General features: G+C 39.9%; 2 protein-coding genes across 6 annotated transcripts; one reads left to right on the top strand and one right to left on the bottom strand.

Annotated features, from left to right (window-relative positions):
* The first annotated feature begins 9,976 nt into the window (after positions 1–9,976).
* On the top strand, positions 9,977–45,468 carry TFG (trafficking from ER to golgi regulator). 5 transcript variants are annotated; one of them, XM_064273049.1, is made up of 9 exons: positions 9,977–10,108; positions 13,613–13,839; positions 16,351–16,434; positions 22,346–22,492; positions 34,300–34,467; positions 37,288–37,416; positions 40,340–40,438; positions 43,312–43,352; positions 44,140–44,238. In XM_064273049.1, exons 2-8 carry the CDS (start codon positions 13,656–13,658, stop codon positions 43,344–43,346), a joined length of 846 nt encoding a protein of 281 aa, XP_064129119.1. In that variant the 5' UTR covers positions 9,977–10,108; positions 13,613–13,655; the 3' UTR covers positions 43,347–43,352; positions 44,140–44,238. The 5 variants fall into 5 exon arrangements, with proteins under 5 accessions (XP_064129119.1, XP_064129118.1, XP_064129116.1 ...); XM_064273048.1 differs by having other exon boundaries at positions 37,288–37,428; XM_064273046.1 differs by lacking the exon at positions 43,312–43,352 and having other exon boundaries at positions 44,140–45,468.
* A 2-nt stretch (positions 45,469–45,470) lies between these two features.
* On the bottom strand, positions 45,471–114,044 carry ABI3BP (ABI family member 3 binding protein). Its single transcript, XM_064273044.1, has 18 exons — positions 113,894–114,044; positions 110,780–110,827; positions 105,018–105,077; positions 103,066–103,146; positions 99,363–99,437; positions 93,879–93,944; positions 91,391–91,462; positions 82,827–82,907; positions 81,071–81,175; positions 77,124–77,252; positions 76,507–76,575; positions 74,141–74,350; positions 67,615–67,723; positions 51,068–51,147; positions 50,251–50,280; positions 49,525–49,686; positions 47,964–48,086; positions 45,471–46,539 (listed from the first exon to the last, which is right to left on the bottom strand). The coding sequence occupies exons 1-18, from the start codon at positions 114,009–114,011 to the stop codon at positions 46,424–46,426; spliced, it is 1,734 nt and encodes a 577-aa protein (XP_064129114.1). The 5' UTR covers positions 114,012–114,044; the 3' UTR covers positions 45,471–46,423.
* Between the last annotated feature and the right edge of the window lie 17,391 nt (positions 114,045–131,435).

The raw sequence follows: 131,435 nt of genomic DNA, 5'->3' as shown, positions 1-131,435 counted from the left end.
GTATAGTTTACTAAATTCATGTTTTGTTATTAGATATTTAGATCATTTAAAATTTTAATACGGTAATATCACTGTGATGGATAAACTGGTATATATATTTTTTCCATTCGTTTATTAAGATAAATTCTCAGGACTAAGATAAATGTGTGAAAGGGTATGAACTTTTTTTTAAAGGTTCCTGGTACATATTACTATATTACTTTAAAAACATTACAGTAATTTAGAATGTTATTAACTCATTAACACTTGGAGTAAAATAAACATTTTTTATGTGCTTGCTTATTTTGTTTTTGGTTTTTTATATCTTTTGCCCATTTGCCTATTGATCAATTGTTATTTTTTTCTTCATAAATTTGTGAGCTCCTTATCTATTTATAAACATAAACCCAGTGCCGTCGAATCGATTCCGACTCAAATCGACCCTATAGGACAGAGTAGAACTGCGCCATAGAGTTTCCAAGGAGCGCCTGGCGGATTCGAACTGCACTAGCGGCAGTAGTAGCACTTAACCACTACCCCACCACAGTTTCCATCTATTTATAGATAAACTCAAAAACCCATTGCTGTCAAGTCGATTCCAACCCCTAGTGACCCTACAGAACAGAGCAGAACTGCCCCACAGGACCTCCAAGGCTGTCCTCTTTACAGAAGCAGACTGCCACATCTTTCTCTCACAGCGGCTGGTGGGTTTGAACCGCCGACCTTTTAGTTAGCAGCAGAGCACTTATCCAGTGTGTTACCATGGCAGATATTGTCCCTTTATTACATTTGGTGAAAATATGTTTCCCAGTTTACTGTTTTCTTCTCTTTCTAATATATGAAATGCTCACTGTGTATTTGATTCAAATTGTGAAAAAGATTAACATAGGGTTTAGCATTTTCTGCCCTTGCACAGGCAGAGTATTTTTTATTTTGTGTTAAGAAATATGTCAGGGGCTATGTAGAAACTTGTAAAATGCAGAACAGGGGCATACATATGCCAAGTGATGACAAATGAATCATGTTGGATATGTTCCATCTGTAACCCTTCATTATACCCTACAGCAGCTGGGTGGGGTTCTACGACAAAGTTATTTTTACCTCTCAAATATGTTTCTGTCTCTATTTCCACCCACTTTTTCTTTAAAAGAAAACAATAAATCCCTGAGAAAAGAGGCGTTTTATCAGCAGATATTTATTAGCACACACACACAAATGCTTTACATATAATGTAATCATCTACATTATTCTGTTTACTTATAAGTAACCTACTAAATGTGTACTTGAAAAAAAAAGACACAAAAGTTGCTGAAGAACTGGCTAAGTAAGGAAATCAGGAGGAAAGGAAAATAAAAATAGAAGTAAAAGATATGAAGCTAGGGGTGAGATTAGAAGCCAAGAAACATGTAGAACAGTCTGGTATTTTAGTTAGGAATGGGTCACAAATTAGACCACAAGCTTCCCAGCGCCCAACATAAATAGGAAAACATGATAATGAAACCGTCAACTAACGGGTTCTTGTCAAACAGACTAGTAAGTTGAAGTCAGCCAGACACAAGTTTGGAAGAACAGAAAGGTTTATTCACTGTTTGCAAACTGGGAGACAGTAAGGTTCTCATGACCTAAGGCTGCCAGCTCCCTGAACCAGGGCAGATTTGCTCCTTTTATAGGGAGTGACATACATATGCATGAACAGTGAGGGGAGGGTCTTCAGTCTTGTGATGCCCGCGCAGCCTGCATAAATTTAGTGAATGGGTTTTTGCCCACAGCTCTGATAATACTGGAAACCCTGATGGCATAGTGGTTAAGTGCTACGGCTGCTAACCAAAGGGTTGGCGGTTCGAATCTGCCAGGCGCTCCTTGGAAACTCTATGGGGCAGTTCTACTCTGTTCTCTAGGGTCGCTATGAGTCGGAATCGACTCGATGGCACTGGGTTTGGTTTTTGGGGTCTGAAAATACTGGCACAGCCCTGAAAAAATGGTGAGGGCTCACTCCTGCCACCCCAGGAAGGTCATACAGTGGGTAGATTCGGAGTCAGCGCTCCTGTGCCTCAGCCTCCTGCCAGGAGAAGACAAGAAACCTGGGGATCTGACCAATCACGGGGAAGTGCTATAAAAGTTATAATAAAAACGTAGCAAGAGTAGACTTTTCTGAAAAAAATAACTATTTTAGGGGATGGTTAATAACCCTTTCATGACTGCCTGCTTTAATAACACCAGTCACATATCTCTTAACAACTGAAAAACAAACAACACCTTCTTGGGGGAAAACATGGCTATTCCAACACTACTTGAAATATTGGCATTGATGAGTTCTCTTGAAAATGTCCGTCTGGATTTATTACCAAGTGAGAGGGCAAACTAGAGGGAACAGAGTCCAAGGTGGGATCCTATCACATCCGAAAACTCAACGTGCTCACATCCGTGCCTGCCAGTTTGCTAAGGGCACACAATAAAAGTTATACGATAATGTTCAGGCTACTCGGAAGTTACACACTACAAAGACGCCCTCTTAATGCACCATAGCGGCCGGCACCATCACAAGCAGTTCAGTGAAGAGCGTTGTTGTTTTTAAATTGCTTTTCTTTAATTGAGGCTCTTGGAGTTAGTATTGTTTTGCTTTGGATGGAGCATTGCTTTTTTTTCACTTTTCAAATCAACGTTGTTGATGTACAATTTATATAAATACAATAAATGTGCCAGTTTTAAGTGTACAGTCAGATGAGTTTTAACAAATGTATACACCTGTGAAACCACCACTGCAAGGAAGATTAAAAGCCTTTCATTACTCCAGGGCATTCTCCTATGCCCCTTCCTAGCTAAATCCTTCCCCTGACCCCCAGGCCCAAGCAATAGCGGAGCTGCTATCTATCACCATAGATTAGTTTTGCCTGTTCTAGAATGTCGTCTAAATGGAATCATATAGTATTTCCCTTTTTGAGTCTGGCTTCTTTTACTCAGCATAATGTTTTTGAGATTCACCCGTCCTGTCGTGTGTTCCAGTGGTTTGTTTCTTTTTATTGCTGAGTAGTAGTGTGTTGATTGGATAGCCCACGCTGTGTTTACGCATTCATCAGTTGATGGGCATTTGGTTGTTGCTAGGGTTTGGCTATTACGAATAAAACTGCTATGGATATTCTTGTACAGATCTTTGTGTGGAGTTGTGCTTTCTTTTCTCTTGATATACCTAGTAGTAGAATTGCCGAGTCATAGAGTAAATGTATATTTAACTTCATGAGAAATTGCCAGTTTTCTAAAGTAGTTGCACCGTTTTATATTCCCACGGGCAGTATTATGAGTGTTTGGAGTTAGTTTTCTAAATTCTGGTTTGCAAATTATTTTATAAAGTGGAATAGGTTATAAATCTGTTTTGAAAATCTTTTTTGGTCATATTTCTGGAAAAAAAAAACCATTCCTTAATATGTTAGCTCTTTAAAAAAATAAAAACAAAGCAGAGTGGTATGATCTATTGCTGTATCTTACAAGCTCTATTTCCCAGGGAACTATAGTCCAATTCTTATCTGTATTTTTCTTCCACTGGAGCTTTTGTACACATGGAAGTATGACATTTATAATTAGCTGAACTTTCATATAAGTTGCTATGAAACTGTGATATGATAATTGAGACTTCCTGGACCTTTGCCATAACAAAGGCTCACCAAGCAATGGCAGCATAGGAAGGCACTGTGGACTAGGGGATGAGGTTCCAGTCACCAGCTATGTGAGTTGGGGTAAGACAGTTGCCTTTCTGGGTATGAAAACTGGAGGCTCTACCTTTGTAAAAGAACTGGCAGGATGAGGTGAACTCTGAACTTCCATCAGCACTAAAAGTCTTAATTATAAATTTGGGCTGAAATTATTCTAAAATTAACATAAAAATATTTTCCCCACATTTTTTTTAATACATGAGTATATTTTTCTTATTAAAAAAATTTAGAGCATTCTAGATAGAGTTAAACTCCCCTTTAAAAAAAAATTTTTTTTTTTTGACCGTTAGTATCAAACCCAGGCCCCTCCCTCCTCTTCCTTCCCTTCTTCCCAGACTTGACATTTAGTGTGTATCCTTCCAGATTTTTAAGATACATGTATACATAAAATTATACACTCATAGAAACTCATTGCTTGGGCATTTTTTACATAAATGGTATGGGGCTCCCCCAGGTTCGAGGATTCACTAGGAGCACTCAGAGGACTCTGCATATAGTAGTACTCAAGGCTCTCACTTATTACAGTGAAAATACACGAAACTCATCAGCAGAGGGAAAAGGCACATGGGGTGAAGTCTGGAGGAAACCAGATGCAAGCTTCCAAGAGTCCTCTCCCAGTGGAGTTACACAGAACATACTTAATTCCTTCAACAACTAACTGTGGCAACAGGTGTGAAATGTTGTCTGCCAGGGAAGCTCATTAAAGACTCAGTGTCCAGCAGGGTCTGGTCACGTAGGTACCCTCTGCCTAGCATATACCAAAATTCCAGATTCCCAGGAGGAAGTGGTCTTGAAAAAGTTCCTTGTACACCTTGTGGCATTTTTCTTTCAATTTAAACCCTAAGAGAATGCAGAGAGGTAATGCTAACTGTCTCCAAGAGGCAAATGAAAAAAAGTGAACAATTTCAAACTACTCAAAGATAAAATCCTGTACTGCTAGGGAGCTGGGAACTCACTAGTCATAGTTGCTCCTTGTTTCTTGAAGGCTGCCCTATAAAATAAGTCCCTGGGTGGAGCTAATGGTTTGTGCTCAGCTAGGTTGACGGTTTGAATCTACCCAGTGATGCCACAAAAGAAAGTCCTGGCAAGCTACCTCTGAAAAGGCTGCCATTGAAAACCCTATGGAGTGCAGTTCTACTCTGATACACACGGGGTCACCATGAGTTGGAATTGACTCAATAGCAATGGGATTTTATTTATTTATTTAGGCCCTGTAAAATGGTGGAAACTCAGTTTTCATTGAATACGTATTTACTGAATGCCTTTGAGCTGCCAGCCTCTGGGAATACAAAATGTAGTGAGAACTGCCTTCAAGGTGCAATTTCTCTGAAGAAAGGTTGGATGTGCGCCCCATAGCAAGGCAAAAACATTTCAAGGTCTCAGTGGATGTGCAGCTGATAAGATGGGCGGAAGTGTTTTGCTCAGCTGGTGCTAAGAATGTCTCACTCAAACGTACACAGTAAGAATATTATCCCTTTCTCCTCTGTCATCTTCACATGCGGGTGACAGTTTCCCTTGTCTACAAAAACATATCTTTATGTTTAACCAGTGGAAGGGAGGTGGAGCTGACCGACTGGCCCCTATTCGGTCCGCATGGAAAGACATAACTTCTCTTTTGAAATTCTCACCCAAGGAGGGACTTAGATCTCCATTTCTTTGGTTCCCATGAGGATAGCTGAATGACAGAAATCTTCGAAATGATTTATACTGACTATAAAAGAAGAACATGACGAAACACAGGTTTCATCTAATTTATTTACAAGACTCACAGTCTTTGTCCCATTTCCCATTCACTTAGAATCCTCTTGTTACAGGTTGAATTCTGTCCACCCAAAAAATGCGTTGGAGTCCTAACCCCTATACCTGAGAATATAGTCCCATTTGGTCATAGGGTTTTCTTTGTTATGTTAATGACGGCATTATCAGTGTGGGGTGTGTCTTGAACCTACTCACTTTTTAGATATAGAAAAGGCACAGAAGCACAGACAAGCAAGCAAGAGTGAATGGGGGAATGAGAGATGCCACATGGAGATCTCCAACGAACACCAAGAAGAAAGCTAGAGAAGCCAGGTCAAGGATTTTCTTCCAGAGCAGAGACAGAGAGACTTTCCCTAAGCTGGCAACTAAACCGTGAGAAAATTAATTTTTTGTTCATTAAAGCCACCCACTTGTGGTATTGCTGTTATAGTAGCACTAAGAGACTAAGACAGCCCCTTTGTCATTCTTAGGATCTTTCCATATCATGAGTTCTAGCCAGACGGGCTTTCAGGGAGAAAGAGCACATGGTAGGTAATTGAGGATGACTGCCTCTCTCAGAACTACACTACGACTCTAATACTTCTTCAGGTGTCAGTGAAGGTGGAAAGTAACCTTTGAACTGCACAGCCCCATCTTTCTCCTTGCAACTGGCTGGGTCAAAGGTGTCTCCATACACTGCTTCTGTCTTTCACATATTCTCAGCTTTCGCATAGCACCATTAAGCAGTATTTTCTGATTCAAGGTTATTCACCTCAAATTAACATCAAGTTCACCTCAATGTAGGACAGAAGGCAGGATAAGCATGAAGTTCAATTTACTCTAGTTCAGTACCTTAATCAGCTCCAATTAAAAAGAAAAGGGTAACATGTCTCCTGACTAACAGAAGTTTAAAGGTGATTACTTATAGAACACCTGGCCCTAGAACGATCTTCTGAATGATAGGTTTGATGTTTATGCCCAATAAATGTGACCATAAGTGTTTAGTAAGTGATAATTATATGATAACTTCGCCCTTTTGGCTTCACTAAGGAAAGGCAGCAGTAACTAAAATCAGTGTCTACACGTTCAGTGGGAGAAACTGTGTTCTTGGTAAGGGTGGTGACTGATTCAATTCAGGTTATCTCTATGCTCAGTTATCACCTGCATTTATTGGGAGCCTGAGTACAGAGACCTGTATCAGCGACTGTGGATATACATTACAGAAATAGTAATAACCATTTCATTGACTCAGCAGATATTCATTGACTGCCTACTATTCACATAGCACAATGCCAGATGCTGGGAAAGAGAGAATATAATGACTGCACTCAAGCTGGGAAGCTAAGAAGACAAAATACCCAAACATAAAAAGCTAAGTAAGGATACAGAAAAATTACAAGAGATTTCATATAGAACTAAATGTCCAATTGTCAAATATTTGGTACATACAACCAGAGTTATACTGTGGTCTTTATGGTCTCGATAAAGACCACAAAAAGATACCATTTCCATACCCAAACTAAAAAAACAATACCAAGGGTTGGCATTATCTTAAGCAGTTAAATATTTACATAACCTACCATTTAGCAATCCATGCATTAGTATACCACCATGAGAAACTCTTGTATAAAGGCATATACAAGAATGTTCATAGTAGCACAGTGTAAAACACAAGAAACAACCTAAATACCCTTTGATAGGAGAACGGACAAAAAAATTTGTGGTATATGTACTCACCCAAAGAATATTCTTCCGCAGTGAAAATAAATGAACTCCAGCTACATGCAACACGATAGATTTATCTTAAAAATCTTAGTAACCATAATATTGAAGGCAAAAACTATGTCAGAAAACTGCATACAGATGATATGCTAGATGATGTCCATAAATAAGTAAAACTGAATTGAACAACATATTGGTTAAGCATACACATATATGACCATATACAACATTGGAGCCCTGGTGGCGCAGTGGTTACGTGTTTGGCTGCTAACCAAAAGGTCAACAGTTCGAATCCACCAGCTGCTCCTTAGAGACCCTATGGGGCAGTTCTACTCTGTCCTATAGGATCACTGTGAGTCAGAATAGACTCGAGGACAACAGCTTATATTCAAGATTGAAAAACAATCAAAGGGAATGCTAAACACAAAATTCAGGGCCTTGAAACATAACCCTTATTTACTTCAGCCAGCCCGATCTCTTCCCTGTCTCATGTTCACAACCTATTGGGGGCAATATGACAAACCCAGATGATAATTTTGTGTGCTTCCCTATATGTGAGCTCATACGACATACAATTCAAATGTCCCAGAGGTCATGCCCAATCACAATACTGTAAGCTTACATCTAGCTAGATGGCAGGAAGCAAGCTATTTTATAAAACTTTTCATAAAAAAATTTAAAACAGATTTCTGGAGAATCCTGGGGAGATGCTTTAATGTTGCACAGATGTCCTTTTTTGTCCCATGTGACCTGAACCTCTGATCTGGCTCCCAAATGCTGCTTTGCTCTCCTGTAGCTCACTCCTGCCTCAGGTGGCTCCTGCTTAATCACAACCCTGCCTCTCAATTTCCACAGTGGTAGCTGGGAACAGGTTTTAATATTACAGGACTTAACAGATGGCTAAGGAGCACTGGTGGCCAGAGATTAAGTGCTCAGCTGTTAACTGAAAGGTCAGTGGTTGAACTCACCAGCCACTCTGCACGAAAGGATGTGGCAGTCTGCTTCGGTGGCACACAGCTATGGAACCCCTATATGGTAGTTCTATCGTGCCCTGAAGTGTCACTGTAAGAATCCACTTAACAGCAAAGGGTTTTTTTTTTGGCTTTTAATTGATGGTTTGGGAATGAAGCTTGAGGAAATTACAGCATAGAGAACCTAAAACTGCTCTCAGAGTCCAAAAGCCTCAGCCCTTCACCCACCCTATGGGCACCTCTCTTGGTCGCTTCCGGGGGCCACAGTGTAGAAAGGGCCAGCTTACTTCTCACTGACAGAATTTTTGAGTGTTTTTCTCCAGGGGATCTAGAGAAAGGAATTTTCTCCCCTCACTTCCAGGCTTAAGTTCATCTCCTTATCTCCTACCCTAGGGTCTGATCTTCTGGCATAATTTGGTTCCTTCAGGGAATATTTTACCTCTGCCTATATGTTCTAAAAAATAAATCACCCCCCAAAGGCATCAGTGTACCATTATGGGAAAACAGCGCAGTTTCCCAACACTGAACTATTCTGTTTTAAGTAACAGGAAACGAAGAAGAGTCTCTGGAGAAAATCAGGAACTTCTTTCCTTCCTCCAGCTGTGCTCTGCTCCCCAATCTCTGCAAGCAACTGCTCAAAGAGCAATACATACAACCATTCAGACAAAATACAATAATTCAGACAAAAAAGCATTCTAAACACACATTTCATTCTCAAACAGAATTTTCCGAGACTTATAACTTCCAAAAAGACCATATAGAAATATCGCTCTCATCCTGAAGCACCTGAATTTACTTTACCCCAGTTCCTTCAGGAGAATCCAGTGAACAACTGGAAGGGAATCGCTTTACCTATTTGCTTAGTCTCTACCTTCAAAGGTAAAGGCTGCTTGCTACCTTTAAAACAGCACTTTCCCCCCAAGCTTTCATCCCAAAATTTAGGGCTCAATCTGAGCCGGGGCACTCCTTATATAAATAAGCGCAACCAAAACAAACGCTTAAAGCGAAGAAGGCAAGAGGATATAGCGCAGCCTCCAATGCCTTAATCTCCAATAAGACTTCTGGAATCCTTCCAAAAAAACAAAACACCCAAACCCATTGCCGTCCAGTCGATTCCGACTCATAGCGACCCAGAGGGCAGAGTAGAAGTTGGAAGCTGGAATGCTTAGTCAGCCTTAATTCTCCCAGCCTCTGCACTTACAGGATTGTCCTGTCCCAGAAACACTGCCTTCCCTGTTAACTGAAAACTCCTTGCTCACAAACTGATTCACCCCCATCGCTAGCACAGGGCTTGGCAAAGCGTAGGCATTCACAATGAATGAATGGATTTGTAGGAATGCGGGAAAAAGAGCAGTTTTTTTCTGAACTGTGACTAGAACTACAGTGGTCACAAAACAACGACAGCAACAACGAAAAACAGAAAAAAAAAACTTCAAATTTGTATAAACTTCCACTCTCAACCGGCTCTCGAAAAAAAGTAACCATTACACTCAGTCCCGCCCCCAGGCGAGAGACAGGAAATACGAGCTTTCAGGAAAAGCGGAAGCGCTTGGTCACGCCCCGCGCATGCGTACATCCGCGCCGCTCACACTTGTATACTTAGTCATCCAGTGAGAAAGCCGTGATCCTTCCGCCGACGCAGCCACGGCGCACGCCAGCCCCGCGCCTCACGCTGCTGCGCAAGCGCCCTGAGCTAGAACTCGCGCATAGAGGCGGGGCAAAAGGAGTTTTTTTCCTTGTTGCCCCGCCCCGCCTCTTCCCCCACCTGCCACGTACTGGGCCAGAGCTCGCGCTAGGCTTGCTGGGTCCGCGCGATTGGCCAAGACCCGAGCGAGCCTGCGTGCGGGTGCGGCGGCCGCGGAGGGCAGCAGAGCGGGTCGTGACCGTAGCCTCCGCCTGACGCCCGAGAGCCCGGTGGCGGTCCCGCACCGGCCCGGCGGGAGGAGCCCTGCGCGAAGGTGGTGGCGGCAGCAGAGCGGCCTCAGCAAGTCGGTATGGCCGCTGGAGACGAGGAAGCGCTGGGAAGGCCTTTCTCTGAGCGCCGGCCCGCGGGTGGGGCCGGGGAGACCGTGGGGAGGGGGCCGGCTGGGGGAGGGGAGGCCGGGCGGAGCCTCTCGTGGGGGAGGGGAGGCCGCGAACGGGGCGAGGAGGTGGGGGCCCCCGGGGCCACGGAGGCAGAGAGGCCGGCCGAGGGGGCTCCGCGGGAGAGTGGGGCAGCAAGTGCCTGGGCCGAGCGGCCGGGCTGGCCGCGCGCGACAGAGGAGAGGGCCTGTGGGGGCGTCTGGGTGGTCGTGCCCCTTACCCCAGGGGCGCCCATGGCGATAACTGGACCTCGTTCCGTGGCTAGGTCTGTGCTTCACCTAGCGTCGTCTGGAGACCCAGCCCGGTGGAAACAGCTAACTGAAGAGTTTACTACTGGCTAGGCACTGTATTAAGTATGGAGCCCTGGTGGCGCAGTAGTTAAGAGCTCAGGCTGCTGACGAGAAGGTGGGCAATTCGAATCCACCAGCTGCTCCTTGGAAACCCTATGGGGAAGTTCTTCTCTGACGTGTAGGGTCGCTATGAGTCAGAACGGACTCGAAGGCAACGGGTTTGGTGTTTGGTTAATGGCTCTGCTGGAGAAAGATGTGGTGGTCTGCTTCCGTGAGGATCACAACCTTGGGGTAGTTCTCCGTCCTGCGGCGTTGCTAGCGGTCGGAATCGCTTGGACAGCCATGGGTGGAGGTGCCTGAGCTGCTCTCTGAATTGGAGCAGGCGATTTGGAGGTTTGGCCACTGGTTCAGGGGGTAGGCTTTTTAGTGATCGTGGGGTTGTGACATTATTGTTCAGTGTTAAGGAAGATATTTAGGGAGAGTTTTCTAAGTTAGTGGCCATGTCATTTCTGGACTTGAGGGTGGGTGAAGCAAGGACAGGATGGATGGCAGAACAGAATGTTTTAAGGATCTCACCAGCAGTCCTAGGAGCTAGTTGTTCATACACTAGTCTCTTGATAGTGCCTGAACTTGGGGAAAAAAGGACCAGAGTTCTACTGCTACATGAAGAAATGTAGGGACAAGGTTTCCTCTCAAAGGGACAATTTTGTGACACACTCAGTTTGCTATACCTGTGTGGTTGCTGTAAGATGACTTCACAAACTGGGGACAGCTTTAGGAAAGAAGCCCTGGCTCCTGGCCACAGGGAGGTCACAATCAATGGGAAACACCAGCAAGCAAGCAGATTTATAGCCAGGATGATGCAGTTAACTTTTTAGATCCATTGGAGTTGAACAATAATCACCCCATTTATCAAGCAAAATGACATTAATCAAATATACTTAATGGAGGAATTTTTTTTTACTTGAGAGTGTGTTGATACGGTAAGTCACTTCTAGCTATGTAAACCAAACCAAAACCAAACCTGTATTGACTCACAGTAACCCTGTAGGGCGGGGTAGAACTGCCCTGTAGGCTTTCCAGTGAGTGGTTAGTGGACCGGAACTGCTGTCTTTTGGTTAGCAGCCATAGATCTTAACCACTGTGCCATCAGGGTTTCCGCATAGGGAAGAGACAATGTGATGGTTTGAGTTAGGATATTACAGCATTCTTTTTCCAGTCTCTTTACCAGAACTTTATCGTTGCTTATTCATTTTTTTTGTCCAGGGAACAAAAACAAATATTTAGATACCTATTGTGTGTCAGGCACTATTCAGTGTGCTGCTGGGAATAGATATTACCATCTTACTGAAGTTAAGCACTGATCGCTATGTACAATGTAGCTGGTTTACACACCTCGTAGGCAGAAGAAGACTACGATTTCTTGGAAGATCTCTGTTACTCTCAGGCTACCAGTGCAACCAGGGTCCTGCTTATATTGAAGTAGTAGTGATACTTTAGAGCTTCGTACGCAGTAGGTATTGAGTAATTGCTTCCTGAGTGAAGAGGGCAGATTTGTCTAGCAGGTGAAGAGCTCATTTTTTGGGGGTTTCAGTCAATGACAGTCTTCATGAGAAGTCCCTTGTGAGAATTCAGAGATAAAAAGCTAACCGTATTCTCATCTTGGATTAAGACAAGCATAACGTCTAGATCATGAAACACAATCCACTCTATTCTGCGTGGATTTTGGAGTGTTGTATGCAGTACTAAATGCTTCGTTTTAAGATGGTTGTTAATAAAATGTAGGGTGAACTGATTGGTAAGAGGTCGAGAGACTTTCATTTAAGGATTAGTTAGAAGGACCTGGAGTATTTACAGAAAGAATATTAGGGGGGAATTCGTGAAGACTTTAAGTATTTGAGGGGTTACTATGTTGGGGGACAGGTAGTTGCTTGCACAATTAAGAGGATAATTGCAAAGAAGTATGAAAACCAAATATGATATTAATAAAGCAATAAACTTCAGAGGAGAGAACAGAAAGCTGCTACTAGGAAGGCCTGGGGTTCGATGGGCTGATAGGAGTTGGTGGCACCGCAAACAGTCTGAAAGATCATTTGGTTGGGGCAGGAGGAGCGAAGAGCTGATGCTAAAGAAATGTTTGATGGTCATAGATAGCGTATTCAAAAACATATTGGCCTTGAAAGGAGGAGTGGAAAAGACCACTTACTATTTGTTCTTAAGTTTATTCTCTGTCATTGTAGGGTAACCATTTAAATTAGTAGAGACATAGATTTTATTTTGAATTTGGGATTATAAAGCTGTTATAGAGTAACCACACCGAATTATCTGAAATAAGATTAAAGCAAAACCCAAGAAGGGAAAATTCTATAGCAAATTAGTATTTAGTGGCTAGGAGCCCTGGTGATGCAGTGGTTTAAGAGCCCGGCTGCTAACTGTAAGGTTGGTGGTTTGAACCCACCAGCCACTCCGCGGGAGAAAGATCACAGCCTTGGAAACCCTATGGGGCAGTTCTGCTCTGCCCTGTGGGATTGCTGTGAGTCGGAACTGACTCCACAACAGGGAGTTTAGTTTGGTTTTTCTTCTCTGATGTTCTTTTTATTTATTTCTTGAACCATGCATTCTAATCACATGCACCCACTCATGTCTGGAGGGGATTATGGACTATGTAGCACAGTAGTGGACGGTTTTGTTGGAAAGCTAGGAAAGGGGAGCCATTTTAGATGGATGGTCAGGGAAGACCTCTGAGAAAGTGGCATTTGAGCAGGAATCTGAATCACAGGAGGGACATGACAAGGAATTAAGGCAAAGGGAGAAGTAAATGCACAGCCTCAGGTCCAGCAGGAGAACAGATACGGGTGTAGCAGTGTGAGTCAGGGGGAGAGGTACGGACTGAGGCTAAGTATCTGACCAGAGGCAGTGCTGAAGTCTGCGTTGGGATGTCAGGCGTGCAGTTTAATATGTGAGTAAAGTAGACATTAAAGAGTAGTGTAACGTATTGAATGTTTTATGCACGTACGTGTGTGTATGTAATAAGTTGCTTCTAGGCTGTTCGAAGCTGTGTTATTAGACATTTAAATTATGTTTTGTAGTTTTGTTTTTTAATATCAAAACCCTTTTTTATCAGTCTTTTTCTGTAGCTGTATATATAGAGCACCCTGGAGTCCACCATGAATGGACAGTTGGACCTAAGTGGGAAGCTGATCATCAAAGCTCAACTAGGGGAGGATATTCGGCGGATTCCCATTCATAATGAAGATATTACTTACGATGAGTTAGTGCTAATGATGCAGCGAGTTTTCAGAGGAAAACTTCTGAGTAACGATGAAGTTACAATAAAGTATAAAGATGAAGGTAAGAGTGTTTTTGAAAATTAAGTGTTGTGTGTTCTTTTACCCATTTTTCATTAATTATCTGTTTTTATCCTGTTCTCTTCCATGGGAATTGTCTACTTTTATTCAATAGGCTGTTCCTGCATGCAGTTCTAATTCTTTTATAAGTTAAAAATAGCGAAGTGCTGTATTATTAGAAAGGAGTTTTAAGTGAGAGAGTACTTTCACATACATTTTCTCAAAGCATTTCTTTCTTATGCTTATATGATTCTAGTTTCCTTTTTCGTTATAAAATCAACCTTCTCCTTATAAACTGTTGCCATTAAGTTGATTCCAACTCATAGTGACCATATAGGACAGAGTAGAAGCCCCATAGGGTTTCCAAGTAGTGGATTCGAATTGTCGACCTTTTGACTAGCAGCCAAATGCTTAACCACTGTGCTACCAGCGCCCCAAAACTTCTCGTATTTCCCCAGATTAGAGAGATATCAGTAGATATTGAATGAAAAAGGATTTTATGGTCAAATAAGTATGGGAAAACTTGTTTAAACAAAGTCAAACGAGTTTATTGCAGGAATTTTTGGGGCTGGTAATACACTGATGTACAGTTATAGTATGCAGTGTTTCCAGACTTATTTGACCATAAAACCATTTTTATAGAGATGTGTTTCACAAAAATAGAAACGTTTTGCCAAACACACAGCGGAATTGCCTCTAGTACCACATTTCCTGGCCTTTTACCTGCCATCTTTGTTAACATCTATTGAAATTACTGTGTAGGTGATTACCAGCATTTTTCTTACCGCGGAATATAGTTCCTTTTTTATCTTGATGTCCATATAATATTTGCCACTGCCGCTTGCACCATCCTTTTTTGAAATACGAGATAAACTTAACGTCTCTGACACTGCCGTCCTGATTTTCCTTTCATCAGTAATAGCTTTTCTGTCTCTGTTAGTGATGCTTTAAATGCTATAGTAGAAATGTTAAAATCCTGATGGTTTAACACTCAAATCATCCAGGGGCCCAGGTTGACAAGAGCTCCTTTATCTTCAGTACATGGCTTGCAAGCTCACCTTGGGCACTGATACCCAGCAAGTAGATGGGTGAAGACAAAACATGGCGATGCTGCTTCTCATTTAAAGCTCAGCATGTCTTAAGCTGACCTTACCATTTAACTGGTTTTCTACTAACTTTTTTTATTTAGGGGAGGGATGAAACTTTTTCTGTAAAAGACCAGATAATAAATATTTCAGTTTTTTGGATCACATAAGATCTGTCATGTCTTCATCATCTGTTTTTTTTTTTTTAAATGTTTTAAAAATGTAAAAACTGTTGGTTGCAATTTGCTGAGTTCTACTTTCTCTCTTTTACATGTGTGTTTTATTTTTTTAAAAATGTGTTTGAGTAGAATCCCTGAAAGTTGAGCATTAGACATGCGTGTTATGCTGCTAACCAAGAGGTTGGTAGTTCGAATCTGCCAGGCGCTCCTTGGAAGCTCTGTGAGGCAGCTCTGCTCTATCCTATAGGCTTGCTATGAGTTGGAATTGACTCGATGGCTGTGGGTTTTTTTGGGTTACAAGAAGTGGGTCTGGTAGTAAAAAGCTAAAAACAATTATTAAAATCCCAAGTTATGAGTTTTATTGCCGTATTTGTCCAAAGTAAATCTGCCTAACTAGTGTTCGAGTTGGTGCAGCAGAGCGTCCCCAGAGCAGCCTCCTTGCCTCCCCAGGACAGCACCCCCCAGCTGTGTCTGGGAAGATAGCCTGCCTAGGCCCCTGACGCCTCCTTGCCTGTGGCTGTGTTTCTCTTCTTGCTCTCTTCGGGGAACATTTTTTTCCTAGCCCTTTGAACACTTTTGAGACATGCAATTGATATGCTAACTATAGTATTCTTTGTCTCTGGGATCTGGGGGATTTCAGAGTCTTAAATGTGCACTATTTGTAATATGATTAATTTTCTGGTGAGAATTGATAGTTTTTATCTTAACATCTAAATGGTCAGTAACCTGAAAGACTCCAGTGTCTATTCATTCACTCATTAAAGAATTTCTGCAAAAATGTCTTGCAGCACTGAGTTAGTTATGTATGGCTTCCTCTCCACGGTGTCACTGACGTGTCACTGGGCTTAGGATTAAATTTTGAACCTTGAGAATCTTTATTAATTTAACTTTTGAAAAATACGTTTACATTTTTTTGGAATAGAAAAATTTTAGTCTAAACCAGTGACATGATACTGCTACCATAAATCTCCTGGTGACTAGCAAAAAGCCCATTTAATTCATTAATCTTAGCTGCGTTTTTGGCATCTTTTATCAGGATATGATAAATGCTTTGCCATAAGAGTAATAAGGAGTATTAAGTATTTTTTTTGAACAAATGCATCTTTCCTAGTCGATCCTTTAATGCTTACTTAAAGTTTTTATGGGAGATTTTAATTATGATCTGCAATATACATTTTGGATTTTAATTTTATATGCGCCCTAGTTTACTACTGATGTAAATATGAAATCATTTCTTTTTTTAAATTTCAGATGGCGATCTTATAACAATTTTTGATAGTTCTGATCTTTCCTTTGCAATTCAGTGTAGTAGGATACTGAAACTGACATTATTTGGTGAGTGGTAAACTTTCTAATAAATTATTTTATTCAGTGTGTTTTTATTAAAGATTTGGGCTTTTTCCTTTTAAAGAGCAGAATTAGGGGATAACTTACTCAAAAGAGTGTTTAAATTAATTTGCAGTCAAAGAGTGGTTTTAAATTACTTGAGGCTTCTGATTATGTATTTTTTAAAAAGTTTAGTTCAGTAAGAACTGTGATGTTATGACTCTTTTGTTTTTGAAATGAGATACAGCTTAGATGTCTCCGATAGAATGTTATTGCTTTAATTTAGCCGTATCAGAATTTTTGAGTAGTTAATGAAGGCTTAACTATGTCCATTTTTTGGAAGGTAAAGAAAGTAAGGGTGTTTCCAATGCCATGTCTACTCTACTACTGTTTAATTATCCTGAATAATAAAGTGTGTCACTTGTCTACATGTTTCTGGGTTAAAAATAATCATAGTGTTAAAACTACCTTTGTTAAGGTGAGATTCCAAGAATTTATAATTACCTTTCCCGTAGTAGAAAACACTGGTGGCATAGTGGTTAAGTGCTGCGGCTGCTAACCAAAAGGTCAGCAGTTCGAATCCACCAGGCACTCCTTGAGAACTGTATGGGGCGGTTCTGCTTTGTCCTGTAGGGTTGCTATGAATCGGAATTGACTCGACGGCAACAGGCTTTTTTGGTATAGTGTAGTATGTTTTTGTTTATTCTCAGACTTATTTTATAGGCCTGATACTTTAAAAAAGTTCAAGTTCCTTATGGTCTAGTGGTTAGGATTTGGCACTTTGACCACTCTTGCCTGGGTTCAATTCCCAGTCAGGGAATTCCTTGTCACTGTGGTGGCATAGTGGTTGAGAGCTACGGCTGCTAACCAAAAGGTTGGCAGTTTGAATCTACCAGGTGCGTCTTGGAAACTGTATGAGGGCAGTTGTGCTCTGTCCTGTCGGATTGCTGTGAGTCAGGATTGACTCAGTGGGAACGGGTTTGGTTTTTTTGGTTTTTTGGATACCTTAGACATTATTTTTCAAGGACTAGTAAAAAATCAGAGATAGTTCTATAAAAAAACAAATAGATGACTCCTTTTAATCCTCTAGATTTTGTTTTCTTTTAAATTTAGCAGGTTTGCAAGACACAACTCTTAAGGGACAAGATAGAAACGACTACAAAGTTGAAGCTGTAGTATGATTACGCAAAAAATAAATCACAGGTGTTTTTTCTTGGATGTTTTATTTAACATTTTTTTAAATAGTACGTTGTGCCGGACCCAAGGATTCCGTGAAACCTGTTTATGACCTCTGAAGGGAAGTGTGATCTGGCCTGTTGATTTAATTGTGTTTATTTCATCTCCATTTAGGAAGGATAAATATGAATCAGGTTTTAATTTTTTAGTAACAAATTATTTTAAGATTTTTTTAGAATGAAAGGTATCTTTGTGTAATATTGAACCTAAAGCATTTAATTAGTATTCCTGGCCAGCTATAAGGCAGATTAGATAATGTGAAAATCCTCCTCCAAAAAGTGAGAACATGCTATTCTGGATAAACCATTACAAATACATTTTTTGAGTTATGTAACTGAGCTTTCTCAAGGGAGTAAGGGAAATATTCTTGGGTCAAAATGTAGATGGAACTAAAAGCCAAAACCTGAGGGTGCCAAAAGCTGAGACTTGGGGCACTCTTGATGGTGATTGTGAGAGTTTTAGACTGCATAATCTAGGAACTTGTCATTTGGTGTCTACATGTGTCTTAGTGGAAACCCTGGTGGCATACTGGTTAAGTGCTATGGCTGCTAACCAAAGGGTCCGCAGTTCGAATCCGCCAGGCGCTCTTGGAAACTTTATGGGGTAGTTCTGCTCTGTCCTATAGGATCGCTTTGAGTCGGAATCGCCTCGACAGCACGCTGCGTGGTGTGTGTGTGCGCGTGTCTTAGTCATATACTGTTGCCATAATGCAAATAGCACAAGTGGGTAGCTATGAAGAACAGAGTTTTATTTTCTCACAATTCAGGAGGCTAGAAGTCTGAATTCAGCATTTAGCTCCTGGGAGATGTTCTTCCTTGTCCATTTTAGCTTCTAGTTGTTGGGAATCCTTGGAGTTCTGGGCTTGTAAATTCATCTTCCTTCCTTGTATTGAGATAGTATCTGTTTTACTCTTGTATGTCCCGGCTTCTGTGTCAAATCTCTTTTATGAGTCAGAAGTGATTAGGTTTAGGACACACTCTACACCAGCATAGCCCATTAACACTGCAAAGAAAACCCTAATCCCAAAAGAGATCGCATCCATAGGTATGGGGTTAGGATACCAGCAGAAGTTTTCAAGGGGATACAATTCAATCTGTAACAACCCAGCGAAGGCCTTGGGTGCTAGATTCTTGGGGCAATACTCTCAAAAAGAATATTCTAGAAAAAAAAAAATCTCTGCATTGACAGAGGGAAAAGTCAAGAAAGCTAGACTGTCATACTCTGTGCTGTCAGGGGTTTAGGAAGTCTTACTTGAGAATTTAAAACCACTGTTGGTTTGGTCCTTAGGTGGGATGGATTAAAATTTAAACTATCTGCATACTTTGAGAACTCATCTGCCCTCATTCAGAAGTCCAAAAATGTTATTTTTGATCATATTTTTATAATAAAAGGGTATAAGCCCTCATCAGGAAGTCATGAATCGAGTTTGGTAGTACCCCGGTAATTGGAAAATAAACAATTGAAACTGCGTTTGTTTCTGTTAATTTCAGTTGATAGTTATATCCCATGGCTTTTGAGTCATCAGTTGGAACCTTGAACCTGCTCTAGCTTGTTCATAAAATCATGCTATCATTTGGAAGCATAAACAAAGTGAAGCCTGCACTGGCATAAATGGCATCGAGTAGCTATCAATAGGAATTTTTATTCACTCTGCATTGATGTAATTATTACAGTTGTCTTCTGATTCGGGCTTTTAATTGGAGGAGTAAACGAAGCAAAAATGATACATGATTGCTCTTGGCTCAACAGGTGAATGCAAAAACCTTATCATATATCTGAAGTGAAACCATTACGATATGTTAGGTCTGCTTATTTCATAGTCTAATTATGTTACTAGTGCCAGTGTCTGTGGTCAGTGATCATAAGTTATCTTAGTCATGTGTTCGTGAGCGCATAAAAAGACCCTTGCTTCTTGTACACCTCACATTTAAATTTTGCAATCTCTTCACTAGAACTGGAACCCTGGTGGTACAGTGGTGAAGCGTTCGGCTGCCAAACAAAAGTTTGGTGGTTTGAATCCACCAGTTGCTCATTGGAAACCCTGTGGGGCAGTTCTACTCTATCCTGTAGGGTTGTGGTGAGTCAGCATCAACTCAGTGACAACGGTTTTTAGTTTGGTTTACTAGAAACAGCCACTTATCGGTTATATTGTGTGCATGTTTTCAGTTGATAAACCTAAATCTTAGAACTCTTCAGGATCATGGCAGGAGGTAAATGCAAGTCCTACACCGCCACCTTCAAGCTGAAAGTTGTTCTGTGAGGGTGGAAGAACAGAGTGGCAGTGAGAGAATTCAGGGTTGGAGAGAAAGGAGCTGGAGAAAATGAATCTGAAAACGCACATGTCATAGGCCCAAAGCAGGATGGCCTGAGTTGGAGAACAACTTGAAAGAACGGATTATTTCTCGAAGGGAACAAAGTCAGGCCATCTCTACTGTCACAGGTCAGGTCAAAGCAAAGCTTCTGGCACATGGAAGAGGCATGCCAGATTGCAAGGCGGGCTTCATGTGGATTCTAGAGTCATGAAAAATAATGAGGATGAGAAGCCCTGTAAGCTAGCAACTTCCAGATGACTGGGAGCAGAAGGTGGTCAACTTTGAAGGGTTCCAGGAGTCAAGTGATGATAATAAATGAATATACTAAAGTGGCCTATTTTAAGATGAAAACACATTTTCTTCTGGTGACTTTGATTTGTTGATTTCAAGGACATTAATTATCAAAAGTTGTTTATAAAAGTAGTAAAATAAAAACATCTTGTTCTTGTAGTTTCAGGCCCAGGGTCATTTTCTTACTTACTCACTCCTAGCTCTTTGTGCATTCATACTCTGGTTTCCACATGGTGTCCCATGTCCATCATCTGTTCAGTTCACTGTTGCTTGCACTTGGTTTAGGACTAAAATACCTACCTTAAATGAAGTTTTAGTGAGATAGTTTTATCCCATGTCTTTAGTTATCTAGTGCTGCTATGACAGAAATACCACAAGTGGATGGCTTTAACAAAGAGAAATTTATTCTCCTACAGACCAGGAGGCTAGAAGTTTAAATTCAGGGTGCCAGCTCCAGGGAGAGGCTTTTTCTCTGTTGATTCTGGGGGAAGGTCTTCATCGTCAGTCTCTCCCTGGTCTAAGAGCTTCTAGCACAGGAATCTTAGGTCCAAAGGATGCGCTGTGCTCCCAGCACTGTTTTCTTGGTGGTATAAGGTCCCCATGGCTCTCTGCTTGGGTTTCTGTTTTATATGTCAAAAGAGATTGACTTAAGATACAACCTAATGAGTCCTGCACATAAACTTCTACTCCTGCCTCATTGACCTCGTAGAGATAGGATTTACAACACATAGGAAAATCATATCAGATGACAAAATGGTGGACAGTCACATGATACTGGGAATCGTGGCCTTGCCAAGTGGATGCATATTTTTGGGGAATACAATTCATGACATCCAGGTAACGTTAAATCCATTCAGCAGGAAAAAAAATTGAAATAGAAGTCAACAACATGTAAAAGTTGGTATAGCGTGGTAATGAAAATAATACATGGGTTGTATGGTTTGCAAAAAAAAAAAAGTATAACATACACATAACTTGTATAAAAATGCACTGTATTCAACAGGAAAACACCACAGCCTACCTGTGAGTGCTAGACCAGCTTGTAGAAACAGGAAGGCCTATCCTGTAGAACCAGGCCAGTTCTTGGCTGTCAGGAGCTGGTTTTGTCTTTCTAACATGTTAGAGGAAAGCTAGTAATACTCAGTAAAACCAGGGATTAATGTAGGTAGGAGGTTACATTCAACTTTTTCATAACTAAAAAGGGAGTGTGTCAGATGCTAGTGGATTGTCTACTAAAAGTGGTTTATATTGGTGGTTTGACATTTGAAACATTTAACAATCACAGAACCTCCATGGATCTTTATTTTCAAATACATATGCTTTACTTTTTGGCGTCTCAGAAGTTTGTGCGTATGTGTAATGGCAATGCACAAAGCATTTTAGTTTAGTCTCTGAAGTCCTGTCTTGGGGTTTTTATTCAGAACTGTTGCTGAATGATAGATTTAAATTTTTTTCAATCAGCTGAAAATCTTTTGGACAGATTGGGTGATTAAACGAGGTGAAAGATGACTGGATAATTGGCTTTTTTGTGGTTTATATACTGCCTCCTAACGTAGCTACCTTTTGAATGACAGTGAGTGGTGTGGATTCATAAGGTCTGCATTTATGTATTTAATGGGATATTTTTCAGTCAGTTCTTTTAGTTAGTTTTATTTTCATTCAGAGGTAGGCAAGATGGATAACAGACCTGTCGGGTCTGTGTTGTGTCTTTTTACATGTCCGTGTAGAATGAAGTACTTATTTCAAGAATATAAAAGAATGGTGTGAAAAAATGAACTTGCTGGAGGTATATAATTTTTATGAAAAATTAATTAAAACTGTGTAGGTTTTATTACAATTTTTCTTATAAATGTTATATACCAGTGTGATCTCGCATTAAGACATGCTGATGGGTGTTTCTTTTTCCAACAAGATAAGTTATTAGTAGTAAACAGTTCTTAAATGATATTAATAGGTTATCTTGTTTGATGATGATGTATTTTTTTAAGGGAGTTTATTTTTCCTTATTGATCATTGTTTTAGTGATATACTTATTCAAGGACATCTCCTAATTTTTTGTCAAATTAATTCTTTAATTCCAGTTAATGGCCAGCCAAGGCCTCTTGAATCAAGTCAGGTGAAATACCTCCGCCGAGAACTGATAGAACTTCGAAACAAAGTGAATCGCTTATTGGATAGTTTGGAACCACCTGGAGAACCAGGACCTGCCACCAGTATTCCTGAAAATGGTAGGCCGTAATTATTTTACTCTCATTTATTCTTCTTATCTCTTGTAGTGGATCTTACTCTTTTTTTTTTTTTTAAAAAACTCTTCCCCAGTAGGAGTAGGTTGGCACCCTCAGTGTCATTTTCTATCCCTGCCTCTCTGCAAATGTTCATGTCTGTATTCCCAAACCTTGCCATCCGTCAAAATTATGGGAAGTTTCATGAGAATTCCTGGTTCTTAACATAGACCTACTGGATCAGATACTTGGAGGATGGAGGTCCGGGAATCCCATTTGTAAAGTGCTCTCTGGGTGATTCTTTGACAGTCTTGGACTGCTCGGTTTATGACATAAATCAGTTCAGACTTCTTGGACTCAAATTCTTTAGATATTCAGTGAACCTCTTTAAGAATTAAAAGTCATTTCTTGTTTTATGTGGCATATGAAGTAGTTTCAAATAAAAAATTAGATCGCTACATTAAAATAGTATTGTAAAGTTTAAACAGTCTTTAATAATTGTAATGTACATCTTTTTACAGATGACATGTTGTTAGGTGCTGTCTAGTTAGTTCCAACGCATAGCGACCCTATGTACAACAGAACGAAACACTGTCCAGTCTCGAGCCAGTCTCAAAATCCTTGCTCTGTTTGAGCCCATCGTTGTAGCCACTGTGTCAGTCCATCTTGTTGAGGGTTTTCTTTTTCAGTGAATCTCGACTTTACCAAGCATGATGTCCTTCTCCAGGGAGTGGTCCCTGATAACATGTCCCAAGTAAGTGAGATGAAGTCTCACCATCCTTTCTTCTAAGGAGCATTCTGGTTGTACTTACCCCAAGATAGACTTGTTCATTCATTTGGCAGTCCATGGTGTAGTCAGTATTGTTCACCAGCACCGTAATTCAAAGGCATCAGTTCTTCTTTGGTCTTCCTTATTCATTGTCCAGCTTTCACATGCGTATGAGGTGATTTAAAATACCATACCTGGGTCAGGTGCACCTTAGTCCTCGAGGTGACATCTTTGTTTTTAAACATTTTGTGAATTGCCATCAAGTCGATTCTGGCTCAGTGACCCTATAGGGCAGAGTAGAACTGCCCTCTGTAGAACCGCCCTGTAGAGTTTCCAGGGAGCGCCTGGTGGATTCGAACAGCTGACCCTCTGGTTAGCAGCTGTAACTCTTAACCACTACACCACCAGGGTTTCCTTAACATTTTTAAAGAGATCTTTTTCATTAGATTTGCCCAGTGCAGTACGTTGGTTGATTGCTTGACTATAGCTTTCATGGGTGTTGATTGTGGATCCAAGCAAAATGAAATTCTTGACAACTTTAGTATTTTCTTCGTTTATCATCATGTTGCTTATTGGCCCAGTTGTGAGGACTTTTGTTTTGTTTTCTTTATGTTGAGGTATAATCCATAGTGAAGGTTGTAGTCTTTGATCTCGATCAGTAAGTGCTTTAAGTCCTCTTCACTTCCAGCAAGCAAGGTAGTGTCATCTCCATATTGCAGGTGGCTAATTAGTCTTCCTCCAATCCTGATGCCACATTCTTGTTATTTTTGGCCCTGTAGACCTGTCTAATCTAGGAGTGACTTCAGTACTGAGTTAAATGGGTGTCGGGGGGCCATAGTCTTGGGGTTTCTCCAGTCTATCAGATTAGCAAGCACGGTCTCTCTTTTGTGTGTGTATGAATTTGAGTTTTGCTCTACATTTTTCTCCTGCTCTGTCTGGGACCCTCTTTTGTGATCCCTGTCAGAACAGTTGGTGGTGGTAACTGGGCACCATCTAGTTGTTCGGGGCTCAGTCAGGTGTAGGTTGTGGTTCATTAGTCCTTTGGACTAATCTTTTCCTTGTGTCTTTGGTCTTCTTCGTTCTTCTTTGCTCCAGTTGAAATGGGACCAGTAAGATGTATCTTAGATGACTGCTCGCAGGCTTTTAAGACCCAGTTGCTACTCACCATAGTTGGATGTAGAACTTTTTTTTTATAGACCATTATGCCATTTGAGCTAGATGTCCCCCAAGACCATGGTCTCCAGCTCTAAGCCCAGTACCTCAGTCTCTTAGGGTGTTTGGATGTGTCTGAAGCTTCTATTACTTTACCCTGGTCAGGTTATGCTAACTTCCCCAGTATTGTGTACTGTCTTACCCTTCACCAAAGTTGCCACTTATCTACTATCTAGTGTTTTTCCCTCCTCACCGTTCCCTCCCTAGTAACCATCAAAGATTGTTTCTTTGTGTTGAAACACTTTCATGTGTTATAACAGTGGTCTCGTACAGTATTTGTCCTTTTGTGATTGACTTATTTCCCTCAGCATAATGTCCTCCCCATTCATCCGCTTAGGTCGTTTCTGTCTTTCTGCAGTTGTGAATAGTGCTGCAGTGAACATGGGTGTGCGTATGTCTGTTGATTTGCGTGACAGCTTATTTCTCAAGGCTATATATTCCTAGGAGTTGAATTGCTGGATTGTATGGTATTTCTATTTCCAGCTTTTTAAGGAAGCGCCATGTTGTTTTCCAAAACGGTTATATCATTTTGCGTTCCTACCAGCAGTGCATAAGAATTCTATTTCCCTGTAACCTCTCCAGCATTTGTTGTTTTCTGTTTTTTTAATTAGTGCCGGTACTGTCAGGGTGAGATGGTATCTCATTGTAGTTTTGATTTGCATTTGTCTAATGGCTAGCTATTCTGAGCATGTCCTCATGTTCTTTTGGCCACCTAATGTCATCTTTGGTGAAGTATCTGTTCATATCCTATCCCCATTTTTTAATTGGATGATTTGTCTTTTTATTGTAGAGTTATTAGATTGTCCTATAGACTTTAGGGATTAGACGTTTGTCGGATATGTCCTAGCCAAAATTTTTTCCCAGTCTGTAGGTCCTCTTTTTACTCTTTTAGTGCAGTGTTTTCATAAGCGTAAGTGTTTAATTTTGGGGGATCCCATTTATCTAGCTTTTTTTCTGGTGTTAGTGTAATTATGGTTTTTATACTTTTCTACGCCATATATTAGGACGTCTTTTTTTTTTTTTTTTAATTGATCCTATTTTCTCTTCCATGATCTTTATAATTTTTGGTTTTATGTTTAGGTCTTTGATGTGTTTTGAGTTAGTTTTTGTGTATGGTGTGAGATATGGGTCCTGTTTTTTTTTCTTTTTTTAACAGATGGATATCCAGTTTTGCTAGCACCATTTGTTAAAAAGACTGTCTTTTCCCCTTTAGTGGACTGTGGGCCTTTGTCACAAATCAGGTGGCCCATAGGTAGATGGATTTACATCTGGGTTCTCGATTCTGTTCTGTTGGTCAGTGTGTCTGTCATGCTAGTACCTGGCTGTTTTAATTACCGTCTCTGTATAGTAGGTTCTGAGGTCAGGTAATGCAAGGCCTCCTCCTTTGTTCTTCAGTAATGTTTTACTTACCTAGGGCCTCTTTGTTTTCCATATAAAGTTAATGATTAGTTTTTCCATCTTGTTAAAGAATGCTGTTGGTATTCGGATTGCATTGTATTTGTAGATTGCTTTGGGTAGAACTGACATTTTGACAATGTTGAATCTACCTATCCATGAGCATGGTATGTTTTTTTCATTTATGTAAGTCTCTTTTGGTTTCTCGCAGTAGTGTTTTAGTTTTCTTTGTATAGGTCTTCTCTGTCCCTGGTTAGATTCATTCCAAAGTATGGTATCGTTTTCCTGATTCCCTTTTCGTAGTTCTCTTCATTGGTGTATAGGAGTCCAAGAGATTTTTGTATGTTTATCTTGTAACCTGATACTCTGCTGAATCTTTCTGTAAGTTCTAGTATTCTCGTGAAGTCTTTTGGGTTTTCTCTCTATAGTCTCAGATCATCTGCAAATAGGGGCAGTTTAACTTCTTCATTACCAATTTGGATGCCCTTTGTTTCTTTTTTTTACCTTATTGTTCTAGCTAGAACTTCTAGCACAGTGTTAGATAGGAGTGATGATAAAGGGCATGCTTGTCTTGTTCCTGTTCTCAAGGGGAATGTTTTTTGCCTCTCTCCTTTAAGAGTTATGTTAGTTGTTTGTTTTGCATAGGTGCCCTTTACTATGTTGAGGAATTTCCCTTGTATTCCTATTTTATTGAGAGCTTTTAACAGAAATGGGTTTAGGATTTACTGAATGCCTTTTCTGCATTGATTGAGATGATTTATGTGATTTTTTTCTTTTGTTTATGTGGTGGATTACATCGATTCATTGTATGATGTTGAACCATTCTCGCATACGCAGTGTGAATCCCACTTGGTTGTGGTGTATTTTTTTATATGGTGCTGAGTTCTGTTAGCTGGAATTTTGTTGAGAATTTTTGCATCTATATTCATGAGAAATACGGGTCAGTAATTCATTTTTTTTGTGGTGTCTCTGCCTGGTTTGGGGATCAAGGTTATGCTTGCTTTATGGAATGAATTTCTGTGTTCTGAAATAGTTTGAGTAGTACTGGTACAAGCTCTTATGTGAATGTTTGGTAGAATTCTCCAGTGAAGCTATCTGGGCCAGGACTTTTTTGTTGCTGGAAGTTTTTGTATTACCTTCTCAGCCTCTTGTTCTGTTAGGGTCTGTTCAGATCTTTGACCTCAGTTTGTGTTAGTTTAGGTAGGCAGTGTGTTCCTAGAAATTTGTCCATTTCCTCTAGGTTTTCAAATTTGTTGAAGTGCAGTTTTTCATAGTACTCTGTTAGGATCCTTTTTATTTCGGTTGGGTCTGATGTAATGCCCCCCATTTAATTTCTCATTTGGGTTATTTGCTCCCTCTCCTGTTTTTCTTTTGTCAGTTTCGCCATCAGTTTGTCGATTTTACTGATTCTTTCAGAGAACCAACTTTTGGTTTCATTGATAATGATTTCTGCTGTTTTTCTGTTCTCTCATTTTGCTCTGATCTTTATTATTTCCATTCTTCTGGTGGCTGAGGTCTTCTTTTGCTGTTCTCTTTCTATTTGTTCGAGTTGTATAGCTAACATTTTGATTTTGTCCCTTTTTTGATGTGTGCATCTGTTCCTGTAAATTGACCTCTGGGCACTGTCTTAGATGTGTCCCAAAGGTTTTCGTATGATAATGTTTTCGTTGTTACTTGATTCTAGAAAATTTTGGATTCCATCTTTGATTTCTTCTGTTATCCAGTGGTTCTTCAGTAAGGTGTCCCTTAGTTTCCGTGTATTTAATTTTTGCCTCTGGTTCTTTCTGTTACTGATTTCTACTTTTATGGTGTTTTGATCAGACAAGATACTTAGTATTAATGCCAGTGTTTAGGATTTTGTTGAGGATTATGTTGTGGCCTAAGATGTAGTCAATTCTGGAGTGTGTTCCAGGTCTTTTGGAAGAGAAGTATACTTTGCTGCTGTTGGATGGAGCGCTCTGTGCAAGTATACGAGGTCAGGATGTTGTTTGTAGGCTTAAGATCTTCTGTATCTTTGCTGAGTTTCTTTCTAGATGTTCTGTCCTTTACCTAGAGTGGTGTGTTGAAGTCTCCTACTATTATTGTGGAACTGTCAGTTTCTCTTCTCAGTGCTGTTAGGGTTTTATGTATTTTGGAGCCCTGTCATAGGTTGCGTAGATGTTTGTTATGGTTATGTCATCATGGTGGATTGTCCCTTTAATCGTTATATAATGTCCCTCTTTGTCTTTTATGGTGGATTTTGCCTTAAAGTCTATTTTATCTGAGTAGTATGGCTACTACTGCTATCTTTTGGTTGCTGTTTGCTCAATATTTTTTTTTTCATCCTTTGATTTTTAATATATTTGTATCTTTGGGTTTAAGGTGTGTCTATTGTAGGCAGCATATTGATGAGTTCTGCATTTTATTCATTGTCACTCTCTGCCTCTTTACGAGTGCATATAAGCCGTTTACATTCGTTGTGGTTATTGATAAGTTTGAGTTTGTTGCTGTCATTTTGTAGTGCCTTTTTTTTGTGGTGCTGACATTTTCTTTGTTCCTCTTAACTCTCCTGTGCCGAGTTTCTTTGGTTTGTAAAATGTCTTTTCGATTCGTTATTGTAGATTTTGTGTTTACTGAGACTTTGTTGTTCATTTTGATGAGTAGGTTGTTAACTTTCTTTGTGGTTACCTTGAAATTTACCACTGTCTTCTTGAGTTTGACCCTGTCTTCAATTACTTGATATCGCCTTGACTTCCTCTCTGTTTGGAAGTTCTAGATCCACACCATGTATTCCTCCTTTGGTTGCACTGACATTGTCATCATTTACAGATTGTCATCTCTAGCTCCCTGTTTTGAATCTTTTAGCTTGATTTAATCCTTGAGAGTTCATTACCAAGGTTGGTATTTGGCTGATACTGACTTGTGTCCTAGATTCAGGTTGTTTTCTAATGTTGTTCTCTAACTGAAGGACTCCCCTTAACAATTCTTGTAAGTTTAGTTTGGATTTTACATATTCCCTTAATTTTTGTTTATCTGGAAATGTCCTGATTTCTCCATCACATTTGAGAGAGACTTTAGCAGGGTATATTATTCTTGGTTGATAATTTTTTTCTTTCAGGGTTTTACATCTATCCTCCCATTGTCTTCTTGCCTGCATGGTTTCTGCTGAAGTAATCAGAGCTTAGTCTTATTGTTTCACCTTTGCATGTGGACTTCTTGTTTTCCTGAGCTGCTTTCAGGATTCTTTGTCTTTGGTTTTGGCGTGTGTGATTTTGATACGTCCTGCTGACTTTCTTTTTTGGTGCTGTCCTGTATGGGGTTAACTGAGCTCGGATTGTCAGCTTTTTATCTTTGAAGATATTAGGGAAGTTTTCTATCTGCCAGTCTTCAGTGATCCTCTGTGTTTTCCATTTTCTCCCCGTTTTGGAATTCTGATCATGTGCAAATTTTTGCTGTTGATTATATCCCGCAGTTTTTAGCTTTTCTTCATTCTTTTCTCTCATTTTTCCTCAAAGTGTCATACGTGGATTTGTCTTCAATTTTGCTGATTCTGTCTTCCATTGTTTCAGATTTGCTCCTAAAACCTCCTATTGGATTGTCCATTTCTGAAATTCTGTTTTTATCTTTTTGATTTCTAATTGCTGTTTTTGTTTAATTTCTGATGTTTATTTATTTTTTGTACATTTTTTCTCATATTATTTTTCTGAATTCTTCTGTTGCTTTGTCTTTGTTTCCTTGATGATGGCTACGTTTGGTTTGGTTTTGTCTGTGTTTTCCATGATTTTGTCTGTGTTTTCCGTGATATCTCCCCAATCTCTTGGAGAGCCCCAGGTATTAGAGTTTGGAATCCTTACCAGGTAGGCCCAGTGCCTTTGTTTGGTTTTGTCTGTGTTTTCCATGATTTCGTCTGTGCTTTCCGTGCTATCTCCCCAATCTCTGGGAAGCCCCAGGTATTAGAGTCTGGAATCCTTACCAGATAGGCCCAGTGCCTTTGTTTGGTTTCGTCTGTGTTTTCCATGATTTCGTCTGTGTTTTCCATGATTTCGTCTGTGTTTTCCATGATTTTGTCTGTGTTTTCCGTGATATCTCCCCAATCTCTTGGAAGCCCCAGGTGTTAGAGTCTGGAATCCTTACCAGATAGGCCCAGTGCCTTTGTTTGGTTTCGTCTGTGTTTTCCATGATTTCGTCTGTGTTTTCCATGATTTTGTCTGTGTTTTCCGTGATATCTCCCCAATCTCTTGGAGAGCCCCAGGTATTAGAGTCTGGAATCCTTACCAGATAGGCCCAGTGCCTTTTCTTCTGTCGGGAGGTTAACTTCTGCTTTATTCTGGTCACTCACTGGAGCCATCTTGTTCTGGTTTTTTTTTACATGTTGTTATCTGCTGTCTATGAAATGTTCAGGTTTTCTTTTTTTTTTTTGATTGACTGTAGGTTGGTTTCATCCTGCTTTTTTGTTTTGTTTGGTTGCCCAGGTGGGTGGACTGTGCGTGCCTTGTTGCTTGCATGTCTGTTGGTACGATAGTTCTCATCACCTTGTCTGGTGTGCAGGGCCAGTTGCTCACCTATGGTGCAGCAGGGGTAGGTCCAGCAGAAAGGGAAGGGGCAGAGATGGGTCGTCTGTCTGCAGCATGAACCAGGCTAGGGGCTCGAGCGAGGCCACTGCAGTCTGTGGGTGGAGTCTTGAGCTGGTGGGCAGGGCCTGGGGTCCAGACTGGGTCCCCCAGGGCTGTGGCAGGCAGGGGTCTGGCATCTGGGTCAGGTCCCCTGGGGGGCTGTGGTGGGCAGTGGGAGGAGTCCGGAACCAGTGGGAGAGGGCCTGGAGCCCATGGTGGGTCCCCTCTGGGCCTCAGGTGGTGGTAGGAGGGATCCAGAGCTGGCTGGAAGGGCCTGGAGTCTGGGCTGGGTCCCCTGGGTGCCAGAGTGGGAGGGAGGGGTCTGGAGCGGGTGGGAAGGGCCTCGGGTTCAGCCTGATTCCCCTGGTTACTGCGACAGGTGGTGGGAGGGGTCTGGAGCCTGTAGGAAGGGTCTTGGGGTCTAGGGCGGGTCCCCTCAGAGTCATGGTTGGGGCAGAGGAGAGAGTTACGAGAGGGAGCAAAGACAGGGCAGAGGGGGTAGATGGAGGAGGACAATAGGGTGGGTTGGTGCTGTGGTTTCCAACAGTCGAGGTTGCCGTGATGAGCCAGTTAGAGTCACTGTTTGCCAGAGGGGTGGGGGATGTAGGAGCGTGCTCCCATGGTTACTGAGTGAGAGATTCTGGGCTTCTCCTTGAGTTGCAGCCAGCAGATGTGGTCTTACCTAGTCCTGGGCTTGTCTGTGCTGTACCTCTGTCTCCTATTGGCAATTCCGTGGAGATGCCTTCTGCGTGTGGGGTTGTTGGCTTTATTCCAAAATGGCAGCACTAAATCATGCTGTTTGGTCAGGAACCTCCACTCTGTATCTGTATTCGTTCCCTATTTTCTGTCAGTTTCTGTTTCTCCTCAGTGGCTTCTAATCTAATACTTCTGTCTCTTCGTTTAAGGTTCAGGGTTCCAGGACTGACATCTGTATCTGTTTTTCTTGTTTTTTGGGGTCTTTGTTGCAGTGGGACGGCTAAGTGTGTCTGACTTGTCTGCAGTCTTGGCTCTGCCTCCTAGATTTTGAGGTGTTATTCTATTTTTGGCTCCATTTAAATTTTAGAGTTTTGGTTTTCTGTACTGAATTTGGTTACACTTTAAAGACACATTTTCCGTATTTTCCCTCTTCTTCCAATCATGTCGAATGTGTTAATAGTAGATGCTTAATAAATTATCTGGGGATTGATTAATAGTTTTTAATGGTACCTGTATATTTAAGAACATATTGGCTGTTTATTGAAATACTATAACGAGATCGTCTTAGCCCCTCTGTGATGAAGCCTGTTCTATTTCTGGCCATAGCATGTTACTTATTCTGAACCCTACCTCTCAGAACAAAAAGTACTAATTTTAAATATAAGAATCTGATGAAAATTTAGACCGTTTTCCCTGAAGAATTCATACAAGCCCACACGGCAGTTGCGTACAATTTCAGGGGATTTAAAGTATTATGAAACTTAAATAAAAATTCAGCGTATATAGGCAGTACTGTGCAGAAATTATGTACAGTAGCCTAGGTTCTGCTCTGAGGAATAGAATTGTAAGCTTTTTGGTTTCAGTGACTAACAAGCACTCTGTTCTCCCCTTTTTCTTTCCACTTTACTACTTTTGTTTATCGGTTTTTTATTTCTGTATTCTGATGTGTTTTATTGATAGCTTTGTACCTATGTTCATATGGAAAATGTTTACATTGGTGTCTCCTCTCTTTCGGAAATTACGCCGAATGTTAGTTCTTTGTTTGGACAGCCTTCTAGCAATCATGTCCTATGTGACTTACCTAATGAATCGTGCATCAGTGCTTTATTTTTAGAGGTGGCTATATATTTATGTTTCCTGTACTGAGGTTATTTATTTCTTGAACACCTTGCTTCTGTGGACATTTTAAAGCTTCTAAGCTCCTAGAACATCCTGATTTAATAATCAACCTCCTTCTGCAGAAAAATAAACCAAAAATACGTATATCAAAAGCCAAGTGTAGTCCACAAAATAAAATTGGTAGTTAGCCGCCAGTACTGTTTGGCTTACCCTTGCCCAGAACCATGGACTCCCTGTTTCTTTGTTGTTCTACCTTTGCAATGGTTTTTGGACACTTCCTTTCCTCCAGGGAGCAAATGATATGTAGCTGCCTTAGATACTAGATTGATCTGTTGAAGTTGCTCTAGCAGCTAATGGAGCAAATAGTAGACTAGTGGACGGTGTGTTTCCTGATGAATTTAGTTTATGGTAAGTGAAAAAAGACAATAAAAAGTTAATCATGTGAGGGGGAATAATTTGTAAGGGTGGTGTGGTGTAATAGTCCTCATGGCGCAGTGGTTAAAGTGCTTGGCTGCTAACTGAAAGGTTGGCAATTCAAATCCATCAGCCACTCTGCAGGAGAAGGATGTGGCAGTCTGCTTCCATAAAGGTATACATCATTGGAAACCCTGTGGGGCTTAGGTAATGAGACAGTTCTGCTCTGTCCTGTAGAGTCACTATGAGTTGGAATCGACTTGATGGCAGTGGGTTTTTGGTTTGGTGTGGTGTACTCTTGGAGTATGTATAGCCTTGGGATTAGAGGAGGGAAATTGGTGAGTAAGATGAATAACTGGTAGACTTAGATTGAAGGAGTACCTACTGAAGTTTTCCAGAAATTCAGAAAATATTAAAGTAGTCAGTGTTGGAGTGACAAGTTAGGAACGAATGACAGCTGCAAGTCCATGTTTTAGTGCTTGTGTTTTTTCAGAAGGTAAATTTTGTACTGATCACAGGTGTGATCTCATTGCTGACTTCTATTTACTTGCTTAATAACAGAAGAAAAATGATAATCATTGTTAATCGGTTCAGTGGTTAGTAGCATTTTTTCGTTTGCTTGTTCATTTTGTTTTGTTCCTGTTATCTTTTTGTATCTTAGCCCGGGTTCCTATTTGTAAAATGTAGGTTATTTTTGAACTCCTTTTCTTTCACAAGGTGGTAGTATAAATGCTGTTGAGTACCTTAGTATCCTTAGAACAAAAGCATGGTTTTATGTTTAACCTGCTCATATGTTTAAAATTTAGTTTTTCTATTTTTTCTTAAAACATTTTATTAAGAAAAAATAAATACTCTCAATCTCATGAACCGACACCCAACTTTGTTATCAGTTCATAGTATTGTTGCACCTATAATCCCATATACTTGTACTCACATATTATTTTGAAGAAAATCCCAGATACATATCATCTGTAAGGGTTTTAACAAGTAATTTAATAAGTAATAAAAATTTCAAAGTAAGACACGGCAAGTTAAAAGCGTATGTCTCGGGCTGTGTACAGAGGATTGGCTGTTTAGAGATGGTTGGCTGGAGATTTCCATGTAGTATAATAGTAGACCAGTAGGCAGTAGAAGTAAAACATAAGGCTTGGAAAACAAAACAAAACAAAACAAAACAAAAAAGTTACAACTTCAGTTAAGCATCTTATGCTTTGACAAAACATTCATTCCCATAATTGCTCTTTCCCAAGTGCATGCTATGTATTTAGGTCATGAACTACCAAAATAAAATATTTGTTATAGAGCTTGTTTTTTTTTTTTTTTCCTCATCTAATAATATTTAGGGAAAGGGGTAGATAGAATTTTTTGAAAAGGTTGTGTTATTTATTTTGCTTTTCTTTTTGCCTTTTGTCCTCCTGATTTTAAAAATAAAAATATAAGCAAGTAGAGAGGAAATTAAAATTATCTATAATATTGTGTTCAGAGAGATACTGTTAACACTGTAGATTGTATTTACACACATATTTCTCTGTCTTGTATTTTTTTTAGACCTTGTTGACTTTAAAAAGGAAAACAAGGTTTTTTTTTTGTTGTTCTTCTGTTTCTCTTTGTTGTAGATACCATGGATGGTAGAGAGGAAAAACCTGCTGCTGCTGATTCTTCTGGAAAACAGTCTACTCAAGTTATGGCAGCAAGTATGTCAGCTTTTGATCCCTTAAAAAACCAAGATGAGATCAATAAAAATGTCATGTCAGCATTTGGCTTGACAGAAGATCAGGCTTCAGGTAAGGTAGCATGTTTGTTAGTCCCCCTTCTCTTCTTGTTTGTCATGTCCTGTCACCTCGTTCCTTTGCTGCTGCTTTAATTGAAGGTTAACTTAGATGTGGTGAAGTTTACAGATCTAAACAGTTCAGTTCAATAATGTTTTATATATATATCTACCTGTACAAACACCAAATAGATCAAGATATAGATGCTTTCCAGCACCCCAGAAGGCTTTCTTGTGCCCTCTACCAGTCAGTACCACCCTCCCCTTTAAAGGATAGCCACTCTTTGCTTCAGGTATATTTTATGCAAAGTAAAATTTTGAAACTTATTTTTTTGATCTGAACTATGCCATAATTTTATTTCAGATTCATTGCAGAATTTAAATTATATTTGATAGGTTTTATCTTCTGTGATCTTAGAGAAATTGAAATTTAAACAGGTTTCTGGTTAAATTACTTCAGTGGAGAACGTACTTTTACATGAATAAGTTTTTAACCTTAAAACAGCATCTGTACTGTGATTTATGCTTTTGTATTTTGGTTGTCATGTTCAGCAGCATCATCTGCTTTCTCATTTTTGGATTCCAGTTACACATGCTGGAGAGCTTGATACTGTCCGATGAGTCTCTGAGATCTGTTCATTTTCCTCAGTCTTTTTTCTCTCTTCAGTTGGATGATTTCTGTTCAAATTCACTAATTCTTTTTTTCCGTCTTCAATCTGCTGTTGAACCTTTCTAGTGAGTTTTTCATCTCATTTATTGTACTTTCAGTTCTGGAATTACTATTGGTTCTTTTTATAGCTTCCATTTCTCCATTGAGATGCTTGACTTTTTGTTCATCAAAGCCGTATTTTCCTTTAATTCTTTCAATATGTTTTTTAGTCTTTAAAAATATTTATAGCAGCTGCTTTGAAATATTTGCTACATCCGACACCTGGGCCTATTTGGAAACAGTTTCTGTTGACTGCTTTTTTCCCTGAGTATGTGGGTCATGTTTTCCTTTTGTTTGAAATCTAGACATTGAGGTTAGTATGTTGTAGTGGCTTAGGATTCTTTCAGGTTCTTTTGAGATCGATTATTTTATGTTATGTTCTATCAGGGAGTTAACGTGTGGATTCAGGCTGCTTACTCTGTCTGCCCCGTGGCATATAGCAATGGATACCTCCCCTCAGTTATTTCAGCTCTAGTCGCTGTGTTTATTGCTGAACCCTCCTGGGTGTGTGTCTGTGTCCTGCCATGTGGTCAATGGGGATTTGGGCAGAGTGTATACTCAGATTTTGGGTCTCATTCCTGTGGTTCTTCCACTTGAGGGATTTCCCTCACTTGAGGGATTTCCCTCCTAAATTTCCAGCTGCTTGGAAGTCTGCCCTCTGCCATCAGAAGTCAGCGACACTGGTTTTTTGTTTTTGGAGCTGTAGGGGTCAGGGCTTCCAGTTTTTACCCAGTGCAGTTCCACTGGGGAAAACTCTGCTTAGGTTTCTTCTCTTTTGTCCAGATTTTTAATTGTTACCTGTGGGATGGTTTACTTGCCTAATTTACTCTGTCATTGTTAGTAGCTGGAAATAAAGGATTTGGTCTGTTCATTCTCTTTTTATTTGAGACTTTTATGAGATTATCCACTAAAAAGAAAATGAAATTCAGAAGAGACATTTTTGTATGTGATAATGTGTTTTTGCAAAAAAGAGAAAACATCAGATAAATGATGCAGCTGAAAAACACCTAGAGCAACTGAGATATGAATTAATGTTCTAGCTAATATTTAAGACTTAGGAAATGCCAAATAGAAGAGTGAATAGTTCTTTGAGATCAGGCTTAAAAATTTAGATTTAGATTATCTTCAGAATGTCTTTTTTGACTGTTCCAGTCTTGGAACTGGAACGGATTCTCTCCGTCACTTGTTGGAGTCCTGGGCGTTGTGAGGCAGACAGAAAGAATCAGAAAGCCTGCCCAGAAGAGCTGGTAGTTTAAGGGATGATGAGGCTTGTTAAGAAATGCAAAGTAGAAGTTGGTAAGGGTAATAATAAAAGTAATCTGTATAGAATGTCAGAAGTAGAAAAATATTTACAGACCAAGATTTGCGAAAAGTGTAGGATTGTAACTGATTTTAAAGGATTTTAGTTATATCTAGATAGGTGAAAATGGGGTAGGGATTGAGGAAATAGCAATAAATGAAATGGAGGTGGAAAGAATACTAGATATATTGTGGGAGTATGGAGGAGGTCAGATTAGCTGAGGGAGTGGAGCACATGAAAAGAACAATTGTAAGAAATGTTTGAACCCTTGATTTATGGGCAGTGGAGACCCACTGAAGAATGAAATGATACTTTTGGTGGATGTATAAAATAGATTGCATGAGAGTGAGAGGATATTAACATTGCAGGGGTGAAAATTGGCTTTTCCAAGGCGAGGTTAGGACTCAGAAATATAACACTCCAGTTGTGGCTATAGATTCCTAAGATACTGGAACAGATGCAAAAATAAATGACAGATGTTGTTAGTTACTGCTGAGTCGATTACAATTCATGGTGACCCCATGCGTGCGGGGTAGAACTGCTCCATAGGCTGCCAGGCCTGTCTTCCAAGGTGCTTCCAGGTGGGATCGAACCACCAGCCTTTTGGCTAGTTGTTTAGTGTTTAACTGTTCGCACCACCCAGGGACTCCTAAAAGTACATACACTTAATGTAAAAAGCTGCATTTGTGGCGATGTACTTACTCTGTAGTACTTTTAGTTTCTGGCTTTTAAACAGATCTTTTTTTTTTTATTATTATTAATTGAGCTTGATAGAGGAAAGGCAGGCAGCATATTAGGTACTGAATTGACTCTTCATGACCATCCAGGGCCACCCAGTGCTCCTGCAGAAGACCGTTCAGGAACGCCTGACAGCATCGCGTCCTCGTCCTCAGCAGCTCACCCACCAGGAGTTCAGCCACAGCAACCACCGTATACAGGAGCGCAGACACAAGCAGGTCAGATTGAAGGTAAAACAGAGCTTAGAGCACGTGTGCAGAATGACACGTGTGCAGCAGTGTTTATGGCAGCGTAGCTGGAGTGGTAAGCAGCTTAAATATGCATTTATGCTGTGAACAGAACTGTGAAAACTTGGGTTACTGATGTGGTATTTTTTTGGGTTAAAAAATAAGTAGAAAATATGTTAGTATACTTCCAGTTACTGTAAGGAGAAAAACCTAGAAAGTGTGAATATAAATACAGGGAGAAAGATCAGGGAAAAGTCTTACCCGGCAGTAGTGACCCCCCGGGAGAAGAGCAGAATTGGGAAGGGGACGTCTCACTTTATTTTGCGTTATACTCGGGTGTTAATTTATCTCCTTCTGCTCTCCCCATGCCTTCAGTGGCAGTATGTGTATTATTTTTGTAATTAAAAAAGATTTTTAAAATAGAAACTTCTATGAAACAAAACTTTAGTTAAATGTAGTGTTTTGGGACAATTAATAGCCCTGTATGTTTTTGGGCAGTTAGCAACAAAACATTTCTTTTGTAGAAAAGCAATGTAATTTTAAGCCAGACTTTTCTTCTCTAAATAATGTGACCTTGGATGAATGACTTAGTCTCTCTGGGTTTTGATGTTCTCTCACTGTAAAATATGAAAATTGGATGAAATGTAACTTGAAAGCTCAGTGTTTAAAACAGATAAAAGGGTCATTGCTCTGGTTAAAGGGGATTGAGGCCTCCAAGCCCAGACTAACAGGCTCTAAGGTGCCTCATTTTAACCTTGGAGCTCTGCAGAGCACAGCTAAGAAATACTCGCTGATCTCTGAATATTACAGCATGATTCCTTTGAATTGTCCGTGCATGTTATGGCCTTTAAGATTATAATTACACGTTTTACTTTAAAACAAACACCAGGTGGTGCTCTTACTATGTGTAGAAAGGGGCAAGCTGGCAGTGTGATACATTTTCAGCTCCAGAAGCAAGCTGAGGGTGTTATTCATTTAAAAGAGCGTAGCCTAAAATGAACTGGTCACGTTGGAATAGTGGTGTTTCATCTCGTGATCATACTGTCAGAGTTCTCACTGGGTCAGTATTAGGCATTAGGAGCTAGCACAGGACATTTTGCTGATGAATGAATGGTGTGGGGAGAGGTCTTAGGGCTTCAGCCTCTTCTCAGTCAGCCTTAGTCAAGTAGTTTCCTTTGTACAGAGATGCAACAAGGACAGAACAGACTTTAACTGAAGCAGATACGGGCTGAAAGAGAGGGGCAGAAGCAGAGTTTGGCTATGAGGAGAGTTTAACAGCTCTATCAGGTGGACTGAAACTGTTAAAAGCATTCCATTTTAAGCAGCGTATGCTATTTGGTAAAACTGGACTTCCAACTGCCACTCTACAGTGTTTGCTGCTCACTTACAAAGGAATGAAATTTAACTCCATTAGTAATATCTCAACTTATTCTATCAAGGATTCATTTTACTTTAAAGACTCATTTTTATGTAAGTAAAAATTAAAGATAATACACAGTGAAAAGCTTTCCTACCGCCGTAAGTGCCCCTAGCAGCCAGGCACCCTTGTCCAAAGGCATGAAATGAATGTTACTTGATGTGCATTTAATTCCTTTAGAGCGACATTAATTGCATGCTTTGTTAAAACTGTTAACTTTTTATTAAAATGTACAGCATAAAACCAGTATAGTTAATAATAGGACGTTAGTCAGTAGATTAGCGTTCTGGGGGTGAAATTCCAGATCAGTGCTGTCCAAAGGAGATATAATCGAAGCCCTCAAATAAGTTAAAATTTTCTATTAGACACATTTTAGAAAAGTTAAAAAAAAAAATTTTTTTTTTTTTTAATTTATTTAACTCAGTATATCCAGTATGTCAGCATGGAACTATTATTAAAAAGTTATTAATGGTTTCCTTTTTTTTCTTACTTCATAATGGAAATCTGGTATACGTGGGCACTGATTTGAAAGGCTTCAGAACACAAACAGCACAAACGTTACAGTTTAGATGAGCCGCGTTTCAGGTGCTCAGGGCCACTTCTGGCTAACGGCTCTTGTATTGGCATTGTTGTTAGTTGCTATCGAGTCTGTTTAGACTCAAGCTTAATCCATGGTTAGAACAACTGTAGAGAAGTAGAGATGGTGAAGACATGAACCCGTAAACCCTTGTTTAAAAATCACAGGTAATAATAATATCTCAAACGTTTTCTCCATAGGAACTGTGGTCTGTTGACCCCAAATAGGGCTCCCATTTCCCAGGACATATCCCCGGTGTTAAGCAGGTCTGCTATTAGAAGTGCAGTGAGGAACCGTTTAAGCTTTAAAAGATTCTTCATGATTGGATAGGATATTCAGATGACAGGTGTACCTTGAAAACCAACAGTTGTCAAATTCCAGAAGTTTTTTGAGGTCTGAAATGAAAGAATGCTGTATAATTCCTTCTACCAGAGGTTCAGTTCATATGGTAACAAAAAAGGTCCAAATAATGAAGACAGTAAATATGATGCTTTGGGAAAGATTTAGAAGCCATCAGTGGTGTTTATCCCTTGTCTCAGATTTTTTATTTTGCTACTCGCTTTTTCTGGAACATAGAATTATTCTCAATGCTTATCTGTTGGCAGTTAGATTTGAAAACATTTGTGTTTCTGGAGTATATGAAGTGGTAACCACTAGTGTTATGTCATGTAAATAGTCTTCTGTTCGTTGCCAATTGGGGTTGAGTTCTCAGCAGTTAACCCACGGCAGAGCAGCCACACTTGGTGAACTCATTCTGTTTTTCATATACGTTGAAAGGGAAACATATTCTCGTAAATTGCTAAGTAGTTTGTGTGTGCTTGGATGGGGAGAGAATGTAAGTGTACCTTTAAAAATTAGTCGGCCAAGGTAAACCTACCCCTTTTCCTTGTATTTTTTGTTTTGGTAATTTTATTTTTTAGGTCAGTTGTACCAACAGTACCAGCAACAGGCCGGTTATGGTGCTCAGCAGCCGCAGGCCCCACCCCAGCCTCCACAACAGTATGGTATTCAGTATTCAGGTGAGCAGGTGTTGACAGAGGCTTGGCTTATGTTTTTGAGCTGTTTCTATACTCATTAAACTTTAAGCTCTTTCTCTTAATTCCTTGATTTGTGGTACTTACATTATCATAGTGGGTATTAAGTCTTTATTTATTGGAAGAAATAACATATTTTACTTTTAAGCTTTTTACATCTTTTTTAACCCTAAATCAACATTTCAGTTTTCCACTTGGCAAAATCTAGCGGATGATCCTGTAGTAACTTGTCACATAAAAAAGGTTCCATTACAGCACAAAACCATCTGTTACTAATGGGTCAGCTTCCATTTAAGTGACTTAGAACTGCAAAAAGCGCAAGATTTTTTCCCATTATGTGTTAACACAGGCACTCTTGTTACGTATAATGAACTCTCAGTTAGCTGTGGGAGTATTAATAGTTTCCTCATACATGGAAAGGTGACCGCACTATAAGAACTAAATTAAGCTACTTCAGTTTTTTAGTCTCCTGAAAGTATTTAGGAAGAATATCATAAAAATAGGATTGTTTAAAACCTAATTCAGGTAACTATAAGAACATTAAGCTTGGCCCCCCCCCCCCCCCCCATTTTCAAAAATAGGCATTCTGGCTATTTTGTTTTTGTTTTACCATCTAGCTACTGAAGAGTATCCATTTTTAAGTGTGATCAATCTCTTCAGCACAGCTTTGGTTAAAATTCAGGTAATTTTTGGATTCTTTATAGTAGAGAGTTTGTGTCCAACTCTTTTTACAGCCAAAGATTTAAATATCAAAATTTCAACTTCAATTAAAAATAATTCGTGTAAGTTGAGTCTTTTGTAAGTTCTGTTTTATGGGGTTTCATAATATCAACTGGAGCAGGAGTCAGTAAACTATAGCCCACAGACCAAATCTGGCCTGTCACCTGTTCTTGTGAATAAAGTTTTATTGGAACATGCTCATTCATTTCTGTATTGTATCTATTGTTTTGGCACTAGAATGGCAGAGTTGAGTAGTTGCAACAGACACTATATGGCTCACAAAGCTTGAAATACATACTGTTTGGCCCATTACAGAAAAAAGTTTGCTGACTCCTGAACTGGACAATAAAAATCTAATTAATTGGAGATTGACATTTTTAACGTGTAGTAATTTTATTGGAACTGTATGTGCTGTAATGTGATATAACCTGTAACTGCTAGTAATTGTATAAGTGAACTTACCGTATTTTTACACAAATAACGTCTGCCTTGTATGTCTGTCTGTCAGCTGCTCCCTCCCTACCATGAGATGTTTTCATAAGCACCACTCTCCCAATTTTTTTTTTTTTTTTTTACATTGCTGTAAAAAAAAAATTAGCGTAGCAGGCTTATGAAAGTTCCTTGCAGTGGGAGGGAGTGTTTGGTAAACAAACGTAGAAGGCATGTGTTATTTGCGTAAAAATACAGTAAGCTTGGATTATGATGTTAGGGGAAAAGTTATTTTTAGAATGCAGTTTTTTTTTTTTTTTTTTAATGAAAAAAAATCGAAGTGTTAATTATATAGTTTGTAGAAAAGACCTATATAGTTTGTAGAAGATAATCTAATTCAGGGTACTTCAACGCTCATTGTGCTTTAGAATCACCTGGAGAGCTTTTTGAAAGTTACAGGTGCCTGGGTCTTACTCTCAGATTTTATTTCATTTGGTCAGGTATAGGGCGCAGGCTTTGGTATTTAGTAAGCATTGCAGGCCATTTTATGTGCAGCCAGGGTTTGAGAGCACCGATTGGGTCCCACTCCCCCATTTGCCAGATGAGGCTGTTCTGGTGCTCACTGAGATTGTGATATGTCCAAGGACACACAGGCATTCTGTGGGGAGCTGGCCCAGAACCCAGTTCTGGCTTTGCAGTTGAGTACTTCGCTGCTGCATTCTCCAGCCTAGACCAGGGCTTGGCGGGCTTTCTCTGTAAAGGACTAGTGAGTGAGTCCATATGACACCCTGGCCTAGGCTATTCATTTAATCAAAGGAAGCCCAGGATTTCCATTTCTTGCAGTTTCTGACGTTCTTCACCAGCGCCATTCATTTTTTTCGTTTTGTTTTCCAGGGGAAGGGGCACTGGTGGGAGGGAGACTAGACCCGTGATGGAAGTGCTGCATTGCCACCAAGACTAGTAGCCTGCTAATGAAATAGCACCTTTGGGGTAGTTTCCTCTCCCGAGCCATAATTAAGGATCTAGGCCCTTCAAGACTCATTTAAAAAGCTAGTTTAGATTTCAGTTGCCACGATAAAAAGGCAGCGTTTTAAAATTTTTTATGCAGAGTTTTAAATTGAATAGACATTTACAGCAGAAAAGCTGAATCCTTCTGTTTCTCCAAAAACTTGTAATAAAAAATGAAGTTAAAAAAATTTTTTTTTAATTAAAGGGTAGGAAAAATTGTATGACATTTGAGATTTTATTGTAAATTTATTTCAGTTCTGTATTGAGATGCTACCATGAGTTAAATGCTCTAGATATTTGATTTATTGAAAGTTAAGCTTGTTCTTGAAGTCAGGGTCTTCGCTCTCAGTAAATTTTAGTTTTCTCCAAATTTTTATCTTTGTATTTCTGACTCCCTCATCACTTTAACTTGAATTTTATTGAGAGATACAGAGATAGTCAACTAAAACCTCTGCTGGGAGACTTAAGCGATGGTAATGTTGGACCATCTTTGACACTGTTGGTTTGCCAGTTCCCTGTGACCTTTTCCAGTTTTGTTCATGGACTGTGTCAAAAAGGTTTCTTTCATGAGTAAATTTTGAACCCAGGTTCAAGGTGAGTTCAGAATATACTCAAATTCATTCAATCCTTTTTTTTTTTTAAATGCAGGGTTGTACATATGTTAATAATTTTCTTATGTATCTGGTGTTTACTGCTGACAGGATTCCAGTCAATGGAGAGGTTTCATTGCAAGTAGCTGCAGGTGTGTTTCATGGTAGAGATAAAAGTTTTCAGTGAAGCAGACTTTGTCTTTTAAAAAAAAATTACAGCCTAGTAAATGATGAATTTGTGGGGCAATATGGTTTGATGGTATGCTTTTTGTGTGTTATGCTGTTACTATTAAAGTCAACATTTTGAGTTGTAGAAGGTAAAAGTATCAGATGTTAAATCTAAAAGAAACAAAAGATTTTAAGAATTTTGAAAATGGGTACTGAGAGTTAAGTGGCTTAGTTCTTATAGTTACGAATAAACCTTAAAGTACCTCATGAGCATGATAGGATGTTATTTTTGGTATTGTTTCATTTAAAAATACTCATTCTCTGCATCGTGTTTTCTTTGGGACTGGTATTTAATTAGGCCTCCCCTCAAAACCAGCTTAAGGACTACTCAGCTTTTGCATTTTTGGTGTTCCTAGAAAGTACAAAGTATAATAACTAACTCGTGCATTTATGAGTATCTATTCTGTACTAGCAGTTATGCTCTTAGGATTTTATACTCTAGAAGCAGTTGTAATGAAGTATGTGATGTGTGTAGTGGTTTAAGATTGGTGGGTTTAAAAAATTGACCTATTTGGTCTTGAAATAATATTACATGATAAAATCTACAACTCTGCTTGCTACGTAAATATCTGTAATGAGTTTGTTAAACTTCTTACCAGTTTTGGTCTGTAACACTAAATACTGATTCTCCTCATTCTCTGGAAAACTTATAGCAAAAGAAAAATAAAACCGTGTATGTAATTTAGTATGTAATTTATTTTGCCTTTACAGCAAGCTATAGTCAGCAGGCTGGGCCCCAGCAACCTCAGCAGTTCCAGGGATATGGCCAGCAACCAACTTCCCAGGCACCAGCTCCTGCCTTTTCTGGTCAGCCTCAACAACTGCCTGCTCCACCTCCCCAGCAGTACCAGGCGAGCAGTTATCCTCCACAAACTTACACTACCCAGACGTCTCAGCCGAATTACACTGTGGCCCCTGCCTCACAACCTGGAATGGCTCCAAGCCAACCCGGGGCCTATCAAGCAAGACCAGGTTTTACTCCACCTCCTGGAAGTACCATGACCCCTCCTCCCAGTGGGCCTAACCCTTATGCACGCAGCCGTCCTCCCTTTGGTCAGGGCTATACCCAGCCTGGACCTGGTTATCGATAAGGAGGCTCAGCTACACTGATGAACGCAGCTGTTCACCTCCTAAAAGACTCCACTACTGTTGACAAGTTCAGAAATTTAAAAACAGCAGAGCATTTTTTATGATACCATTGTTGCTGTTCAGTGAAAGTGTAATTTGCTGGAACACAAAGACCAAAATGACAATTTCTTTGCTCCCCTGCTTTAAAATGTAGCAGCTTCCTAGTTATTTTATTTTGGAACACTACTCTGAAATCTGTGTAAGGTGATTGACTTTCTAGTTTGCCTTGTCCAGAGGATATTAAAAATGATAGGTGTAGCCATCTTACTTGGCTTTTTATTAACATGATAAATGATGTACTAAAGTAGATCCCTTTGAGAAGACAACTAGATATTATGAAATGTAACATTGATAGGCTAATAAAGATGATTGAATCCATTAGTGGTCTTGTAATTTAATTTAGTTATTAAATATTTATATATATACACAACTAAAAAGCAAAGTTTTTTCAGAAACCCTTGTCAGTGTTTTTCCTTAAAATGAAGTATAAATATTTCAACTTAGTTTTCTATTCAAAGAAACAGTACCGTTTGGTTTTTTTTTTTTCCTGACTCTGAATGTAACAATCATTGGCTTAAGAGAAGAAATTAAACTTTAAGAGGGTTTTACAGGAAGAATGATGAGCTTAGGCTATAAACACAGTAGATACAAAGAAGTTTTGGTAGGTCCTGAATAACTTTGATTTTCCTTCCTATAGAGATGAAAAGTATAGTTATGTTTACTGATGAACCAATCAAATTAAGTATTCAGCTTTAAAAAAAAAAAGTGCAGAGTTTTAAAAAACAAAATCACAGCGTTGATAAAAATGAAGCATGTTGAAAGCTGAGCACAGGAAAGGTTCTCTCAGAACGAGGCTGACACTGCAGCATCACATCCCCCCCCCCACCATGAAGGGAAACGATACAGTTAAACGATACAGTTTAACAAAAACGAGTTAATTTTTATTACAAGCTTATGTTAAAACAATTATGAAAACATCTTCGGCATTCATGCATAGAGGTCTTACGTATAAATACAGACTGACTAGCGGGGAGCCCATGATGCACTGTTTCTGTACTCAGACTTCACAGTCCATTTGCACACAACTTGATCAGATTAAAAACATGAGGAAGATACCTGCTTAAAGGTATTTGACAAAAAAGTACACTCAGACATTACAACAACATCTATCCGGTAGAGAAAGTACAAAATGTATCTTTTGAAACAGATTCTGTATTCCATTTTTGGCTGAAATGAAATTTACTGATGCAAACAAAATCTTTTCAATAATTTGTTAACATTTAAAGACATGCATGCTAGTGTGTTACTTAAGCTCTTCAGAAAAAGCTACTCAGCTGTTTGTTAGTAAAAAATTGAAGTTTAACTAAATATTAGAGGACTTTTTTCCCCAGGTATATATGCTGAAGATAATTTGATCCAATAAGTTAAACTAAGTAGAGTTTTATGGAAGCAACTTAACCAGTAGAAAGCGTATACATTAATAAAAGTAATTCTTTCAAAAAGTATATTAAAAGTTTTTTTGATGTCAATTTTGTCATAAAAGTATCTCAAAACATCATTACAACAGTGTGATAAATAATATACAAATGATCTCTTAAAATACCATGAATAGGGAGCCAGCTTCCCCAAAAATGTTACTTTGTTAATGTTAATATCTTGCTTTCATAAAATGACTTTGTAAAACCTGATAAATATTCTCAGCAGTTTTTTCTAATAAACATCTACTATGGCAATTAAACTTTAAACTTTTATACATAGTAAACAAAACAGCTTTAAATGAATGTGACAAATATACCATAGTGTTTGCTTTTTTGTCTTGTTTTTGCCATGAGGAAATAAAAGGCACTTTTCAGCATGGTGGCAGGATTTACCATTTCCCAGGTATTGTTGTCCCACATTCATACCACTGGACATAATTGATTTGGGTGTGACCACCTATTTCTCCAAACTGGACAGGTTCCTGGCGAACTGCTCTGTAATAGCCTAAGAGGGAAAATAATTTAATTTTAATATCTGCTAGGTTATATTTTTGCCCTCACTGTTCATAGATTGAAATATGTCACTGTATGACTGAGGGTGACTCTGAGTAAAGCAGTATATTTAAGAAAACAGCAACAGAGGCCCTGGTATCTCCTGAAGCAGTAATGGCTGGCTAGAATTGGGCACCTGAAGAAGGATGACATTTGCTTACCAGGTTAGGATGGGACAGTTGGTAGTGTGAGAGACAGCTGAGAAGGGGCAGGAGTCAGAGGGGTGTTTTTTTTTTTTTTTTTGAGTGTCTTTGTACTCAGTATAGCTCTCTACGCCTTACCTGAAAGCATTCATTCTGCACATTAAAGACTAGCAGTGTCTGTGAAGAACTGACCGAAGTAACAGTGTTAAACTAGAATATTAGGAATACAACAAGAAGGTTAAACTTTAATTAATTTTAGTGATACCCCCCTTAGTGTATACTATATGACTAGAAAATTTCCCTGTGAAATGTTAGAGAAATACACAAAATTTACAGTGTTTTATATACGAGTTACCTTGAGGCGGAAACCCTGGTGGCGTAGTAGTTAGGTGCTACGGCTGCTAAACAAAGGGTTGGGAGTTTGAATCTGCCAGGCGCTCCTTAGAACCTCTGTAGGGCAGTTCTGCTCTGTCCTATAGGGTCGCTATGAGTCGGAATCGACTTGACGGCACTGGGTTTTGGGTTCCCTTGAGGCAGCAGTTTCAACTGCCGGTTAGTGGATTCACAGACTTACTGAATCATCTTTTAATACGGTTGATACTTTCAAGGGTAGGTAGGCAAAATGTGTTGCTGAAAGCCTGTAATCCTAACTTAAAGTATTAAATCATTACCGAGAACCTTTGGGCGGTTCCCAAGTAACATGGACAATAATTTTCCCATTACTACACAGTCTGTTTCAGTCCTCGTCAGGCAGCTTCGTGCTAACGTGTCTTCGGCAAGTTAACAGAGGTTACTCGTTTCTCAACAGAATTGTTCTATTTTAATTGTATTCATACCAAATAATTTATAAGGCAAATAAAACTTTTTTTTCCATTTATGGTAGTAAAGCTTTTTTTTTTGAGAGTAAAGTGATGCAGGTGATGCTGAGTATGACAGAAACCATAAAGGTAATCCATGCATGATTTAAGTTTGGGAAACGTTGCTTTTTTATAGCTGGTTCTGCAGATTCAGATATTCTTGAAGTAGAATGCGTTTATATGTGTGCCTGTATACTTTCCCTTAGGTCCAAGAGTGGAGCCATAAGGCCTGGGAGGAAAGTTGAGAAACTTAGGTAAAGTCTTCATTTTTTCTAGTCAGGTAATTTGAGCAGTAGTACTACAGAATTACTTTTAAATTGTTTTCCTTTCTGGGTTAATCTGCAAAATCCTCTTTGGAGGAGGACCAAAAAACATACCTTCTTTGATGGGTAACTGATCAGAAGTGAGTTGCTGTCCTGTGCGTCCATCTAAAAATGAATCTACAAACTGGCAGTGATCTTCTCCGTGACCCCTCTGATCACCTATGTTATAGAATTTTCCTGAAGAACCAGAAATTAAAAGGATCATGAAATGTTACTTTCTCTGATACATAACAGTTCTGAAATCATAACATCCTTTCAAACAGTCTTCCCTGGTCTTGTTTTTCCCTTGTCCCTGACATTCTAGTTAAAACTCCCAGTGTGCTTTGCCTGAACTGCTGGAATAGTCTCCTAACTGGTCTCCCTTTTACTCTTGCCTCCCCGTAGTCTTCCTCCCCTCCCCTTCCCAGAAGTTAGTGACCCTTCCAAAATGCTAGTAAGATAATGTTACCCTCCTCCATAAATCCAGCAGTTTCCCATTAGACTCAAAATTCAAAGTCCTCACCGTGGTTCAAAAGCCCCACGTGATTTCACACCTGCCTGCATGTCGATCCCGATCACTTAGAGTGCTCCCGTTTTCAACCTCAGCCACACACACACGAGGAGCAGGCGTGTTCTGCCTCAGGCTTTGCCCTCTACTACTAACACTTCATCCCTAGATCTTTGCAAGGTTGGTTCCTTCTAATAATTTTCTTCCTAGCCCAAGTGTTGCCTTTTCAGAGGGGCATTCCCTCATCATTCTAGCTGAAGAAGCTTCTAGTATCTGTTCAGCCATTCTCTCTCACCCTTTAAAAAAAGCTTTTTTCAGAGCACTTCTGAGAAATTTATTTACATACTTGTCTCTCCCTCAGCACTAGATTGTAAGCTACATGAAAGGAATGTGTCTTCTTGTGGCTTTGTCTACAGCACCTGGAACAATGTCTGGCACAAAGTAGATAACATTTGTTGAATGATTGAACAAAAATCTACCTTTCTATGTTGGGCCCAGCCTTATGTGTTTACTTGTATTTTTTACTTATGAATATAAAAAATTATAATCCATGAGAATCTGGAGCAAGGGGTTATAGCCCTTCTGGTCCAGTGTTTATAATCTTTAGGCTGACAGATTAAAATCTTAAAAAGTTGTAGTATTCCATCTACGAATATTGTTAGAAACACATTATCAATAAGCTTTTCATCCTTGAATGGTGGTAACAAATTTGAGCTTGAATGTGCTAGTGCCTGTTCATTCAAATTTCCCATGATGGCACTGCTTCAAATTGCATTTTCCATACTTTCCATGCCCACCACCACCTAGTCAATTCTGACTCATAGCAACCCTATAGGACAGAGTAGAACTACCCCCATAGAGTTTCCAAGGAGCGCCTGGCAGTTTAGAACTGTTGACCTCATGGTTAACAGCCATAGCACTTAAGCACTATACCACCAGGGTTTCCTGCTTTCTAATTATAGCATGTCTCAAGGCCTTGTTTTCTAGATTGATAGTATTCCAGTAACAACATAGGAGGAAATTCTGTTTACATCACACCTTAATGCCTGGAAGGCTCTGTAGGAAAAGCCAAGTTACAGAGTGCTACAAAAGGGAGAGGCTCAAATCAGGCCTGGCAGCCCTGCTTACCTGCAAGGGAGTCGCTCAGGTAAATCTTGTACCTGAGAGAGTTGCATAGCTGCACTCCTACAAACTTTTTATACCACGTCCTTTTGACATACTGCTTGCCCTTACATTCTGAGTAAGAGTCTGAATTAAAGGGTCTTTCAGTCCAGATGGCATCTCTTCCTGCTGTGTGAGGAAAACAAGGCTGGAGTTTAGTGTCTGACTCTTGGATACTGAAAAGCTTTCCTCAAAACCAAAGAAGCAGTTTGCAAAGTTCATTTCCACCTGCTGGTAACTGATTTTCTCTGCGGCCAAATACTGGGTCCAAAGATGCTATAAAGGTTTAAATAAGTGAAACCCAAATCAGGTTTCTGTCGGCAGTGAGATCTCAGCAATGTGTAGGTGCCGCAGAGCCTCTGCAGCGCTGCATGCAGACAGCATTCTTCAGGAGCTAACTCAGATTTCTTTTTTTAACCGTAAAAGCTAAACAGCTGCTTTAACGTGACATTTAAAGTGGGTATGAAGATTAAGTTATATTTATTAAGTCACATTTGAGCTGGCCTGGTACATTGATAAAGGCAGGTTTTGGAATGTCCACCTTGCTCCCAGAACATATTTTAGGTAAACATTCACACCTGATTGCTATTCCAAGAAGAGGGACTGGAAAAAAGCAAAACCCTGCTGTGGCTATTACGTTGGATTAGTTTAGAAAAGCGTGTAGTTGCATTCCCCTTTAGACAGGGTACTTACCAGAAACTAGCTCGCTCACCCTAGGGTCCGCTGAGGGGAGAGAGTAAACATGTTATTAGGAGTTTCGGTAGCAAGGTGAAGACCATTTTTTACAGTTGCTAAAAATTGCTAATTGCAAAGTGACAAGTTCTTGCTAAAGATTAAAAGTGTCATTTGTTTTGGAAATCCTTCTCTACTGAAGAATCTCCATTCCACCAGGTACTCGGCTGTATCTGGTGCCTGCGATTTGAGTAGTTAGGAGTCTTTGTCGTCGTTCCAGCCTTCCCTTCAATTTCAAAACCTTTCTCTCTTGGTTTACATAGAAAAACGATTGTAAACTCAGCAAGATGCCATAAACTGCAGTTGGTATAAGAATTAGGCAAATAATGCCGTGTGTACAGATGGATCTCACCGAGGAATTGGTGCTCGGAAGGTCAAATTACAAAATTTCACAGCAGCTTAGCATAAACTATCCTATCTAATGACTTTGCTCTTCGGATGTGTTGTGGTTCATTCAGCATGGCTGATGATCTAGGCATACAGGAAGAGCCTTCGTTCCCTAGATTTTTCAGCATAGATTATGCCTTCCCACTCCCACCCCCACCCCCACACTTTGATCTGATCTGTTTTTCCTACACATCAAGATAAATCAGGAAAAGCCTAAGCGGTGTTTCCCTAAGGGTACCTTCAAGTTGCCTTTTTCCGTGGATAGTTTTAGAAATTCAGGATATTAAGTACACACATGGCTGAGCTGGGTTTCAGACGAGCTCCCTATGTAAAACATGGCTCTGTTGTGGCCCTTCCCATCCTTGTTGGGAATTACTGTTGATGTAATTACCTGATTCCGTACTGAATGTCACAGTGCTGCTGGCTGGCCCTTCACCAAGTGGGTTTTTGGGTTTCACCTGGAATTCATAGCTGTTTAGGGGGAAAATAATAATTGTAACATATTCTTCAGGCTTGGGAAGCAACATACAGCCCTCTTGATTCTATTTTGAAATCATAATGTCAGTGAATGGTAACGTGTTCTAGAAGCAGTTTGAAGAAAGAAAAAATGTCTTCTTAACTTTGCTTTTCAAACCAGCTTGTCTAATGTGCTCTGTAAGAAAAGGATTGAGTTAAAAAAGAGAGTTGTCTTCTAAAAACTCCGGATTAGGAGAAATAACTGGGCAGGTTGGTAGTGGACATACAGGAAAGGCATGTGGTGGACCCAGGCCGGTTCCAGCTCCAAGAAGGCTCACTTTCCTTCAGATGCCTCAGCTACTTCCTGAGGCACAGAAGTAGAAAAATTCATTTTTATTCCCTATTACACCAGCCTGGGGGTTTTTGGGTACAGCCTTGGACTTTGGTAATGCTCCTCATTGTGGGGTTGGAAAGGAATACCTAAGTTAGAACGGGATGGTGGATGGGGTGGGAATGCGGAGTGTTTAAAATGCAGATTTCTTGCCCCGCCCTACTCACTGAATCCATTTCTGAGGAATTTGTAACAGGTTCCATAGGTGAGCCCCGGACTAAGTAAGCTATGGGAACTGATGCACATGGGAATGTTGCTTTTCAAGGACTTCCTAGTTGTATCTCTGAGAACTCAGGCCGTCTGTGGATCCCAGGAAGCCAGGGTGTCCACAGGAGGGCGTGGCAGGCAGCGTTGCCTCTTGAAGAGTGTGGCCACAAGATTGAGACTTTTCTCCCAGTAAACCAGATGGGCCAGGCCCTTTACCCTTTATGGTAAAAAACAAAACTCAGATCCCTTAGAGTTAGAAGTACTTTTGATTCCATCCTTTAAAATAATGCATTAAGTTGCTGTATGGTATTTGACAAATTTGACTCATAAAATACTTAAGCAAAGCAAAATCTTTCAAAAAAAACAGGAAAGCAATTTCACATTTGCCTGAAGGTAAGGTGTTCCCGAAGGAAGCAGACTTAGCAGCAAAATATCTCTGACCACAAAACTAACCTGAACCAACCAATAGTATTGTCTGAGTCCCACATTTGTGCAGGGCTTTGAGGAGATAAATAATTCACATCTTTGAGAAGTTTGTTGTTGAGTAGCAACACAACACAAAAGACTGAAAGATACTTTGTAAGTGAAATACAGAAGAATGAGAGTTCTCATAGTTTGGAAAAGAGAGCACCAAGTCAGCAGTAACCAAAGTCAGCAGTTTCTGGGGCTGAAGAGTGAGTTTCTTGATTACCAAGGTACTGCATTAAAACACTTTAGAATTTAGTTTGAGAGGATAGATTCTAGCGTTGTAACAGTGGCGGCCATTTTTTGAGTGCTTACTGTGTATCAAAAAAAAAAAGTTTTTTTTCTTATTTTTACTGTATATCAGGTGCTACATTAATCATTCCACATACATAAAGTTATTACACATAAACCCCATGAGATAGGTATTATTCTAACTTTTGAGAACAATGAGGGCCCTAACCTTGTACATTACTGCCTTTGCTTTTCCAAGCAAGCATCAGGTTCTTTGTGAAATGAGGGTTTAAACTTACCCTTCCTACCTCATGGAAACCCTGGTGGCATAGTGGTTAAGAGCTAGGGCTGCTAAGCAAAAGGTTGGCAGTTCGAATTCACCAGGCGCTCCTTGGGAACCCTGTGGGTCAGTTCTACTCTGTCCTGTAGGGTTACTATGAGTTGGAATTGACTTAACAGCAATGGGTTAGGTTTTTCGGCTTCCTACCTCATACAGTTCCAGTGAGATAATGCAATTTTGTAATTTGTAAACTAAACAACTCTACAAGGTGCTATTATCACTGTCATAAGAGAATGCAGATACAAAAACACCTATGCCACTCTTTTAAATAAATCACACACGCTTAGGGAATTTTGGCATGGAGTATTTTCCAGAGAGTATTGCTGAGAGGCCTGATGGCCTTGGGGTGGGGGGTGGGGGGAGGTGGGGGGTGGGGGGGGTGGGGGGAGGTGGGGGGTGGGGAGCTATGGTGAATTGAAAATGGGAAAAAAATCACAGGCATCTGGACTTGGAATCAGTGGGCAACGCATTCCGTATTCCAGGCAATTGCCAAAAGCCTTGTGCTTCGGCCAAGTCTGATTGCTGAAATCATCTCCATGTCTTCTTACTTCACGGTTATTTACACTTTAGCTCTTTTTGCAGCATGCCCACAAATGAGCTACTTTTTTTGCCAACATTTTATGACACGACAAGTTTTGACGAAATTATTTTAAACTAAGTTTAATAGCATGGGAAATTAAAGGCATATTTTTGGCCCGTTAAACCCTAAGTAAAACTATTTGTGGGGGCAAAAACTCTCAAAAAGCACAATTTATGCATGACACCGCAGGTCTGAGAATACTGTCTCCGACTGTACCTATGAAATAAGCATAGGAATGCTATTAAAAAATTTCAGAGAACAAAGTTTCCTTGAAATAGAAGATACCCAGTGCCGTCGAGTCGATTCCGACCCATAGCGACCCTACAGGACAGAGTAGAATTGCCCCACAGAAATAGAAGATAGAGCATAAATAAAAATTTAAATACAAGGTTTAGGAGATAAATTTGAAATTTTACAAGTATTAGAACAAAAAGCCAGAGATAAAAAAGAGAAAATAAGAAAATTGCACTTCTATCCAAGGAATACAATGCCCAGCTAATAGGAATTTTGGAAGAGAGCACAGGGAAGAAGGAGGGTAGAAAATCACCCAGAGAGTTTCCAGACTGAAAGCGCTTACTGTGTGCCCAACAAAACAAAACAAAACAAAAAATAGAAAAGACTAAAGCACACTATTAGCAAAATTTCAGGTTATTGTAAATCCTAAAGCTTCTGAGAAGAAAACAAGACACCCCATTCAAAGGGTCTGGAATTAGAATGACATTTGACTTTTCGAGAGCAACACCAGAAACCCGAAAATAAGTAAATGCCTTCAAAATTCTGTGAAATAATTTTTATCCTAAAAGTTTACGTCCAGCTAAACACTCTCTGAAGTATCAGAGTAGAACAAGGACATTTTAAGATGTGCGAGGACTTATAAATATTATCTTCCATAACCTTTTCCTGAGATGTGTGTCTGAAGAAATGCCACTGAACGAGGGTGTAAACAAAGAAGGAAGGAGATATGGATGGAGGAATTAGGAACCCAATACAGGAGGGGGGCAAAAGATGAAGGTGAGGAGAGATGCTGCCATAAATGAATAAATAATGACTTGAGTGACCATTTTGAAGAATAGGCTAGATATATGGATTTAATTTAGCAGAAGACACAGCTAAAATAAGTGAAATGATTGTCTCTAGGAAACAGAACTTAAGAATAGAGAGAAAATGTTTTTGTAGCGTTATTTGAGATTTAAAACCATGTACATGTATTTCTGATAAAAATTAAAATTTAATTTAAAAAGGCTTTTATAAGACCTACTACATCAAAACAAATATCCAAATGGAGTAGAGTCTGGGTAACAACTGCATCAAGCCTCTGGGCCCCATAGAGGGCAAGCGAGGTAAATAACACTCCTCCCAGGATGCCATGGCTGGTTCTGCCCGGGTAGGTCCCGTATCCGACCAAAACAATCCTTTCGCACCTCCCTCTCAGGAGGCAGCATGGTTCAATGGTAAAGAGTGTGGACTCTGTAGTCAAATTCACAGCTGCACTCAATATTTAATGTGTGACTTGAAGGTGCCTTAACCTCTCTGAACTTCACTTTCCTCACATATAAAATGAGGATAATGTTACTTGTGAGGAAACTATTAATAGTATGTTCACATACAAGTGTAAAAGAATCCGTGAGGATTTCTGGTGAGGATTAAAAGAGATAACACACATAAAAGCAAGGAGCCAGGCACACAGTGGTTTTAAATGTTGTCAGGTGCTGTTGAATAGGTTCCAACTCATTGCAACCCCATGTACAACAGAACGGAACACTGCCAGGTCCTGTGCCTCCTCACAATTGTTGCTGTGTTTGAGCCCACTGTTGCAGCCACAGTGTCAATCCATATTATTGAGGGTTGTCATGGATTGAATTGTGTCCCCCCAAAATATCTGTCATCTTGGTTAGGTCGTGATTCCCTTGTATGATTGTGTATGACTGTCTACCGTTTTATCTTCTGATGTGATTGCACTGTATGTTGTAAACCCTATCACTATGATGTAATAAGATGGATTAGTGGCAATTATATTGATGAAGTCTATAAGATTAGGTTGTGTCTTAAGCCAAGCTCTTTTGAGATATAGAACAGATAGGTGAGCAGAGAGACATGGGGACCTCATACCACTAAGAAGGCAGCGCCGGGAGCAAAGCGTGTCCTTTGAACCTGAGGTTCCTGTGCTGAGATGCTCCCAGACCGAGGGAAGACTGATGCATCACAAGGACCTTCCTCCAGAGCTGACAGAGAGAGAAAGCCTTCCCCTGGAGCTGGTACCTTGAATTCTGACTTTTAGCCTACTGGACTATGAGAGAATAAACTTCTCTTTGTTAAAGCCATGCACTTGTGGTATTTATGTTATAGCAGCACTAGATGACTAAGACAAGGGTCTTCCCCTTTTTCGTCAACCCTCCACTTTACCAAGCATGATATCCTTCTCTAGGGACTGGTCCCTCCTGAGAACACGTCCAAAGAACATAAGACAAAGTCTCAACAACCTTGCTTCTAAGGAGCATTCTGGCTGTACTTCTTCCAAGACAGATTTGTTCGTTCCTCTGGCAGTCCACGGTATATTCAATATTTTTCATCAGCAACATAATTCAAATGCATCAGTTCTTCAGCCTGCCTTGTTCATTGTCCAGCTTTTGCATGCATATGAGGCAACGGCAATACCATGGCTTGGGTCAGGTGCACCTTAGTCCTCAAAGTGACATCTTTGCTTTTGAACACTTTAAAGAGATCTTTTGCAGCAGATTTTCCCAATGTAATGTGTCATTTGATTTCTTGACTGCTACTTCCATGGGTATGGACTATGGATCCAAGTAAAATGAAATCTTTGACAACATCGATATTTTTTCCGTTTGTCACGATGTTGTGTATTGGTCCAGTTGTGAGGATTTTTGTTTACTTTATGTTGAAGTGTAATTCACACTGAAGGCTGTATTTTTTGATCTTCATTGGTTAAGTTCTTCAAGTCCTCTTTGTTTTCAGCAAGCAAGCTTGTGTCATCTACATGTTGCAGTTTGTTAATAAGTCCTCCTCCAATCCTGATGCCATGTTCTTCATACAGTCCATGTTCTCGGATTACTTGCTCAGCATACAGATTGAATAAGTATGGTGAGAGGATACAACCCTGACAAACAAATTTCCTGATTTTAAAACACACAGTATCCCCTTGTTTTGTTTGAACGAATGACTCTTGTTCTATGTACAGATTCTGCATGAGCACAATTAAGTGTTCTAGAATTTCCATTCTTTGTAAGGTTATCCATAACTTGTTATGATCCAGACAGTCGAATGCCTTTGCATAGTCAATAAAACACAGGTAAACATCTTTCTGGTATTCTCTTCTTTCAGCCGAGATCCATCTGATATCAGCAATGATAATACTCTTTCCACAGCCTCTTCTGAAACTGGCTTGAATTTCTGGAAGTTCCCCTGTTGATGTACTGCGGCAATCATTTTTTAATTATCTTCAGCAAAATTTTACTTGGGTGTAATATTAATGACATTGTTCGACAATTTCTGCATTCTGTTGGATCACCTTCCTTTGCAGTGGGCAAAATATGGATCCCTTCCCGTCAGTTGGCCAGGTAGCTGTCTTCCAAATTTCTTGGGATAGACAAGTGAGTACTTCCAGCGTTGCGTCTGCTTGTTGAAACATCTCAATTGGTATTTCATCAATTCCTGGAGCTTGGTTCTTTACTAACGTCTTCAGTGCAGCTTGGACCTCTTCCTTCAATACTATTGGTTCTTCATCACATACCACCTCTTGAAATGGTTGAATGTCACTCAATTCTTTTGGGTACAGTGACTATGTGTATTCCTTCCTTCTTCTTTTGATGCTTTCCACGTCGTTCAACATTTTGCCCATAGAATCCTTCAAAATTCCAACTTGAGGCTTGAATTTTTTTTCTTCAGTGCTTTCAGCTTAAGAAATGCCAAGTGTGTTCTTCCCTTTTGGTTTTCTGACTTCAGGTCTTTGAACATGTCATTATGATACTTTACTTTCTTCTTAAGTCGCCAATTGAAATCTTCTGTTCAGCTCTTTTACTTCGTCATTTCTTCCATTCACTTTAGCTACTCTACATTCAAGAGAGCAAGTTTCAGAGTCTCTTTTAACATCCATTTTGGTCTTTTCTTCCCTGTCTTTTTAATGACATTTTAAATATTAAACCAAAAAACCAAACCCATTGTTGTCGAGTTGGTTTTGACACATAGCAACCCTATAGGGCAGAGTAGAACTGCCCCCTAGTGTTTCCAAGGAGCAGCTGGCGGATTTGAACTGCTGGCGTTTTGGGTAGCAGCCAAGCTCTTAACCACTGTGCTACCAGGGTTCCTTTCTAAATATTAGCTAGTATTAATATCTGGAGAATTAAAAAAAAAAAAAGGTACCCCTATTTTATTGGAGAATTTGACAAGCACTTTCATAGGACTCTCTAGGCAGGTCTTTTCTTTTATGTCCACAATACTTGCTCTTGTGGTTGGGAGGCTATAATACAGGCATAGTCAATAGTTCACTGGAAGGATTGAAAATTTAGCAGGTAAGTCTTTCTGCTTATCATCAAAATAGCTCCAAGGTTACGGGAAAAAAAAATGGTCTTTAAGATTTCTTTGAAGACGCTACAAAACTCCAAAGCATTACCCCAGAAGAGTGGAATAATGAAATAGAGGGTAAAGCTGGAGACCAACAGTTTGAGACATTGTTAAAATCAGCACGTGAATCAAAGAAATATGTATCAATGCATAGAAAAGTGAAAAACCAGGGTTTCAAAAAGTGGAATCTGTGGTTCTTGAGGAAAACTCTATTTCAGAGAGAGGGAACCCCAACCTTCAGGATCTATCCTCAGGCTGATTTCTTCAAAAGTGGGAGAGGTGATATTAGCCTCCAGAATAACTTTCAGGTCTAGTTGCGGCAGGCAATTCTTTGGGTCACTCCCTTCCTGCAGCTGCTTCCTTTGTTCCTCCTCTGTAACCTTTCATCTGTTTATGCTTATAATATAAAGCTGAATTACGGTTTTATTATTTGGTAAACTTCTTAGTTATACACTTCGTCTTGGTTTAAAAAACTGATTTTTCACTGTAACAGAAGCCTCAAAAACATTAAGCAGACTGCTTTTTGTACAGAAAGGCCACCCTGTAACTGTTGACTTGAATGTTTGTCCTACTGATTCTACCCTTAGTGTAGCCTTGAAGGAGCCCTGGGTGGTGCCAATGGTTAAGTGCTCTGCTGATAACCAAATGGTTGGAGGTCTGAGTCTACCCAGAGGCACCTTGGAAGAAAGGCCTGACAATTTACTTTTGAAAAACATATGGAGGAAATTTCTACTCTGACACACATGAGGTTGCCATGAGTCAGGATGGCAACTGGTTTGGTTTTGGTAGTCTTGAAACATCTGAGCCTCTAATCAGGTAGGATTTCAGTCAGAAGAGGAAAACTGGAAAAGTAGGATTAAAAAAAAAAAAGTCCACTCAAAGGGGGAAGGGACTATCCAATCAATCTGTTTGGGCGAGCTTGCTCCAAGGACGGGCGGGATTATTGGAAGCATTTCCGGGTGCCTGCCACATGCAGCTGTGATGACCTGGGCGTAGAGATAAGGAGCATGAGGGCAGACCTGAGGGGACACTTGAAGGCAAACAGGCCTCAATCAGGGGCCGGAGGGAGAAGAGCAGGGAACCGGTAGGCACGAAGGATCATAAGGAATTGCCTATTATGTCCTTGGGGATGTTTCTTGTGTCCAGAAATTTTGGAGCTGGGCTGTAGTACTGCCAATGTTTTTCTTCCATCCCTCCCGAGATACCAAGAATTTCAAAGCAAAAAGTAAGAAAAAGAACACAGTGATGTGAGAGGAAGAATTCTCTTTATAGACCAGTGGCATTCCAAGCTCTTAGAGAGCTTTTCCTTTGTCAGATGAAGTTACTAAACTGAGTCATCACCTCAATTTCTTCTTCTTCTTCTTCTTTTTTTTTTTTTAACAAAGAAGGAATTTCTCTCCTTTTGCCCACACCTACAATAAAACTAAATAAAATGCCTGATATTTTGGCAGTCTCTTTTGTCTGCAAAGTGCATGAGAAGAGATGTTGAAAAGTCAATACAGAATCTGCAGAGACCAGAATTTCACAACCACACTGTGAAAAGGGCATGATGGCTATTCCACATGCCTCCTCTGTTCAGCCAGGTTTATAGGTCACAAGAAGTCACTGCTGCCTCCCTTCCAGCTAACCTTCAGAGCCAACATTTTATTAAATCAAACAACCTAAACAACAGTCCCAAACTACTTTTGCTGCCAGCTGTAGGTCGCTTTGGTAGGTTTTAGTCTTAGAGAGAGAACTGTTCTCCAAAATCCTCCCAAACCACAGAGGACAATAAAAGTACTTGAGCAGATTAAGTGAATTTGATTTATCATAATTACGCAGACAGAGTACATTTTCCATAGGAAATGGCTAGGCCACATGTAAGTCTGGCACACACAATGAATTCTGCAGCTTTTCTGTCAGGTGAGGAGAGATGTGGGCTCCCTGGGGGAGAAGAGTGAGATTAAAGGGCTTTTTTTTAGTGTTGGGTGATTGTTTGTGTCCATCTGTATTGCCCAACCAGTTCATCAGGAGGAATCCAGACCATCAGTGGATTATCAAAACGTATGCTAAAAACAATTTATCTAGAAACAAATTGCAGACTGCAGACAGAGTGGGATCCAGAAAAAAGTAGTTTACCAGGACAATTCTACTTGCTGAAGGACTGACTGAGGTTTTGGTCTTCTTTTCAGTTATAGTTCTCCCACTGGCTCCACGCGTGGCTTCAGGTGCCACGGAATTATACCATTTTAGAACTAGGAGAAACCTTAGAGACCAACTAGTCCACATGCTCTACCCTTTTGAGCAGTGGTGTAAAACTTATTAAGACATATACTTTATCAGATCCCCTGTTCACTGAGGTGTCCCTGGGTGGTGCAAAGGGTTAGGGCACTTGGCTGCTAACCAAGAGGTTGGAGGTTCAAGTCCACTGAAATGTGCCTTGGAAGGAAGGTCTGGAAGTTTACATCCAAAAAAAATCAGCCACTGAAAATCCTATGGAGCATAGTTCTACTCGGACACGTAGGCAGTTGCCATGAGTCAGAATTGACTCAATGGCAACCAGTGACTGATTTCTGTTCACAGAACTGAAAATAATCATAGTGGCCTTGGAAGACAAAGTGGTTGTCTTTAGATATGAAAGGCTCTTCTTAATATTCTTCTGTAAGTTTGGCAAAGGTCACATGCTGCCTGAAAAGACTGAGAATTAGTGTTCTAGATAAAAGATTGGTGTTCTTGGGTAAAAGTGGGGCAGGAAAGCTTATTGTCTTCTCTCCCCATTCTCTAAATTCAAGAGCAATGAATTTTAAGGGAGAAAATGAAGAGAAATGGCAGTTACAGTGAAGGAGTGTGGTATACGTGGAGAAGGGAACCTCTGTATGATTTCAGCCAGTGGCCCCCAAGGTGTTTCCACCACTAACTGCGTTTTGATATCATACATTTTCTTCAGCTTAATATGATGTCTATTAAAATACTCCTGGAAGTCATAATGCATAGGTCTCTTCAGTCATTTACATTTTAGTATGAAAAAGTTTAGTTCCTTCTTATGTGCAGTCTTGAGAAAGAACACATAGCACTGAGAACCAGTCAGGAATCAAGAAAAAACGAAGAGAAGCAAGGGTGGATTGCCCAGAAGTACAAGGGTTATTTGTCCTCCTTATTTCAAGTTCGGAGAAGATTTGAAATGAGGCCAGAGGAAGCAGCGAGAAACTTGTTTGCCAAAGTCGAAACTGTGCATGAAGTTATTATTTCTCTAAATATTTTACTGTAGAAACCCATGGCAACAATAAGAAGTTAAAACAGAATCTGACTGGGAAGAAGTAGAAAGTAGGTATAAGGGAGGAGATCGATGGGCACTGTCTCAACTAGACACCAACATTCTTCAACATTTTTTATTTTACAGGTGACAGGTGAGAGTAGGATACTCTAAAGGAAGAGATGGAGTTATCCTACAGCAGTTTGCCTCTGGTAACAGATCCCTCCTGTCTTACTTGACTAAAGAAAGCAGTTATGGTTCCCCATAGGCAGCCCCCTTTCCTGTGCACGTATAACACCACAGTGCCACGGCGGCGGCTGGCGGCCCCTCGCGCTGCCTTTAGAGAGGCACCCAGGTGACCCCAGAGCAGACATGCAGCTCCGCCCTCTGTGGGCATGAGCGGCTCCGCCCCCTATGGATGTCAGTGGCTCCGCCCCCTATGGATGTCGGTAGCCCCGCCCCTTATGGATGTCAGTGGCCCCATCACCTATGGGCGTCAGTGGTTCCGCCCCCTACGGACGTCAGTGGCTCCACCTTGTATGAACAGGAGCGGCTCCGCCCCCATGGACGTCAGTGGCTCCACCCCCTATGGACGTCAGTGGCTCCGCCCTCTACGGACGTCAGTGGCTCCGCCCTCTATGAACAGGAGCGGCTCCGCCCCCATGGACGTCCACGGCTCCACCCCCTATGGACGTCAGTGGCTGGGCTCTCCATAGACGTGAAGAAGCTAAGGGTAGGTGTGTAGACGAACTCCAAGCGGAACAGCCACTGGATGGTTCCTAACTGTGGGCGTGTGTGTGTGTGTGTGTGTGTGTGTGTTTTAGCTGAATATGGGCCATTTTTTGTACTTCTGCAGGGTAGATAAAATCCTGGCTAAATCATAAAAATAGGCAGGGAGGGGCTCGGCATAAGCTATGAGGAGAAGGGAACGTAGTCACTTTGGTTCTGGAATAGTGTGTGAACATTTAAAATTTCTAACCAAAAAGGCTCTGGAGATCTGAAATCTCTGTCTTGAGTCTCCCGGGTTAAGTGTTTTAACGCCAAGCTCTACTCCACCCATGTGGGTATGTGAAGATTAGCCTGTAATGATTGCTTTCAGATCTCAGATCTCAAGCACTGAGGTGTGACTAGAGTCATTCTTTATAGCTAAGAAAAACCACCCGGTGGCTCCATCCTGTGTATACTTTTTTATTCTACAGCGTGTGTTTCATTAGCATTCATCCTGGTTCATTGTTGGGGTAGACAAGATACAACGGAAAGAAACCGTCTTAACAATTAAAGATAGTATGAAAAACGCTTACATTGAAAAAGCCAACAAACCTAAATGTGGGGACTTTTAATTTCAATATTTTGCTTGGGGCCTTGCTGTCAGTAGTAACTTTGAAGACTACTCATATTTCTTCTAGGTTATGCATGTGGATTTGGTTTTAAAAAGCACTACTGTTGTTGTGTTTCCTTTCCTTACCAGCTGCCTCCTTCCATCCTATCCTTACCATCAAGTTCTAGTCCCAAGTATTCCACACAGCCTTCTCCCCTTCTAAATCGGTGCTCTTGTGTACTGCCTGGTGATGCTCTCCAACTGCTTTGTGGGTGTTTGTTTTGTTTCCCCCGATACTTTTCAGCTTAGAAAGTCTCAAACGAAACATTTCTAATTCACTTTATTCTTCTCCAGATCATTAAGTTATTTTGTTTACTGAGTTTCAACACATAATTTCAATATTTCAGCTCAAAACTTTCCTCCCTATTAAATAAATAATAATCTCTGGCATAGCTCTGTGAGCGCAGAGGTGAAATCACGCATACACAGGCTCCTTGGGGCTTGAATCTACTTGGCCACTACAAAGTTTCACATACTGTGGACGAAATAATTTTCAGCAGAGCTCTTTACATCTATGTGTGTTATATACTCCCCCCGCCTCATCCCATGGGAAAATGCTTTTACTTCAAACTACTCATTTGCAAGTTTTAAGTCACAGCCAATTAAGGACTAGCAGTATACTTTCAGTTATATCGTATGTAAGAACATTAACAGTCTTGGTACCCTAATGGATTTTATTCAACCATACCAAATCCTAAAAATACCACTGAATTAGCCGCATATAGATACAAGGAATGCCCGTAAATTAGTGCCAAGTGGTAACACTTGGCATGGGGCCCTGATTTCAGGGATCCCTAAATTAATATTGCTTTTTTTCCCTCTAAAGACAAATTCAGAAAGAGCCTACTTTAGGCTTTGCTAGTCTTGAAGCAAGGATAAGTTGCAGGTGCCATTAGAAAGCCCACTGATAAAGGCCAGGAAATAAGCAAGATGAACACCATGAGGGCAGGTAAGGAGGACCCCTGGTTATCCTTCAGTCAGAGGCAAACTCCAGAAGAAATTAGCATGAGTTCTAAGACAATTGCAAATAGGAGCCGGTTGTGAACCTCATGAGCTGCCTGGCCCTGTGATCACAGAATAAAATGCAGCTCAAGCCAAGGGAATTTTTCTCTTACCCACTTCCTTTACCCAATTAGGTCAGATGCCAAAATGGCATCTTTACCAAGACATTGACAAAATGTTCTTTTTTGTTAGATGTATTCCAGGTTCAGCAACCGTTACTCATTATAAGTAGTTCTAGTATCAAAAGTAGTTATTCCAACTAAAATGAAAAGTCACAATAAGACACACCCCAATTACCATCATTCAGGGTCTCACCATTTCCTGACCAAGTTTCCTGAGCTGGCAGAAGGGCCCTTTCATAAACTGAATTGTGTCCCCCCAAAATATGTGTCATCTTGGTTAGGCCATGATTCCCAGTATTGTGTGGTTGTCCTCCATTTTGTGATTTTCCCATGTGTTATAAATCATAATCTCTGTCTGTGGTTAAAGAAGGTTAGGGTGGGATGTAACACCCTTGCTTAGGTCACATCCCTGATCCAATGTACAGGGAGTTTCCCTGGAGTGTGGCCTGCACCACCTTTTATGAGAGATTAAAGGAAAGGTAAGCAAGCAGAGAGTGGGGGACCTCAAACCACTGAGAAAGCAGTGCCAGGAGCAGAAAGTGTCCTTTGGACCTGAGGTTCCTATGCTGAGATGCTCCCAGACCAGGGGAAGACTGATGACAAGGACTTTTCTCCAGAGCCGACAGAGAAAGACTTCCCCTGCCCTGAATTTGGACTTGTAGCCTACTAGCCAGTGAGAAAATAAATTTCTCTTTGTTAAAACCATCCATTTGTGGTATTTCTGTTAAAGCAGCACTAGATGACTAAGACAGGCGCTCTGCAACCTGGCTTCCACTTTTCTTTCTTCCTCTATCTCTAGTCACTTTTTACCATTCATACTGGTGAAAGCAGTGTTTTGTTCATCACACACAATCTTGTCATTTCAGGCTCCTGTGCGCTATGCGTGCTGTTCTCAGGACCCTCCTTCTGCTAGCACGATTACTTGGCTAGCTCCTTTCTACTCGTCCTCCAAGCTTCAGCCTGGGTGTCACCTTCTCCAAGAAGCTTTTCCGAATTTCCCCAGGCTTTGCTAGGTGCAGCCCCCTCAGGGATCCCACAGCACCTCATGCACACTTGGCCAGAGCTCTCACCACTTTGTGTGGAATTAACATTATTAACTGCCTACTGCACTACACTCAAGTTCTCCAAGGGCTGGCACCAAGTTTTGTTCATGTCTGTAGCCACAACACCAAGCACACACGGGGACATAGCTGGCACTTAATAAATGCTTAAAAAAACAAAAACAGCAACAACAAAAAAACACCACATCCATTGCTGTTGAATTGATTCCAACTCATAGTGACCCTATAAGACCGAGAAGAACTGCCCCGTAGGGTTTCCAAGGAGCTCCTGGGGGATTTGAACTACCAACCTTTTGGTTAGCAGCTGTAGCTCTTAACCACTATGCCATTAGGGTTTCCTAATAAATACTAGTTGGATGGAAATGCAAAATGTTCACAAACAAATTGGTTTAAAATGCCACCGGAATAACTACTCTACATTCTAGGCATGAGAAAATAGGTACACCATGAGAAGCTCAGGGGACGGCATGATTCCAAAAAGGAAGACAATGAACATTTACAAACTGGATGCCTTTCAGTGACTATGTTACTACACAGCCCACTTTTTATTAAGTGGAATAAAAAGCAGGAAACTGAAAGGAAAAACTATGCAAGTTCTGTAAGTCCAATCCATCTATTAAAAAAAATCCAAATTAAATGATCCTTTCTCTTTTCTAAAAATATCTTATAATAAAAGTAGGCTTTCTCTCCCTATCAATCTTACTAAGGAAATAGAACCAAGATCATCAAATAGGCTTTTACTGAAATATGTGCTTATTTTGGCTAACTTAAATCCTTTACACAAATTAACACTTGCAAACTTTTCCATGTTACAGCTCAAAATAGAGAACCTTTAAGAAAAATGAACTTGTGGAAAAAGTGTTATTTTTTCAGTGTAGGACTAAGGTTTATACACAGCAAGCCATCTACAATGAACTAGATGTGTCCTTCTCCTTTGAACAGATTATAGTAGAGCCTCTCTGCTGCCAGAGCCAGAACAGGCTCCTTTGGGTGTCACGGTCAATGCCCACCCAATTCAATTCACTTCAATTGATATGTATTGATGATGATGAGAGGTATAAGAAGTGAAACAAACAAAGAAAATTAAACCTCTTCTTGACCCTTCCCTACATTTCCAGAGACTACATTTCTGGAAATGTCTAAGGCCCTTATTTTTCTTTCAATAATAAAATGCACTGATAAAATGTTAGATATTTTAGATTTTAAGAAGGAATCACAAAACTATGTAGCAATATGAACAAACCTGGTATTAATGTATAGTAAGTGATGCTATGAAAACCTGTTACAGAATAATGCTAAAGACACATAACTCTATTGTCAGAGTTATGTATCTTTTCTCATTTTATCAATGTTGTTGTTGTTAGGTGCCGTCAAGTTGGTTGACTCATTGCAACCCTATGTACAATAGAATGAAACACTGCATGGTCCTGAGCCATCCTCACAATTGTTGTTATGTTTGAACCCATTGTTGCAGTCACTGTGTCAATTCCATCTTGTTGAGGGTCTTCCTATTTTTCAAACTGACCCTCTACTTTACCCAAGCATGATGTCCTTCTCCAGGGTCTGGTCCCTCCTGATAACATGTCCAAAGTAAATGAGACAGAGTCTTGCCATCCTCGCTTCTAAGGAGCATTCTATCTATAAAAGGTCCAAAGTAAAGGACTGGTGTGCCTGAGACTGATCTGTAGTATTTAAGTATTAACGTCAAACACTTTCACCTACACATGTCACTTGGCTTTGCTTTTCTTTACCCTACTCCCTTTTGCAGCCAGCCTGCCAGTCAGATTCTTCCATGTTCCAGATCTAGTTTCCATCATGCACACTCCAGGTGTCTCTGGTCTAAGGACTTTTAGAGAAGGATTCTCAAGATGGACTTTTCCTTTTCTAAATTTTGGTATTTAATATCAACATTTAGTATCAATGGTTGTTATGGGCTGAATTGTGTGGCCCCAAAAGATATGTTGAAATCCTAACCCCTCTTCCTATGAATGGAGCCCTGATGGCACAGTGGATAAGACCTCAGCTGCCAACAAAAAGGTCAGCAGTTTGAATCCAGCAGCTACTCCTTGGTAACCCTATGCGGCAGTTATTAGTTAAGTTAATCTGGGGTTATATGGCAGTACTACGTGTCCTAAACCCATCTGAGTGGTGTCCTTATAAAAGTGGAGAAGAAACACAGCCAGCCAGAGGAGAGACTGACACATGAGGTTGCATCTACAAGCAAAAGGAACGCCCAGGGCTACCAGAAGCTGAGGGAGACAAGAAAAGATCTTATTCTAGAGCCTTCAGCAAAAACGTGGCCCTGCTAACACTCTCAATTCAGACGACTAGCCTCCAGAACTGTGAGACAATGAAATTCTGATGTTTAAAGCCACCTCCTTTGTGGTACTTTATTATGGCAGTCCTAGGAGACTAAGACAAATGGCCTTCTATATTCTTATGCTCCAGCTACGTTGTTAACTGGAGTCCCTGGGTGGTGCAAACAGTTAACGCACTCAGCTGCTAACCAGAAGGTTAGAGGTTCTAGTCCACCTAGAGGTGCCTCAGAAGAAAAGCCTGGTGATCTACTTCTGAAAAATCCGCCACTGAGAACCCTATGAAGCACAGTTCTACTCTGACACACATGGAGACTCCATGAGTTAGAATCAACTCAGTGTCAGCTGGTTTCATTTATATTGTTCATTTACTATTTGGACAGTTCTTCTGTTCATATCAGTGCTTTGCTGGGCACCAAAATATGACTTCAGAAGTATCTAGTGAGTGTGCAGAAAGCCAAAGGATGAAACGCAAATCACACCCTCCCTGAAGACAGAGGGGATGATCGAATTTTCTTCCCTCCGTTTTGGCTCTAACTTTCGCGTTTTCAGCATTTACCTGTAATAGCATGGGGCTTACCTTGTGTCTGGTTTTAGATTTTCTACTGTGGAGAAGGTTTGATTTGTAGTTTGAATGGACTTGTTCTTCCCACTGAATGTCCCATTTTCTCTGGATATAACTTCATATTCTGAAAAGTGAAAAATACAACAGATACTTGTTTTTATATCCCAGTTGATTTAATTGTTCCTGAGGCTAATGGCATAATAAAGTCACTCTCCTAAAAGTGAGCAATTTACATCAAAGTTCTAGAGACACGCTGATCTTATACACTGGCAAGATCCACATGGGGAGGGTCAGTGTTGAGGAAGGTCCCAATAGCCTTTCAGCAGTTGCTCATTGAGCATTTCTGCTTTTCCTTCACTGGAACAGTGAAGGCCTAGAACCAGTGAAGACAGAAGGTGCTCCGATGGTTGCTTTAGATACTTCAAAAAAAAAAAGGTAAACCCGTTGGTGTTCAGTCAGTTCTGACTCAGAGCAACCTCACAGGACAGAGTAGAACTGCCCCACAGGGTTTCCAAGGAGCCGCTGGTGGATTCAAACTGCCGACCTTTTGGTTAGCAGATGAACTCTTAACCACTGCACCACTGGGGCTTGTTAGGTAAGTCAGATCATCATTGTTGGAAAGCCCAGTGTGGGAAAAGCACCTTGTGAAGACTGGTGTGTGAACAGAAACCATGTTTTCTACTCTACAGGGCTTTATAATATAGTTGAGGAAAAGGCCAAGAACACTTAATTTAATATATGGTACTGCTGCTAAAAACATCTTAGAGTTAAAAATCACAGCAGCAAATAACAGTCAACCAAATAATGAGCTATATTTTTCTACAGTTCACTATTTTGAACTATAGCATTATGACATTTATATACCCATACTTTACCTGGTGGTACAGTGATTAAGAGCTTGACTGCTAACCAAAAGGTCAGCAGTTCGAATCCATCAGCAGCTCCTTGGAAACCTGTGGGGGAGTTCTACCCTGTCCTATAGGGTTGCTATGAGTTGGAATCAACTTTGTGGCAATGGGTTGTGTTTTTTTTTTTTTTTTTTACCTTACATAAGGAGGAATACTCCCTTGATAATCTTCTTTGCACTTAAAAAAAATTCATGGAGGTCTACATTACTTTCACTTAAGGGCATGTTTCCATGAGCTGGAAGAGCTAATCTAAAGAGAAAGACTTTTAGAATAAGAGAAGATAATTTACAAAGTTGTTAATTAGTTTTCTCTGCTCTTAGTTAGGATTTAGCTTTAGGCATATGACAAGGTTGTATACAGAACCGAAAAAAAAAGAAAAGCCAGCTAAGCAAACAAAAAAAGCCCCACTCAAAATCAGCTCCATCAACATGAAGAAATACGTAAGTGCTGGGCATCAAGGGACGGTGGGAAGACCACAGAGGAGCTGACAAGTTTTTGGGGATTTCTGCTGCTAGCTCCGAGACCAAAGGTATGAGGTGGATATTGGAAATAAGATTAAAACTCTAGAATAATTCATAGACCTAAAATCACTAATTTTAATTTTGGGAGAATTTTTAAGGTATATTTTGAAAATTCAAGACAGACGATGACTCCTTCTGAAAATTCTACATAAATATCCTTCTATAAACTCAACGTGAAGCTGGAAGGCAGTGGCCATTGTATCTGGATACCATCAGTGCAGCTATTAAAGGACTAATGACTGGTGATCAATACTGGATATTAAGGCTCTCTATTTGTGGTTTCGGAGCCCTAGTGGCGCAGCGGTTAAGAGCTCGGCTGCTAACCAAAAGGTTGGCAGTTTGAGTTCACTAGCCGCTCCTTGGAAATCCTATAGGGGCAGTTCTACTCTGTCCTGTAAGGTTGCCATGAGTCAAAATCTATGCAATGGCAATCAGTATGGTTTTTGGTTATTTGTAGTTCAGTTCCATTTTGATCCCAACCAATCTCCCACTTGGTTCTTCATTTTAACAGAAGGCTGAAAGGGAGGGAAGAGGAGGATCCTAAAGGCATATCTGCTCACTTTAGATCTTTTCCTCAGCTGTAAAGGGATATTTTCTAGAAAAAGATAGGAATAATTAAAATGAAGTAAAATTATTTTTTAAAAAATGGAAACAGTATAGTTTAATGGAAAAAGGCAAACCAAGCCACTTGTCATTAACTCAGTCCCAGTTTCCCCATCTGGAAAACGTCAATAGTAATATCTGCTTCATAGTGTTACTTGTGAGGATTAAATTAGGAACATATGGAAAGTGCTTAATAGTATTTTGCATATATTTTGCTCAACACGTGGTAGCTAGTATTATTGCTTTTATTATCGCAAGGCTCTGTTTTAAAAACAGATTAAATTTTTTTCCCCTGATATTATACATTGATTAAAAAGGTCCTAAACTCTCTCCAAAAACTAAGATCATTATTTTTTATCAACGTTTCCTAACATTTAATTAATTTGTACTCCATGGCCTGGAAGACTAAGTCAATTTATTCTACGATTGGTTTATCTGGAAAGAAGACCAGTTGTATTTTATGGTTAAATATTTTATGGATGTGTTCCTGGGTGTTTGCCTTTTGAAAAAGTGGGCATTTGGTTTGGGTTAAGATTACTCTGGTCATGGTCTAAGTGGTGTGGGGCTGGCTGTCTGATTGGACATTGGCCCTTTCCAGAATTCTCAGCATTCACAGTGGGCCATCAGTCTTCCTGTGGCTCAGCTGCCTGTGAGGGCTTACTCTGGCTCTCTATCATAGGATTTCTGCCATCTAGACCTGTATCAGGACATACAAGAAAACCAATAAACCAGACCCATTGCCACGGAGTCAATTCCAACTCAGCGACCCTATAGGACAGAGTAGAACTGCCCCGTAGAGTTTCCAAGGAGCACCTGGTAGATTCGAACTGCTGACCTTTTGGTTAGCAGCTGTAGCACTAAACTACTACACCACCAGGGTTTCTGGACATATAAGGGTAATCCCTTAAACTGCGTCAAAAACTAATTTTCAAGAACCAGTATGGAAGGAAACCCTGGTGGTGTAGTGACTAAGTGCTACTGGCTGCTAACCTAAAGGTCGGCAGTTTGAATCCACCAGGTGCTCCTTGGAAACTCTATGGGGCAGTTCTATCCTGTCCTGTAGGGTCACTATGAGTTGGAATCGACTTGACGGCAGTGGGTTTGTTTTTTGGGAATAATGGAAGGTCATTTAAAGACTAAGTACTGCATCCTTCCTCTAGAGCTGCTCTAAGCAATATGGCAGCCACTGGCCACATGGGACGATTGAGCACTGGAGATGTGGCTAGGGTGACTGAAGAACTACAGGTTTAAAAATTTTTATATAATGGCAATTAATATTAAGTAAAATATCCATATGTAGCTAGTGGCTGATGTACTGGACAGCCCAGCTCAAGATGTTCTAAAATCTCTTAGGGTTAATCCAGATGCTCAGAAAGTGGTGGGCCTTGGCAGCATTGTTTGAGTCTTGGGAAATTATTTTCCTGAAGATCATTTGGGATTATGGCGTGGCTCACACTCAAAGGTGTTATAAAACCAGCTCTACAAAGTGAGTGGCTATGTTGGTTATAAGGATGCTGTTAAGAAAGTTAATTATTACATATCAGGAAGCCCTGGTTTCTCCAGAGAAATGGGTTTGTTTTTATCTTTTAGACTTTGAGAATCATACTTATGGTGTTTCTCCACCCACTTTGGGGGTAGATGAAAGAAAGCACCAGTCCAACTTGGAGATTCACTGATGGACAATATACAGGACCACACGGCATGGGATCTACGTAATACTTCTCTTCTGTTCTCACTTTATTATTCTCGTTTTAATCTTTCCTTTGTCCTATTTTCCTCTATATTTATTATTTAGCTTTTGGGAATTTATATACCTTATTTGAAATCATTTCTTAATCAAAGCAGAGTATAAGGATGAATAAACTTAGGGGTTGTGCAGGGGTGTCTGGTTTGGCCCTCGTAGCTGTGGGTCCTTGTTAAATTGCTCGACTGCGTTCTCATCTCTAGAGGAAAGCGGCTGGCCAAGGCAACTACTTGAAGATTCTATGATGCAGGGATTTCTTAGATTCCAATAGCTGCATTGAGAGAATCGTTACGTAAACTATCTTTCTGATAAAGTGACTAGTTTTGTTTGTTCTAAGAGGAGAAAATAGTTATTAAAGTCTTACCATATAAAAATGAATGCTTTGAAATACTGAGAAGATTCAAGCTGCTCAGTCACCAAAAAGAATAATTTATGTGACACTCCAGTTAGGTTATGTGCTGAAGCAACCGCCTTCTGAAAACATCCCTGGTTTGGGATATTCCTCATCAACCGTGTGACACGCTTCGTAAGTACTACAGTAGCCTTTAGTACTTGAAATTTTGATTGCATATCTTCTCTAATTTTCATTTAAGTTTTAAAAGTTGATTTAATAATATTTTCCCCCAAAAGTTCAGGGTTTTCAAAATGGATCTTTAGAAGCTACCTTCATTATTTAAAATATAATTTTAAAAACATCTCTCATCTCAGAATTCTAGATTTTGAATATGCATTCTGGTTTTTTATAAACATACCTTTCATTTTTCATGTTTTAAAATTATAACAGCATTTTCATAAGTCCACAAACACGACAAAAATGGAAAGTTAGTGTTTGTAATAAGTATTTTCAGATATATCTTGAATATATTCCATAAGGCAAAGACAGCCTCTTAAACGTGTGCACATTTCTTATTTTAAAAATATAGCATTTTGCTTATAATTTCATTAATAGTAAAAACATAAGGAGATCCCAAAAGAACTAACACTGAATATTTGGCATTTTTCCCCAGAAGACTTTGTTGCCTTCTTGTGAGATAATTCAGGAAAATGTATATATTATTAAGATAGGCACATCACACTCCGGGCAATACAGCTCTAAAATAATAATGGTGATACTATTTATACCATTTCTACTGTTGCTATGACAAAAAAATAATTTAGCAGTTTCTAATTTATGCTGCACAAATTCCCTTTTTAATTTTATCATCACGATAAATTGATTGCAATGGGACATTATTATCCCATTTTACAGATGAGGAAACTAAGGCTCACAGAGGCTAATAATATGCCCAAAGTTGCACATCTAGAACACAGCTGGTCTGTAATTTAGCCTATGTTGTCATGCTCTTGGCATATCACACAGCAACAACCTATAACTCACTTGACTTTAAGTTTTCCAAGAACCCAGACTCTGGCCTGTTTCTCAGGTGTATCGACTTCTACTTTAGTGTAGAAGGAACATGTAGAAGCAATGAGTTAGAATGTATTCACTAAAGGGGAGTGTGTGTCTGTCAACTAAAAGAAGGATTAAACAGAAGTCAACTCAGGAAAGAAACGTTTTGGGTGGACTCTGAATTCCACCCCCTTGCCCACCCTCTATCCTTTGTATTGCACTCTTCTATTCTTCCTGACAGCCTCTTAGCCATCCCCTCTATTTCCCATCTACTCACATCAGGTCCATGGCAGGGACCTGGGCACCAGGGACCTCATGTATTTATGCTATTTGCTATAGTCTGTAGCTAACTGAGATTGTTTGTCTTTTCCCACTTGTTGGGTGGCACAAATGGTTTGTGCTAGACTACCATAATCGAAAGGTTGGCGTCTCAAACCCATCCAATGGCACCACAGGAAAAAGGTCTGGCCACCTGCTTCCAAAATAATTATGGCCCAGAAGTCTCATGGAGCAGTTCTACTCTGTAACACATGGAGTTGCCATGAGTTGGAATCGACTTGATGGCAATGGGTTTGGCTTTTGTATTTTTTTTATTTTCTTGTCTGACTATTCCATTCACTATGGAGAAAAAAAATCAAATTCTCTTACAACAGATTCAACACATTCAGGAATGACTCAGAGTTTCTCATTTTTACGATCACTTTTAATGGAATGGGTGGGTGATGACAAAATAAACATTTCTTGAGATGAGCAGAGAACTGAGCAAGAACAGAAATGTTAAAAATTTTCCCTAAGGCTGTTATAATAATTTTTACCTGCTTCAAAGGCCTAGATCAATCTAGGATTTGGGTCGGTGAAGGAAAACTAATTTATTTTTAACAGAATTTTATTTATTTTGTTATTGTTGTTGAGCATATTCACAGAAAACACACCAATTCAACAGTTTGTACATGTGCCATTTAGTGACATTGATTGCATTTTATGGAGTTATGCAACCATTCTCAGGCTCAGGAAAACAAATGTAAATATAGTCAGCAGTGAAAAGCTGCTAATATAATTTCTGTAATTCTCTTGGTGATGAAAAGACTAGAAGTATCTTCATGTTGTGAAAGAATGCTCTGAGAAGAGATGGAAGGAATGTGGATTTAAGAGGGCTGCAAAATTAACAGGGAGCCCAGACAAAGGCAGAGATCCCCCTGCCATCATGTGAAATTTTTGATAATAAAGTGCCACAGGGATAGCAGAAGTGTGCTAGGTCTTGCTGCTCCTCAGATACGCTGCATAGGTCAGAGTTTGCTCCAAGGTACCACACTTTCAGCTCATCATGTTACCAAAGTTTCCCGCCGTAGTAACAGTCCTTGTGCTATGATCTTACCAGTGACAGTGTCGTTCAGTGGCTTGTCCCAGTCTAAGATGACAAATGAGGGGCACCCTTCCACAGTGACCACAGTGAGATTGGTGGGTGGGTTCTGTGGTGGGCTGGTGGCATTCCCCTCCATAGCCTCCTCTTTGGGGAACCGCTTGACAGAGTCGGTGATGGAGCAGGGTCGGTTGTCAGGCTTTTGGATGTATCGTACATGAGGACCTAAGAGAGAGAATTCCGAGGTTTAGCATTTTTGGAGCTTGTGAAAAATGATGTGATCTCATATATAATTACATGTTTGAGAGAATCTGGCCTCATGTTATAGGCAGATGGAGAAAAGCAACAGTGTGGAGGGTTCAAACTTGAGAAAATCCAAGATCCTGATGCATGATATGGATGTTGTTGCTGATTGACTTTTCTAAACAGGTTTAGCTTATACTAACATCCAAAGGTAGTTTGGTCTCCCTAAGCATGGTTTGAATGAGGGGAAGGGCCCAGAAGTGCTGGAGACAGAGAGGAGCTGGCTGACCACACGTTAACCAGGGACCAGAAATGTCATGTGCAGAAAATGGAGTCATTACTGCATGGTTTTTACTGAGTAAGAAACAGACATTTGGTTGTGTCTCATGAAGGCAGTGCGTATAATAATCTACCTCGGTTTTATAATCTCACATTACGTCGCTTTTGCTGTGTATCTGATCTTGCCTCAGAGAGGTCACACACCGAGATAAAATATTTGCAAACACATGTATCTGAAAAAGGACTTGTACCCAGAAAAATATAAAGACGGTCAAACTCAGTAACAAGAAAACAAACAATCCCATAAAATGAGATGAGCAAAAAATGCAGACAAATACTTTGCCAAAAAGCTAAGTGGATGGCAAATAAGCACATGAAAAGATGTTCAACATTAGGGACATGCAAATTAAAACCATAGTGAGATACTACTCCCCAAACCAAAAAACCAAACCCACTGCTGGAGAGTTGATTGTGACTCATAGCAACCATATAGCACAGGGTAGAACTGCCCCATAGGATTTTCAGGGTTGTAATCTTTATAGAATCAGACTGTCACTTCTTTGTCCCATGGGGCAACTGGTGGTTTCGAACTGCTGACCTTTTTGTTAGCAGCTGAGCTCTTACCACCAGGGCTCCTTAGATACTGCTCCCACATCTACTAAAATGGCCAAAATTAAAAAGACTGACCATATCAATTGCTGGCAAGGACGTAGAGGAACTGGAACTCTCAGACAGTGTTGACGGGAAGATAATCACTTTAGAAAAGAGTTTGGCAGTATTTTAAATGTTAAATATATACCTACACATGATATAGCCTTCACGTATTTAACCAAAAAGAATAAAAGCATATGTCTATATCATGACTTGAGCATGAATGTTCACAGTAGTTTTATTGGTAATAGTAAAAGACTAGAAACAACACAAATGTCATGAGCAGGCTAATGAATAAACAAAATAATGTCTATCAATACGATGGAATAGTGCTGGCAGTAAAAAGTAATGGATTATTGACACATGCAGCAATGTGGATGAATCCTTAAATAATCTCCATCACATAGGTGCTGAGTGAAAGAGACAAAAAGAGAGTTTATGTTGTATGTTTTCATTTACTTAAAATTCCACATAATGCCAACTAATGTACTGTAGAGCAGATCTGTGGTTACCTGGGCACCGAGCATAGAGGGGAGGAGAATATGGGCGAGTGATTGCAAAGGTACATGATGAAACCTGTGGAGGTACTTGATGTGCTCACGATCTTGACTGTGATGATGGTTTTATGAGTGTGTATGTATGTTAAAGTTTATCAAATTGTCCACTTTGTAAAAAATTCACAAAGGGGAATACTGACTGTATGTTTCATCATGTCTTTCCTACTGTGGTATGTTAGATGATTGATCAGAAATATCCTGCACACCCATGGGAGGAGCGTACTTCCCCAATCCTGGGTTTTGGACTTGGCTATATGACGGTCATTGGCCAATGAGTATTGGCAGATGTGGCACAAGAAGGAGCTTGAAGAGTGGTTGTGTATTTGGATGCCTCCTCTTTTACATCTCTCTAACCCTGAGGGCAGTTTCTCCTGGGCTATTGTTGGTTCTTCATCTTGGGCCCCAGAATGAACACATGTGGAGCAAACCAGAACCCAGCTGACCAGAGGCTCAGCTGTGCTTCAAGCAGAATCACCCAGCCAAGCACATTCTAAGTCAGCCATTCCCTAGCTAACAGGTCCATGAGGAACACATCCTTAGTGTAGTAGGTTACTAAGATTTTGCAGTTGTTTGTCACATACCGATAGCTGACTAATACACCCACCAAAGATCACCCTGTCAAAACTGAGCTTTGGAGCCAGTTATACGCACCTGTGAATCTGGGCTTCCCAAGAGGATCAGTTTCTCTGGTGGGGCTTGAACTAAAGTCAGTTATGTTACCTGAGAATGGAAGATAATAAACAATTTTGGCAAAAGGATAAGACAGCTTCACAATACAGTGAAAAAGTTGTGAAGACTAAATATATTCAATCTGCCTTCTAGTTAACTGCTTGCAGCTTTTAATTTCCTTTATTATTATTATTACACATATTTGTGCCTAGTAAAAGGCCTGTAATTCCATCCTGCTGCAGGTGTTTTGGAGGGTAAGAAATAAGGAATGAAAGATTACCACCAACAAGTTGATCGTTAATAAATCAAGGTATGTACACTATTAGTTAACAACAGGTGACTCAGTAGTATGTAGGAGATAAGCAAGATATTTTTCAGAAGCAAACTGGGGATTTTATTCTATGTCTGCTAAGGGAAGGAGCATACTCTATAATGAAGCAATGAAAATAAATATAATTTTAAAATGAAAAAGATCTGTATTAATTATAAAATTGAATAAAATAGAAGACCCAGCACTGAGACTGCCTGCCCTGCTCCCTTAGTTGAATCTTTTATACCTTGTAGCTAAGCATCCAATGAGAGCTGGCTGACATACTCACCAAATTCTTCTCCAGAGGCGGAAACTGTGGGTTGCTTTTTCTCTGTCTCTGTTTTCTCTGAGGCGGCTCCAGTAGGCCCAGGTGTTGCCCTCAAGGGTGGGGATGTTACTTGGCCTGGTGAAATGATTCCTGTAATGTGGAACCAAAGTACTCAGGTTTGTAGCAGTACTGCCAAGTCTCCCATTTATTTATTCGCTAAATATTTGTTAAGCAATGACCATGTGACTTGGTACTATTTGCCAGGCTTGGAGAGAAAACAAGACCTGGTCCTTGGTGGAGACAGGTGTGGCAACTAAGTATAATGAAATATTATAGGTTTTGTGAAAGAATTGGATGGGGTCACAGGGAGGCCAAAGGAAGGGAGTGATTATGGGAAAAGATGGAGGGTGTTGAGGGGGGAAGGGAAGAATGTCTTCACACAGGATATGTTCATTAAAAGGAGACATGATCAGTAGGTAGGCATGAGAGCTGTTTTCCTGTCAAAAGGTGAGGCAAGAACCAAGGCAGGGAAGTGTGAAACAGTTTGGTGAGTTTAGGAGACCCCAAAACAGTTTGAAGGGGCTGGGGCAGTGAGAAGTGAGAGTGGAGGGGCAGTGAGAAGTGAGAGTGGAGGGGCAGTGAGAAGTGAGAGTGGAGGGGCAGGGCAGGCAGATCATGAACGACCCTTCATACTGTGCTGTGGATTTGGACATTATTTTTGGCAACGAGGACCCACTGAAAGATTCTAAATAGGAAGATGATACAATCAGATGGGAAGAGGATGATTTGTTAGTATGTAAGTCTGGTGGCAGGGACAGAAGTCAGGAAACTAAGTTGTGTATGCAACAAAAGGAGTCTCTGGATATGCAAATGGTTAACATGCTTAACTGCTAACCAGAAGGTTGGAGGTTCAAGTTCACCCACAGGTCCTTTGGAGGAAAGGCCTGGTGATCTACTTCTCAAAAATCAGCCATTGGAAAACCCTGTGGAGCACAGTTCTACTCTGACACGGTAACTGGTTTTTTGGTGTGTAAGAAAAAAGGAGGCTGCAGTATGGCGGAAGTTGTAGGACTGGAGGGAAGGGATGAGACATGAGAGATGTCAAGGAGATAGAATGGCCTAACCTGGAGATGTCTTGAGAAAAAGAAAAATGATTCTTAAGGTAACTACCATGATTCTGGCCTGGTTGCCAGACAGCTGCTACATTCAACAATGACTCCCTTACTCTTGCAAAAACATGTATAAAAACCTATCGCTGTTGAGTCAATTCCCACTCGTAGTGACCTTATAGGACCAGATAGAACTTCGCCATAGGGTCTGCAGAGCTATAAATCTTTGCAGAAGCAAATGGCCACATCTTTTCCCATGGAACATCTGGTGAGCTTGAACCACTGTTGGTTAGCAGCCGAGCACTTAAACGCTGCGCCACCAGGACTCCTATAAAAACAGGTATAGGCCTTCAAAATTGAATCCATCTCAAGATCCAGGCAGGTCTGGGTATCGAGAGTAGAGTGGAGGCTAGATTGGATTTTATATTCCTTTTGGAAAAAGTAGTCATTCTCAAGCTATAAAGAGCCAAAGGTAAATGACCCAAGGACGGTGCCCAGCAGAGAATCCCAGACAAGTCACGCAGATGGGCCTCTGGTTCATGCCCTGGGGATTCATGCTCCTGGTCCCACTGGGAGTGGGCCACAATAAGAGGGCAAGTGAAAACCAAGAGAAGTTGTACCGCAGTCTGCATGAGCTCTCGGAGCTGGCAGAGTCAGCGGGAAATGCTGGCACAGCACTCCCTCCTTGGACAAAGACCGCAGGACTCAGGGCCCTCAGCAGGCCAGAGAGGGGAAAAAAGTGGCAGATGCCCCACCCGAGGTTACCTAAGGCTGTGTTCATGGGCACGTGGGAGAGAGCTCAGAGGACTCCCGGGGTACTTAGCTGACTTCCTGAATTCAGGGTGCACTTTCCGCAACGTTAATCAGACCAAATCTGTACAGCTGCTTTTGTTTGCTGTTTGAACCTTCCATGTGGCCATTTCCTTTGAGTTAGAGGTAGATGGCAAGACTGTGGGGGCCCAGAGTTAGTCTCAGAAACACACTGCATTTTATGGTCTTCTCTGAGCTGGGTGGGCTGTACCAGTGACACAGATGGGAGAGAACAGGGGTTTTGTATGACGAGAACCAAGGCCATCGAGCTGTAGCTGAAGATGCCGCCTTACGTGGCAGCTCTATGGTGGAAGTCCCCTGAGTTTCCCATGGAGGACACGACAGGCTTCACTTTCAGTCTGTGACTTGTTCTGACTTGAAGGCTACTAGAGCTCAAGTCAGAGCTGCCCCGGGTTTAAAATTAATGAGGTAAACCTGTTCCCTTGTAGGGGCCAATCGGAAGGTTGGAGGTTCAAGTCTACCCAGAGGTGCCTCAGAAGAAAGGCCAGGGGATCTATTTCTGAAAAATCAGCCATTGAAAATCCTGTGGAGCGAGCAGAGTTCTACTCTGACACACCCAAGGCTGCCATGACTTGGGAAGGCGCCAGCAGCATGGATGAGAGGGTGATTCCTCTTTCAGCTGCTGGGAAAAACCACCTAGATTTCACTAAGCACGTGATACATCATAAAAGCTTCTCCATCTCCACACCCTCTTTTCCACCCTGTGAAAAAATGACATACTTATACCCTTTCACATAAACCTCCATCAGCTTCATCTTTCACAGCTTACTTTATCCTGACACCACCTACAAAATATCTAGAAAGAAGAGGTGGGGGAAGAGGGAGGAAAGATAGGGAGCATGCTGCGATTTTCTTGGCAGATCCTGGTGGAAGGGCTCTTAATAGAAGCTTCACTCTGGACTGGGTTCATTCTCACTGATTCTTAATTTCATTCACTTATTCACTCAGTTATTATTTATCAAATATCCAGTATTCGTAGACATGGAGTTGCTGGGTGTTGTGAATGGTTAAGGAGTGAACTACTAACCGAGAGGTTGGCAGTTCGAATATACCCAGAGGCACCTTGGAATACAAGACTGGCCATCTGCTTCTGAAAGGTCACAGCCTTGAAAACCCTATGGAGCGGTTCTACTCTGTGCACATGGGGTCACCATGAGTAAGAATGAACTTGATGGCAACTGCTTTTTTTTTTTTTTTTAATGCCCTAAGCACTGGATTTGGTTCTGGGAATTCAGACAAAATACACCAATGACTCCGTCCTCACAGACCTTACAGTCTAGTACAGGGCAATAAGTATGCAAAAAATTTGTTATTTGCTCTAATGGAGGTATCTATCAGGGACAAGGAGAGCAGAGAAGAAATGTCAAGATGACTTGGGGGAGCTAGAGAAGGCTTCTTCAAGAAAGGGATGAAGTATAAGTATCCTAGATGATTCCATGCGGAGGGGACATGGAGGTGAGAGGTGTGGAGGTGAAGGAAGCTTGACTTCTAACACCTACTCCTGCCTTGTTGCACAGGCTAGACCCACTCAGTCGCCCTAAATATTCCAGTCCCAATCTTCCCCTGAGCACCATAATGTGGGCCAGCACGAAGTCTGGTGGACAGAGGAGCTTTCTGTGAGATGTATTGGATTTCATTTCAGGAGACAGAAAGATAAGCTGATGGCAGGGAATCACAGTTTCCATCACCCCAGTGGTTGGCAACATACAGCATCCAAAATAATCTCCTTGTTGTCGAAGAGCGTGAGTCAGCTTCAGTCCAGGCTCCAAGCACGCAAACATCTAAGAAGAAAACTGGCCCAGATGCAGAGGGATCGCTTCTTTTACCCCACCCACCCGGAGTCAGGACATGAGTCCTCAAAGCTGTAATTTACAGCGTCCTGTCCTTTTTTTTTTTGTCCTTAGGAGCAACACAGCGCGTGCCCCACACACCTCTGTCTTCTCCGTTGACTATCATACCAAGAAAGGCTTGTGGTTAGCTAGTAAAACCGAAATCATGGAGGGAGAAGGAAGGTATTGACGGACTTACCTATGGTTCCTGGCTTTCCAGTGACATTATTTCGTGGTAAAGGTTTTCTTTGCAGTGGTGTAGGTCTAGGTGGCAAGGGTCGGTGGCGAGTGCCCGGGATTATGGCTAAGGGATTATATTACAGACAGAGCCATCATGAGGATTCACTATTCAAAACCCCAGATTTATAAAAAGAATTTTTGTTAGCACGTTGATATATGGGAAATACATCCTCTAATTATAGATAAAAATAAGTATATTTTTAATCTATAATTACGTACTTGAAAATATGTTTTAAATCTGCCTTTTGAAAAACTCTATAGAAATGAACATTTTTATCTGGTTTATGTAGATTTAGGAAACTCTGGTGGTGTAGTGGTTAAGTGCTACAGCTGCTAACCAAAAGGTCGGCAGTTCAAGTCCACCAGGAGCTCCTTGGAAACTCTATGGAGCAGTTCTGCTCTGTCCTGTAGGATTGCTATGAGTCAGGATCGACCTGACGGTGCCGGGTTTGGGTTTTTTTCAGTACGTAGACTTAACGGTAGCATTTTTAAGCTCCATTATCCACCACTGCCTTGACTTTGAGACTGCAGTTTCTTATACCGTTCTAGCTTTACATCTTCATGTACACCACATCTCCTTTTCCGAGTGCTCCACCCCATCCTCCAACTCTTATATAGCTATAATTAGACAAATACTTTCATGACTTCTCAAGTAATGACACCAAAGTAGCCCTGAAGGCAGAAGTGAGAAGCCTGTGCCCATAGAGAGCGGGATCACCAGGAATGGTTGTGGTGGTCGCGGGCTGCACGAGGGCATCTGGCTGAGGCGGTGCAAGTGAGACTGAAATTTAGCACCCACCCTCCTAACCCACCCGTGAGCCCTAGTACAAGGCTGCCAGCCCGGAGGAAGGGCACATTTATCTGACTGGAAGCGCTTTGTGCAATGCTGGTAAGGCGAGGGATGCCTGGAGCATTTCACCTTAACCCACAATTCTCTTGAAGTCTCATGTTACCATTTAAAAATTCATTCTTTCTATAGTAATATATGTTGGTTTGAAAATCTTTCAGTAAAATTGGCAATCCAGGGAAACAACCTGTGGCTTTACATACTTCCTGGGATAATCCAGTGTGCGTGGTGTTGGTGTGGTGTGGTGTGGTGTGGTGTGGTGTGGTGTGGTGTGGTGTGGTGTGGTGTGGTGTGTGGTGTGTGTGTGTGTGTCTGAGGGAGGCAGTGCTGGCGCTGATAGGATATTTGTCTGTTGCCCAGATATAAAGACACCAGAGTGGGTCTCACAGTATCCCTTTAAAAAACAGAGTCCTTATTTGATGCAAAGATACTCTGAGTCACCAGCTTCGTAATTTTGTCCTATCACAGACAGCTCATCCTAAAATCAGAAATATAAATCATATCAGGCAAAAGGACATTATAATAAATTTCACAAGAGGAAAACCTTAACATGACGAAAACTAGAACCCACAATGACTCTTCAACACCTGTCCCTCTTGGTCCCTCAGAACACTACAGAGAATAATTATTAAATTGGTACATGTTAGAGGTTCTTATTAATATTTAACTGCTCCATACAGCATTTTCTATTCCCCCCTGAAGATAACATTTTGGAGTTTCTCTAGCAGTACCATATACTATTAGCAAGGTTCTGACTCTTTGGGGGCCATGTGGATGTTGGTGTTTTTGTTGCAACAAATGATACTGTAGTTAACGTCCAAGTTGCAGAGCTGAGCTGCTGGAAGGGAGTCTGCAACTGATTCCTTACCTGGTCTTTTGGTGGAGAGGGCTGAGTCCACTGACACATTTCTACTAGCACCAGTGTCTCCAGGGACGGGCTGCTGGACCCCTATGAACAGAAATGATGGAAGGGAATAAATATATAACAAAAACATGCTAAACTCTGACGGTCGGTCACGTTGTCAGTGACAATATGCATCCTTTGTAGAGCATGACTACTCTGTTTTTGTGCATAGACATTTTAACTGGCTTTTACCATCTGGATATAGAAAAAACTCAAAACATTACATTTACTGGCTTTGATTATCTTCTCTGAAGAAGTAGCATTTGATGGTGGATCGTGGTTTTAACTTCATTTTCCATGATGTTCTCCCCCACACCCCATCCTATGCTGCTTTCCTGGGTGTTGTTGCCTCACCAGGCAGGTGATAGGCCACCTTCTGCCAATATTCATGGGTACATTTTGTGGTTAAAACCAATTCCCTCTTGCCCCGCCCCCCATAAAAAAAAAAACCTTAGAATTACAATGTATTTGGGTTTATGCTTAATGAATTGACTTTAAAAATATTCCCAGAGAGGCCTAGGCTAGCAGGCTGGTGAGGTCACAAACTGAATATCTTACCTTTAGGATTTATAGCTTATGTCTGAGCAGGCCTAGAACATCAAGTTACTACTGTAAAAATCTGATCTGAAAATCCCCAACTCACCAGGCCGTTTGGGCACCCGTTGCTGTGGTGTGGGGGAGCTGAGTGTGCCTGGTACCACTTTCTGAGCCCTATATCCCCATAGCGTGGCTGGACCAACACCCTTGCCAGCTGTGGCCATTTAGTCCTTGCACACTGGTGGGGCTTTCTTCACCCCAGGGGCCAAGTATAGGCCACAGGGCTGTAGTTACTTAGAGGCATTGTGGAAAATAAGAGAAGGACGAAAACAACGGGAAGAAGACTGTGCTATGTGCTATGCCACTTGGTGCTTAAGAGGCAGGCTTTGGAGCTGGGCATATGTGAGTCTGAATCCCAACACTTTCTAACCTTGAGACCCTGGGTGGGTTGCTCAATCTCTCCGTGCCTTGGCTTCCTCATCTGTAAACCATGGATGATGTCTCTCACACAGAAGAGTTGTAAGGATCAAATCAGATAATGAGCATGTAAGGTCCTTGCACAAAATGCTATGTTTTTTAAGGGCAGGGAGATTTGGAGAAAAGTTAGAAAGAAGGATCTACTGAAGGCACACACAGCCTTCTAGAGTACAGAATAAATTTTTTTACCCTCAAAAAAATAGCAGTAAATCAAATCTCACTGGGTGAGTTTATCCCAATGACACAAATGGGAGTATTTCCTGTCCCTTAAGGTATTCATGGAGTAATCACCATGACGGGCCACTGTCCCTGGCCCTATAACTACTGATAGTGAGGCACAGGGAAAAGACTAGTAAGCTATTTGCCTTCTCTTATTTTCCATAATGTCTCTAAGTGACTACAGCCCTGTAGCCCTACGCTTGGCCCCGGGGTAGATGAAGCACCACCAGTGTGCAGAGACTAAATGGCCAAGTATGTTTGTCCAGCCATGCTGCGGGCATATAGGGCTCAGAAAGTGGCACTAGGCACATGCAGCTCCACCACACCACAGTAATGAGTGCCCGAAGGGCCTGGTAAGTTGGGGATCTAGGAGCCCTGTAGAAAATCCAAAATTTTACAGGGTTACTTTACCAATTAGACCAATGATATGAATTGTCCTGGACTCTTTCTAAGTAAGGGAGAAATTAGCAGAAACTGGGTATTTTCTGTTACTTTTTGTATACTTGGATACAGAAGCATCATACCGTTACAATCCTGAAATGTAACTACCCAAATCAATAAAGTATGTGCTGTCATTGCTGTATGCCATGGAGTCGATTCTTCTCATGGCACAGTAGTTAAACGCTTGACTGTCAATTGAAAGGTCAGTGGTTAGAACTCATCAGACAGGATAAAGACATGGCAATCTGTTTCTGTAAAGATTACAGCCTTGGAAACCCTATGGATCAGTTCTACTCTGTTCCGAGGGGTCGCTATGAGTCAGAATCAGTAGGGTATCAGCTGCTAAACTGGGCATTCTTCAGCCTTTGTTGTTGTAGTTGTTAGCAGCTGTCAAGTTGGGCCCCAAGCTCACGGTGACCCCATGCGCAACTGCATGAAACACTGTTCCCGTACTATCCCCATGATTGGTTGAGGACTTGACCATTGTGATCCACACAGTTTTCACTGGCTGCTTTTTGGAAGTAGATTGCTAGGAAGTAGACTTCTTCCTAATCCATCTGAATCTGGAAGCTCAGCTGAAATTTGTTCAGCATTATAACAACGCACAAGCCTCTAATGACAGAAGGGTGGTGACTATGCATGGGGTACATTGTCTGGGAATTAAATCTGGGTGAGAATTCTACCATTGAACCATCGATGCCCCCAACAGGTAAAAGCCAGTTTTGTATGGAAGTGTTGGGAAGGATCTGCAAAAGGCAGCCTTGGGGCTCAGTGGACAAAGTGCTGAACTGGGGGGCGGGAGACTGAGCTCTAGTTCTGGCTCTGCCTCCATCTAGCTCTGGCTGAGGCACATCAACAGGGCAGCAATGTGAGTATCAGAGGCATGGAAATCAGTCAAGCGTCTGTTGCCCTACATCAGAGCGGAACAACCGAAAGCCAGAGGTAGCCTAGAGGCAATGGGAAGAAAAGGAGGAAGCCAGTGAGAGAGATGCTGCTGAGAAAGAATCCCCAGGAGTTGGCATCCAATTAGCCCGTCTGGCTGAGGCTGTGACCTGAATTCCTTTGCCCTCAGGCAGGATTAATTAATGTATTGTCCAAAGGGCAGGGTAGGCTCTGGAAGCAACCATGACTTTGAGCTTCAGAATGAGCCCCTAACTGCCATATGGAAACTCTCCAGAAATCTCTGGGTTTGTATAGTTCATCTCTTAGCAATTTATTGTCAAAAGTGAACTAACAACTTGGGTATTTTAACCATAGTAACAAAAATCTTTCAAACAAACACATTAGACTGGGAATCAATTTTCAAATGTATCAGAGACTCCATTCCTGATGACCAAAAATAGGGTGGCATTTACAGATGATTGGTCTCTGCACCCCTGTCCCCAAATCTTAACACCTGGCTAGAAAGCCAGAGGAGAAAGAGCCAACAGACTGGAGGATTTAGCCACAGCCCAGGAAAACACATTCCTCAAGTTGGAGGAGTCTGGTTGTCAAGCACACTCAACGCAGGGACAGTAAAGTGTATGTGGTTTCCTCATTAGGATGTAGAGAAGGGAGTCTGGGGATTCAGGTATTTACTATAACTGTCAAACCACATGGGCCAAAGCGGTTTCAAAATTACACTTTGCCTGGAACGTAATGGGCCTTCAATAAATATAGGAATAAATGAAAGAATAGTTGTTCAGTTCAATAACTTCATTCCTTAGGGAGAAGCACAGAGTTCGGCAAACTTTTTCTGTAAAGGACCAGATAGTAAACACCTTCAGCTTTGTGGGTCATACTGTCTCTAGCACAACTACTCAAACTGCCATTGTACTGTGAAAGCAAGCTGTGTTCCAACAGAACTTTATTTACAAAAACCCGGCAGTAAGCTAGATTTGGCCTGTGGATCGACCCTGGTCTAGAGCATGGCTGCTTGCATCTCTGCAGTCAAGGATCAAGGAAGTTCTGATATGTAGACCACATCAGTGGAGACAGATTTCTAGAAACCCTGGAAAAGCAAAGTGCTGGAAAAAAGGTTCACTTAAAACCTCAACCTCCGAAGGCTACTTTCTAATCTCGAGGTGGAAGAATATTTATATGCATAGGTATGAAATACACATGAAGTATGAATAATAGCTGTAATGATGTTATGAAATAATAAACTTGGCTCAAGATGGTTTAAAAAATTTCTGAGCTTTACAGAATCATTGCAAGGTCCCTGGGTGGCACAAACGGTTTGCATTTGATTCACCCAGCAGTACCACAGAAGAAAAGGGCTGGCAATCTGCTTTCATTACAATTACAGTCTAGAAAACCCTATAGAGCTGTTCTACTCTGTAACATATGGGGTCACCATGAGTAAGAATCAATTTGACAGTAACTAACAACAACAGTAAAATCATTGCAAGATCTTTGTAGAGGCCCCAAGAGTCAAGGGTTCATAGTCTTAAGGCCTCGGAGCCTTTTTCTTTTTTTTCAGTCTTCCAAGAGCACAACCTTAGATGGCCTAATACTGTGAAGGATATATCCTATAAATCTTAACCTAATCTTTTGCCAACGAACTTTTTCTAATGTAAAATGTCTGGGTTGAAAAAATTCAGTAAGAAAAACTATAGAAAAATATATGTGAGCTGTATCATAAAGACAAATATTTTGGGCAAGACGTCAAAATTAGACATGGATCAGTTGACACAGAAGTGGTGTCTCATTAAGACTGATAGGCGGACGAATATCGTGTTTAGCACTTCCATCTACCTCCTAGTTAGTTGTGTAGTGCTTGAGATCTTAAAAGCTTGAAAGTGTCCATCCAAGGTACAGCAATTGGTTTCTATTCACCTGGAGCAACAGAAGAAGAAGGAGAGTCAAGAATAGGAGGAAGAAATGGAAAGCGTGGCTAATTGCCTCCATGAATGACTGCTGCCTTTGCCATGAGATCAGAAGAACTGGATGTGCCTGGACACTATTACTGAATGTTTTGATCAAAGAGTCTACAAAAGAATCTTGATCAAAAGGGAGAAAATGCAGAACAGAATTTCAGAGTTTCTCGGAATCCAGACTTTCTGGAGTCATGGAGGCTAGATGAATCCCTGAAACTATTGCACTGAAATAATCTTTAAGCCCCAAACCAAAAATATCCCGATATTTTTTTCTACCTCTTAAGATGATCAACCATTAGTCAATGTTCAACCATTTCAAGAGGTGGCATATGATCAGGAACTGATGGCGTTGAAGGAGGAAGTCCAAGCTGCTCTGAAGGCATTGGCGAAAAACAAGGCTCCAGGAATTGACGGAATATCAATTGAGATGTTTCAATAAATGGATGCAGCACTGGAGGTGCTCACTCGTCTATGCCAAGAAATATAGAAGACAGCTTCCTGGCCAACTGACTGGAAGAGATCCATACTTATGCCTATTCCCAAGAAAGGTGATACAACTGAATGCAGAAATTATGGAACAATATCATTAATATCATACGCCAGCAAAATTTTCCTGAAGATCATTCAGAAACGGCTGCAGCAGTATAGCAACAGGTTGGTTTCAGATGAAACCTGGCTGAAAGCAGAGAATACCACAAGGATGTTTACCTGTGTTTTATTGACAATGTGAAGGCATTCGACTGTGTGGATCAGAACAAATTATGGATAACATTGCAAAGAATGGGAATTCCAGAACAACTTAATTGTGCTCATGAGGAACCTTTACATAGATCAAGAGGCAGCTGATCAGACAGAACAAAGGGATACTAATTGGTTTAATGTCAGGAAAGGTGTGTGTCAGGGCTATATCCTTTCACCATACCCATTTAATCTGTATGCTGAACAAATAATACGAGAAGCTGGACTACATGAAGAAGAACGGGGCATTCAGGATAGGAGAAAGACTCATTAACAACCTGCGTTATGCAGGTGACACAACCTTGCTTGCTGAAAGTGAAGAAGACTTGAAGCACTTACTAATGAAGATCAAAGACCACAGCCTTCAGTATGGATTACACCTCAACATAAAGAAAACAAAAATCCTCACAACTGGACCAATGAGCAACATCATGATAAACGGAGAAAAGACTGAAGTTGCCAAGGATTTAATTTTATTTGGATCCACAATCAACAGCCATGGAAGCAGCAGTCAAGAAATCAAAAGATGCATTGCATGGGTAAATCTGCTGCAAAGGATTTACAGTGTTGAAAATCAAAGATGTCACCATGAAGACTAAGGTGCACCTGACCCAAGCCATGGTATTTTCAATCTTATCATATGCATGCAAAAGCTGGACAATGAATGTTGAAGACCAAAGAAGAATTGACTCCTTTGAATTGTGGTGTTGGCAAAGAATATTGAATATACTGTGGACTGCCAAAAGAATGAACAAATCTGTCTTGGAAGAAGTACAACCAGAATGCTCCTGAGAAGCAAAGATGGTGAGACTGCGTCTTACATACTTTGGACATGTTGTCAGGAGGGATCAGCCCCTGGAGAAGGACATCATGATTGGTAAAGTACAGGGTCAGTAGAAAGAGGAAGACCCTCAACGAGGTAGATTGACACAGTGGGTGCAACAATGAGCTCAAGCATAACAACGATGTAAGATGGCACAAGGCTGGGCAGTGTTTTGTTCTGTTGTGCATAGGGTCGCTATGAGTTGGAGCTGACTCGACGGCACCTGACAACAAGATGATCATATGATTTTTCTCCCTTATTCTGTTTATGTGGAAATACACTAATTTGTGTACATGTTCAACCAACCTTGCATTACTGGGACAAGTCCCACTTCATTGTGATGTATTTTTGTGGTAAACATGAAAATGTGCCACCCAGGACTCCCTTCAATGTTCTCTCAGCTGAGGCTGACCCTGAAGGAGCTGACAGCTGGACTTCACACTCTGCAGCTGGGCAACAAGTCCTGCTTTGAAGGGGGATCTCGATAGGTGGACAATAGAACATACAATAGGTACAACAAATCTTGGTTGGGGTGAAATAGGGATAGGGGAGATAATGAGCATAGTCTTGCCTACCCATGCCTACCAGCCCATTAAATTCAAGAAGCTCTAATATATCATCTTTCCATAGCTAAACTGGATGATTTACTATTATAAAGATGACTTCGTCTACTCAAGAAGGTAATAAAAACACCAAACCTATTGCTATAGAGTCAATTCTGACTCACAGAGCCCCTACACAAAAGAGCAGAACTGCCTCATAGAGTTTCCAAGGAGCAGCTGGTGGATTCAAACCGCTGACTTTCGGTTAGCAGCCATGCTCTTAACCGCTGTGCCACCAGGGCTCCAGAAAGGTAATAGATACCAGCTACAAGTACAGATACAAGTACAGGTACAAGTAGCTCTGGGAAAATATTTATATCTTTGATAAGCTAAAATTTATTAATGCTTCCAGTTCCCCTGTTAAAGGTGGTTAGCATTTTTCTAGTGAGAATCTATGCTTAATTATATGAAGGTTAATGGTTTTTAGTTTGATCATTGCTACTTTTCTTGTTCTTTCATTTGCTTTGTTGACATCTAAATACTTTTTTCTATTTTTACTGATATAACCTCCAGGGAGTTACTTTGAATATTAAACACATTGCACCCATATTCCCCCCTAAAAGTATCTTAGAGAAAGTGGCTCCATTCAGAGACAGATTGTGTCTGAGAAACTGTGCAATGCTTAATCTTACAGCAGAGAAGAATAAAAGGAGCAGCAGAGCACAAATGGAAACTGGAATGCTTTCTTGCTTTTCATGAGTCAGGAATTTATAGTATTGGCCTCATTATTTGGTTAAAGAGAAGTGAATTCCTAGAACTTCAGACACTACTTCAAGTAAAACTACAAAAACTATCTTCTAAAACAAATCAAAATTATTTTTAGATAAATACCTTTAGGAGTGATTCACATCTCTCATTAGAGAATCATCATGGGCTGATTAAGTGTATATATGCATTAAATAAATTTCAATTTTCATGCTTTTACATCAGCAAGCACAATGTTGATACCATTTAAAAAATATTTCAAGGGGGTTAGAAGCTGGCGAAAAGGACACGAAAAGAGAGAGTGGAAGGAGAGAGCAGGCTGTCTCATTAGGGGGAGAGTAATTGGGAGTGCGTAGCAAGGGGTATATGGGTTTTTGTGTGAGAGACTGACTTGATTTGTAAACTTCCACTTAAAGCACAATAAAAATTATTAAAAAAATATATATTTCAAGGGAAAGGTGTAATCTCATGTTAAAGGAATGTAATAACTACCATTTATCTGCCTGGTGAGTTAGGTGTTTACACTTTGGCCAGACCAATGTCCTAGTTGTGTGTATGATGCCTAATCCCAGAGATCCAACTGGATCACTTATTTAAGCTGAATCATTTGGGAACATATTAATGACTGTGACTAGAGTGACTAAATAATCTCTCTGATGAAATCTACTTCTTCTTGTTGAACCACCATATTCCAGATTGCTAATAAATACAAGTCTTCTGAAAAAAAAATTGTAATAGTCCTTGTGAAATTATAACTTGAAAACCAAGTAATTACAGTTTCAAAGATCAAGCCTCTGTATGGGAAGTGTTTTGAGATTAGGGAAAACAGCTATTTTGATTAATTTTGTTCAATAATTCATATTTAACCAGGATCTTTGTAAAAAATCAAGATTTTATGTGGTAGTTAATTTAGCAGACTGGGTTTAGAAAAATTCTTCTTTAATGTTTTCACAGACATTTGAAGTTTTTATATTGGAATGAGTTACCGTTTTCAATTCCAGTTACACTAAGAACTTCCAAAACTAGTAAAAAAGAAATTGAAGTGTGAATTTAACAGAATTGTAGAGACTAAATCATTACATTTATAGTTTTGATAGGACCAAAAAGAAATAAATTTGTAAACATTACCTGTTTTCACTCCATTCCCTTTGGGCATTCCACTGGGTTTGGGTCTAAGTTTTACAGTTGTCCTATTCGTAACTACAAGAAAGCGGGAAATAAATCACTCAAATATTATCTCATTAAAACTTTGCAGCCAAGGAAAACAAAACTTCTCAGAGAATGTCAAGTCACTTACTGGGGAATAAAAACACAAAATGAAACAAAATAGAAAGGAAAGCTTACCAAAAAATATTGTTCAGAATATAGAAGCTACAGTTCTAGTATAAAATTTATAGACTTGAGTTTGGGAACAGAGACCTGAATTTGTACTCTGAGTTAACACTGGGCTTCAATACCTGACTTGAAAAAATAACTGGCAAGGAAATATATAATTGTAAGCGAGCAATAAACTTGCTTCATTTATAAGCATTAGATACACTCCAAAACGGAACTGAAGAAACATCGTAGGCGTAATGAGAAACCAAAACCTGAAGCGTATTTATTTGCCTGGACTTTAATTCACAACTCGTAGCTTGGTGGTCTTTTTGAGGAGTCTCTAAGTATGGACGTCCCCTCATGACAGTTCTGGAGGAAGTCCGTCACTGAACACAGTAGTATGTTGAAACTATTTTAGTGTATCTTCTGCTCTCTAGAGAATCACGGGACTACCTAGAACTTTAAGAAACCACCTATTTTATCCTCCATTTAGAATACACTTTAAATACAAACAGTAAGTATATTTCAATTAAGAGTGCAAGGTCTGGAGCCAGACAGCTTGGATTTCAATCTATTTTCTAGCCTTAGCTTCTTCAACTTGCTTTTCATGAGTCAGGAATTTATAGTATTGGCCTTATTATTTGGTTAAAGAGAAGTGAATTCCTAGAACTTCAGACACAACTTCAAGTAAAACTACAAGAACCATATTCTAAAACAAATCAAAATTCTTTTTAGATAAATATCTTTAGGCGTGATTCACATCTCTTTTTCATTAGAGAATCATCATGGGCTGATTAAATGTATATATGCATTAAATAAATTTCAGTTTTCATGCTTTTACATCAGTAAGCACAGGGTTGATACCATTTAAAATATACTGGGCACATGGCAAACATTCCATCATTGTTAGCCATTTTTGTTATTGTTTCATTATTTTGGAGAACTGTTTAATATAGCCAGCCACACCTTAAGCTCTCAATAGCTATCATGATACAAAAGCCACATGGCCACACATTTATTTATAAAAGATTTCTGTGTGTAATTACCTTTAAGAACTGGAGGATTACTGCAAAATATACGAGCTCCCCATAAGCAAAAGATATAAAAAATTATTTGTTCTTTCTTTCATGTGTATGGAGAGCTGTTCACCAAGAACATTCATTCAGAAGCCAGCTCAATCATTTAGAACTTTAAGAAGACTTCCCAGAATCACAGCAAAAAGGGGCAGAAAACATCACGAGGGTCTTTAATCTTGCTTGTGCTTCCGTGTAGGAGCAAATTACATGAATCAAATCAACTTCTGGAGGTTAACTTTAAACAACCTCCAATGAAGGAGATCCTGTAATCTTGGTAAAAAAAGTAATCTTGGTAGAAGGTAGTAAATTTAAAATATTTCCCAATGTATAATTATTGTTTTATTTTTTGCTGTTTACAACCTGTAAAATATGTTTTACCTCTACAGGAATCAAGTAAAAATATTCCCTCAGAACAAGAGTCTTTTTATACTGAAAGAGACTGGTTTTTTTAGAAGATAAATAACAATTGACAGTAAGTAGTATGTCATAGCTAATCCTATGCTATCACTATAATTGTCGTGGAAAATTGAAATTGCACACATGTACATGACTTAGAGAGTCCTGGTGGAGCAGTGGATAAGAGCTCGACTAGCCAAAAGGTTGGCAGTTTGAATACAAAAGCTGCTCCTTGGAAACCGTATGGGGCAGTTCTACTGTGTCCTATTCGGTCGCTCTGAGCTGGAATCAACTCCATGGCAATGGGTTTGGCTTGGTTTGGGTATGACTTATACACAAACACTATTTTTAAAGTACTTCTATACCCCCAAGTTCCTTTGATACTTCCTGAATTTCTGAATTCAACAATCCTTAAAAATCTTGATCAAGTTTTGTCACTTCTCTGGGTTTGTTAGTGCCTCTGATCCTCAGAATTTCTGTACGGCTTTTATTACACTTAGGATATATATCCCATTTTGTTGCATTTTAGGAGCCCTTGTGGTACAGTAGTTAAAGAGCTCAGCTGCTAAACAAAAGGTCAACAGTTTGAACCCACCAGCTGCTCCTCAGGAGAAAGATGTGGCAGTATGCGTCCATAAATATTTACAGACTTGGAAACTCTATGGGGCAGTTCCACTCTATCTAATAGGGTTGTGATAAGTCAGAATGGACTCCACATCAGTGGGTTTGGCTTTTTGGGTTTGGTGCGTTCAGTTGTTTCAGTACATGTTATACCTTCCCTAGACCCACTGGTTACTTAGGTCATCTGAGAAAAAGAAACAACTTACCAGGTTTGATCTGTGATCTGTCAGTTGGCCTGGGCCTCACAGGAGTCGTGTACAATCTGTGTGGTGCTGAAACAGAGGAAGCACTTCATGTTTAATAACTGAGGCTCTAAAACCCACCAAATGGATGACTTAGCACCCGAGGGACCAACAACTCATATACTCTGCATGGAAGTAGAAAGAATGTTCTGAAACCTCCAATTACGCACTCACACTAAAGGGAAATAAAATAAGTTAAAATATTCATGACTGGAAATTAAAAATGTATGTGGGCAGAGTGAGGTAGGTCTTTTGTAATGTGTGTTACAGATTATTGTGTTACAGATTAGTCAGCATTTAGTCCATGTTTTTCAAGAGCATTCATTTTTGCCAAATGGTTGCTTAACATGGTAAGCACATATCCACCCATCCATCAGCCCACCCATCCACCCACCCACCCACTCATCATCTATCCATCCATCCACCCACCCACTCATCCACCCACCCCCCACCCACCCAACCCCACCCATCCACTCCCCCACCCCCTGCCCCCCACCCATCCACCCATCCACCCATCCACCCATCCATCCATCCATCCATCTGCATATCTCAATTAGGAGTCACTGTAGGACACTATTTTGTCAAAGAAAACAAACAACTTCAAAGGCAAAAAAAAGAAATAATGTTAGGTAGGGAAAATTAGAAACATATGGTCTCTATAAAATATCTCTGCGTAAACTCTGAAATGAATGAATGGTCACATTTGGGCAGTGTTGTAAACCTAGACTTTGATAGAAAATGGCTTCAGGGGCCCTGACCATCAAGAGAGGGTGAGCATGGAGCAAGAACCCAGACAAGCCCTGAGACCATCATGCCGTCTTGTTACTTCCTGGTCCTGTTATCCAGGGCCTGGCACGGTGACTAGCACTGTGAGGGCCCAAAATGAAGACTTGTTCAATGAATAAATAAATGAATGGTCGTTGTAAGCAGACAAATTCTTGAGAAACTCTGCTGAGATATTTTTGCTTCATATAGTTTTAAAGTGTGCATTCATCCTGGAATTGGTCCATCCCACCCCGCTCTCCACTGCCTCCCTCAAAGCATCACACTTCCTCCTGCTGCTAACTGTCTTGGTAATGCTTTCGCTAGGACTGGAAAATTTTTTTCTTGCAAATGATGTAAGTAGGTTATACCGTTTCAGTGGTTTTGTTCACACATTTGAGTGGTTATTTGTATGACCATAAATCAACAATGCCTGTGCCTACCAAGTTAAAAAAAAAAATACACCTGTGAAATAGGTCATAATGTGTCTCATTTAGAAGCTTCCAATGTAAAGACTGTGATGTGTAGAATTTTGCCATGCTTCAGGCCAAAAACAGCAGACTTATGCTGACATTCTCTATAGGCTTAGATGGACCTTACAAAAGGCAAAAACCAGAGTGGGTAGAGAAACTGATGTTATAAAAAATTAATTCTCGCAGACTTGAAAATGCATGACGATGATGGGCAAATGTTTTCCTTTAGTTTTCTTTGAGGGTGGTAGAGTCCCTGTCAGCTTAATCCATTCCAGCTTTTCATACAAACTCCTTTCAATGTTAGATTCTAAAGCCAAAAACCAAACCCACTCCCCTCAAGTCGATCCCAACTCATAGAGACCTGGAATTCATTAGATTGCTTTTAGTTTAAAAAAAAAAAAAGCAAAGATCATGGATCTTATTAGGCTCATTCTAGAACACAGATGGATTTTAAAACTTTGTACAAAAAAGAGAATTTCAAACAACAAAAAAATTATTTTTCTAAAAGGGAAACTTTGAGCAGAGCACAGAAATAATCAGCACTATACTCCAAGGCATGAGATCACAGTGTTTTGTTTTAGGTTTTTCCACAGGATTTACTTAAATATAGAAGAAACTTTTTACAAAAGAGCTGAAGTATAATTTATGTTTAGCCTGTTAGTTACCCATACACCTCACCATCACCAAACAACACATGCTCTTGAGAAACCTGCTCTAGGGCTTCAAATAAAATATATATATATACTAAAAAAAGATGAAGGAGCTTTGTGACAATATAAGTAAACATTATCTCCACATAGTTTTTGGTGAGCAATAATACAAATAAATAAAAATATGACTTCATACTTAACTATCTGTAGAAAAAGCTATTTTTAAAAAACATTAAAATAATATATGAAGATAACATCAAAAATAAGCACCCAGGCATTACAGGGGGAACTCCGTGAAGGGCCCACACGTTCTGCCTAGTATCAGGAAAGGCGAAGGAGGACACAGCTCTACCTGTGTGGATTAGGGGCCAGGGGGCTGAAAGCAATAATCAAAATGTCCTCCCATGCATCTGGCTAAGTGATTTCTGTCATGGGTTGAGATTAGAAGGTAAAAGAGAGGAGCTTGAACATTTCAAGGTTTCAGTTGCAGTACTCTACAGGGACGTTGTTGTCTTAGAACATACAAGTGTAAGGGCGTCACAGAGGAAACTGGAGATGGCACTAGCGGGCTCCCACTGTAATAGGTAATCTAGGTGCAAAGTTTTCTCAGAGCACTTCGGCCTCATAGCTGAGGCCTCGGGACCAAAAAGCCCCATAGGTTGTCATGCATAAATGGGGTAGAGTGCAAAGAGCAAGACAATTTGGCATCTCTCTCCAGTTGTAGCAGGCTGGCTTGGGCTCCTACTGCCTGGCCTTAAAACAACAAAACAAGCAAACAGTGAATTGACCCCCTCTGTTCAGAGCTCAGACACACGTTTGTGAGGGCTGGGCCTGAGAGTGGTCCAAGTGACACACAGCATGCCTTTCTCATGTTGACCCTCTGCTCCCAAGCAGGCCTATTGGAATGGACCAAGTTGTGGATACTACTTGTATTTCTCAAGAAGGAATCTTTCCCAGGATGTCCTTTGTCATTTCATGCAAATGGGTCTAAAGACTGAAAAGATCTTTAGGTTTAAAGACTTAAAGATTCTGACAAACAAACAAAAAAACAATCCTGTTGTCACCGAGTGGATTCCGACTCAAAGCGACCTTATAGGATAGAACTGCCCCCAAGGTTTCTGTAATCTTTACGGAGAGAGGCCCTGGTGGTACAATGGTTAAGCACTGGGCCGCTGACTGAAAGTTTGGGGTTAGAACCCACCAGCCGCTCTGCAGGAGAAAGATGTGGCAGTCTGCTTCTGTAAAGATTTACGGCCTTGAAAACCCTAGGGGGCAGTCTACTGTGTCCTACAGGGTTGCTGTGAGTTGGAATTGACTCCACCGCAGTGGGTTTTGGATTCTTTACAGAAGCAGGCTGCCACATTTTTTAAGCACTGCACCACTAGGGCTCCCAGATGCTGGCACAAGCCCAGAAAATTGTGAATCCCAAGGCAGCACAGTTTAGGCTCAGCTTCAGCTAAGGATCCGCAGCACACAAGAAAAAATCATTAAAATACATCATATAAATATGCCGACAATCCATATATAATGATACCACAGCCCTGATATAAATCCAATAAGCTGTGAAACTCATATCTAATCAAAACATGTTTTAGGAGGTTTGGTAAAAATTCCACATACACTAGTAACGGTGACTATTTCCATTAAAGAATGGAAAAGTTAAAATGAGGAAAGAATAGGCTTGTGATATTTCCCCTGAATTCTGAAGTCCATAAAATTCTAAAAAGCTGTAATCTTTTTCTCATTTGGCAACCAAACCTGAGCTGAATAAGTGTCTTTATTTACCCTGCTTATTGTAAATATTTATTTTGCTGCAAAAACATTAATGTGTTTGATTATGAAGAATCTTCCATTAAGCCAGATACTAAAGAGATTTGGAAAAAAAAAATAGCAGAAAGAAACATACAAACATCAGGGTGGTGTATGGATATGACACGACTGACCATCTGTTGTTAATTGGTGAAGCTGGTAACTCATATGGGGAGTGGTGTCATTATGTTATTCTTCTTACTTCTGTGTATATTTTTAAATGACCATAAAAAAAAGTTAAACCAAATAAGACTTGGAAAATTTAAAGGTACTTTCCTGTAATACACAGAGTCTATTCTCTACAACGTTTATTTAGAATAAGTCTTGTATGTAATAAGGATGACAAAGTACATACCTTAAAATTAGATGTCTTTTATTGATATCATTTCTTCTTATTATTTTAAACTTCTCCCAATAATTTTTTCCTCCAATTAGAACTGATGATGGCTAAAATAAACGTATTTGTATTCTAACTTCTTAAATTTTATTTAATTTTTTTGGGGCGGGTAGGAGACATCCTGCCATCTGGTAGAGGTAGAGCTGGGCAAAAGGAGTCATTTAGAGAAAAAAAGAAAACTACCCAAATATGGAAAACCCACAACGGGCTAAAGATGCATTCACTAATCAAAGCTAAACATAGTTCAACTGTTAGTTTCTAATGCTTGTGGTCACTGGTACCGAATTTAGGGACTGTACGGAATTTAATTTTAGACAGAAAACTCAAATAATATCAATATATTAATGACAAAATTGTATCTCATAATGTAACTGAAGATGAATGGCCCTAATTTCCACTCTAAATTCCCCAGGCAGTAAACACTTTGAGCTCAAAGTCAAGTTCTCTTTGTATACTGCAGCAGCAAGGCTAGCTCTCCGCAGATACTTTGATGGGTACTGTGGGTATCAGAGCCCACAGAGGAGAGAAAAATACAAAAAGGGAAGCCTTCTGAGTGTGCAAAGATGAGATATAGCTGTACGTAGGTGAGTTCACTTTTCAAAGTCGGGAACCCCAAAGTAGGAATGAGATTAGGAAATCTCAGAGAAAACTTCTCTAGATATTTAAATGTTAAGTGATCATTAAAAAAAAAAAAAAAATCATTTTCTTAATAGTTTCTTTTTTTAGCCACAATAACCAACTGTCATGGAGTCGACTCAGACTCATAGCGACCCCACGTGTGTCAGAGTAAAACTGTGTTCCACCTGGTTTTCAAAAGTAGATCTCCAGTTCTTTCTTCCAGGGCACCTCTGGGTGGGCTCGAACCTCCAACCTTTTGGCCAGTAGCCTAATGCGTTAACCGTTTGCATCACCCAGGGACTCCCTGACCACAATGTCAATCAATGTATTTTGTCCAGTGGGGGTGATAAGACAGAGGAAGGATGGGAGGGAGAGAAAGAAGAGGACGATGGGAAAGAGAAAAAAATAATAATAAAAATTCTTATTTACCAGATGTTAAAGGAATGAGGCAGATGAAAGCCAAGCAAGAAAAAAAATGGGAGCTTTCATTTTTAGTTATCGGTATTAAGCAACCAACCACACATTCAAGAGCAGAGTTCTAACTAAAGGACTTGTCTTCCCTACATTCAACTAATACTCATATCACGTTTTCCGACTTGGCTGATGTACTGCACCTATGAAATGAGAAAAATCAACTCATTCGCCATGATGAGAAATTACATCCGGAAAAGAAAATTTCTTTCCTGATTAAAAACAAATAAGGAAAAGTTACTATTCAGAGGTAAGAAAGTGGTATTACCCTGAGTTGTCTTTGCCAATTCAGTTGTTCGTGGAATCTTAGTTGTGAAGTGTTCTTGGGTGGCGTGGTCTGATTCTGCTGGGGAAAAGCACAGCAAGACGGCTTGTTTTAAATAATTATCTTTATAAGCATGCTAAAAAATCATACTTCCTTCTTCCCCATGCAATGATAGAACAATAAATACATTAAAATATACTAAACTTTTTTTTTAAACATTATAATGACTCTGATTTATTATATTTGGTGCCTTCTTACATTACTATTGTAATAAGTATTATAAGGATCTCACTGTGCTCTTGTGGAATCTGTACATAGACCAAGAGGCAGTTGTTCAAACAGAACAAGGGGATACTATGTGGTTTAAAATCAGGAAAGGTGTGTGTCAGGGTTGCATCCTTTCACCATACTTATTCAATCTGTGTGCTGAGCAATTAATCTGAGAAGCTGAACTATATGAAGAAGAACATGGCATCAGGATTGGAGGAAGTCTCATTAACAACCTGTGATATGCAGATGACATAACCTTGCTTGCTGAAAGCAAAGAGGACTTGAAGCACTTACTGATGACGATCAAAGACTACAGCCTTCAGTGTGGACTATACCTCAACATGAAGAAAACAAAAATCTTCACTACTGGACCAATAAGCAACATTATGATAATGGAGAAAAGATTGAAGTTGTCGATGATTTCATTTTACTTGGATTCACAATCAACACCTTGGGAGGAGCAGTCAAGAAATCAAACGATGTATTGCACTGGGTAAATTTGCTGCAAAAGATGTCTTTAAAGTGTTAAAAAGCAAAGATGTCACTTTGAGAATTAAGACCAAAGCCATGATGTTTTCAACAATTTCATATGCATGTGAAAGCTAGACAATGAATAAGGAACACCGAAGAAGAATTGATGTATTTGAATTGGTGAAGAATGTTGAATATACCACGGGCTGCCAAAAGAAAGAACAAATCTGTCTCGGAAGAAGTACAGCCAGGATGGTCCTTAGAAGTGAGGATAGTGAAACTTGGTCTCACATACTTTGGACATGTTATCAGGAGGGATCAGTCCCTGGTGAAGGACACCATGCTTTGTAAAGTAGAGGGTCAGTAAAAAAAAAAAAAAAAAAAAGACGACTCTCAATAAGATGGATTGACACAGTGGCTGCAAAAATGGCCCAAACATAGTAATGACTGTGAGGATGGTGTAGACTGGGCAGCATTTCATTCTGTTGTACATAGGGTTGCTGTTCGTCTGAACTGACTTGATGACACCTAATAACAACAAATAAGGATCTTCTAATATATGCATGAATTCCTCTTAACTGTCTTTATGAATTATCTTCTTCATTTCTCCTCCCTATTCTATAAATTTCACAAATAATTTAGATGAGGTAGAAAAGAAATTGATTATATGAAAAGAGATATATAAGAAAAAATATTCTTCTATTTTCTTCACATGAAAATCAGAGTCTATAGTGTTGACATAAGGACATATTTCCCCTGACAAAAAAATAAGTAGAGCAACACTTTCATTCCTTATTATCCTGAGATCATTATGTCATAGAGACACAACAAATTACATTGTTCGCTTTGCATACACTGGATCCAAGGAAATACTTGGTGCAATTAATATATTGAAATATTTTTCTGCCCTGCTTTATTCTTTTGATTCTGTTCACAAGAGAGATACTTGTGACAGTTGACAGGTGATGGTTCTTCGTTTTATAAGTCAAGGGACATTAAAAAATAGAGAGCAGAAGTTAGATAATTATTACGTCTAGTTTCTTGGGAAGTCCTTTTGACTTCGCCATCATGGGAGGTGTTGACTTGGAGGCCTAAGCTAGGCTAGATGAGCATTAATTACTCATTAATCAAGGTGTATTTGTACATTCAATTGTAATTTTTTCCTTAGGAGAGCATTTCACTTTAAAATGGTCAATAACTTCGTTTCAGCAGATGCATGCAAAGGATGGCTTTATTGGAAAAGGGAGGAAAGTACAGGCACTCATTTAACCATAGCCGTATTTTTTATATGGGATGTAGGGTAGACAGGGCAGAGGGGCCAACTAACAAGCCTGGAACTCTTGTTTTCCAGTTCATTGTCAGCCAAGAGATGGGCAAATGGAAGTTTCCACACAGAGAACACGTTCCTGCAGAACTCCTTAAAAGCATGACAAGCTCATTCCAGTCCACCTTCCTGACTCATTCATCCTCATTTCTCCAGGCACCCCACCAGCTCCTCAGATTAGTCTAGTTGTCATTCCCTGCCCTGGGCCTGAGCCTCTTTCCCATTTTGTGTCTTTAACCTGAAAGGCCTTTTGCATCCTTGACTCTTCAACTCTCACTCCAACTTGAAGGCTCAGTGCAAATGTCACCTCCACAGTGAAGCCTTCCTTGATGCTCCAGGTAGTTTGCTAGCTCAGCATGTTGCTGTTTTCTCTATTATGCTCACCATATTGAATAACACTGGAGTTAATCCTAGACACACTCTGATAACAGAATATGTGAATTCCAATCTGGATTCTGACACTAATTGTGTGACCTTGGCCAAATTTTAAAAACCCAAACAATATAAGTGTCCGTATACCTTAGTTTTCTAACCTGTAAAAAGGGACAAGGAAAAGAATCTATCTCACAGAAATGGCATGTGGCTTAAATGAAAAATGCATGTAGCACATTGGCTGGGACAGAGGAAGTATTATTGTCACTAACTCCTGTCATCATGGTGAGCTGTTTAGGGTAAGGACCTCGCCCTTTTAGCAACTTTTTTTTTGTTTTTTGGAACTCTCATTGCTTAATATTATGCTTAGCACCCAGCAAGAAGGGTTCAGTAAATATTAGATGACTGATTTTTTTCCCCCAAATGGAGTTTCAACTGCAAAGCCAGTTCAAAAGCAACAGAAAAGCACAGCATTTACGTACTTTTGGGAAATTTTTTCCTTTTAGAATACTTAGGGTTTTTCTTTTATTTTTTCCTTTAGATGAAGGTTTACAGAACAAACCAGCTTCTCATTAAACAGTTAGTACACATATTGCTTTGTGACATTGGTTACCAAACCCAGGACATGTCAACACTCTCCCTTCTCAACCTTGGGTTCGCTATTATCAGGTTTCCTGTCCCCTCCTGCCTTTTAGTCCTTGCTCCTGGGCTGGTGTGCCCCTTTAGTCTCATTTGTTTTATGGGCCTGTCTAATCTTTGGCTGAGGGGTGAGCCTCAGGAGTGACTTCATTACTGAGCTGAAAGGGTGGCTGGGGGACATACTCTTGGGCTTTTTCCAGTTTCTGTCAGGCCAGTAAGTCTAGTCTTTTTTTGTGAGTTAGAATTTTGTTCTACATTTTTCCCCAGCTCTATCCGGGACCTTCTGTTATGATCCCTGTCGGAGTAGTCAGTGGAAGTAGCCAGGCACCATCTAGTTGTACTGGACTCAGTCTGGTGAAGGCTGTGGTAGTTATGGTTCATTTCAAACTGTTTTTTCAAAATTAAAAAAAAAAATTTTTTTCATTTTATACTGAAAAATAGCATGACTATTAGAACAAATACACACTTAATGCAAAAAAATCAAGTGATACACATATTTCTTATAACGTGAAAAAGAGACCCTCTGTTGTTTGGAAACAATACATGAACAAAATGTATATATGGCTATTTTAAGGGCAATTCCTAAAATGTGGCTCCTCACTGGGCTGAAATAACAAAACAAAATTTTACCCTGAGTGGTCTGTAGCTCCTCTTGACTGGGACTAGGTGAAATCATGGGTATAAAAGGGATGCCCCGTGTCTCTAAAGGAGCTGCAAAGGAAAAATACAGAGGTTGTAAATTGTTAGATTGAAAAGCCAGAACCAGGCTGGATCGGTACTGCACGAGACACCTTCATGTGAAATAGAAAACCAAACACAAAAACACGAAGTGAGCCATGGAGAAGAAAGTGTACACAGAAATGTCAGGACAATGACTGTGGAATATCAGAATAATGGTTCTCAACTGTGTCTCCGCCAGGCCACATAATAAATGACATTCTGTGGTTGACACACCCTATGAGCATACCCCATTAAGATGGGATGTTAGTTAGACACAGTACTGATATGTTAACTGTAGCTCTACCCTTCCCTGTAGAACTCTCCCAAGCAAGAGAGCATACAACCCATTGCCCATCGAGTCAATTCCAAGTTATAGTGACCCTGTAGGGCAGAGTAGAACCGCCCCATAGGGTTTTCAGGGGACAGCTGGTGGATTTGAACTGGCGACCTTTTTGTTTACATTCAAGCTCTGAACCACTGCGTAACCAGGGCTCATACAGGATTGCAAAATGAGTGAGGATAACATTAGTGTAGGGTTAATCTTCTTAAGTCTGCTCAAGTTTATTTTTTAAATGTATAAAAAAATTTTTTTTTTTTACCATCAGCGAATTTGAGTATTTTAACCAATATTAACAATGTATTACTTGCACCTTTCACAGTTTGTAACACGCTCACATGAGAGTGTGTTGTAACACTACACCTGAGAACCATTGAACTGGTAGAAAACGGTAACTAGACAGGCATGAGTAAGGTGGAATCATTTTGAACATGGTGCTAAAATGAGGTAGGTGAAGATGGACTCAGCGATGAGCTGTCTCAAAGCTGGTCTTCAGAGGAAAGCCATTATAGCTGCAAACCATTGCTTTCCTACTTTGAGAAGATTAATACTAATGAGACAGCTCCAAGTCTTTGGTGGTAAGTAAACAGGAGACAAGAGGTGAAACAAGGATAAAATGACGTTGTTTCAACACGATCATTTGAGGAAGACTTACAATCTGGACTGTTGCAAAGGGAGCAAAAAATGAGACTTGGTCAATATGGGAAAACCATTACTTATCATTGTCTTTGGTGGATCAGTTCTAAAGGTAACGGGTTATAAAACTATGCCAAAAGCAAACCAAAGAAAGGCATTTATAAGAATTACTACTTGGTGAAGTCAAAATAGTTTCTGCACTTCTAGACGCACCGATTTGAACATCTATACATTCTCTGACAACCATTAGAAACATGAGAAAATTCTACATATTAGATATTACTCAGATCTAAGTTTAGTTGAAACTTTAAAATTCTCATTCATTGTAACTTTGAGGATAATTTTTGAGCAATATCCAAATTTTGAGCAGTATCCAAATTTTGAGTGGTATCCAAATTTTCAAGCATAGCAATGACTGTGAGGGTGGCACAGGACTGGGCAGTGTTTCATTCTGTTGCACATAAGGTCACCGTGAGTCGGAAATGACTCAATGGCACCTAACAACACCTCCAAATTTTGTACTTAAAAGTATACTCACAACTGTAATGACAGCTGACTAGCTACATTCACATTTTTAAAAAAAGGTAAAAATGGTTAGCTCCATTAATAATTGTGAATTATAATTACAGCATAACCTTTCATTCAACAAATATACTCCCAGGAAAAGTAAATTATATACTATTCACCTTATGTTAATCAGGAAAAAAAATTTCAACCAGGTTGTATGATTAAAGCCCTAACATAATGTATTTATGCTAGATAAATACATTATATATCCATAATTTTCTCCTAACCTCTTCTATATCACAACTATTAAAAATAAACTTATCTCGAGAATATTTTTTGAAAAACATACTTCCTAGGTAGGAAAATAAAATAATTCATTTACCAGGTTCACTCTGAGAGACCTCAGGATCTGGTTTATGGGGAAGGAGCACCTCTCTTGGAACTGAAAGAAAAAGTCCAGGTTATAAACTCTGTGTACTCTCCAGGTTACACTGGGAGGGCAACTTAACCCACAGATACAAACTTCCTGAAAGCATGAATGAAGGAAAGGTATTTTCATGATGGTTAAACAGTAAAATCAAGAAGATGACTGTTCTTTTCAAAATGAAAACATGGCATAGAGAAGTTTCGGTGGTAACAAAACAAAAACAAAGTGGCTCACAGTTCATTTTGAACCCTCCTTGAGTAAAAGAAAAAGGCGGTGGGAGGAAATAGCTAATGTAATTAAATGCAATAGGGTAGGTGTCTCTCAAATCATTTTCAAAATAGAAAGTCAGTTTTGGCCTTAAGTGGTTGGCTGCCATGCTAAAATTCCATTGATGACAACATAAAATATGTTATCTTAAACTTGAGCAAAAGATGTTTATGAAAAATCTTGAGTATAGAAAGTCTTGAATATCAAAGGGAAGGACAGAGTTTCATTTTTAAAAGGCAGTACTAGTCATTGTGGGGAAGAAATAAAGCAAAAGGAATCAGCCACTCATTAGGAGATAACCAAAACCAAGCCCGTTGCTGTGGGGTCAATTCTAACTCCCAGTGACTCTCTAGGACAGAGTAGAGCTGCCCCATAGGGTGTCCACGGCTGTAAGCTTTATGGAAGCAGACCGCCACATCTTTCTCCCGAGGAGCAGCTGGTGGGTTTGAGCCACCAACCTTTTGGTCAGTAGCTGAGCTCTTAATCATTGTGCCACCAGGGCTCCTTCATTAGGAGATACCACACGTAACATTTATGAGAGTGTTTGTTACATAGTAAATGCCAGATAAATGCTAGCTGTCTCCATTTCGGTGGTCCTTCATGATGTGGTTTTCAGTATGTCAGGTGTCAGGGCTACAAGGGAACATGAGAACAAAGGACAAAGGTCGGCTAATCAATAGACTTAATCATATGCAGTCCCTGATATCCAGTGCGTTTTTAATGACTGTGTCGAGTTCTCTTTTTGCAAAGATAAGCAGGAGGTTGGGAACTTGGTATCTTATTTCCCACTAGGAGAAATACCTGGGTGATTTGCCTATTGCTAGTACCAGGCTTCTATGGCAAAGTCTCCTTCAAAGAGGCGAATGAAGTACTTCCTGCACATGTAAACCCAGTGTCTCCATGGAGGTCTTCCTACAGAACTGAAGAGCCCATAAATACCAGAGTATCTTTGGTAATAGTGGAGTTTTCCTGCATTTTATATAATACTGGGGGACTAATTAGGATTTAGGCTAGAATTCTGTCTCAGAGAAAGACGAAGAAAACTCTTGTACTGAAAACTTTTTATACTAAAGTCCTCTTTATCCTTCGTGTAGAAATAAGCTATATAAAACAGACGTTCTCTTGTTCCTGTTTTGGGGGATCATATTTAACTGTACACCACATTGATTCTTAGTCTAGGCCACTAACCAAAAAAAAAAAAAAAACCAAACCCATTGCCATCAAGTTGATTCCAACTCATAGCGACCCTGTAGAACTAAAGAGTTTCTAAGGAGTGCCTGGTGGATTTAAACTGCTGACCTTTTGGTTAGCAGCCGTAGCTCTTAACCACAAGGCCACCAGGGTTTCCACTAAGTACTAGCTAAATCGCAGTTGTGGAATTTGGTACTTTGAATAGAAACTTGATTCAATTATAATTTCCATGAGTTAAAACGTAATATCCAGGGGGGACTCGAAAACCTGCTTTTTTTTTTTTTTAAAGGAAAAAGACAACTTCAAAAAGATCAGTGGTTACAAAGTTAAAAAGAAAACCCACCAGGAGCATGAACTGTTTCACATTTGCCATACAGTGTTTTTTATGGATTCAGATGGTAAAATCATAGGAATCTGAGTCATAAATCAAATTAAGTCTTTCTCTAGAGGTTGAAGGAGAAGGCACTTTGATTCAGTGCTGCAAAGTCCGTGAGAGTATGAAACAGCCTGCAGTTTATAAATCCTCTGATTAGTTACAGCACTAGACTATACAGAGAGGAGCTGGGATTAAGGGAAGGGGAAGCTGGAAAGAGAAGTGATGCTAATAAATCCAGCAGACTGTAAATACATTACTTTCTGCTAGTTTGAGTTTACTGAAAAATTTGAGGCTAGGGTAATGGGGATTCCTGCTGCTGCAACTGGCCCTTTCCTTTTGGACCATGAAGTACTGATTTAACAAACTGCCGTAGCAGACCTTCTATAGCAGGTGAAATCAGTGGAAAGGAAAGAAGTAGAAATAGTCACAGGAAAGGGAAATGACTCATTCTCCTCCTGGGCCGACTTCAGCTCCAAGAAATGCCATTTATTTTTTTTCCCTTCTCCCTCTGTGGCATTTCTGTGCACGTTAGATTGAAGAAGAGCATGGTCCCTGACCCTGGGTCTCCCAGGCTGGGAGGAACTCATCGCTGTGAATAGTCATGACTTGATGTGTTTGTGAAGATGGTTTTCATTTCCTTGCAAGAATACTTACCATCACTATATTTTAGACCCAATTATAGTAACCAATTTATCATTTATATTAACTAGCCAATCCATTATATTGTCTTTTTTAATAAATGGTACCTCTCCAAAGAAAAATTCAACTAATACAAGACAATTATGAATGGACAATGTCTGATATGGGCAAACAGAAATGAATGTTCGTGGATTGTTTCGCTGGCGTAGATGTGAGGGTTAATGTGTTACTATCTGTTAAGGAGCCCTGGTGGCACAATGGTTAAGCGCTCGGCTGCTAAAGAAAGAAAGGTCGGCAGTTCCAACCCACCAGCCGCTCCGCAGAAGGGAGATGTGGTAGCCTGTTTCTGTAAAGATTTCAGCCTGGGAAACCCTACGTGGAAGTTCTACGAGTCAGAAATGACTCAATGGCAATGAGTTTGGGTTTTTTGTGTGCGTGTGTGTTTCTGGTAAAGACGATGAAATGTGAAGTTTGCAATAAGGTTTACCCCTGCAATAGGTTACAAAGAGTCTGACTCTTTTAGAAAAGTAATAAATGTGGATTCATGTACCCTTTTCACCTCAAGAGTCTGTTCCCCAGAGGTGGTCAGGCCTCCACCCTTTTAAAGGTCATTTTTCCAGGCTTTATCTGTGCTCAGGGGCCTTCCTCTCCCTGGTCCTCTGAGACCTTCTACTTTCCACTATTCCTGCTGTCTTATGTTTTTCTCCATTAGTCCACGTCGCTATTTCTCCACTAGTTCTTCCCTTCCACCTACAAAACAGCTCAAATGCTCCAACATCCTAAAAAATAATCATTCCCGTGACAAAAACTTCTGTCTCTGCTTCCTGGTCTCTCCATTATATCATCTTCATCCACTGGGGTCTGGCTTCCACCTCACTGGCTCCTGTAGCCAGGGGTCCACAGTCCCTTATCCATAGCTCTGAAATCCAAAAAGCTCTCAAAATGGAAAGTTTTTTTTACCTTAACAGGAAAACATGGCTAGAACTGACCTAAGGCGATTTATAGTTTTTATTAATTTTGCTTAGGATGATTACTTAGACTGCAATCATATTAATGTTCTTGTAATCGATGGTATATGTACTGTTTTACCTTTCTAGGATCTGAAAATTGGTGAATTCTGAAGCACCTGGCTCAAAGGGCTTCAGATACAGGATTCTGGACCTATGTTGTCAAGTCCAGTAGTCTCTTCCGACGTCTCTCCATTTGACTGCCATCGTTGACCACCCTTCCCTTCTTGAGACCCTTTCTACCCTTGCTTCTGCCGATTCCCTCTCTCCTGTCCTTCTGCCATCCTTTAGGCAGCAACTCCGTCTGCTGAATTTTCTTCTTCTGTCCACCCCTTCAACTGTGCCTACAAGTCTTTGATCCCTGACCTCTTATTTTCTTAGTATATTCTCTCACTTAGGAGTCCCTGGATGATACAAGTGGTTAATATGCTCAGCTGCTAGTTGAAAGGTTGGTGATCTGAGTCCACCCAGAAGCACCTTGGAAGAAAGGCCTGGAGGTCTGCTTCAGGAAAACCAGCCATTGGAACACAGCTCTGCTCTGATACACGTAGCATCACCATGAGTCAGAACCAACTAGATGGCAACTAGTGCTGGTATACGCTTCTGGGTGATGTCACCCACTCACAAGATTTAGGACCTATCTATATGTAGACAGACGACTCCCACATTTACATCCTAAATCTTCTTTACGGCTCTAGAAATAGATGTTCAACCACTTGAAATTTAGACATTCCCACCCAAAAGTCCCACTGTCCCTTCAGTCCAAACACGTGCAAACCCAAGTCTTTATTCCTCTCTCCACATTTCCTGTCTTGGTTAGTGCCATCACCATCCACCACTTGGCAAAGCTAGAAATGACAGTGTCATCGCACCCCCCTCTCCACAGGCCATTCAGTCATTCTCTAGGTCCTAGTAATTTCATCTCCAAAAGGCATTTCAGGATCATTCTCCCATTTTCCTCCCTACTGCTATTAATTGAAGTTCTCAAAATCACCCTTTTTAGATTATGGCAAAAAAAGTAATTCCTTGTCTTCTCAATTTATCTTCCATGTTTTTATTACATCTGTCTTTCTAAAAGGCAGATCCAATTGTATCACTCACATGATTTAAAAAAAGAAAAACACGTGCACAATTTTCTGTCACACTACTTGTAAAAAAAATGATGCAAAAAGGCCTCAACACTTGAGTCCAATTGACTTTATTGCCCAATAAGCTCACCCGTGTGTCAGAAATTTAATTATTCTGAACTCTTGCTGCTCCTTAGCCATGTTGGACACTTTTACACCCACGCCTTTGCTTCCTCACAAATCATTAATAGCTACAAGCCTACTTATCTTTTTTAAAATCCATCTGAAAGCTCTTCTCCTTGGCAATGCCTTCTACAACTCATACATTTAGAATTATTCCGTTGTTATATTTCATTGGTAGCACTATCACACTGTTTTATAGTTATTTACACCTATTCCTCTTTTTCCCACTGCCCTGTGTTTGATGGTAGTGATCACGTCCAGTTCCACTTTCTATTCCCCACAGCACAGAACCAGATATGTAGAAGGTAATCAGTAAGTATTTGTTGACTTGAACACAGGTTGGTGCATTTTTTGAGAGCAAATGGAAAAGATGGGCCCTTTTCAGTGACTCAGCATTGCACTGTGCATTTTCTGAATGAGGCTTTATGGAAAAAAGAAGAGCCCTGGTGGCACAATGGTTAAGAGCTCAGGCTGCTAGCCAAAAGCTTGGCAGTTCAAATCCATCAGCCACTCCTTAGAAGCTCTATGGGGCAGTTCTATCCTGTCCTATAAGGTGGCTATGAGTTGGAATCGACTCAACAGCAACAGGTTTGGTTTTGGTTTGAGGAAGAAAGGTGCAGAGTCAGCAAAAAAAAAAAAAAAAAGCCATTAAGGGAAAAGCATGTTGATATTTAATACGCCAGGAGACACATTAAGGGACTAATTTTAAGTGTGTGAGGACAACTTGCCTCTAGGAAAATCAAGGAAAGAACCATTTATTTTGTAACGAAGAATGAAACTACATAATGCATCCTTCAGGGAAAAAATATGAAGCTTTAGGAAGAAATGACAAGAACCCCAGAAGATAATACTGATTAAAAAGCACCATAGATGGCCATGGGAACGGCGTGATCTGAAGGAGGTAATTCTCTGCCCTGCTCTTTCCAACTATTTTGGTAAAAATAAAAACCAGAGGAATCTTTTTTTTTTTTTTAGAGGAATCATTACCTATTGTCGTCTCGGCTTGCTCAACTCCAAATGTATTATCTTCTAAGGCTGTGTCAGAAAAAAAGGAAAAACAAAAATGAACCACATTCATTAGATGACCATCCACGTTCATGCTTCTCCCTGATGTCAGAATCTGGCGATATTTTAAAGTATGAAAGCCAAGGACACAATTTTTTGGAAATATTTAGAATTAAATGCTCATTTTTAACACACACACACACACACACACACACACACCCGTTTAACCGAAAACAGGAAAGTAGCTACAAAAATGCTGAAGAGTGTGGCGGCAAAAAAGAATTTACTAAAGACAGTAGAGATACAGAACATTACGGAGGGTTAGATAGTTTGCTGAAATCTGGATTTTATTCCTGGCTTGCTGCCAATGACTAAGTTTATCCAAATGCCCAAAGGTCAGGAGGGTGACCACAAAACCAAGACAGCCCGTGGTGTGGAAACGGAATCCACGTGGCAGACACAGCTCTGCGGAGCCAGGCACCCTAAGTTAAACAGCACCTATTATTATCAGGGTGTGTCCTTTCTTCTGAGCTCTGAATCATTTCCCCAAGCCAGATCTGGAGAAAAGCAAGCTCTGTTTTGGCTCTGGACAGGGTGTGTAGGCTCAGTTGTCACGATTTTTCTTTAAGGAAACAGATAATTCAACTGAGTGGCAGGAATATTTTTTTCTAGAGGCCTACCTGGATGAAACCTGTGTTATGCCTGGGAATCTATAGAATGGAGGAGCATGGAGGAGCTGTACCATGGATCCTAGAGAGACTTTCTATTTGACACCAAAACCAAACCCACTGCTGTCGAGTCAATTCCGACTCATACTGACCCTATAGGACAGAGTAGAACTGCTCCATAGAGTTTCCAAGGAGCGCCTGGCGGATTCAAACTGCTGACCTCTTGGTTAGCAGCCGTAGCACTTAACCACTACACCACCACGGTTTCCTTCTATCTGATACAGGTCTAGAAATTCAAATTTATTTATGATATCTCTTAGATTTTGTGATAAATGTAACGACAAAACATCTTTGTCCTGAATTCAGCACTGTATTTTTACAGAAGAATCTATTTCTCTGGGGTACCAATACATAGTAAACGTACACGTAATTTACCCTCTGTCTTCTGAGATACAACCTACCAAAACCAAACCCACTGCTGTGGATGCCAACTTATAGCCACCCTAAAGGACAGAGTAGAACTGCCCCATAGGGTTTCCAAGGAGCGCCTGGTGAATTTGAACTGTAGCCCTTTTGGTTAGCAGCGGTAGCTCTTAACCACTTTGCCACCAGGGTTTCCAAGATATAACCTATGGGAGCTGGTAAACAAAGTCTTGGGTTCAGTAGGCTACAAACCTGAGCCCAAGTTCAACCTAGAAACACAGTCTGAACCTTTGTGAGAAAATTAAAAGACAGCAGCAGTCACCTCGTGATCATTCTTGTAGGTGTTATACAGTAGGAGCAGTAAGGGGACCATGATGACCGCAGTCTTAGAGACAGAATTCTAACTGAACCTGCAGAGCTGAAGAGCCAGCAGAGTAAGACCAACAGAGTCCCAAGGCGAAGTGTTTTCGCTACAGTTCTAGTGCTCAAGCTTACATGGAGTGAAAAATAAGGTATTGGTGAAATTAAAGCAAATATTAAACATTAAAGGAGAAGAAAAAGTTTACTAGACATATTGGTTTGATGAGATTAAGTCACATCAGGACCAACAGTATTAACTTCTCTAATGAAAAGTAAATAAATGAAATCTATCACATCTATTATCTTAATGACTCAATTTCAGTCAGATTGTTTTCCTTCACTGAAATTAAGAAGTTAACCACCTACAAGTGAGATCAGCTTTTTTTCTTACTTTAAGCTGATAATAATGGTTGTTGTGTTTAGTAGTACAAATTTAAATTCTAAATTCGGGCAAATGAGCGTCTTTAGCCTACTACTACCAGAAACAACCTTGCTTTATATACCACGGCAGCAATAACCCCTCTGTTTACACAATCTGGAAAACATTACAGGCAAGCGGATTTAGCCCTGCTTCCAAAATGCCGTTATTTCAGCTATAGCTCAGAAATCTACAGTTTCTGGGGATGCTCTATAGGCTTCTAGGAGTACCTAGGAATATACAGTAGTTGTACCTTTGAAGGGAAAAACATTTACAGAATTTTCCAGATTCTTTCATTGCAAATGAGCTTGGTCTGATTTATTAGAGAATTTTTCAGCCAACAGTGGCTTCCTGTGGCCACTTGAGGACCTTGTGGGAATAGTAGTGGTACCAGCTGCTTCCGGCTCACGCAATCCTATGCATGTCACAGTAGAACTGTGCTCCATAGGATTTTCAATGGCTGATTTTTTGGGAAGTAGATCACTGGGCCTTTCTTCCGAGGCACCTCTGGGTGGATTTGAATCACCAACTTTTTGGTTAGCAGCCAAGTGCATTAACCATTTCCACCACCGAGGGACTCTGTAGTCCATGAAAATGTCTGGGTCCTTGGAGTCCCCACTCTGGCCACTTCCACAAATATGGAATCACTCTCCCCATAAATGGACATAAGGCCCTCTCAGAGTGACAGGCAAGAAAGACATTTGTAGCTAAAGAAGCCCTTTTTTTTTGTGAAATAAAATATCTTAAGCCAAGCTATTGCTTCATAAACTTGGAAAACAGAGTTTGGCAGAAAAAAGACAGTGCTGGATACAGGAAAATTTCAGAACCAGAGACTAATTAGACACCATTTCCTTTATTTGGAAAACACCGTTTTATGACTTTTGTGAAAAAGTCTTTATCTTCTTGATTTGGTGAAATGTTTGAGCATAGGATGGTTAGCACTAACAGGTTATTTTTTGTAAGTCAGAGAATAAGAGAACTTTAGTTCTAGAGGAGACAGTCATTTGATCCTTGGAATAATTCCCAAACTTTTGATTGTGCCAACAGCTTTGCATAAGCAACTGGACCACTCTTACAGAATCTCTGGAATAATCATACTGTGTACGATAAAACATGATACTCGAACAGAAGTGAAATATTGACCTCACATCCATCAACTCTCACGTGTCACTGCAGCAGAGTGTGACAGTGACTGCATTTGGCTTGAATGTAAAACAAAGCATTTACCAGGTGTAGTGTATGACACTTCTGGGCTTGGTGATGTTTTTGGTTTTGAAGTAACATGCTGGGACTCCTTAGGAGCTGAAAGAGAGAACGCAGAACATGAGACGTTTGGGTTCAGCATCTCCCAGTTATGCTCAACACATCTAAAACTACATTCCCCCGCCCCACCCCAGTGGAGATCCTGAGATATGATTAAAGGATTTGTGGTGGGAATTCAGTATTATTCTTGGGTTAAGCATAATTTTGATGCCACTAGTATTTACTTTTCCCAGATCATTAATTATAGGTGAAGATTCTCTTCCTGGAATACCGGGTGAGTGCACCTTAGGTACTTTTTGGAAGCAGGCCATATATAAAGGATGCATTTAAAATTAGCCAACTGGCAGGTGGAAGCACATTCAGGGATACTGAAATAGATAGGATCAGAATATTCTCAAGGTGAGAGAAGCAAAGGGCAGGCTACTCTTTCTAAGAAATTCCATTCTTCTTCACCTCCATCCCAACTAACGTTAACAACCATTAGGAAAGCTTTGTGGAATAAGCTGTTTCACTAATGTACCTTTTGATAAAGCCTAAAAATAAATGTAAATGTTAGGTTACAGAGGAAGACATGCTTTTCAAGGGTTAAAAAACAAATTTACTATAATCTATCAGAATAACTAATCCCACTAACTTCAAACTTTTCAAGGCAAAATGTAATTTTTTTTGTTTATTTACCTGGCTGTGTTTGTGGAATTCTTGGGTGTGGTGATACTTTTGGCTTGGGAGGAGCATGGGGTGTCTCCTTGGGAGCTAAAAGAAAGGGTATAGGCTCGAAGCTCTTGAGTCTTTCAAGAATCAAAGTAGCTAAGCCTCTAGGATATCAAAGATGTTTGTTGAGTGACCGAAGACCTAACTACACTGTAATTAAAGTAATTAAAGCTTCCCCAAAGCTGCATGGTATCAGAGGATATTTTTCTTATGTAATGGAAAACAAAACAAAATAAAACAAGAAGGTGTATTAAGTGACATCCACAATATCCAGCTGCCAAAATGAAACTGTTGGAATTTCAGAAAAATCTACTTAAAATACCTTTTAAATAGGTCAAAAATAAATTAAATAGTAATGACAATTTATCTTTAGTACAAGCCCACACCATTTCATCAGCATATCCAGAAGTAATACTTTCAGTGCAAATAGACACAATTTCTGTTCCGTGAAAAAAGTCTTTATATTATGTTCCAAATATACCTAGAAAATGAATGCATTTTTAATATCAAGTGCTAATGGAAAAAATTAACGTTATTAAGTAAAACACAATTTTTACTGGTTATATTAGGGAAGAAAAATTGAACACCAAGGACCTGTTGCTGTAGAGAGTGATTCTTTTGCTGGACAAATTCCAAGGAAATTCTAGGGCATTCAGTGTAAAAAAGAAATTATTTCTCCACTAAGAAAATTAAAGGTATATGCTGCTAGAAGAAAGTACTTATCAGACGGCAAGGTTACAGCTCGTGGAAACACCTCATTCAGTTGAACTAGTAAGTGTGATTGGGCTAAGGAGACATGAGAAGAAGTAAAGTCATTGTCAAGGCCAAGCAGTTTCAGAGACCTTTAAAAAAACTTGCTGAAAATAAGACTTATTAGACACGAAAAGTTTCTGAAGGAGTCTCCAGGGGCTTTTTCTGATACAGAATCGAGATAACGAGGCACTCAGTGGTTTCAGTGGCGTCCTCTTACCTACAGAGAGATGAGCGATAAGACACGTTAGAGATTATGCTGGTTTAGGAGCTGGGAGGCAGGGGATTTAGAGCTTTTTCTGCTGATCACTGGGATCTACAGCCTCACGTTCTTCATCTAAAGTTACATGATTTTTAAGAGCCCCTCCAATCCTAAAATTTTATGATTCTAGAGTTTCTCTCAGTCTCGGGATTTTCTGATTCTTAAGTTCCTTGCTAGCTAAAATTCTGGGTGATAGACTATTTGCTTTCCCTGGGGCATAAAAGGAAGCCCTGGTGGCATAGTGGTTGAGAGCTACAGCTGCTAACCAAAAGGCCAGCAGTTGTATTCAGGTGCTCCTTGGAAGCCCTATGGGGCAGTTCTACTCTATCCTATAGGGTTTCTATGAGTCAGAATGGACTCAATGGAAATGGGTTTGGTTTTTTGGTTTAGGGTATAAAAAATGGATTATAGGTAAAGACATATCAGGAGGCAATTCTATGAAAAATGATGTAGAATCAGATAAATAAGGGTCATTAAATAGCAGTATTTACAACTGCACATTTCCATTCATTATTATAGCTCTTAAAAAGAATAACCTGAAAAATTAAAGATTATTAATTCAAATTCAATTAATGTAGTCAAAGTCAAGGTAGAATTTTGGTAGAAATCAAACTGTAGATCTGTTGGCAAAGTTTAATAGGCTACTTCAAGAGGACAATGAATAAAATTAATATTCTATATCCTTTGGAAATAGAGCCATATAAAATACTTTAGTGGTGATCAAAAAGAAAGTTTGGGCTCTTTTATGACAAACTGCTATTCTAAGGAAGCATGCAAGTATTGAGAATTCTTTTCCTTATTAGAAGAGTCACATTTAATTATCGATTTGATGCTTTGTTTTTATTTCAAACTAAACTTCAAGGAAACCTTCAAGGAAACTTCAAGGAAACCTTTATGACTAGACATAGTAATTGATTTGATTTTAGCCTCCCCTACTTGTATGCCCTGAAATGGCCAAAGCACTGCAGGAAGGAAGAGCAGAAAAAAGGGGCCTGAATAATGACAAGGTGGCTGGCCAGCTGTATCCCTTTACATGGAAAGCACAGTGAAAGCTGTTTTGGAGGTTTCTTTTCATCTCAAATCAAATTAAACCCATTGCCATCAAGTCAATTCTGACTCATGGAGACCCCATGTGACAGAGTAAAACTGCTCCATGGGGTTTTCTGTGCTGTAATATTTACAGAAGCAGATTGCCAGGTCTTTCTCCCACAAAGCCCCTGGGTGAGTTCGCACCACTCAACTTGAGATTAGCAGGTGATCGCAAACTACTTGCACCCCCACCCAGCCTCCTCAAATCAAATTAAAAAAAACAAAAAACCCCTACAAATCAAATTAGATATCTTAAAATACATTTTGAATGACTACAGAGCTTGTAAAACTAATCAGAATGATAAAATAATTAAAATTAGGAGGTTATGCGTATGTGTAAATATTCCTCCTCAGAAACATTACTATTTCCTGAATTGAATACTTGCAGAGCAGCTGAGAGGTGTTTTCAGCCATATCCTAATGTATATTCACCACACCGCCATGTGACTGACTACAGGAGTGGGTGGAGAGGGACAGAAGGAAGGCCAATCACTCATCAAGGACTGTGAGCAGAGTGAAGAAATCAGGGCTTCTAATGTCCAGTAGTGGTCATATTGTCTTTCCAGTCCTATACATTCCTACAAACACTCACCTCATATATGAAGTACAAAATAATGTATAAATGAGGTTTGGTCTGAAGCTCGCCTGGACTGGGTAGGATTATAGTTTTGGAAGGTAGGGGTGATGTTTCTATGGAAGTTGAAGGAGAGTGCCTGCCCAGGGGTACTATAGTGCTTGACAAGTCTTGAGTACAGACAACAGAGGGGATGGCAACAAGCAGATCAACAGGAGAAAAGGGGCGGGGGGCGGGGGGGAGGAAGGGAAAGAAGGAAAGAAGCAAAGGAGGAAAGTGAATGCCTACAACAAGGTAACATCCCTACTTCCTCACAATGTATATTGTTTTAAAATACTTATAGATGTCAGATTACAGAATACTTTAAAAGTACAGAGGTTACAAAATACAAAGTATAGAATATCATCATTTTTTAAATACTCATTCTGCCCTAGTATCCTACCTCTTCAGCAACGGTAGGAAGATATATCCAGTAGCAACCATAAGGGGGAAAAAGCGGTTCAAAATGTGTTATAGCATAAGCCAGTCAAGAAGCATCAAATTTCACTTAAACAATGGAGAAAAAACAAACAAGCATGTAAATGAATGTGACAGAATGTGGGTTAATGGAAAGCATGCTGCTAGGTCAGAAAGTATATATGGACCATGATACATACACAAAAAAATATTATCTGAAACACTCAACACAACACCAAGCTAGCAGAATGTTCAATGTTTAGAAAAAGATACTTTATATTCAACAAAGAGACCAAGGTCTTGATATGACAATGATGGAAGAAGAGATGTTTTGGACAATGGTGATGAATAGAAGCACCTAGAAAGAAGATTAACTGTGACAAACAATGATGCTGCAATATGAATTCATGATGAGAGAGAACCTTGGGTTCCCAGGTGATGGTAGCAATGAGGACAGAAAGCACATGGGGTCGGACTGTTGAAGCCATGTCATTACCTAGCGTGGTCTCAGGTGGTTCAGACACATTTGTAATAGATTCCACAGCTGTATCAAAACAAAGAATAATTTTTAAAATTGTAAGATGTAAAGTTACAGTGAAGCATTTCTTGAATATCAACTGCTTTCTCTCTTAAGGATTCGTATCATAGTTTTATGGATTGAACAATGGATTTAGACAGAAAAGAGAGAACCAGGAGAGAGGAGAAAACTATTCTATGATACTAACCCTCAAGCTAATATTTATGTTTTAACTTTCATTAACTGACTTTCGAATGTTATTATGTTTCAATATTTAGATATTGGCAGAGAAACAGCAATTTATTCTTGTATTTAGAGAGTCAATTATCATTCTAAACGTAAGAATCCAAGAATTTCGGAAGCTATAGCTCTTAAAATCTACTTAATTGTATCAAGTACCATAGTTTGAACTCTTTCATGTTCCATGGACATAACAGATGCTAAATAAAAATTGGTTGAATAAATGAATCAAAGAATGAAAACCTTTACCAGCTTCAGTCTTTGGCTCCTCTGGCCTGAGCGGTGCTTTGGGGGTAGGATATACATAACGTGTTTCGGCTGGTGCTAGAGGAGAAAAGGGAATGGCTGGTTAGTGGTTGGCAGCCCACAAAGCACCATAATGGGAAGGCTGTGTTTGATTTGAAAACAGAGGGTAGCTATCTTAAACAGATTCCTTCTTGAGAATAAATAACGTTCAGGTAGATTACCAGGATGACTACAATTTAGGAGTGCAGAAATGAAGGCCGGAAATGATGGCACATGCTGTGGGGAAAACCACACACACGATAATGAAAGAAATGTTCACCTGGGGCACAGCAGATAATTTCACTTCCTTAAGTATTTTTATACAAGGATTCCAGTGAGAAAAAGATATAGACTAAGTCCTTAGAAAGCATGGGGATAAATCTTAAAATGGATGTGAAAATGAAAAACATGATACGCATATATGTGCATATGCATATTGAAAGAGTGATTGGAACATTAAAAATTCAGAGTGAGAGGAAACGACATCAGGAAATGATGAGACTCGCGTAGCCACACAGCACACACTAGCACAAGGCACTGTATGTGACATTTAAGACTATCAGGATCTACTGGATGAGCACAGATGAGATGTGAAGAGCAGGTGTCTGAAGTGTCACGAAGCATGAGGACATCCAAAGATGACTTATGCAATGGGATGGAAAAGCACGTATGTCTGGCTTCACACCAGAGAATGTCTTTACCTATAGTCTCCATGGATGACTCAGAGCTAAATGTAATCGACTCCAGGACATCAGAAACTAGCAAAAAGCACAAAATGGTACAATCGATCAAGAACGGGTTGCTGTGCACACTGAATAAGTTAATATACGCTAAGTATGTGAGGAGGTGCCTTGCACATAATAACTGCTCAACGTTAGGTCTTATGATAACAACAATGTTATTATTAACATTAAGGGGAGTTCTACTATCTGAATTGAATTCACAATATCATAATTGTACGTTTCCATTAACAACCTTACTTTGCACTCCATCACGGGTAACAACATGCCATTTAGCTAATTAGAAGATGCACAAAAGAAATGAAAAATTATTTGCAATCCTGTGCTAGAAAAAAAAAAAGGAGTCAAAGGTTTCAAAATAAATGTCAGGGAGCTGCAAACAATGTTAATGATGTAAAAACTTTGTTCTCATTCTTAAAGGGCAGTGGGTTCAGGCTCACATTATGTAAGAGGAGGTTTTGTTATCTTTCCTCCAGTGAAACTTTCTCCTTGCTGGATGGTCACAATTGAACTAGCATTCTTTTCAGATGGCAGAGCACAAATTTAACTGACCACTAGGCAGAACCACAAATTTGTGATTGAAAAATAAGGATAAAGAAGAAAACCAAGAGTTGGTTATTTCCTAAAATGATACAGAGCAAATTCAATGAAATGAAGGTCAGTATTTACATAGTTGAACAGCACAATATTAATAAAATGTATTATTAATTTAACACTAATATGCAATCACGGGAGGGGCATTGTATAATATTTAGAGAGTGATTAATATGTATTTCTTTAGCATTTTTTATATCTGGAAATACAAAACCTAGAAGATCACAGTACATCTCCTGAAGCTTGCAATGCACCCAGACCAATAAAGCAAATCTATTTACCAGGCTGACTTGGTGGCATTTCTAGGCTTGGTGACATCACTGGTAACAAAATAAGGGTTTGCAGTTGAGTGGGAGCTGAAAGAAGAGGATCTAAGTTGTCAAAATAAGTATGAGTTATTTATTTCATAGGTTTCAGATACAGGTAGCAATGAATTGAAATATGTAGACCCTCAAAATTGCAGAGTTGTAAAGAGCCATGAAGGTTGTGCATTGTTTAAAGCAGAGGGAAGCAAACCATGGCTTTCTAAATCCAGCCTTCTGCCTGTTTTTGTACGATCCATGAGCTAAGAATAGTTTTCATATTTTTGAAATGATTGAAGAGTAATACTTTGTGACATGTGAAAATTACATAAATTCAAATTTCAGTGTCCTTTGATAAAGCTTTATTGGACCACAGACACACTCCTCAACCAAAATGATTCAAGGCCTATGTATATATCTTTTGCCTGTTGTCTTTGTGCTACAAAAGCAGAACTGAGCAGGTGAGACAGAGACTGAATGGCCTGAAAAGTCTAAAATTCTTACTAGTTCTTTACGGAAAAAGTTTTCTGACTTCTGATTTAAAATATTCTTCTGGAAGAAGCAAGAGCCCACTTGGAAAAATTAGGTTCTCATGGACTACTAAACCTGAATCTCAGCCTGGGCTTTCTAAGAGCTTCCTGCAGCTGATTTCACGATAACATCATCGACAAGGTATTGTGTATCCTCCAGGAGAGTTTTCCTCCAAGTTCCAGTTGACCACTGTCTTGGCTAACCTCAACAGGTGTTATGTCTTTTTATCTTTTCTGTCCCCACTCTTCCCTCCACTAATCCAAATCCTAAAGTTATTTCAAAGTCCAACTATTCTCTCTCAGCCCACATTGATCCTGTATTCTCTTAAATATTTTCTATGTATATTTTTACCACTCAGTTAAACACACTGCTCTAGTACCTTACATCTGGAATCAACTGCTTCCATGGGAACAGATTTCATTTGCAATTACATCATACTCTGTTTAGTAGATGAAATATGCCCTTATGTTTGATCTCTACCTCTGCCTCTCACCCTATCCTACTCACCAAAATTTGAATTTCATATAAATTTCACATGGTCCTGGAGGCACAGAGAGCAAGGAAATGTTGGTTTACTTAAGCCAAAGAAGCAGCACTATTTTGAAAGAGATGAATGGAATGGAATAAGAAACTTGAATAAAATGCATTCTTGTTCAGAGGAAGTCCTTATGCAGGCCATATGCTGAATTTGGCTACCACAGAGATCGTCCCCAGTCGTGAACCTTCTGGTCAACCCTGCAATGCTCCTGATCACTATGTGTACCTTCTTAGGGAGCACAGAGGTGGGCAGTGTGGGTTAGCATTGTCACTCCTGGGACCCAACTGCAATAGACACAGGAAAACCACAGATTTTCCCGGTTTCCTCTCAGAAGCTCAGAAAGCAGGATGCTTTAAGGTATGAGAAGTACCTTTTTTTTTTTTTTTGCAATGTTTTTAAAACTAAAGGAAGAAAATGTTGGGTCGCTATAGTCTTTGTAGATTTAGAAACCATTGATAGCATTGCATGTGGACACATGTCTTCTAAGCCATGTTAGATATTTTTTAAATTTGAAAATTTTTACTAATTTGTTCCTTATCATTCCTAAGGGTCCTTCAGAGACCAAAATAACATAAAAAATTAATTTTTTATTTAAAGAAATGACTGCTAATATGCATAATTAGATACACAGATGGATTCCTACTTAGTAAAGATTAAGAATCATCGCTGAAGTGTGCTGAAGGAGAAATAGTCAAGCTCATTGCTGATGGAGGAACCTGTAATTTTATATATATATAAAACTAGGATTGGGCACTTGCAGGAAGTAATTTTTTTAAATAATTTAATATAAGAGGGGCATCTCATTCCTTAAAATAGCAAGAGAGTAATGAGACTATCACACAGATCTTATGGAAAGGAAGTTGTTGAGAGAAAGTTCATGGCACTTAACTGTTGTAGCTTTATAATTCTAAAAACCAAATAGAAGAGGAGTCATTTGGACCTCAGATTTAACTCTGAGTCATACGGTGCAATTTTAAAGAAGATTTTATGGCAGGTAGATGTCTTAAATTGGATCCAAAGACATCTGTTACAAACAATAAGTAAAAAACCACTTAAATCAGGAATCCTGACTACTTGTAAGGTGAAGTACAAAATTGGAATGACAACAGCAGTCTTAGTAAGCAGGAGTGAATCTGGCCACGACAGTGATATAACAGCAAGAGAAGGCACTTAATGGAGGTCACAAAAAGTCATTACCAAATGTTGTCCCTGGAGCCTCAGAACTAGGAATAACAGGTTCAAAGCCTGTAGCAGCAACTAATCAAAAGTAACAACATGAACACGAGAAAGTTTAAATCCACATGAAAAGGCTTTCTTTTTCTTTCAAAACATTAGTTTCAAATGACAATGTTTTAAAACTTTTGTATCAGTGGGAAACAAATATTTGTTCTTTGAAGATGTAGTCAAACTGTAGCCAGGTACAATTCATTGGGAAGACAGTCACAACCTTTGAACTCTTTTTTTTTTTTTTTTTATACATCCTAGTAAACATGAGGTTTTCATAGATGCTTGATTTTTTGATTCTATTATGGAAAATCTGTTTAGGCAATATATATGAAAATAGTTTTGCTTCATTTCTGGGAAGTTGAAGGAAAAAAACCTATGTTTTTGTAATCAAGGCTATAATAAATAGATTATGTGTCTGAAAGCAGATACAGCAATACATAACCACAGGTGACTATGCCAATCTTGTGGTAAACACATCTTAAAAAAGAGGCCGAAAACATTATCCAAACCAAGTCACTGAGAGAGCAGGCATAAAGGTCTCCTGCAGCCATGTTCTCCCGGACAGCTCTTCAGAGGAAGCAGCTGCTAACCACACCTCAAGCCTTGACTCCCTTAGGAAACATGATGGCTGTTTTTTCCCATCTTTGCCGTCGTTTTGGGACCCCGCTGGGTCAGGCTGCTAAGTTTCACCCCTCAAACCAGGAAGCACACATTTACCCGGTTTAGTCTGAGGTGCTTCAGGGCTTGATGCGGTCTTCGATGTGAGATGAGGACATTGTGTTCAGTGGGATGTTTTAGAAAGGAAGAAACTTTGGATTACTCTAGTGCCAGTGGCTTTCGAAACAAGGCCTAAAGATTTCTAAACTATGTTACGTTTTCCTAAGCTTTAAGGCATATATATTTTAAGATGGAAATATCTGCTCCTATTTTGTTGATTTTTTCAATCATTGAACATTTTTGAGGGAAAAAGTCATATATAAAATTAAATCAAGGAGTGAATAGTCTCATAAATCTTAGACTTCAAAAACAGGTAAGGGCTATTGCCAAACTCTGGGTGATGGGGACTTTGATTCATGCTGAGAAATGCAAATATGTAAAAGAATCCATGATATCATAAACATTGTTATGGTTTAGTCAGTCTAAATAAAGTATGTTTTTGTTGTTGTTAGGTACCTTCGAGTCAATTTTCAACTCATAGTGACCTCAAGTGACAGAGTAGAACTGCCCCATCAGGTTTTCTAGGCTTTATGTAATCTTTATAGGAGCAGATTGCTAAGTCCTTCTCCCACAGAGCTGTTGGGTGGGTTTGAACTGCCAACCTTTTTTGGTTAGCAGCTGAGTACTTAGCCATTGTGCCACTAGGGCTCCTTAGATAGAGTATAGACATGGCCAAGTGTGTTTGAAACTCAGTTTTAAATATGTGCACTGTTTAGACAAAAGCACATAACACAAATTAAACAAGATTACATGGTTGTCTGATACTCTGAACGAGGTCTGTACATAGCTTTTTAAAAAAATGACAGGTAACTTCTGTTAAGAGTTTTCAATACGTTTAAGAAGAAGAAAAATAAAGTTGAATGACAGCAAAGGATGACAAGAAAGTCTTACGAAGCTGATAAAAACGCAATTATCACGATGATGGAATGGCTTTGACAATGAGCAGGAAAAAATTGTTGAGGAACATAGGGTATCATTACCTAATGTTGTTTCCGGAACCTCGGTTCTAAGACTGACAGGTTCAAGGACCGTAGCAAGAACTGGCCAAAAATAACAAAATAAACCACAGAGATTTTAAAAATTCACTCGAAGATTAATTGCACAAGTCAATTTTAAAACTTCAGAACTGAGGGAAAATAGGCACTTGTTCTTTCAGACTTGGCCAAGCTGTGGCCAGGTACCTATTCATTTCATAAAACAGACATAACATTCACACTCTGTTAAATGTTTTCACGTAGTCAACGAGAAGCTCTTCTAGATTTTTGATTATGTGAGTCTTGCTAGCATGGAAGACTCTGTGCTAGACGAGCTTTTTACACATCCACACCAAATGTATTTTACTAACTCCAGCGGAAAAAGCATTACTCTACTTGTACTTCTATAGAAGTTGGGATAAATGTCTACCCTTTTGTTTGCTATTTAAGTAATTATGGTACAATAAAGAGTTCCTACATTTAACAGCATAAAGAGCAATGAATACCCATTGACTGTTCTTTAGAATCTCAAAGTGGTCCTTTGCTCAATAAAAGTTAAGAAATACTGTTAAACTGTGTTAGAGAAAGAGTCAGCTTATCCTATCATGACGGCCTGTCATTTAAACTTTCCAGACTTGGGCACATTTGTAAATTTGACAATTTACTAAAACAGGGTCACATCATTCCTTGAAAAAACAGATCCATCAATATATCACATAGATCCTAATCTAATAAAAAGTACAGAAAGTAATATGAATGAAGAAACATGGTGTTTCCACAACTGATGGGGAATAAGCAATATAAAGGATAGACAAAGACTCATATTTGAAATACAGCTTAAAACAATCAATACTGTTTAAATAGTGCACATGATCACATGACACTTTGTTGAACAGATACATAGAAGTTCGGAGTCCTAAAATTAGTTCATGCATATCCATTGCCATCAAGCCAACTCCAACTCATAGTGACCTTATACAGCAGAGTAGAATTGCTGCATAGGGTTTCCAAGGCTGTAATCTTAAATGTGAGGATGGCAGGACTTTGTCTCACATACTTCGCATATGCTATCGGGGGGACCAGTTCCTGGAGAAGCACATCATGTTTGGTAAAGTAGAGGGTCAGCAAAAAAGAGGAAGACCCTCAATGAGATGGGTGAACATGGTGGCTGCAACAATGGGCTCAAACACAGCAATGATTGTAAGGATAGTGCAGGACCAGGCAATGTTTCATTCTGTTGTACACGGAGTCGCTATGAGCCAGAACTGACTTGATGGCACCTAACAATAACAACCTTTACGGAAGCAGACTGTCACATCCTTCTCCTGCCGAGCGGCTGGTGGGTTTAAACTACTGACCTCTCAGTTAGCTGTTGAGCACTTAACCACTGCATCACCAATGCTTCTTAGTTCATGCATAGTATTCTTATAGTCAACAGATAACTTGACATAAAGCCCAGCAGAGTCACAAAATAAAGACTGCAATGGAATGACAACAGAGGACAAGTGGTCTTAAGATGGAGGAGAACCTGTTACTACAATGGTAATGGAGTGAGTATGACAACGGACAGGAAAAGCACTACTTGAAGGACACACATTCTCTTTACCCATAGTTTCTGGAGCTTCAGTTCCAAGAGCAACAGGATGGAGATCAGTAGCAGGAACTAATCAAAAGCAATGAAATTAACAAAGATGATTTTAGACACTTGCAAAAAGTCAGGAAATTAAATCTTATCAGTATAATACTGCTTCAATAAGTATAAGGCAATTAAAATTTTTTTTATGAAAATAAATTGTTATTTGAAGATTTGGTCACAGTATAGCCAGGTAAACATTCTTTTATGAGACAGTTAGTTATAGCCTACACAATCTGATAAGCATCTCAATGAAGTCAACTTGAGGTGTTTGTATATCCTAACTTTTATAGAAGACTTCCCTTGGAAAACTGTTTAAACATTTTGCCAAATATCTAACTGTTCTGGCAACATTTGGCTTTTCTGTGGAAGCATTAAGGAAAAAAATGTCTAGATAAGAATGGATATAATAACTAGTTCTTATGCCTGAATGAAGACATAGTAAAGAATAAGCAAAATGACCAAAACTCATCTTGCTGAGAACTCATACTTGGAAACAGACTGAGATGTCCGTTGAAGCAGAGGCGCTCAAAATGACAAAATAAGCATATCGGTGTGTGGTACTCAGGACAGTAGCTCTCTGGTCTAAATACAAAAAGGCAGCAACGTACGTGGATAGGAGAGACTGATGCTGATATACTTTTTGGGTCAGATAAAAACTCCTGAGTCATACACTCAAGGACTTCCATCAACTGCTTCTTATGGACGCTTCCAAGTGCAATACCGTCGACACCTCTTAGTAGCAGAACTTCTTTTGTTCCAGGGAAGTCTATGCCCCTTGGTTGCCTCTATAAGTGTCCTTTCTTTCTGATTTGGCTTATCCCCATCCTTCTTAAGCAAATCCTATAGTGATTTTAATACCCATTTTATTTCCAACTCCTATTTCTGTATCCTTCACAAACTTCTCTAAGCACATAGATGTTTGTTGCACCTCAAAAGCAAGCTTGCATTTCCACAAACATGCTGCCTTAGTTCCTTCGCTAGCTGTTTCATACTGGGGCAGATTTTGACCTTGACTGCACTGCAGACTGAGAAGTGAAAACAAGCTTCCTGCTTCTGCGATATCCTCACAGGTGTTGATGCAGCTCAGAAGAGATGGAACAGACTTAATAAACATTTGTTTCTTGAAATAAAAATGCTTGGTTCTATTTAAGACATCTCATCTTTAAGAGAAGAATGGAATGAAATAAGAAAAAGTAAATAAAATGCATAAAGAGAAGAGCCTTATGCAGAAAGCACAAGGAATTCAGCTGTCACACAGGTCTTCAACCATGTTCTCCTTTGCTAACTCAACAGGGGAAGTAGCAGCAGATCACGCCTGCGCATTCATCCACGTAGGGCTCACAGGGCTATTACTCCTGCCACTCGCATTGATCCCGGCCCTTCAAGATCTGCTAGGACTCTCTCCATTAAGCAGGAACCCACATTTACCAGGTTTGGTTACAGGTGCTTCAGGAGTTGGTTTCTTTTTAGGTTTGAGACGTTGGTGACGGGTCCATTGTGGTGTTTTAGGAGCTAAAGAAAGAAAACCTTCAGTTACTCTATACCCTGTAGTTCAGAGGCTAAGGATAACACAACACATGGCTCTGTATTTCCTAAAACTTATTAGATTTTCTTGTATTTGAGGAAATTTGTCCTTTTAACTTTTTAATTTGAAACTTTTATCCTTACTACAAAAATATCTCTTCCTTTACAATTGAAAGTTTACTGGGAGAAAGAGTAGTATATAAAATTAAATTGGTAACTTAAGAAGTTAAGAATAGCTCAAAGGATTCTTTTATTGGATAAAAAGATTAAGGAATCACTGCTGGAAGGGATAGGAAAACCGGAGGAATGGACACAGAGAACCCAGGGTGAAAAGGGAAAGGTGGAGAGTGCAGACACAATGCGGGGATTGTGACCAACGTCACAAAACAATTTGTGTATAAATTTTTGAATGAAAAACTAATTTGTGCTGTAAAATTTCACCTAAAACACACACACACACACACACACACACAAAGAATCACGGCTAAAATATTATGGGCGTCAGGGTGGTCAGGCACACTCTTTGACAGTTTACTAAAATAACACCACACAACTAAAACGTTAACCAAAGAACAAATATCACATAGACAACTGCGACAACAACAAAAAAGTAGAACTTTAGATCCACCAAGAAACTACCTGACATCACATAGTTGTTACAGTTGAGAGACTTGTTTTGAAACTCAGTCTTAACAAAGCATTGGTTAAAGAAAACACACGATGACAAAACAATTTCAGATGCTTGCAAGCCCAACAGATAACCTGAATCAGATTCATTCTTGGCTCTCTTAAAAACAAGGGGTAACACGTTCTAAGAGTTGAGGCTTCAATACTTTTAGAACAAAGAGTATGATGGAATGACAACAGGAGATGATGACGCCGCCTTGTGAAGCTGAAGAACCTACGGCTACAGCGGTGAGGGGACGAGTTTGACAACGAGCAGGAGAAGCGCTTGCTGCAATCGTAACAATGTGTGATTACCTTGTGTTGTCACCAGAGCCTCAGTTCTGAGCGTAACAGGTTCAAGGTCTTCAGTGGGAACTGACCAAAAGTATTAAATGATCATTTTAAATGAAAGCTGAAACATTTGCTTCAAAACATTCGAAGCGAGTCTTACCACTATAATAGTTTTTAGAACGGCAGAGCAATTAAAAAAAAAATGTAGAGCTGAAAGTAGACAGTTGGTCTCCAAGTCTGGCCATCCTAAGGTCAAGCACCTATTTATTCATAGTCTTTGCCCTCTGCTATGTATTCCTACAAAGTCAATCAGAAGTTTTTTCCTCACCCTTTGATTATCTGATTCTAAGTAAGATGTCACAGTGGGCCATGTAAGTCTTCTGGGAACTCGTCTTTGGAAACAGAATAAATTCTTTATTTATAAAGAGAAGGCTTTTGTTCTCAACTGTCTTGCAAGTCTGAGGACTAAAACATGTCTTCACTTCTGAGGTATCACCCCCAAAAGTGCTAGTATGATTGGGGGACACTAAAGTCACTTAATAAATGTTTGTTGGCTTGAACTGAATATGCCTAACTTTTTAAAATAAAGTTTTATTTCAAGAGATAAATGAAAATTCATAAAATGCAAAGTGACAGAGCATATTTCACACGGGAAACGTGAGGCAAGCAGCTGTCCCACAGATCTCTCCCAAATATGCTCCTCTCGCCGTCTCTATAGTGGGAACAGCTATTGACCGTGCCTTGTATCTTCACTCTCATAAGGGCATATTGATGGTTACTCCCAACCACTGGGATTACTCTTGTGGCCCTGCTGGGTTAGGATGCTGGGGTCCTTTAAACCAGGAACATATGTTTACCTGATTTTAACTCAAGTGCATCAGGACTTGGTGTAGTTTTAAGTCTGGGATGAGGGGTCCGTTCTGATGTTTTGGAAGCTGAAGAAAGAAATTCTTGGGTTACTATATAACTGCATTATCTATGGTTCTGGAAGCTGTGGACAGGAGCAAATATAACTCTAGATTTTCTACTACTTGTTAGACATTTGCCTTTTTAGTTTGAGATTTTTGCCACATACACTCCTCTCATTGAAGATTCTTTGAAGGTGAATCCAGACCCCAAACCCAGTGCCATCGAGTCGATTCCGACTTATAGCGACCCTATAGGACAGAGTAGAACTGCCCCATAGAGTTTCCAAGGAGCGCCGGGTGGATTTGAACTGCCAACCCTTTGGTCAGTAGCCATGGCACTTGACCACTACGCCACCAGGGTTTCTTGAAGGTGAATATCACTTGTTAATTCAAGTAATAAAAGCTTATAATTATAATCAGAGTCTCACAGAGCAACTTGACTGGACACCAAAAACATTAAGAACTGTTGCTAAATTTTATAGAAACAAAAGACAGTCAAGTTTATGCTAAACCTGGGACTTATAATTTAATCTTTCAATCTTGGACACAGTCTCTATATCATTATTAAAATAAGAACACATTATTAGCTAAATGGAAAGAAAACAACAAAATATCATGCAAAGAGAAAAAAGTAGAAATGTGGATGTGCCACAGATCCCCATGGCCCTCGGAGAGTTGTTAATGGCTTTATCTGTCTAGGTGAGAGATAGAGACCAGTGACATGTTTGAAACAGCTTTACCACAACACTGCTTAATCAAAACACAGAGTGACCTGGCACAGTTTCAAATGGGTTACATGGCAAATAACCACCCTAAATTAAGTTCATGCATGGCTGGGTCTCTTAAAAACAACAGGCACTTTGTTTTAAGAGTCTTCATAATTTTAGAAATAATGTGATTAAATGGCAACAAAGAATGACACTGTAGTCACAGGAAGCAAGATGAAACTCTGGGTTTGACAAAAAGCAGGTTTGGCAAAAAACACAATGTGTCATTACCTAATGTTGTTCCTGGAGCCCCCGGGCTAAGAGTAACAGGCTTAAGGACTGTAGAAGGAACTGAGCAAAAATAATACAGTCAACCAAAGAGAGATTAAAGTATATGAGAACCTAGAGCATTCCCCTCATTCACTTCCAAAGAAATCTTACCAGTAATATCAATTCTTCTAGCGAAAAAAAGAAGAAAAATATTTAATCTTTTAACTGAGGAGGAAGAGTAGTTTTTTTTTTTTTAAGATTTGACCAAATTATAGTCATGGGATAGTCAGTCTTAGTCTTAGCTTTTCAACTGTCTTGAGCATCTCAAAGAAGACAACATGAAATTCTCTTAGGTATTGAACAATAGATTTTAACTGACATGAAAAACTGCACTGAAAAATAGCTTTATGCTTTACCTAATATATGTTTAGAAAAGAAATGATCTTTAAAATTAAAATTCTTTTATGGTAGTTGAACATGAGCATCTACTATATTTTAGTAAACAGGGATGCAATAGATGATTCATGTTTGAAACAGATATTAAAATTAATCATTAAGTGGACTCTGTTTATCTTGCCAAGAACTCATCTGGGCAAGATCAAGAGTCCAAGACCTCTGTCCAAACCAAGGTACATAAGAATACAAGGTCTCGATGGATGCTCAGTCTGTAGTACCCAACAGAGCATCGGACTTGCCTAAGCCCAGAAAACGTAGAAATCAAGGATTCTTGATGCCTCTGTATCAAATCCAAGTTCCTAAATCAGGTCCTCAAAACCCCTCCTTTAACTGATTCGAGGGACCCTTCCAAATGCAATATCATCAATAATTACATTTTGACCATCTAGGAGCAGGCCATCCTCTGTTCTAGTCTGACTGCCTTTGTGGATGGCCTTCACATACGTCCAGTGCCTCCTCTTGGTTCATTCATACTTCCACTCATCCAAATCCTGTAGTGAGTTCAAGGTCGACTCCTTCCCAACTATATGCCAGCCCACGG

Source organism: Loxodonta africana, chromosome 20 (assembly GCF_030014295.1).
Source record: "Loxodonta africana isolate mLoxAfr1 chromosome 20, mLoxAfr1.hap2, whole genome shotgun sequence".
In the NCBI taxonomy this organism is placed as follows: domain Eukaryota; kingdom Metazoa; phylum Chordata; class Mammalia; order Proboscidea; family Elephantidae; genus Loxodonta; species Loxodonta africana.
This window is presented reverse-complemented; position numbering and strand designations above follow the sequence as displayed.

What these genes read in the sequence shown, in the direction of transcription:
- TFG (XM_064273045.1), top strand. Translation starts at nt 13,656, where the DNA reads ATGAATGGACAGTTGGACCTAAGTGGGAAGCTGATCATCAAAGCTCAA. An exon ending in ACAAGCAGGTCAGATTGAAG is followed by an intron (nt 37,429 to 40,339) that starts GTAAAACAGAGC and finishes TTTATTTTTTAG; the next exon opens with GTCAGTTGTACCAACAGTAC. An exon ending in GTATGGTATTCAGTATTCAG is followed by an intron (nt 40,439 to 44,139) that starts GTGAGCAGGTGT and finishes TTGCCTTTACAG; the next exon opens with CAAGCTATAGTCAGCAGGCT.
- ABI3BP (XM_064273044.1), bottom strand. Translation starts at nt 114,011, where the DNA reads ATGCTGAACCCAAACGTCTCATGTTCTGCGTTCTCTCTTTCAGCTCCT. An exon ending in CCTCTCCACCAAAAGACCAG is followed by an intron (nt 81,176 to 82,826) that starts GTAAGGAATCAG and finishes ATAATCCCTTAG; the next exon opens with CCATAATCCCGGGCACTCGC. An exon ending in CGCCTCTGGAGAAGAATTTG is followed by an intron (nt 76,576 to 77,123) that starts GTGAGTATGTCA and finishes TTCCATTCTCAG; the next exon opens with GTAACATAACTGACTTTAGT.